The 111,277-nt window shown below is 36.8% G+C and overlaps 3 protein-coding genes across 6 annotated transcripts; 2 read left to right on the forward strand and 1 right to left on the reverse strand.

Moving 5' to 3' along the window:
* Positions 1-20,782: 20,782 nt before the first annotated feature.
* On the forward strand, positions 20,783-21,239 carry LOC136826319 (uncharacterized). The gene is made up of 2 exons (XM_067083569.1): positions 20,783-20,967; positions 21,005-21,239. Exons 1-2 carry the CDS (start codon positions 20,783-20,785, stop codon positions 21,237-21,239), a joined length of 420 nt encoding a protein of 139 aa, XP_066939670.1.
* Positions 21,240-26,805: 5,566 nt separating this feature from the next.
* Positions 26,806-58,944, reverse strand: sol (small optic lobes). Of its 4 annotated transcripts, none has more exons than XM_067083129.1 (14): positions 58,820-58,944; positions 53,732-54,065; positions 53,415-53,533; positions 49,619-51,653; positions 45,749-45,935; positions 44,265-44,377; positions 42,854-43,087; positions 42,292-42,449; positions 40,177-40,374; positions 39,703-39,867; positions 36,595-36,791; positions 33,480-33,661; positions 32,086-32,228; positions 26,806-30,996 (listed from the first exon to the last, which is right to left on the reverse strand). In XM_067083129.1, the coding sequence occupies exons 2-14, from the start codon at positions 54,050-54,052 to the stop codon at positions 30,819-30,821; spliced, it is 4,230 nt and encodes a 1,409-aa protein (XP_066939230.1). In that variant the 5' UTR covers positions 54,053-54,065; positions 58,820-58,944; the 3' UTR covers positions 26,806-30,818. The 4 variants fall into 4 exon arrangements, with proteins under 4 accessions (XP_066939230.1, XP_066939227.1, XP_066939228.1 ...); XM_067083126.1 differs by lacking the exon at positions 58,820-58,944 and adding an exon at positions 57,900-58,054; XM_067083127.1 differs by lacking the exon at positions 58,820-58,944 and adding an exon at positions 57,670-57,801.
* Positions 58,945-78,047: 19,103 nt separating this feature from the next.
* On the forward strand, positions 78,048-104,579 carry LOC136826136 (uncharacterized). The gene is made up of 3 exons (XM_067083130.1): positions 78,048-78,276; positions 99,999-100,094; positions 102,832-104,579. The coding sequence occupies exons 1-3, from the start codon at positions 78,162-78,164 to the stop codon at positions 104,577-104,579; spliced, it is 1,959 nt and encodes a 652-aa protein (XP_066939231.1). The 5' UTR covers positions 78,048-78,161.
* Positions 104,580-111,277: the final 6,698 nt, after the last annotated feature.

A 111,277-nucleotide genomic window follows, 5' to 3' on the forward strand; every position in this document is an offset into this window, starting at 1 on the left:
TAGAATGCGCTCTTTGCTGCATTTGTTTTTGTTATGAGTCACTGGCGGTACAAAACCAGTGGTCATCGACGCCGCGGAAAAACAAGGTAAGAGAAAGATAAAGTATTCTATTAATCTGGTAAAGAGTAAAACATATTCGAACTTAATCTTTGACCCAGCTATTATGATGTGGCTGGGGCAATACGTCACTGTACTGTTATTTTTTCAGTACCTATTAATATCATGTATGGAAAGTCAAGTCAACGACCTTTATGATAGTAAATTGAAACATTACAAGGGTGCAACAAGGCTATGATAATGACGAGTGGTTATAGTATAATGTAGATGATATTTATGAAGAAAAGTAAAAAATAAAAGAAAAAACACCTATCATCACTTTATTTTGTGGACATCAGATGATGGAATTTGAATTGAATGCAAGGTTGATAATCAGTTAAACAACACGCACACTGCAAAGGAACATCACAAATAACGATATTCAAGTTTATAACACCTTATAAATAAGTAATATTAAGCACTTCCGATGAATAACATCAAGTTGGTCGGATGCCGATGCCTACGTAGGATCTGAAAAACAAAATCTCAGAGGATTCTGTTAGCGGAACTAACAGGGAACCAAGTTAAAAAGACAAAATGAATTGTAATTAAACATGCTGAGGAATCAGAGTAGAAAGCTGAGGAGCATACGTTAGACAGACCATGAAAATGAATGTAGGGTTGCGTACAATACACTTTTGTTACATGTGCAGCATAGAGTAAACCATTAAAGTTATAAAAATGATATAGACGTGTAAGGAGAGAAGCTTTGTACCAACCCGCAAGGAGAGCTTGTGCAAGCAAATTTGTTTTGTGGAGCTTGCAATGAGAAACCAAACTTTCGACATCCACTTCTATAGCTGAAAAACGTTCACACAAACAGAGAAAACCCAATTTGTTAGGATTTACCGAATCTCTCACTGATGTTTTGATGCAATTGTCTGAATCTTTCTTGGGAATACATCGGGTATTTATATAGTCTATGATCAGTGCAGTACATGCATGCCCGTCGTTAATATACTGGGAGATCAAATTTGTTCGACTGACACAATGTTACATCAAAGAACTTCTCTTCATTAGTGCATTTTGCCTTCAGATTAAGTGACATATTCATATATTGTGCTAACTTCTGTGGATACCTGCCTGCATCACTTCTTGCAAACGCCCATGTTTTCCATAGAGTTCTTGAGATCAATAAACCGTTATAAAATAAATCAGGTACTGACACTTTCTTAACAATGTTGGAAATACCATGCGCACAACAGATTTCCTTATCAGTCCCTTTGGACGATTCTGCATTACATTCCCCATTTTCGAGTACCGTCTAACGGTATATGAACTTGACATAAATTCTAGTTTGTCAATAGTCTCATATGAAACAAAAAACAAAAAAATAAGTTTTTAAATCCAAATTCTTATCCTGTATTGCACAACACGAGATTAAGAGTATTCATGTTATGTAAACAGTAATCACCATTTGCATGGCCGCAGTCATAGGCAATCAATAGGCTGCAAATATTTGATCGACATATATCTCCCTATGACTTACATTTCCTTGCATCATGTTACGGACGCAAATAACTCCATCACTACTCACTGAAAGAGGCTTTTTTTTGTCGAAGGCATTAAGCATGTGCTTACGTACATTTCAGAAAATAATTTTCTCAGAAAAAAATTTTTGCTTTTCCCTGTAAGAATAACGGCCAGCGTAGTTATGATACTGAACGACAGGTCGAGGAGAATATCGTACACTGCTATCGGGAAAACTTACATTAGACAGCTCCGAAGGCGGGCGTCTTTCATTGCGTCAACGTTATCTAGTTTTCATTGCGCCTATTCCTTTCACATTAACCTGAAGTCTCTATGCAACAAGCTTTAGTTTATCGTGCCTTACGTCTCCTAAAGCATTGTAAAGATGAAAAGCAGCTAGCTTTGTTCATGGTAAAGCATATGTATAACTGTGAAGTGAGGATAACACTGAGAGGAGAGATGACATGTCATCGGAGATAAGCACATATCCGGATCGCAATAAGGCTCTCTCTCTCTCTCTCTCTCTCTCTCTCTCTCTCTCTCTCTCTCTCTCTCTCTCTCTCTCTCTCTCTCTCTCTCTCGCTTTGTGTGTGTGACGTCACCTTTCAGTTGCTTGACTCAAACATAACTTAAACGTTATTGAAGGTCTTATCATTGTAAGTGTTCAAGTAACACTAACAAAAATTTCAAAAAATAAATGGATGACACTTGAAGAAACGGGCATCCAGTGTAACGCAAACGCACATTTATATGCACAGAGGAAAGAAATGGGGTACAGGGGTGAAAATCTATTTTGGCTAATATCTCCAAAAAGACGACGAGGCCGATGTTACCTGTATTAATGCAGGTTGGGAAAGAGGGTATTAGAGATTTGGTAAGTATGCACCTTGAACTTGCTAGCCAATGAAAACAGTCTCTCATCTAATCTGTCACTCTCATTGGCTGAGGTTTCGAAGTGTGTTTATACTGAACGTGTGTGTGTGTGTGTGTGTGTGTTTGTGTGTGTCTTGGGCATAGTACCAGGTTAACCATTTCATTGGGCAGTATGTTTTACAAGGTGAAACTAGAAAGAACCCTCCTGCACCTCTACCGTGACAAAGAGGTGAGAAAGACTTCTTTTTTTTTTTAAACTTTCTTGTTTTCAAGGTATTGTTTTTGTTTGCGTTATGAAAGCCGGACTCTCATAATGAGAGTGGTTGAATAAAGGTAATAATAGTAACGTGTGTGGGAGCCGGGTGTGGTAGTGTCTGAAAGCAGGTTATACGAAGACTCATATTTGAGTAGGTTTCCAGCGAGTTTTAACGTCTCCATCACGATTCAAAACCAGAACATTTCAACTGCTGCCTTATTCGTCTGTGATATATACTTTCGTGAGGTATGTTGGATAATAATTTCCACTCAGCTCATCTTAATATAACCTTACGAGTCAAACTATTTCAAAGGCCAATGACCTTATCTCAACAGCTGGAGACCAGGGCTGATCACACGGGCTTGAACAGGCTCTGAGTCTCTTTCCCCGGGAATCCATTATGGCCTCTATGTCATCAATAGTGAATCGTGTAGCCTACCTGGTTGTTAGTCAAATTCAGTTTATCGTAAGCAAGGTAGAGAAGGGCATGAGACTATCTCATCCCAAAATTTCGTTTGGCAGCCACACTGAATACAAAGGAAGGGCTGTATAGGCCTAATTTTTTCAAGCACCCTCAGGATTCTACTGAAACCTACAGGCAAAACAATTCAAAATTTAATGTATATCATAATGTGTTCGTAATTTACCGAGCGTATAGGCCTAACTAAAAGCTATTTCATGGTAAAATTCTTTTCATATACATGAAATTTTAGCTAGTCTGCATGACCCTAAATTCTCATTGTGAGTGAATGGGATAAAAGTTAGTTTCGTTTTTATCTTAGATGACAAAACTCTCTCTCTCTCTCTCTCTCTCTCTCTCTCTCTCTCTCTCTCTCTCTCTCTCTCTCTATCTCTCTCAAAAAATTCATTGTGTTCCTGTTGACCCAGGCAATGATTGGTCAACTTGTACTTACTCAACTGTGGTGAGTCACAGTCAGGGTAGAGAAAGGCATGGGGCTAGAAACTTATCCCTAAAAATGTCTTTTTGTTCACACTGCCTTTTCTCTTCTGTCTTACTTAGTTCCAAAGCATCTAGTTTTCTCTACTTAAACAGCTACTCTGTTTTATTTGATTTTTATCTGCAATATCAATACAGTGAATGGTGCTACAATGCCCAGGCCCTGTCTGTTTGGTAACTTGTACACAACACAGAATGGCGAGCTTGCTATGACTGTCTTTTGCTGGCCTCCTACAGGAGTGAAAATTGTCGTGATTTATTGGTCTTGAGGGGATTAAGCCTATCTGCCATTCAAGGGCCATTTTCTCCCGACAGGAGATCCACAAACTTTTACTTTGGAAGATCCTATGCCTTGAGATAAATTATATCTGTGCCCTGAATCACTGGCACTTTCTAGACCTATAGCATCAAGACCCAGGCAGTGCCGCTTTGTTCTAGATAATTTCACTTCGAGGAGTGAGTCCAGGTGTATACCTTTTGGTCTCAACTAATCTTTTAGGGTGAAACTGCTAGCTTCATGTCCAACCCATAGATGCTCAAAGCAGATATTTTTTGGTTGTACCCAATCTAAGTACTGACCTGATCAAAAACATCTTTAGCTTAGCTGATCATATGTTTGTATGCATGTATGTATGTATGTATAATAATTGTTTAAACAATGTCTCGGCTCAGTTCATTGCTTCGTTTGGAAATAGGCCATACATCGTTCTGTTGATTTAGTGGATTTGGGAGTTTTTAATTTCCGCGGTTTCCTTTTGGCCATCGTCTGCTGCTTCTGTTACCCAAACATATGTTGCACAACCCTCATAGTTTAGCCATTTTACCAGTTAAAGACGAAATTATTTACAATAATACTAGTATTTAAGTACTTATATTATATATTAACAACTAAAAAATAATTATAAAAATTATTTATATGGATTTTAAAATATAAGACAATAGTACTTGTAAAGAATTTACCGTCAGGCAAGAACGAGCAGACGAATATTTTATAGGGAAACAGGCCTAAAGTAAAAATAGGAGCATTGATATGATTCTGCTGAACAATAGGTCTTTTTCTGTGTAATATTATCTTTATGGTGTATTTTAGCTTAATTTATCATAGCTTGAATAATTTAGTTGAAACTTATCCTATATTAAATGCGCTGAAGTTAATATTACTGTAATTATTGCTAGTTACCATTTTGTATTATGATTTTAAAACACTCTTGTAACTTCCACTACCAACTCTTAATAGCTGATAAGTTGTTATTTACCTCACAATCAAATTCATAAATGATATCCCATTTATTTACAATGATAATTCTGTACCGTTCCCATTATATATTATTTTACACAAGGGTTTTGTTGTGTTTATTTCTGGGATTCATATGTCATCAAAATTAATACAACAATTATTTCTAAATATTAATTTTCCGTTAATCCAAGATTGCTACATTTCCAAAGTAACGATTTCAATATTGCCGTATTTTAGTTTTAGTTCCGTTCCCCTTTTGAAAATGTCTGCTAATCTACTTTACATAACGACCCAAAAAATACGCCAAAGTTCTCCAAGTTCTTAATCAAATCTAGCTTTCTTGGAACTTTTTTATTTGATTACTTATTATAATTCAATTTATTGTCAGTCTGTTGTCTATTGATGATTTTTAAATTTTATAAAGTGGTTTACTTTCATTCCACGTAAAGTTTTGAAATTCGTCCTTTCTATTCTTTTACCAAACATATTTAGCAAAACACCTTCAAGGATTCTCATTTCAAAGTAATAAATTGATATAACTGGTCATTCTTGGTGCTAAATAATAAAATTTTTAGTAAAATTATATATTATGCTTCGCTCAATTCAAAATTGGTATTATTATATGGGTTATTTAAAAGACTAGACAATAGCTACTTCGGTCACAAACGATTTCTTAAAGTTTTCAGATAATGTTTTTTGTTGGATTTATTTCAGAATTTTTTAGCTAAAATGATTAATTTTTTAACTAATAAAAAGAAGAATGTAATATTTGAGATATATTCTATATTAATTTTAACAAAAAATAGTACATCTTAGGCAAAATCGAAGGGAACACCATCGGTGTAAGTAAAAAGGTTATCAGTTAGTATTTCCTGTAACTTTTTGTTTTATAGTTACTTAAATTGTCAATAGATGTCTATAGCGTCAGCTTCAGCATTCCGAGGAGAAAATGGGAAAAAATAGAAAATGTAAATATTATGGAGCCACTAAAATGATGGGGAACTCAGATGGTTCAAATTGTTGATATAAATCTATAGTGTATTTCTACTGAGCTGAATAATTTAGGGATACAAGTTTTCTACCATTTTTATGTATGTGACAATATCTGAATGTTACGGAGTCTTATTTTCTTCTTTTAGAAATTCATCTGCTATGGCAAAAGTCCTCAAAGTTTTCTGTACTTTTATCAAAATGTAACTTATTACTATATTGAATATGTCTGAAAACGTATTTTGATATTATTGAATTTCATTACACTGTTTAGCTGAAGGTTATTTTAACTAGGTACTGGACTTCTCCAGCCTTATGTCAAATTCGAAAATTCGTCTGCAGTATGTTGTTCCATACCAATTCAACAAACTACCTAGAGAATTATCCTTTTTAAGTAAAATATGTAGTTATCGTAATTTTTGAAATGTTAACAGTATATCTAGTAAAATTGAATTTTCATTATTGATATTTGAAGTTTCTCAGGCAATTTTGGCATAAATAGTTGCTAGTTAATGTTTTTATTTAAAGTTTAGCAAATCGTATTTTTTCAAACCAAACAAAAACCAGTTAATTTCTTTTTGTGGTTCCATCAATGATATCTTGAAAAATTCTTACGGCATAAGGTTTTTCAATGCTTCCTCAAAAATTTATCAAAATTAACGAAAAATTTTCTCTCAAATATTATTCAAATAATTTATTGGAACACAAGTATAGTGACGTCACAGTAGTTATCCATTACTCCATTAGTAACTTGTCAAAGGTGAAATCGCGTCGTTAATTCAGTGTATTTCTACATCTTGTCCGACTCCAAAGGTAGGTAGAACTCAGTATTATATCCGCGTCGGTTATTACCATGGAAATTTGACTCTTTCTATAGTATTTTGGGAGAACTTTTGGTAAAAAATGAAGTTTCCTTCACCAAGGTCAGCCCTCCCAGGGCTAAGTAACGTGGCCTACTAGGTTAGGTTAGGTTAAGTACGTTAGGGTAGTATGGTTCCTTTTATAATAGATTTCCTCTTCTATTATAAGCTTATTTTTAAATAAATTATTAAGACTTTACTTATGACAGTTCCAGATCAATTTAAGAATTTTAATTGGAAATTTAACCGAGTAGGCCACAATAGGCTATTCCTGGGTGGTCACCTGTAAAGTTAGTAGGCTAACCCAGGAATGTAGCCTATGCTGAGATAACCATAACCCTATAGCAAAATCCACAGTTCTTTGCAGCTAAGCCCCACCCACTGCATGCCAGTGATTAGCCAGCTCTCGAAAGGGGAATGATGTCACACTAAACAGTCTATGTGATTACTAGTATGGATTTGACGTTCAGTAATAGTTTGCATGAATGCTTCCAGATTTGACTGTTTTTACCTTTTCAACTGTTTTTTTCTACACTTTTAGGGTTCTGATTTGCATCTGTTTGTTTCTAATGGAATGTCCTTCGCCATGTTTAGTACTGTCCCAGGGGTTGGGTTGAGTTATTGCACTTGCCGGACCGAAATAGACGTATATACCCGCGCTCTGTCTTGTGAAGAAAGAAACCCCTTGTTGGTTGGACTTCGGGGCTAATTACAGGTTTTAGACTCGAGCGCCAAAAATGAAGGGTAAATAATTAGCAACCAAAAACTGTAGAAAAAGTCAAGTTATAGTGCACGTCGGCGACGCGGAGCTACCCTATAGTTTTACCGATTTGAGTTCCTGTAGTTGTGAACTCTGCAGTTGATATCTCCGATAAAAGATATATTAATTTATAAAATATCAGTGTGGTGAACTTGATAATTTTGTCTGTGCGTTTTTTTTTCTTTTGATCATGCACAGACTAAATATACAAGCATCTTATTTTTTTTTTTATATTGATGTGGGCTTTCATAAGTTATCCTGTATGTCAAATGTTAATATCATTGTGAGATTAGGCCTACATATCAGATTCTTATATTTTGAGGCAATGACAGGGCATAGGCCCAAGCGTCAATTTCTTATATTTTGAGGTAATGATAGGGTATAGGCCTACACATCAAATTCTTACATTTTGAGGCAATAACAGGGCATAGGCCTACACATCAATTTCTTATTGCAAATAGTTTTCAGCCGGTATCTGTTAGAAGTAGAGTAGCTTCAATAATGTATAGATACATATAAGCACATGCATATACATACATGTATACATGTAGTAAACTTTCCAGCAATCAATATGAAATACCAGTCTACACAACTATATGGTAGTCTCTGCGTATAAATTTAGAATGGCAAACATGGTTGACAATATCAGACAGTAATTATCATTATTCATTGTAATGCAGACATTCCTTGTGTCACCCCTGTGGTCAGGTGAACCTCATTTACAAAAAACAACATTGCAGCATCGCAGAACTCCTGACTTAATTCACATTTTCCTATTTTTTTTACACTTATAGGTAGATGTGTATTGTGATTTTATTTCAGGGGATAATATAACATTTCCCTTTGATAATCAGCAGAACTTCATTTAGCTTGGTAAGACAACCATTGCTAAACTACTGAGGATGAAAAGAACCAGAGATTAACCAACTTTCCAAAACCATTGCAAACCAGTCAATCAGCTTCAAGGAATGGGTGTGACGTAAGCAGTGGGCAGGGCTTAGCTGCAAAGAACTGTGGAATTTACTATAGTCATTCAAGTCTTTGGCATATTATTTATTTAAAATGTTGCAATTAACATGTATATGATATAGCTTAGTAAAAACTTATTTAGCATAAAGCCATTCTCCAAATAGGTCAAGTCTCAAGGCTATTTGTCTTATTTTTATACCTTCTTATACAGTAGTTGGGAAATTGGCCTGTAAAGATTTTAAGTCTTCTGTAAAATTTTATATTTTAAATTTGTGTTTTGTAATTTTGAAATTTAGACTAGTTTAGTCTTAAGATAGGTCTGCACAGGTGTAGCTAAAATTTCACATGCAATGTTACCAGTTTATCTCCAAAAACTGCCAAAAAAAGGTTGGTGATTTCATGAGACGAAACAGTAGTAAGAAGCCATTTGTAAAGATTACTTGCACTGAAACCTATTTTTTTTTCCTAACAGGGAGGAGACATGATGAAGACCATGCGAATTATCAGCTTTGAGTTGTGATGGAAGAATTCAGGCAAATCCAAAGGAGTAACAGATGGGTTTCTGTTTTAATGCACAGTAGTTTGAGATCAGTTTTGGTTTTTTATTCTTGGTGTTTTTGGCCGTTATATGAAATGGGCAAAATTGTTGTAAAGTATATTGAAGATGGGAATGTTAATTTTAAATTGGAATATGAATGATGGATGTGTTTCAAGTCAAACCCATTACTTTATAATAGCCCAAATCTGAGTTAGTGCAACTGGTAGACATATTCCCCAAGAAGGAGAGTTCCTGTTTCCATCTGTCTAAAGTATGCATCTAGGTTCCTCATTGCATCTACCAGTGGAACTGCCATCTCGCTTGCTAGAATTTTGCTCATATTCACCTCATATTATTTCTGCAGGATTTCTGTAATTTTATTACAGCACATGAATAATATTACTGTTCTTGTCTTTCACAGTTTTTACTGCTTAGAAACTTTATTTTTGTAATTTGCCCTGTTTCATCAACTTTTAATTATCTTGTTGACTTTATAATTGTAATATTTGAGTATATTACTTCACTTAAGTATACCTAACTTAGGTGTGTCAGTGCATCAGCCAAGCAGTGTTCTTATCTCTTTGGTAAGTATGAGCTTTATCTCATAGTACTGGGCTGGGCTTAGCAAAGTTTAAAGGTCTCTCTCTCTCTCTCTCTCTCTCTCTCTCTCTCTCTCTCTCTCTCTCTCTCTCTCTCTCTCTCTCTCTCTCTCTCTCTCTCTCTCTCTCTCTCTCTCTCTCTCTCTCAGCCTGTGCTGGCAAATCAGCTAAGAGCCTAATCTTAAGCAGTAACAGTTCAGTGAGTTTTGCACAGACAAGATTGCTCTCCTGCACACCTCACCTGTCCTAGGTGTAGTGCGGTGCCACTTTCACAGCTCTGCCAACTCAGGCTGCATGTCTTGTTCCTCTCAGACATATAGGTCATGTAGCCTGTGCTATGCTGGCCATCCTTTTCAAGATCTGTCCTAAAGCTAAAGATTTTTCTCCAGCCGATGTTTGTCCAATTGTTGTTGGAGAGGGAAGTGTGCCTACTGCCAGTATCAAGGGTGGCATCTACAGGTATGGCACCTGCCATTGCAGAGCATTTTCTTTCTTAACTATTTATGAACCTGACTGATACACCTTAGGCCTCTACCTTGTAATAAGGATTTGATCACTATTCTTAAGGGTTTATTCAGGGCTCCAAAAGGTTAGACTTGTAGCTGCCGGCCAAATTATCTCCTATCTTAAAAATGAAAGGGGATAGGAGTTGATGCTGACATCTCTTCCACTTCATCCTCTAACCCATCAGTGTTGATCTTTAAGAGTCACTTCTGTGCCTCTTCTTTTTAGTAAGCACCATTTTCCTGTGTTCCTTCTTGAACAATTAAATACTGCATACAGTTATTGTATAAAAATTACTGAGTGTTGTCTAAGGAAATATGCTGAGAGGGTGCATGAGGCAAAATAGTTCAAGTTTTTATAGTGTCTTGAACAGCCTTAGTTTCATGAAAAGATTATTTTAGTTTTATTATTGAGTCCTAAGTATAACTGAGTAACAAAAGCATATGCATTTCAAGAGAGTTGTTGCTGAATGGTTTTATTCAGAGTTGTTGGACCTTGTTGCAGATATGACATTTTTCAGCAAATAAAAGGCCTGTAGCTTTTTCTGTATTTTATTGTATATTTCAAAGAGAACATATCTGCATTATGGAAAGGTTTCTTTTAAATTTTTTTTCAGATAATGGTTGGTTGCTTGAACAGAATAAATGCATGGCTACAACATTTATGATGATGCAAGGTTATGGATCTGATTCATTTTCAGAAAATGTCTGTTCTGTAATGCAAGTGGAATGTGAAATCTGTGGCTTCAATGCCAGGATTTTGTGCGCACGAGTATTTTGAGCTTAGAGATGGTTCCTAATTTTGAAAGTTATTTAGTAAAAGTGTTTACAGTGAGTGTCAAGGTTCCATGATATTAGTGGAATGAATGGTTAGAGTTAATTATTTAAGTTAACACTGCAGAATCCTTTGGCCAATTTATTAACTTTTATAAATTCTCAATGGTTAAAGTCAATTCTTTAACTTAACACTACAGAAGTCTCTGATCAGTTTATTAATTTGTCTAAATTCCCAAAATTCTTAGTGGTTTAGTAATACATAGTTCCTATATACTGTTGAATGTTGTATAGCCCTGTAAACACCCATCAATTTTAGTTTTAAGTTTACTAGAAAAATCAAGGTTGAAATTACTGGATATTTAAAATTTACAGCTCGTTATGTTTTTAAGTCAACACGTAACTTTGGTCAACATTTCAGTCTTGTAATCTTGGGTCTTACTATGTTTACTTAGTCCCAGAGTTAAGTCTCACTCTCATCTTTGTATAGTTATCTATAGGAATCTGTTTGCATGTCAGACTATTTTGTTAGCACCATAGAAAAGGTTTTGTTAATTTGTATTTTATGCAATATGTATTTCAAGTGAATTGAGACTTCAATTTCTGTGCTGTATTTAAATTTGGAAGCAGCCAAAATAAGTAATGATTGTAAATACAGATTAAAAATGTTAGCTAGAATTTTTATTCCAGTTATAAGAAATCAGTTTTAAAGTCAAATGAAATCAAATGTTTCTGACAAGGAAGCATTTTAGTATACAGTATTTAGGACAAAACTGGTGTAAAAATATTTCATACAGAACTCAGAAGTATCTGATCAGTTAAGATATGTTTAAATAGTTGCTCTATAATCAATCTTGCCAAGTCATGTCATCTTATTTTAACTTTGCTGTATATACTGTATTCCTATATACTAATAGTTTTAGCTTTGTTGTATATACTGTATTCCTGTAGCAAATTCTCACCCAGTGTTATTGCAGGAGAAACATTTTTAAGGTAGTCATTGTTTCTAACCATGCTATAATAATATTTTCTTCTTTGTAATTCTAAGTGGTCTTCTTGATCGTATTTGGATATTGGCCTGATTCTGATTGTTTGAAACGTTTTTTTAGGGGCTAGATTCCTTGGCCAGACTAATTTTTTAATCTGTGAAGGTTTACTGTTAATTATACTGACCCTTGATACCTTTTCATGCTGCAGATGCTTTGCAGATGTGTGCCTTCTGGTCAGCATCAGAGACTTACCAGTACCTGTATTTGACCTTTAATAAGAGTTTGATTTTTAAGATGGTGCCAAGATTCTGCACTAATCTGAAGGTGGTTAAGTGAAAAATCTCTCATTCTAGAATGGTTAAAGCTCTGCAAATCTGCATCTGAATTTTCCACTTTTATTCTCAAGATTCTTTCTTGATTAAAGTTGTTTTTACTCTTAGTTAATTGATGACAGAGTTCACTGGTTTTCGTTCAGGGTTGGGTCCTTTTTTAACACAGTAATCTGAATTTTCCACTTTTACTGTCTCAGAAAACATTATACAGTCAGTTTGTTTTACACAAACACTGTCTCAGGAACATTATTGTTTATTATTAACTAGTATTCTACTACTAAATTCCATTTAAATCTCAGTGTTCATAAGGAATTTCTCTTTGTTTCTTGTGTATAGTGAGGGGTAACATTGTCATGAATGGTGTAATATAACTTGCATAACTCTTCATAAAATTACTTGAAAAAGGTTCTGTGTTTTGAGTCAATAAGCAGCAATTTGGATGGCTAGAGGAATAGGTGGTTTCGTGGTGGTCTGCAGTTGCCAGTAATTAGTTCTTTAATGTCACAATGGTGTTAATTTCGTGAGCTGATATCTAATAAAATTAAGTACTTTTGGTGGATCCCTGCATTTCTACATCCTGGTTATTAGTATCAACTGTAAGCATTTTGTGATGTAAATGATTAAGCATTTTGCCATGTTTGTACAACTTTTTTTTTACAGTTCTAAGTTTTTCAGTTTTTCATGCCACTCCTGTTTACAAAGATGTTCAGGGGACTCTGGTTTCATGAGTTTTTCACTGGACATTGATGGGCTTACATTTTTTCTGGTTGCTGCTTGGAGTAGAGAGTTTTTTGGTGTATGGAGTTTTTGAAGGCTCTCCTTGGTTTCTGGAGTTAGTCAGGGAACCTCCTTGGTTTACTGAATTGAAAACTTGAGGCTTTTTATGCTTGTCTTACATGCCAGCAGCCATCTGATTTTGGAACAGCAAGAAGCAAAATATCTATGCAAGGGTTAGAAAAATTACATAAACTGCCTATAGTAATGTGTACTATGGACTAAGAAAATAGGTTACAAGATATTGCAATGTAGATTAAGCATTCATTGGAAAATCTTTTAACTGATGAGAGTGCGATGTGTATTAGTTTGTATGGGCACCTTAATTATTAAGTTTTCATGGCATTTAAAAAACTTCTGTCATTATGGACTTCAAGGTTTCTTTCTCATGTAGCCCTCAAGTCTTTCTTCTTACTTTCACCCTAAAGACTAAATTTATATTGGAAGACAATGATTGATTTTACTCCTGAAGCATTTTACCTTGCAGTCATATACTTGGGGTATATTATGAGTTTTATAAAGATAAGAAATTTCAGCAAGCAACATTTGTATTTTGAAATCTTATAACAGACAACTATATAATTCCCTTATGGATTTTTTCAAGGATTTAGTGTAGTATACTCCCCTTCTATATTGATATTTTAATTTGAATTCATGGAGGATAATAACCACGTATGATCCTCATTTTTTATTCAAGTTTCTTTGAAGAATAGTTACTAGGAAGAGTGGCTCGCTTTTATGTATTACTCTGATTTCTCCTCAACTCCAATTCATATGCTTGCCTTCATTTCATGCTCTATGTTTATCGAAAGGAATTTTTCCTGTAGCAAATTGCATGAAAATAAAAGCTGAGGAACAAACATACTGTAGATGAGACATTTTGGAATATTGTCTAATAAAAGTAAAGGTTGTGGGTTGTAACATAATAAAAGCATAGGAGATTAAGTACTTGTGAATGAAAGGAAGCTTGATTATAGGTGAAAGAAAGAAAGTAAAGGTTATGGAATACAAGTGTTTAAAATTGAAGGTTAAGAAGTATATGTAAACATAATTAGGCTACTGTCGTGGATGTCTGAAGGGGGTGGCCCTCCTTGCTCCAAAGAATACAACCAGGTATAGTTCTGTTGTTTTTTATACATCAGTAATTTTTTTTTGACAGTTTTGGGTAGCAGTATTAAGCTTTTAAGATAAATGTGAAAGTTAGCCCCTTAAGGTTTCACGAATGTTTTGTGAACATTTGATTACAACATGTGAACTGGAGATTTATACAGAATTTTGTATGAAAACTTAATTGGTGTAATAAGGAAGTTTTGGATGCTAAAGTGAGGTACTAGTAATCAGCTAGTCATTAAAAACTTTATGCACTAAGGAAAACAGTTCAGCAAATTGGAATGAATGGAGAGTGAGAAAACAAATGTAAAACATCTATCATTTATAGGTTGAAGGGGAAGGGTTTATGAATTCTTGAGCATCATGATGTTAAACAAATTGGTTGATTGGTGTAATATGAGTTGGAATTAGTATGACATTTTTGAGATTGAAACCTGTTGTACTAACAAAGGCCACCCTGTTTTAAGGAAAGGTCCTATGCATTGAAGGTGTTTTTTATTCTCTTTCTTTCTCTCTTGGGCTACTTGAACATACTTTGAAGAAATTTTAATTTTTATTTGTATTGAGATATTTCTCAACTAATTACATTTGGATAGAAGTTCTGCAGAACACTTTGTCCCTTTAATGCTTCCTCTAGTTTCAGATCTCTCATTCCCTCTCTTTGATCCTACCTTCTCCCAAACTTGAAATGCAAAAAAAGACTTGATAATAACTCCCTGGCAATCAACATTCATTTGACTGACAAGTCTCCCCCGGGCCCTGTCTCTCTTTAGCACCAGTGCTTGCCATTTACTTCTCACCATAAACGGGCCAAAGGGTCAGTGAAATAGCCCTTGCTTTAAATTAGAGGAACCACATGTTCTTTGAGATTGTTAATGAATTTACCTTGTAAAGAGCTAGTTCATTCTTTTGTTGATATGATGAGGGCAAACTTGGATATAATGTGCTATCAAATGTTGATAGCTTGTATTGGTAAACAGTTGGATTTTAATCCACTTAATTTTCCAGTTGTCTTACCGAGTTGGTTTTATCCTGACAGCCAAACTTATGGACAATAATTTTTATGTTATGCCTTGTTTAAATTGCTTTTCAAATTCAAAGTAATGTACTAGAAGTTTCAAGAATTTACTGTGAATTGTTAAGTTTTGTTAAGATCGCTTGCTTAAAGTTCCATAGTAATCTTGAAGACTTGACATATGTACAGGTTTTGGTATGGTATTTTTTGCCTTATTTGATTATGTATCTCTACAATAATTCAATGAGAACACATTTTTACCACATTTGTTATGAGCAGTGTAATGCAAGTAGTGGACATTCTGCTTAATGTAGAAAAGGTGATTTGAATTACTCTCAATACTTCTGTATGAATTTAAGTTAATGTGAAATCAATGTAAATTAATGCTAGAGTCCTGAAAATTTTAATTTTTCCAAGTTCATGTGAAATCAGTGTAACTTAATGTTAAAGAGCCCTGAAAATTTAAAGGTTAGCCAATTTTAAATGTTGATCCAAACTGTTTTTAATGTAATTTTTTATTGAACTTTATGAGAGGTTCATTCTGAAGGCTTGCAGTTCAGTACTTTCTGTTACACTGAGATACCTGGGCACTGAACAGAGGTACAGCTGGGTTCATAAATGACCACTTTGCCTCTGATTTCTACCATTCGTGTCCTTGACATAAAGAAGGGCTCAAGCAATAATCATCTCTAGATGAAATGTGTAATATATTCTTAAATCTCTTTGTCGTTAGTAAAGAACCTGTCAGGGTTTGCCTCTCTTTTGTGTACTTAGGGATGGTACTTATCTTGCTTGGAGGAACAAGTTTATAAATCTCTTAAATATCTTATCATTGGCAAGAAAGTTGCTCAGGTATGTTGTTTTATGGGGTAAATTTTCATTGTGCCTTGTGTTTTAGGACATAAAAGATGCCCTGGTTACGGTTTGTTATTGTTTATATTTTTGGTGGATGTTATATACAGGTTGACATATCTTGAAATTTTCTTGATGCTCAGAAATACACCTGTTTTAGTGCAGTACTTAGTGATTTAAACAGCATCTCGCACAGAGAAGAATTTCTAGCATTGTTAACCACAAGTGATAGGTATTACTTACAAGTAGAGATATACCTGGAATATATATGTGAATCACTTAATCAGGCCTAGAATGAGGCACACAAAGAATGAGACTGTGGTCTGGGATCCCCACAGAGTAAAGTATTGCATATAAAGTTGAGGGGAAGTTGGGCATTCCTACGCTCCCTCCTCTGCCTCCTTTTCTCATTCCTGTTGTGAAAGATGAGATGTCCTGAAAGCTTCCTTGAAGTTTCCATCACCGCCTTCGCATTCTTCTTCGCCATATACTTATCGCAGTTTCTCCGTCTTCTTCCTTTCTTTCAAGAGATGTTGGGTGGAGAGTACACAGTGACTGTAAGGAAGACAACTTGCCATTGGAGCGACAGCCAACAGCCATGTTCAGCCAGTTGCTTTCAGTTCGAGTGTGTTTGCTTCGTTGCAGTGTGTCGTAGCTTCAAGAGCTACTTCTCCACCCGACCTGCCTTCAATGTTGGAATTGTAGAAGTCGGTCCTTTGCCTTCATCTTTTGCTGCAGGCCACGACCCTGTCTTCTCTGGGCTTTCCTCCCCGATTGTGTGTCTGTTGTCAGTGCAGCTAAACCCAGATCGTCTTCTAACCCTTCCTTCCATTGTCTTTCTGGGCATGGCCATGCGTATCTTCAGTGCCAGAATGAGACTTCCTAGCATACTTTTGTTTACTCTTCCTTGCAAGTTTCCTTTGAGAACAGTTCCTGGTTGCCATTTTCAGCAATACTGCTGCAGTTTCTGGATTTCTAAGCTGAAGATACATTCACCAAGGAAGGAAGTATACACTGCCATGCAGTGTTGCAATTCGCTTTTTTGCTTCATGACGTATGACTGAGGAGGAAAAGGGGCCTGGGTAAGCAGTAGCAGCTTTGCCTTTGCCACGTTGTTGCACAGCTGACATTTTGACTTTGCTGATGTTTGCTGAATGTCTTCAGCCGAAGATTCGCTCTCCAAGTAAGGATGAGCGTGGCTGCGCAGAGTTGCACAACTGTGTCCCTTCTACAAATGGTGCACAACCGAGATACAATTCTCTTCAGTTGTTTTCACTCATTTCATCTCCTCCTCATGGTGTCCCCTGTCAGTGGACATGGACTTGGATCCTCCTCTTTTCAGTTTGAGTGAGTGGCAAGTATGTGGATGTTTCTTCATCACTGCACATTCCTGATCGGGAACGTTGCCTTGGCATGGCACATTTGGGTCTGTTCTCCCATCCAGGCTTATGGGGAGGTCTGGAGGGGAATGGGATGGCTCTTAAGAGTTTTTCCCCACGTTCATGTGAAGGTTTCGTAGTGGATGGATCGCTCTTCAGTGAATGTTTCCCTCCACCATGTTTGTGTGGACGGTTGGCTGACACATCTGAGACGTCTGTAACAGCTCCCCCATGCATGTTGTTGTGAACAAGATCATTGACTTTTCCTTGGCACTGCTGGGCAACGCCTCTGCTCCACTTCCCTTGTAGCTATTTTCAAAGCCGTTTACATAGAACCGTTCTCCAGGATCTATACGAGTGTCATCTCCTCTTCCAACGATTGTCTGTGGCCTTCACCTACCACTGAGTCTATGGTCTTCAGATCGGCTTGAAGTATTCTAAGCCTTCCTTTCTGGTTCCCTCAACCCCTCTCGATGACTCAGTTGTAATGTCGACTGGAGTTAGAAGTTTTTGTGTAAGTGTTCAAGACTTGTCAGTACCAATCCATTTATGGGGGTACACAGGGAACCAAGAAGTTTTTGTGTAAGTGTTCAAGACTTGTCAGTACCAATCCATTTATGGGGGTACACAGGGAACCAAGAGTGTGCCAGGTAGAAACATTAAGAGCCAGGACCGATCCTCTTCTCTTTCAAGTGTCCCTCAGAACAGTACTTTCTGGGATTGGTCTTAGCCACTGGCCATCGTACAACAAAGTTTTGCAATAGATGCGAGGTCAGTGAAGTTCTTCGGTCCTTTTGAGACCACAGAAGCATTTGAGGGTTTCCTTTTCAACCCCTTCCTTTCCCTGAAGAGGAAGTAAGGATAAGAAAAAATAAGATGCCTAGATGAGTGCCTGTAGCCATAAGCATCATATTACAGTGTCTGGAACCTGGGTAGCAGATGTCCTTTGGTAGGATGTCAACCTCTCCCCAAGTTTTCACTTGGCTCTCCACCTTGGCTTTGACTAGCGCACGTTCGTTTGGGTACATCTCTTGATGTGTTGACAATCGATTGGTCTGGGCGAACTCTCACACTCACCGTCTCTAGGGCAGGAGCAAGGTTAATAGATACAGCAGCAAACTAAAGATGTGTTTGTCATGAAACAAGGAATTTTTGTGACAAAACTAATTTTTCATATGAACTGTAAAATGTGCCCCCCATCCAGTCCCCTCCTTTTGGAAGAATGAGGATGGTCGTTGTTCTTTACTGATGGGTTGAAGGCACGAAGAATGAGGATGGTCGTTGTTCTTTACTGATGGGTTGAAGGCACACAGACATAGACAGTCACTTTTTTTAGCTTTTTTCCCACTCTTCAAGATTTCAAAAGTTTGTCTGGGTTAATTTGAAACTACCAATTAGGGCTAATTATGACTGATTGGTTTGTAAGAAAAATTTTTTTATAATAAACTTTTGTTTTATGTTATGGAATCAATTTCTTAGTGAAATGAAATGAATATAGAATTTAGAGGCCAAAGGCCAAGCGCTGGGACCTATGAGGCCATTCACCGCTGAAACAGAAATTGACAGTAAAAGGTTTGAAAGGTTCTTAGTCAATGCCTCAGGGTACTGGTTTGCCACTTCTGACAGGCTTTTATCTCTTGAACAAGTCTCCAAATAGAAAACCTAATTGCATTGATCGAAGATGTTAGTGGAAGTTGAGAGTGAAATTATAGACATTTTTGAATTTTTAGATTTTCCTGAACATGGACTTTTACTACCAGAAACAATGTTACTTTGTACTGCAGGTACCTTTAGGTCACCCTTAGGCAAAGTGCACAGCCTTCAACTCCTGTCAGGGTGCAACTCTACTGCATTATGAACAGCTTTATAGCCAAGTTAAAGGACCTTCCCGAAAGAAAATGAGTGGCTGTGGATGCATTAAGCAGGCAGAAGTAGTTTCCAAATATTTGGGCAGAAATTTCAACTGACCCACTCTTTAGCAGACCTGATTCATCCTGCTGCCACAGAAAGTTGTTCCACCTGCAAGGAGAGATTGGGTAGTCCATGACAATTATACTGGTTGCCATAGATCTTACCCTGGCAAGTGTGACAGTGGCCACGAGGTATCCCCGGATGGCATCCGCCCGCTCACATCAAAGGTCGCAGCCGTCACCAGGTTCCCCGTCCCCACCTCCGTCAAGGCCGTCCAGGAGTTCCTCAGGATGGTAAATTACTACAGGAGGTTCATCCCTGGGATCGCTCACACCATGGCCCCCCCAACGGAGATCCTGAAGGGCCAACCAAAATCCTTAGTGTGGGGACCCAGCCAGCAGAAGGCCTTCTCCCTGATGAAGGTCGCCCTCCCCGAGGCAACCGCCTTGGCCCTCCAGGACCCCAGCTCTCCCCTCCAACTGACGACGGACGCCAGTAGTGTCGCCTGCGGAGCCGTCCTAGAGCAGATCGTCGACAGTGCCCCCCAGCCCATCGCTTTCTTCAGCAAAAAGTTCAACCCCGCGGAGGCCCGCTACAGCACCTTCGACAGGGAACTCTGGGCAGTGTACCAGGTGGTCCGGCACTTCAAGTTCCTCCTGGAGGGTACGCCCATCACAATCTACATGGACCACCAGCCGCTGGTCCATGCCTTCACCAAGCAGGGGGATGCATGGTCTTCCAGCAGCAGCAGTGACACCTTGTGGCCATTGCAGAGTTCACCTGCTCAATCAAATATCTCCCCGGCAGGAAGAACCTGTAGCAGATGCCCTCTCCAGAATCGAGCTCAACGCGGTGCAGCTCGGGATCAACTACGAGGACCTCGCCCGGGAACAGGCTGCTGACCCAAAGACTCCAGCCTACTGCACCGCCATCACGTCCCTGAAGTGGAGGGACGTGGCCCTCGCCTCCGGGGGACCAAAACTCCTTTGTGACATCAGCACTAGCTGGCCTCGCCCCCCGGAACATTCACCCGCCGCCGCCAGGTATGCGACGTCATCCACGGGCTGTCCCACCCCTCCGGCAGGACAATGGCCAAGCTGCTGACAGAGTTCGTCTGGCACGGAATGCGGAAGGACGCGAGGACTTGGGTGAGACAGTGTCTTCAGTGCCAAACCAGCAAAATAGGTTATCACACAGAGTCCGGGGAAACAAGTTTCCACAGCCGAGGCAGCGGTTCAGCCACATACACATTGATGTCGTTGGCCCTCTTTCCCGTCAGGCAGGGCCAGATATCTCCTGACGGTGGTCGACCGCTCAACCAGGTTGCCCAAAGCGACGCCCATGCAGGAAGCCACCGCCAATGCGTGCACTGAAGCCCTCCTCTCCAGCTGGATCAGTTCGGCGTGACCACATAACCAGCTGGTTGTGGTCTGCCCTGGCATGCCTGCTGGGGACATCTCACCACACCACCACCGCTTACAACCCTGCAGCCAATGGCTTGGTGGAGAGGTTCCACAGGTCCCTGAAAGCGTCCCTCATGGCCCACTGCACCGCTGAGGATTGGAAATACCAGCTGCCGTGGGTCCTCCTCGGGCTGAGGACCGCCCCCAGAGAGGAGAACCCATCTGCAGCGGAGAATACGGGAGCCCTCGTAGTCCCGGGAGAACTGGTAACAGAGGACCGCCACAACCCCGTCAGTCCAGAGGCTTCGCGACATAGTTGGCAAGTTGGCCCCCTGTCAGCGGTCATACACCGACAGGTCAGTCGCGTTCACGCCTCCCAGCTTGTCCTCCACCACCCACATCTTCGTCAGGGATGACGCCGTCCGCCCACCTTTGACCAGGCCCTACAAGGGGCCCTTCCGTGTGCTGGAGGGGAACAAGAAGGCTTTCCGTCTCGCCCTTCACAGAAAAGATGACTGGGTGTCGATCAACCGCATCAAGTCCGCCCTCCTGGAGGAGGAAACAGATGTCACCACCACACCCTCTGCCTGAGCAGTCGTCTCCACAGCAGGGCTGCCGCAGGAGGAGGGGCACGAGGCCGCCCCTGGAAACATCTGCCCACACCCACAGCCAACCGCTCGCATGCACAGCGCAACCCCCAGCTCACCTCGCATAGCTGCGGCACTCTTCAACGCCCCAGCAGATACAAGGATTAATCAGACGTTACCCATGTCTTGTGGGGGGAAGTATTTGTAAAGGCCCCGCTGAGCGGGTCTTCTAAGATGGCCACCCGTTTTCTATGCTGCTCCTAGGATAACGGGTCACGCAGGATCAGCCATACCCAATCATTTAAACTGTTCTATGTAAATATTTACCTATTACTAGCTTGTATGGCATATTTTTCTTTTGCTCATGTATCAGAATGTCATCAACTTCATTATTGTCCATTTTTGCAACTCAAAGTGTATTTATTCATTGTATTTATTGTTAAATGTTATTGACCTCAGGTCACCCTGGTTCTCATTGTATTTCTCGGTGTGACGTCAGTCCGCCGCTATATAAACTGCCTGTGTCCTCAATAAATCAGCAGTAACTTTCTCCTGCTTGTTTCTTTAGCACCTCTTAAAAACTCATGTCTCAGGATAAATCTCCCACAGAAATTTTATGGATCAGGCTGGAATAAAAACAAGTGTCTTTCAAGCGTCAATGCCAGTCGGCTTCTGTTCTGATGCCGACAATCACGCTGCCAATTCTACAGAGGTTTTAGGTTTCTCATCCCCAAAATGTCTATCAAAATAATTTGCACTAAGCACTTTATCAGTGGTTGATGTTTCTGGACATCTCAACCTGACTTCATCACTGCTGTTCATACCAAAATAAATTCAGCAGCCCACTCCTTAGATGTAAATACAAATCGGACTCCTCTGTGGGGGTGAGGTCATACCATTCTTTTGTAGGCAATCAAGTTAGTTATGACCACATATTTTCCATTCTGAGGGCTTGCTTGAACTTCTTGACTTCTGAAGAGCATCACTTGCTATGTAATAAAGGCAACCAATTGATTTCCTCTGTAGTCATATAGCCAGTGGTGGTTATGTTTTCACACCACTTGATTTCCTGTAATCATATAAACAGCGGTGGTGTTTCCACAACAAAAGTTTCAGCTGTTACTGCTTTATGAGCTAAGGCAAAAGTTTCTTAATAACTCTAATAACTCATCTATTGTGCAGTAAATATTACCTTAACATATTTAAACTACTGAAATCCATCACCAACCTATTATCAAAATGATCTTTCCCTCACAGCATTTAATCACCAAACATCAGAATTTTCAAAAACCTAATCACTGCTTCAAGAAAAAAAAATTCCATAACAGTGATAACTCCAATTCACTAAGATATGAAAATAGGTCAACCACTGTCATTTGCATTCAGATGTAGAATGATACAAGAGATGATGATCAATGATGTCTTTATTATTAAGATATGGCATCAATTCATGAGGACTGATGTGAGTGAGTGTGTCATTCACAGGTTTGTAACTACCAGTACATGTACTGTGTACATTATATTAGTGACTACTTACCATAATATATTGACATTCATAAATTAAAGTACACAAAACATAAGTCTGAGCCTTTCAACTCCTTTTAAACCAGTTTCTTGGTTATATATGTTGGTAAATAAGCTGGAATAAAGATGAATTATTAACACACTGTTCAAGAAAAATGCCCATGCTCTGCTTTCAAAATTTACAATTTCATTCAAGGGCTTAAGTAAGCCAGACATTCACTAGTAAAAAGAAAAGGCATAATCAGCTCATTAATCCTAAATTTAATAAACATGACATCTTAGTAATAGTCTATATACCAGTAAATCATACAAATAGAACACAAAATGCCTTGACAAATACTTCCGAGAACATCAAACTTCTACTGTACCATCCACCATGAAATTTTTCTTCTCAGCTATGTTAGTGTTTCTCAAGGTAAGAGTTTTTGCCTATCAATTTGTCCTTTTTTTTACAGATATTGATCACTTCAATCATCACAATTGTAGAGGGGATAAGGAGAGAGGGATTATTACCATATAAATACATCCTACCCAACAACATGCCTTAGCCTATATAGCTACCTGTGTGTGTTGAGATCAGACGTGGGTTTTCTTACTGTATAGTTGATAAATAATCCAATAAAAGAGTAATGAAGAGAAGCTTTACATACATCTAACATAAAGATCACTTTGATGATCTTACAAATACATTAGACCAAATACATGATCACATAGAGCCACAAAGTGTCTAATCCTGAAGCCTACTGGATCGAGAGACTCAAAATTTCAAAGGTACAGAAGTGACTACATTACAGTAACAGGTAACAAAAGGAGGTTCTTGTAAAATTACTGATTACTGTTTATATAAGCTATATGCCATATGCAAACTACTTTTTTAAAGGTACTTTCGTACCAAAGACTCATTCTTCTGATGCCCTATTTTCAGACAGTTTATATGTTTTCTTCTAACAATGAAATATTTCTAGGCTTATTCAAGGATGAAAGTGCAATCATAGTAATCATATTTCTTTCAAACACCATATCTCTAATAGCTTCTAATTTTGAGAATTATAACTGTTAATATCTACTTACAATACAGTATATATAAATGTCAGTATTCAATATCTTGTACAGTACTAACATTAAGGAAAGGCTTAACAAAATTGATTTTAAATTTATGAAATTACCACTCACACCAAATGATTGCCGTATCCAAAAAAAAAAAAAGAGGAAAAAGAAAATGTACTCTAATGGGTACCAACTCTTCATCTTCTTATTTACAATGGCAGTTGTTGTGAGAAGACTGTACCCAATTCAGAGCTGTAATCCAGGGGGCGTGTTGCAACTGAATGTCACGTGATACTCTACCCAACTGTCACTACCTGTACGTGGCTTCTCATATGGCTCAAGTTACTCTCTGGCGCAACTGTACTGATATAAATTCCACACTTGGGATTTAAATTTGAGACTGCATAAAAGTACTGGTAAATAGCTGCAAGTGCATCACATGACACTGAGCAACATTTTGGCCACTCAAATGCACCCAACTAAAACAGAATTACTGCTGCACCCTTCTTATTTCTCTATCACAGTCCTAAATGCAGAAAGACACCTCTTACCAGATTATGGGAGTGATCAGTAAATAAAATTCAACCTTAAATTGTGCCATAATATTGTACTATATTACTGCTTTCCTGTGACTGTAGACTAAGCATTGTGTACAAATGTAATCATTATTTTTAACCGACTAGTTTGTAACTGAAATGGAAACTAATTTTAGCAGCTTTTACTCTCCCTATATTGAAATTAATAACATAAACATCCAAAATAAATACTATATAGATGCCTGAAAAACCTTGTCAAAATATCCAAAGATTTCAAACAATGCCAGTGCCTTTTATTTCCTCCTCCTATATTTTTAAGGATGTTCAGTATATTGAATATTAAAAGAAGAATGAATATATTTTGAGATATTCTCTTAAAGACAGCAAGATTATTATTTTCAAAAACTGTTCTGTGAAAATTACTGTGACTCAGTAAATCTTCAGTATAGGTAAAACTCGGGAATCTGGAATTAGTCCTCTCAAGAAGGGCATTCACAATGATTCATGACACTTTTGAAGGCTGACCTAACCATCTGTACTCATGGGCAAGGTATGAATGTTGATGTTCCAGATTATATACAAGCTGTTGGGGTATTTAACACCAGAGGACTATAAAATTAACAAAATATTGTGCTGCAATTTACAATAATAAATTATTATACCTAAAACTATAACAATGGTACTAAAACTATAACAATAGTACAGATCACCTACAAAAACACAGTTAGAATGTCCTAACTTTTGTAACAGCATGGTTTGCTGCAATACCTAAAAAAAATTTAATTCAGTTTTTAGTGTTACGATTCAGTGCTACTAATCAAGACTCAAAAGCGTGTTCTAAAAATCCAACATACTCTACAATCTTGGTACATATATTAAAACCACTGAGTTTCATTTCTACTTTTACAGGAACTGCACGAAGGATATAAAGATATAAAAATTAGGGCAAAGATTAGTGAAAGAAGTTGTACAAGTAAGTAGGAATATATCAAAGGGAGTGGATGGATGAAAAGTAAAAAGCAGAAAACAACACAGCTGAGGGCTGCAGAAAAGCAGCAAGAACATTTAGTACTGTGCTTTATGTCTGCATAAGTCCCACCATAAGAAGTGGCTCTGTTTTGGCTTATGAGATTTTTCTCATAATGTAGTCCACATTCTATCATAACACGTTATGGCTCAATAAAAGACCCATTTCATTCTAAATCATTTAAAAGGGCAGGCTATCTTTCATGTATGGCTATAATTTTAAACAGAAATGCAGGTTGAGATTTGTTTTCTGTTAAAAACTGTTGAAAATATTACCTATCATCTTGCAAAAAATAGTCCCAACTATTTAGTAGACTATCCAAAGTGAAGTAACAGCTAACAGAAACTACTCACGGTGACTTTGGAGAGAATGCTCTTTCATATTTTACCTTATCGTTTGTATGACAAAACAATCAATATGTGGGTTGTCAGTCTGATGGTAATATGATATGTGTCCTACATAAATTTTCTATACATTCCAAAGATGATAATTCTAAATTTTTACAGGTAGGACATTGCATAGTAAACAAACTCTTTCAACATCTCCATTGTACTGGATGTGATTGAGGATATGATCTGGTTTGAAAGACAATGTTGGAATTGTAGGAACCAACATAACTGAAGTCCAACAACATTATGACTGGCTAAACACGCAAAATGGTAACTGTAGATTTGACTGACTGGCAACCCAATAACATGCCTGGTGAATAACTTTCTCAGTAGTTAAAACTAACCAGTCTACCTCTGGTTGACAAGTCCTGCATAGGGAGTCCAACTAAATGTTAAATTTATTAAAGACAGACCTCTAAGGAATGAAATTAGTTACATCATCGGCCACCCAAAGGTAAGGAGAACCTTGTATTATCTATTCTGATTTGAAAAACTATTGCCTACATGTAAATGCTCAGATACTCAACACTATATTTGGGGAGTTCATTTCCAGTTAAAGGGTGACCAATGTTGCCTTATGGTTGTTCTTCAGTGAGACACTAACTTGTCAATAGCATCAATTAAGAACCAACTGATACTAACATGATCTCACTTCACAGTTACTTCAGCTTGGATTTCTACCCACAACCAGGTACCAACATCTAAGTGCAATACAGGTTGGGAAGAAAGTGGAACTAATATCATAAAATCAAAACATACACTGAACAGAACTAGATTCCATCAATCAACAAAGTGGACACAAGAACACCAATCAGAATACATTACAGTAAACATAAAATTTCGCTAAATTATTAGCAAAAGTGATATTTCGTCAGCATCAAGTTTAAGAGGATCACATAACATACATATTACAAGTTAGGACTTCTGAACTGTGTTTAACAAAAGTTTGTTATTTTTTCCTTTTAGACCTACAGGATAAAATAAATAAAGACCTATGAATTAAGTAACAACAAAAATGTATCATAACAAGTTAATCAAAACAAGCAGGATTATTTAGGCAGTCTCATTTTTAAATCTTCCCACAACATGAATATATAATCCTCAACACTAATGATACTGTATGTAAAAACACTTACTCCAAGTGCAGTATCTTGATCAAAACTAATAAGTGGCACAACTTGATGCATAATTACAGGAAAACACACTGATACATCTCTCAAAAGTTCATAAAAAATATTTGTATATCTTGCAAACTGCAATATATAATGCATTCCTGACAATGAGTATGGACTGGCAAAAAATTGCAGAGGCTATTTAAAGTCTTAATCAAGTGGAAATAACACAAACAATATATATGCTGTACATATTAAACTTACCAATTTAATGTAGTCTAAATTTATTACAATTTAGTATCACATAATTAAGGAGTTACCCTAAACCCTTTCAAAATAAGTCTTTGACAAGAGTGTAATGAAAAAACTTGAGACCTTATGAACATAAATATATGTTTTTTAGTATTAGTAATTACTGCCTCAAAAGGTAAATGTGTAGGATAATTAAGAAAATCAAACAGCATTGTAAGGTACATGGTACTTTCATTACTACTGGAATGCTAAAGATATTCGAGTCTTAAAGAAAATATTAAAATGGAACACCTCAACTACATACTATGGTAAAATCTCTTGTATGTGCAAAGTCTATTCCTCAAATGCACAACTGCTTGATGTTGTGCGAAAGTTTTATTGTCTGTCCACATAAAAAATCTGTGATTATTTCATAACTAATGCTTCAAAATAAGTTAAAAATATATTGCACTGTAGTAAAATATGACTTTCAGAAAGATAAGAAAAGAGCATTTATTATCTGAGTTACAGAAGGAGGAAGAGTTAGTGTTATATTAAAAACGGTAAAAAAAAAATTACAGTAAGCAAGGAATACATTTGCCTGTTACTGCACCAATCATATATACAACAAAAAAATATACTTCCAGTGCTAATAATTGTACAAAATACATATGCTACACAGTGAACCCTAACAAAGAAAAGTAAAAACACCACATAAAAAGCAATATAAGCAAGGTTAATAGTAAACAGGTTCCCTAAATATCATTATTGTAGACTGAGTACACTAAAACTTCTAAACGTTACTATACTCATAAAAGTTTTGTTAAAGATGGGCTTTACCCATTTCCTAATTTTGGCACATAAACTACTTGATGTTCACAAATTTTTCAGTGTAATTTAGTGAGCTCTTTAAGCACAAATATGAAGGTTAACAGGAAATCAGTGAACATGTACTGGTTTCCTATGTGCATTGTGTTAAGCTAGATAAACTTCACAAGAGACAAAAGCATTCAGCATGATAACTAGAGACGATGGGAAGCAAGGATATGAAAAAGAAGGATTCTCTTATTTGACCACATGCAAAAATGTGTGTGTGTACCATTAGTATGTAAAGGAAGACACTACTGCTAAATATTGTGGAGCGCTCTTAGTCTATGGTACATTTTACATATTTTTATTTTCACATTGGTCCCTGATTTGATAATAGGATTATATAACAAGCAGACAATACAATGACAATAAAGGGCCCAGACAATACTTGTAAGTTGTTAAATGAGTGAATGGAGAGCTGTCAGCAATCTTGAGTTTAAACATATATTCTCTCATGGTCAAATACTGTAATGGGATTATTCCACAGTGCTTCTCTGAACTGGCGTTAATAAAGGAAATGAATATATTTTGAAAGCCTGTTATGTTCAAATTACTGCAATACTTTGAATTCCCTGTAATTAATTGAGGACTTGACAGTAATCCATTAATCAAAAGTGTACGTGTAATTATCTTCGTGTGATGAACTCATGAAGTTCAAGTATTTTTACAAATGAAGACTGCAGGTGGGGTGTGAGAAATCTTCTCCAGTAGAAATCAAAGGTGCCTGCAACTCTAACCATATAATGCATATATTATTATTGTTATCATTATCATTCTGAATTTTAATGAGACCGAGTTGAAATACTTGACTCTGACAGGGGTGGCCCATAAGAGTTTGTATTCAGCAACAAAATTTAAATAAAAAATTGATACTTACCACTTGGTAAACCATAGTAAGAGCATTATTAATAATATATAAAATAACTCATTAGTGGGAGATGACAATAAACAATAATTCTTCACCTCCAGTCTGCTATATCTACTAACAAAACTTCATTTGTTACTTTGAATTAAAGCTTGGTTATATTAGTGTTTAATCTAGGTGCAAACAGGTGATCAAATAATCAATCTGTTATATTCTTAAATCATCATGAAAAAAGTTGTATTTTTAGCAGCCATGGAAAATTACATTTTGTTTCAAGATGAGTATTTTTGCTAGAGGTTCTCTGCAGTACAATAAAATAATTACCAAAGGAGTATCAAAGTTTTAGTCACAGAAAAAGCACTATAACTTATCAGCATTTTGGAATTTCATATTCTCATCTTTCTAAAGGCATTAATAACCCAGCTTCACTGCTGACTCGGTTGATACTTGTAGTAATAATATCAAAAGTAAAAGTTGTAATTGTTTTTCCTAAAGTTCAAAATGTTACAAATCACTTAACTTTTCAATGAATATAAAATCAATCAAATGTCATCCTTATGCAAAGTTACAGCCCCTTTTAGAACAAGAATTTCTGGAAACCCCTGCTTCTGGCATGCATAGGATAAGTTGGTTAAGAAAAGCTAAAGAAATATTATCAGTTAGATCAGAAACAACTTTTACTTTCATGACAAGTTTCACTGTGGCAGCTTGACATAAATAAAAATCACTCAAGATAAAAAATCTGATTAAAAACAAAATGTTAAAACAGAAGTTGCTATACGGATCAAGCGGACTCAAGTTAAATATGAATGTGTAAAAAAGAAAATAGTGATTGTCTTAATTACCATATTACATGAGCATCCATGAGCTCTGAATACGGCCGCTCTTAAAATGTTACGGTTTTCTGATGAAGAAGCCCATTGCAAAAACAGCTCTTACAACCATCCATCTCCTAAATGTATTAAAATTCAATTTTGGGTAAGATACCAAGTTCCTTTAGTAATTATATGACAAAAAAATGATGTAACTGATATAAAATGTCAAAACTATAATACAAGATGTAAAATACTATAAATCAGAAGAAATGCAGGATACGAATTAAAATATTAAATGCGATACAGTACCAGCAAATCTCTCAGAATGCAGCGGTGTATAACAGCACACAACTAACATCACAGCCAAACTAAAGCAAGTGCAACAATGTAACCGGAGAGAAAATAATACTGTAATCATAATACCTGAAAAAAAAAGTGAAGAGTCACTTGAAGTCTCTTGAATCTTGTGTAAGCAGTATAAGGAGTCAAATTTGATGTATTCAGTGCCCAAACCAGCTAAAAGAACAATGGGGTTATAGACTAACTCCTTATATCTACTACCTTAAAGATTAACCAAGTTTCAATAAAGATTACATTGACCTTTACTGCAAATAAAAAAAAAACATTTCAAATCACCCTATTGATATTTCCATTCACAGTAACTTTCTTCAATAACTTAATTCTATGTCTGATAAGAAACATTCTAGTGAAAGCCATCTAAAGTAGCAATAACAATCTCAAATATCTTTTCTACACCACAATGGAAATCAGATGATTACTAAACAGTGGTTTTCATAAACAACATGTAAAATGTTCATGAGTATGACATACAGCTCAATCTTGCATTACAAAGTTTCTATTTGTCACTATGGTAAATTGGCTACACATCAATCTTTCAACGAAATGGTTAACCTTCAAGAGAGTAAGGAAGAAGTGCACTTGGCCTTAGTTATAAAATGCAAAAATCAATTTTAATATGAAACACTCCCACTCTAGTGTTGTATCACAAACAGGGGCAGTCAAGAAAAGGTAGGCACTCCCAAAATAGGGTCTGATCATACATTAAGTATTATCCATACATGTCTCTCTTTCTCTCTCTCACTCTTCTCCACATAATGAAACTCTGGGAGCACTATAAACTTCAAAATATTATAAATGACACTTCTCTCATATTGGTCTTGGTGAATGCAGTCCATGGGTAATATGGTCAATGGAAGGATCATGATTTGTACCGGGAGGTCCCCAGTCATGAAGCCCAGCAGAGTGAGAGGGGCGGTGGGTTAGACGGTGAGCTATGCTGAATCCTCCACTGCTTTCCAACTGAGTAAGTACAATGATCACTTGTCTGAAAACAAATATCAGATATCATGAAACTATAAAATTGTAAGCTTCCACTACAGTATTTCAGCCTACTAATGGTAGACAAATATAACAAAATTTTGCACAAAGTCCTTATTACCTTGCTAAAATATTTTTCTCGAAGTAATCTCATTAAAACCTAACCTTATAATAAAAAGATGTTTGTTACCAAGACAATATGACAACTTGCTGAGACAGACTACTTATAGTAGAAAAACAAAGTACCAAATACTCAAAAGCTGCAAAATAAAGAAATACAAGTGGCATATACAGCAAAAAATATGCCCATAAATAGCATGCTATAATCTGATACAGAGAAGAAATGGTTTCCAAACATCCCAGACTTTACTTTATTGTGGACAACCCTATAGTTCTTCCCACTTGGAAGAGTCTCCTGAAGCAGCCAAATGCTTGATGTTTTCACAGTCTACAAGAATCACTTCATTTTTCCCTGTGTGGATTCAGGCAATGATTGAACATTTCAAACCCTTTTTGTTACCTTGCTCAGTCAATCTTCACATCTACAATTAAACATCTGAGTTGGGACTTGTCTTTGGTTTTAGGCTACCTTGCCTGGCTTCCTTACGAACTTCTGGCAGATGGCTCCTGAATTGAATTAGAACACATTTTCTTTACTGGCCCTTGCCTCCTCAAAGCATACCAGTGAGCTTCATGCCTCAGCAGGGATGAGGCAAAGTTTCTCATTTTAGCTACTGGTCTCCCATGGGACTATCACCTGCCCAAAATTTTGTGATCAAGACGCCAGGGATACATATCTCAGCAACCATAATTAAGAAAGAACTAGTTTATTTTCTTCTCTCTTGTGGAGGGAAAGGCAGTTTAATTAACTACTATAGCTTGTCAGGGTCTCTTTATACTGCTTTTGGGTAAGGCCAGCCATTCCAGTATCATATTTCAGATGCACTGTTACCTTGCTAGGATTAAGGTGTAAAGATTATCCTTTACCAACAACATTCTGCTGTATTTCATGATAACTTATCATAAAACAACTGCAATGTTAATACCTGTACTGCATATCACATAGGACTTACAGCTTAAGGAAACATTTTCTAACCTGTGCAAAGGAGGTACAGAATCTACAGTCTTTAACTGGGCCCGTGTAGAAACAACGTTGTAGCTTTCACGGCAATCACACATCACTTGGATACACTTATCTGGATGACGATTTTCGACCATGACAACGAGTCCGGCCCATCCCTGAAGAATAAAAGCCAATTAACTACTAAAACAAAGGAACCTTCAAACTGCTAATTTTGATAATCTATAATCTGTATCATCTGTAATAAACATGAGAGAGAGAGAGAGAGAGAGAGAGAGAGAGAGAGAGAGAGAGAGAGAGAGAGAGAGAGAGAGAGAGAGAAAAGAACCAGAGAGAGTGTGTGTGTGTGTGTGTGTGTGTGTTCAGTGTTCAGGGAAATAAGAAATTATAAAGGATTTTATAAAAGCTTCTTACCTTTCTTATTTTCATATGTGAAATTACACATTTTTTCAACAAAAAACTCTTTTTAAGCAGATGCTACACTGATGTCATCATATTTTCTCTCAACTCAGACCAGCAAATCTTATGATGATTACTGTCCATCCATTGGTTTGTTTGTCTTATTAATAATTTTACCATTATTCTAAACCTTTTACTGATGAAAAACACCTTTAGATTAGGGTCAACCTATAATTCATTTTAAAAACACGAGTAATAATATAAACATTAGATAAAACAAGGAAAATAATCATTAGGCACATTTACAGTCGTGAATGGATATGTAAAACTTCACCAAAACTATATTCAAAGTTAGTGTTCCATATTTAATACCACAATTAGGTATCATAAATTAAGATACGCACGATACAAAAATTAGAGTACTTGACAATATAATTCAGAAAAAACAGCAGACTGGAGAAGTGGTCAGAGGGGACTGCATAACAGCTATGGGTAGGGAAAACTGAATACTGTATCATATAACTGACTTATCTTTTATCAGCTTATCATACAGTGACAGTCACTTGTATTATAAATTACTCTCATGTTTCCTTACTGCTTATCTGCCATATTTTTTGCGGTTAAATTAATGTTCGATTCATATGAATTATTTTGTTTTCCTTGAGTTAGTTGTAGAAATTAAAAAACTGCAATATGGATCTGCAGGCTTTGATGTCAAATCAGTTTGTGGCACAACATAAAACCAACTGTCCTCTATAACTTTCAGTTTCCAACTATTTCTCCACAACAAAAGTTTAAAATAGTGCTGAACTGGATATGTACACAGCAAACTTCTACTTTAAAATAATGAAAACAAGTGCAAACTATTGAAGGAAAGAAGTGATGCACACTCATGAATTTCGAAGACTAATTATATACATACCAACTGAAACCTACACTGAAATAGTGCATTACATAACTGTTCAAGACAAAACCAAAGAATAAGTCTAAAGACAGGAAGTCTTTCTTACCTTTGTGAGGTAGTATACAGTCATGCCTTGTCGGCCCTCATGCCTTTGTCCCTTAGCTAAGCAGAGATTGATGAGTGCATCGGCCAGAAGGGATGAGGGAGCTGTGATCTGTTCCACCGCTACCCTTTTACTACTGTGTATAGCCAGGACGTACCCCGGATACCCATCAGAAATGTCCAAACCTACCAAGCAGAAGCATAAGATGTGGCTAAGAAAGCAGCTCTATTTCTACGGTTTACTATCAAGAAAGAAAAGGAAAATCATTTTTTGATTATGTGTAGAAGCACAGCAGCACAGTAACATTAAGTACAGACATCACCCTACTTTTGAACATTCACCTTACAAACATTTAGATACAAACAAACAGGATCGCAAATTAAAATTGTGTTCACAGAGCTCCCCTTTGCCACCCTTAAGTTCAGATTTTGTTTTGAGCGCCTATTCTGTACATACAGTAATGTATGAAGTGTATTGTGTTTTAGGATGAAAAACTTACAGTACGGTATCGATTTTATATCACACTGTACTTAAGTAGGTATATATGCATGAAAATAGTGACCAACTAAAAACAATTCAACATACAAACGGCCGTCCGGAATGTAGCTCATTTGTAAGTAGGGTGTTGTCTGTATAGCACTGCAAATTTAAATCAATGAGATTATGCTAAATTTTTAAAAATTCTGATTCACTTTAATTACATTTCAGTACTGGTATAACCTTTCTCGAATACTACCTCAACAATGATATAATAGCCTGCAGAAAACCAAAAATTATTAACATCTCTAAAATAATTAAAAGTGCATTAACACCTTTGGTGATATCAACAAATACGGTCATATGACTTCAGTTAATATCAAAACAGTAATGAAGTCTACATTATTGCTAAACTCAGGTAAACACATGGAAGTCAATACAAAATATTTCCTAACTAGGTAATTCCTTATCTACTTTATTGTCTTGTCAGAAGGACCTCTAATTTGATAAATAGTTAAGTAAGAGTGTATTGTCTTGAAATAGATTTCTATACTGATACAGGATTGTGATTTATTCAGGTATTGTACCTACATTTTCACAATATAAAGCTAGGTTTATCTCCACAGCAGCTAATCATTAAAATTATACACACATACACAAAGTTGCAAAACCTTTTACACATTTCAAGCAAGAAATTAAGCATGGTCAAGCAACCTGATACTCAAATGGTACAATTAGTGTGCTGATTGATGTTATGGAATACTTTTGATTTTTTAATCTTTCACTTTAAGTCTTAACATGATAAAACACAATATCTCTAGTTAAGATATCAGGAGTTATATACTAAGACCTGGTTCAATAAAAAAAATATTTGACAAAACTATAAAGTTCAAATAGTTATGAAAACTTTGTAAAGCCAAAGAAGACTTTGAGTATAATAAAATCAGAATCTTGAACTAGCAGAGGTGAGACAGAAAACTTCCAGGATAGCAAACTGTATAAGGGGATAAGGTTAGATGGGAATGATGCAACAATGTCAGTATATAAGATGCAAATGAAGACATTAAGATGAAATGAGTAAACAATGAAGCCCCGCACACAGAATTTTGAAAATACATGAAGGAAATAAATATAAATTTGAGGGTATTGACATAAGAAGGGCCAATACAAATTTAGCCATCTGAAGCAGTCAGGAGAGCCCTTGGGATAAATGAAAAATGGAAAAGCTCCGGGTCATTCAAAACACCAAGCAATTTGCTCAAAGCAACCACAGAACCAGTCATGAATGAGCTGGTTAGAATGCAATGTGTTTATAACGTAAAAACTCTTACTAACCCAAAAAATTATGATCTATATTATTCCTTACTACTGCTCTCCAGCCCCACCGACCTGATAAACCCTGAAAGACAAAGGACCCAATGTGCATGCCCAGACAAAGCCCCGTTTTCCCACTAGGCATCTTTCTTCTGTGGTAACCTCTACCATGAATAGTATGAAGATGGGAGGAGGACAGACATAACTCACCAAAAGAGAAAATGAAACAAGACAATATGAGCAATAACAATGACCCACCAACTAGCAATAATAATGAAACATCAACCTAATGTTAAAAATGTCAAAAGGCCAAACCACAGCAAAGAGGGCTGAAAACAGAAAACTGATGACAAAAGGAAACCCATTTAAGAGAATGGCAAGACAAAGTCAGTATGTAAAAATAAAAGCTACATTCACAGAATTAAATATTAATATTACCACTGAATACAGTGCATGACTCTGGTAAAAATATATCTCAAATGGAATAAAGAACAAGTATTAACAAGACAAATAAATGAAGAAACTTAAACAAGACAAAAGAAAATCACAAAACACATGAAAATGAACAAGACATAATGCAAAATGATTCTGAATCCTGGTGAAACAGCAGTGTGGCCTGGGCATGTTTCCAGGATTTAGCAAATTGGCGACACTGGAGAGCTTTTGCAATTCATGATTAATGCATTTGTAATAAACAAATACATTATGGAATATCTTGTGCATTATAAGTCTTGACCACCTAACGAACATGGGGCATTATTTGTTTTTAAAAGCTCATATGATAGAATCTACAAAAAATTTATATCTCATCAGACATCCTATCTTCGTTCCTTTTCTGTAACACTGGATCTACTTCCAGCCTTGTTCTTTTCTTACATTTTGTAGCCGATATTCCAATATAGTTTCTTCCTTTATCACAAAAGAAAATAAGACGAGGAAATTTAATAATCTGTAACATGGAAGTTATAGATCCTGGTGTGACTCATTCTTAACACGTAAAATTATAGCAAACACGATAACCAACTCAGACAAAATTAATTAATGGTTTTATCTCAACAAAGCATTTTGCCCTTTCCTCTTCCCTCTACAGTGAAGACAGAAAACACTATTACTCAGCTGAAGTGTAAAAATCAAATAGCATTTTTTGATGGACTTTCAAAGGGTTTATACTGATAGATATATATTTATGTATTCAAATTACTGTTTGGCATGCTGTAGATGCACTCAGTATCTTGTAACTCAATACAGACAGACAGATCAGATTAGTCAAACTCTATGCAGATCATACCTCTAAACAACACCATGCAGTTTGATTTACATAACTCACCTGTATGCCAGTGGTTAAATGCTAGGCATACTGCCATGTATGCTCCAGGTTCAAGCATTGCATGGCACCCAACAAAACCCCGCACTTGTCGCTTTGAATGTTTTACTAGTGCCCCTACAGTAGGAGCAGCAGTAGCATTTGTACGAAACAGAACTACACACAAGTCCAAAGGAGATCTCTGGGAGTTTTCAGAATTTCTGAAAAAGACATCAGGTATTTATAAGATTAGTTATACACCAATATGAAAAAGTAAAGAGAGTTTTACAGACTGTTCAATAATAAATTAAAAATACTGATTTTTTTTTTTTATAAAAACAAAACTAGTTTTTCCATGTGAACCCATCATTCATATATTCCCATACTTGCTGTTTTTGAAATGTCCCCAGACACTATAACCTTTGCCTTGCATGCAAAAGATCAATGGATGCACAATGCATTGCATGCACCATCTGGAACCTCAGGTACCCATCAATCACCTACTTTAATTTTTCTGTAGTCAAGAAATGTGGCTACAAGATCAGTAGGGATGGGAGGAGAGAAATCACTATATGAGAGAAGGGTTAGAGAGAAAAATATTCTGTTCTATACGAAATGCAACTTATTTCATCAAAACCTAATCACTCATTTGTGCCCAAATTGCAAGTAAGGCAGAAAGATCAAGCTGCTGAATGTCAAAGAGTAATGACTTAGTCTTATTAGTAAGCACAAAGGCCTCGAAGAGTACAGCAAGGTGCTTGTATTAGTAGAGGTGTTAAGTGATTCAGGAAGTGAAAGAACTTAGTATGTATTCATATGAAACTTGGAAGCTAAAAACTCATGAAGTTCACATGTCTAAAATGACAACAATGAATGGATGAGAAGAGACCGAGTTAAGGGGAGGATGAAGTTGATCCCCATAACACTCTACCAATAGCAAACCTTGAGTCTTTGACTACTGGTCTAAACAAATATGCAAAACCAATTGTGAGCCAAATACTTCAGGTAAAACTTTGCAAAGGTTGTCTGACAATGCCAGGCAGACTATCTTCACCTAAAATAAAGCTAATAATAATAAAGCACAGAGGGCTCTCATCTCATAAACTAGAACTCTTGGCCGCACTGCTTTGTCATGTGCCACATTACAACAAGATCCGTGGATGACCTGCCCATTTCTTGCCTTGACCTGTAGAGTTTTCAGTTCTCCTTGAGTAATGAAACAAGGAAAAGGGTGACAATATGTTATGTGAAACAGTCCAGGATGATTGGAGTTTAGGTCTCTGCTACAAAGTCAAATGCAAATGACTAACCCATTGAAGTACAACCTTTAGCGAGTGTGACTCCCGGAAAGAACAAGAATCTTGCCTATACATCTCAAAGATGCAAACAACAGAAAAATAGTCTTCAGGGGGAGATACAGAATGCAGGCAATCTTGCAATGGCTTGCAAGAAGAGTTGGAAAGACGTCTTCAAGGCCATGGAAAGATTCCATGAAGACGTTTAGACAATCATCAAAGTGCTGGATAAATATTTTTAGCTTGACTGGAAAACTAGCTAGCTCGTAAAGGTTGAAGACTTGTGAAAGGGTTGCCTTATAACCCCTGATGATCAAAACAGACAACTTCTTACTTCACCAAAAGATAAGAAAGTTTGCAATCAACAGAACAACGGAGTTCACTGGATTAAGGGTCCCTTAACTGCAACAATTACAGAACTTGACTGGCTCTACTTAGCACGGTAGAGGGTAATGACTGAAGCAGTACAGGGTTTTATGATTCCTTTGGCTGCTTTATCAGACAATCATCTATTAAGACACTACTGGGTAATCTTCTACTGTGAAAATGCAACATCAAAACAAATTACTATTTTCTTATGGTGTTTCAAAACCTCTCACTGACAAAAAACTTAAAGGATCAATATGAAGCTAGACTGAAGCAATGTTAGTGTACAGCATATCAAAAATAAAATTCAAAGATGTTGAGAAATACTCTGGGTGCATCCACACTGCATAAAAACATATCAAACACATGTCAGCAACTTACTGGACACATATTGCAACCATGATGAATACAAGTAAAAACTTATTGGTAGTGCTAACCATTGCTTCATACAATTATCCAGCATTTGCTGAAGATTCATTCTTCACTTACAGCTGCTGACTTGTTTTTAAACCTGTTTATGATAAGTAAGCAGTAAGTTGCCAATGCATTTATGATGTTTTATTGTAGTGTGGACACACCCAAACAAGAACAAAAGGCAGAAAGAAAAACATTAAATTAGCAACCCTCTACGCACATGCAAAATCAAAAATGCAGAAATGTTACCAAACAGAATTACAGTTAAACAAATCAGACTACTTAGGGAGAGTTTTCTTATTTAGGATTAGTAAACATCCCTAACTTAATCATCCAATTATCAAGACCTTCCAAATCTGTGATGGTCACCTGTGTGCTCCTCTAAAGTAACCATTGTTGTACTTTTTGTCCAGACATCCAATCAATATACAATAATCTATCTTACCTGTAACATTTAAATTAACACTGACACTGTAGTACCAGTTAGCCAAGGTATTCTTTTATCCCTTTTTAAGACATCCATCCCATCTTAAAATGAACATCTGGTGTTTAATAAGTTGACAGCTGAGTCAAGATGCATAATAAAAGTTCAGAACTGAAACCAAGCCCAAAGTTGATAGCATTCAAAATACTGTATACTTCAAAAGAGGATAATATACATTCTGACAAATTTTTCCACAAGCCCTTGACAACCCTTACACTTATTACATATTTCTGCACAATCTTTCAATCTTAAATCAGGACCATGAATTTGCCATGATGTCTAAACACTGCAAGAACCATGGCATCTATGGTATATAAAGTTACGAGCTAAAGAACAAAACAATAATTAAGCCAGTGTGTGTGTGTGTGTGTTTAAAAGTAAACGCATGAAAGAACTTGGCAAAATACAAAAGTACGCAACTAATTTTACAGCTAGGCACGGTAACCCGTACCAATGAATGATAAACTACAATGCACTAAAATTATCAATTCTAAAGGAACCTTGGTCAAAATTACCTGTAATATTATGGCTAGCAACTAGGTACGATCATATAGTAATAAACGTTCAAATTACCTGTGGCCTTCCTGAAAGAGCGAAAACTCCACTTCTGTCGGCTCAAGAACCGTAATAAACGTTGGAGTAAGGGCCTGGCGATCAGCCATTGATGGCAGTGAACCCGTCACTCGCACTTCAGACCAGTTGCTGTGAACCTTGCATATGTCTATGCAGTCGAAGTACCTAAAAATATTCTAATCTTTAGTATTATTAGGATTTGCATAAATAATAACTGAAGAGCATTTACTTGCTATCAAAAACTGTAAAAGTTAATATACTTTCAAACAGAAAGAATCACTTATACTTTCATATACTGGTTACATCATCATATACAATTTACCAATACTAGACTAAGAATTACAATGCAAGATACTTAGTAATCTCTGTTTTGAAGATGAAAAAATAATGTATTACAAATGAGCACTCTACACCAATTAAAGGGAAATACTGATTAATTCAAATACTCTGCATAAAAATGTGTGCGAGTCATACTTTAATACATCTTGGAATGATATCCAAAAGACACCATCATCAGCTCCATGGGGAATGAGTTTCTCTCTCAGTTCAGGCGTCCATAGAGGAGATTCATCACACCAATCTCCTCTCCACGAGTAGTGGCCCCACGGGTTGCGGAGACGCAGCAGCCGGAATCCACCAATATCTTGTACATCTAATACAGAGTATGCATGTCTGGGAATAAAGTAATATGGTGTAAAAATGACATTTTATAATAAAATAAAAATTTTATTTATGCTTACCAAGTAATTACATCGCAGCAGTTTTCTACTCAATGGCAGTTTGAATTTTCGAAGTTCGGGACAATACTCTACTTCTTCCATCCAAGTCGGTAACTAGGCCCTGCCCATTTTCTGGGAAGGAGAGGAACAACCCTTGAAAAGTGTTTCCATTTGTTTTTTGCTATAATGTCCATGTGACGGGAGGCCAGGCGGCTTCACTCGTAATTATTTGTTAAGTATAAATAAAACTATTTTATAAAAATGTCATTTCTATTTAAGTAACTTACCCCGTAATTACATCGGTGAATCCCACAATTGCAAAGCCGAAGGGTTGGAGGGAGTCTTCGATGGAATAGGTCTCTTCAAAAGATCTATAATACTATTCAGCTAGTGCTGAATTGGTTCCAGAGAAGGGTCAAACTCCCTGTCTGCAAATGAAGAGACTTGATGAGAGAGAATTGGCCGAGTTGGAGCTGAGCGGACAAGTGGAACTGGGCGCCCAGCCGACGGGTGCTTGGGCACTACTGGGCACTTGTGGAACAACAGAAGTTTGGATGCCAAACGATGCTAGAGCACTATTGGGTGCTATGAAGATGAATGGAGCCTGGGCACCAGATACTGGCAGTCAGGAGATAGTTGAGCCGAAGGTAGCCACTTGGGGCTATCCCAGAAGCTGCTAGATGCTTGGGGGCTCTGGGAGGCTCTTTAAGCCTTTTGCTTGGGTTGGGAGATTGCTCCAGGGCAGAAGAATGCCTCTTTAAGGGCGAGACTTTTCAAGAAATGCCACTGGCGCCTCAAATCTGGGCTGAGAGTTCCTGGGCTCGAGGAGAGACAGTGGACATCTGAGACATCTCTCCAGTGGCCTTCTGTCGCAGCCTGGTTCGGGAGTGCAGGAGCCAGATGAGGGAGGAGCAGGAGGGCTTGGCACAAAAGACACATTAGAAACAGAAGATGTAACAATGGGGACATCCATACTCACCGGTTTGGGAGTTGAGCTACTATCTAAACTTTTACTACCGGCTCTAACGGCCGCTTTCCTCTTTCTAGCTTAGAGAGATGAGAAGCTAAGTTCCTCCACATCTCATCCCAACCTACACTCTCGTCACGTCAGATTAACTGAACAGACCTGACCTCTGCAAGAACAAAAGGTATGAGTGTCATATGAAGCTTTTGTTAACCTGGTATTGCAGCCTTTGCTGCAAAACTGAAAACTGGATGAGCAAGAGTCTGACATAATCAAAAACTAGACAAAAAGTTACAAAGGTTAATACTCACTGTGAAAATATTCCCAGAGAACATTATGGAAAAAAACAGCCTAACAGTGATTCTCATAAGGAACTACTGAGCTATTCAAACACCGATCGGCAAATCTCGCTAAGAGAAAAGCTGGTCAATACAAAAGTCACAAACAATAATAAAATAACAAAATCAGTTAGAAGTCAAAATCAGTTGTTAAACAACAAAAAACTAGTGCCAAGGGTAAACAATTCAGAATACCTCACCGAAATGGGAAGCTAACAAGACAATTCCAAAAAACCAAGCTGCATTCCTACAACTGTGTGAGTTCTAGGATAACAGAAAACAAATTGAAACACTTTTCAAGGGTTGTTCCTCTCCTTCCCAGAAAGTTGGCGGGGTCTAGTCATTGATTCGGACGGAAGAAGTAGAGTATTGCAGTGAATTTCGAAAATTCAAGCTGCCGTTGAGTAGAAAACCACATGGAAGTAATTACGGGGTAAGTTACTTAAATAAAGACAATCTTTGTTGCTGCAAGGTATTAGAAGTTGCACAAAAAACAAAAATTAACAGAGATGTGACCTGTAACTGATCAAGTTTCAAATTTCACCAATATTTCACCCAAGGAATTTACCTTGGCCGGAGACCTTGAGCTTTGTATTCCTCATCAACAACCTTCATGTTACCACCACCACAAGAAGCTCCCATTAGAAACCCTGCTGAACGGGAGCTCAGTAACTGCGCCCAAATGAGATCCTCATCAATATCATCTTCATGAGGGCTAGAGGAGGCCTGAAACAAAAGGAAATTAGGGTCAAAATCAAAATTATGAGCTAAATAAAACCACTCTCTAAAATAACCCCAACTAGATCCCAGAAAGTTAAAATATCATTTACATATCTCATCCAAATCATGTCCTTTACCAAAATGAGTTGGTGGCAGAATCAGAGAATGGACTCTGGCTTCACTTTCCAAGACTGCAAATTTACGTATAGTCTTCATAAAACTAAGGAGCTGGAGTCACATAGTGAGGTACAAACTATCAAACTGGGACCTGATAACCCTCCCCAAGATTCTTGGGAAATCACAGAAAGCTCCAAGTCCTTCCCATTCACTACAAGACCTCTGCTGCGAAATGATGATAATAAAAACTAGTAATTAATCACATATAAAAAAAGTCATAAGGTACAGCATACCTGCAGCGGTAAGCTTTCACATGGTGCACCAGTAAGTGTTGCTAATCCCTCTATAGCACGGCCTGACACTAGAGCTTCGTAACACCCATGTACTTTGGCCACAGCTTTTTCTATTAAGGGTACCCACAACTGCCGTCTCTTTGCTTGTGAATAAACCAGGTGCCCACGACGATCACAGGGTAACAAATCATCCACAAGCACCGTCACCCAACGCCCAGCTTTGCAAAGACGCACCTGCATGAATAAAGGATTGATGAGAACTAAACACATCATGAATCACATAAAATTTAACAAATCATACACAAATATCCAAAATTCAATATGCAACAGAGTGAAAAAAAAATCTAGTAAACACAATCTGCCTGTCTACTGGCTGTTTTAGCAACTTATGTTCCCGAACACAATCAATTTTCTGAGACGCCAATTCCGGGACTCCTTTTTGCTAATTCCAAATACAGCATCTCCTTTAACTGGACATTCTCTCAAGTCACCCTCAACTCCTTGAGCCTTGATACCAATCTTGTAAGATTCTTAAGTGCTCTGCTAGATCGTTTGGACCCTCACAAGAAATTTCAAACTCTAAACAACTCAACTACCCTCTGAATTTGCAATTCATACTCATAATGACTGAAAGGTTTGTGATGAAACAAACTGCTTTTATAACAAAGACTTTTCATAAATCCATCAATTATTTGTGGAATGGCCAAGTCTTATCCTCTTGGTCTCAATGTTTTTCATCCATCCAAACTATGCACTTCATAAGGAAAGCATAGTACCTACTGATGGGTCTATCATGCAATGCACAAACATTCACATTTAGCTGTTCATCTTCTGTCTGCAAGACATAGGTAAGTAGGTGTCTGGGGAAACCTGATACCAGAAATGAGGCCTTAATTAAAATGATGGATTCATATGAAAAAACTGTTTCATGTTACTTAATTTTTTGTGATGTAAATCATTATCATCAAAAGAGAAAATTTGCTCAGATATCATTTTTCCCAAAACTTATGCTCTACCTACAATTATTATAATTTGCAACTGATTTTTCTCAATTAAAATAAATATTACTCTCAACTCTTTTGCAAGAACCCCCATATAATCTCTTTACCCAGCAGGTTACAATCAACATAAAAGAGCTGTCCTGATCTGAAAACATCTGGATAAGGTTTTTTATCAGCACAGCATAAAGTTGTTACTCATCAATTCTCAGTTCCCACTGATCTGTATTAAAAAATTATGCTACTCCCTGGAAAAAATAGCAAAGTGAGGGACTCAAATGTTTGAAAAATAATGGCGGGAGAAAGAATTGTAGATTTTTTTTGTGATTACCTGTAATTGTAAACCCCACAGGTTAAATTCAGAGCAAAAGCACTATCACATTAAATCATTAGAGCTTGAAATTTCAGCTTACCTGATATACACCTTCTGGGCAAAAGTCACGAGTAACCATGATTTTCTTGACTAAATCTTCTCTTTCAGCCAACACTGCCAAGGCACTAAGCAACCAACAGTTTCCTAAAACACCTGAATAAAAAAATAAGATTGAAATTTCTTGAAAATCTGACAAAGTGAGTATTTGCAATGAATGCTTCAAACATGATGGAGTTCAATATAAATGACAACTAGCAGAATTCATGAATTTTTAATGGAGACCAACCCTTACAGATTTTACAACATATAGCACTAATAAGTCTAAAAAAAAAAAAAAAAAAAAAAGTCTTCACTGAACTAACCATTTTTCTCAAAAATTATCAATAATAAAAAACCTTTTACACAAGCTTTTTTGGTACACAAACAGTGAGTTAAAGGACAAAAATACATAAATTTAAAAACTTGATACACTACAGCTTCAAAGATCCAAATTAAGAGGCTAGGAGTGCTGCATATATCAAAGTTTTCTATTAGGCTACCGTATGCCCTACTGGCCTATGAAACAATTGTTAGACAAATACCATTTTAAGTTAGGCAAATACTATGAAATCATTAACACTAATGCATCTTCACTTACAAACAATTAAAATAAACTGTCATTAATGGGAGAGAGAGAGATTAATCTTCCCTACGGAGGGACCCACTCTCTCATGCTTTCTTTAAACAGGTAATATAATAAATGTGAATGTAAACTACAAACTACCAATTTTAACAAACTATTTATACCAATTACATAATTATTTTTTATCCCATTTTTTCCGTTTCACCCTTGATACTAAATGGAGCTGCACCTTACCTAAGGATAAGCCTTTTCTTACTGAACAAGCCAATTTTTATGTTAATGTTGTTTTAATATTTATTTTTTAGTTGGGTTCTTTAAAGCTAAAGTTTCTTTACAATATTTTTTAGCTGTACAGTTTGCAAGAACAAATGTGAGTCCAGAGGCAAAGGTAAGTTCATAAGCATGGAAGTAAAGTTGATGTAAAGTACTATAAGATATTCAGAATCATTAGGCACAGTTACCAATACAAACTCAAATGAGGTATGGATTTGTGTTCTAGTTTTACTCAAGAGCAGATTCACATAACACCTAACTAAAATCTTATGACAAGCAGCTACTTTACTTTTCAGCGTACTGATATTTTCAGATATAAATCACATTACATATGAAGACTAACAACAATATTAACTAAAAACACCATTACTGAACATCAGATGGAACGGATTTACGTTTACAAGAAATTTCCTTTAACAATATTTCTTCCAAAGAGCTACTTCACAAAGCATAAGTTCCACAGCTAAGCACTTTTTACAAAACAAAACAATGATGAACAGAGACAGAACCACAAAATACATATAATAAAAAATAAAGGAATGTGAAAATAAACTGAACCGTCACACAAGAGCACAACACACAAGGGGAGAAATATGCACTGCAATCCAACCTGAAGTGTCAGTTCTTACCTTGAGAAATATCAGAAGGTAAAGGCATTCTAAAAACAGCCCACTTAATGTTACGATTATCATTATCGGCCACAATTTCATGAGGCCTCAGCCACTGCGTTACCCGCGATTCTTTCTTTTCCGATGAACTATAAAAGAGGGATTTCGGCACTGGTGGGAAGGAATCATCCACAAATGGATGTTGATTCTGCAAAGAGTAAATAAAACAGTTAAATTGTAGCCAGGCAATGACATAAGCACTTTATCTAAATAAAATTAAGTACCTAATTAGAATACAAAACCAAATCCATATCAAAATTTCTTTAGAACTAATTTACTGATAAGCTCTCAAACCATTTGCATATTTTTCCTAAATAATGCAATACCCTCTTAACATACAATGTTGCAAGTATTTTCATAAAATACCAAAGGAAAACTCCCAAAGCTTAATAATAAATTCACTGATATTGAAAGGCTCAGCCTAATTCACGGTCTTAAGGACAGAAATGCACGTGTGCCTTATGGATCCTGATTTCATACAAAGTAATATTTGTTCATTACTTCCAATGTAGCCTGGATTGCAAATCAGGTTGGAGGTATCCCTAAATTGCAGATTGTAATAGAGGATCAATGTGAGAGCTTTAGGAATTGAGAAAGGCAACAGAACTCAGGGCCCTGAAAATCCATAAATTAAATCAAACAAAAAATTATACAAATCTACAAGTATTTTAGGCTGATTTGCTGAAGGGTTGACAGAATCATACTTACAAAAAACACACGCTGATACATTCTAGGTTCATCTGAAAGCAGCATGCTCTACATTTAATTTACAATTGATCACATTCAACATCATCTTTTCCTTTTGCGGTTTAGACCTGAAATGTGTTTCCTTCATCTTCCTGTGTCCTATCACCAGTTCCCTTCTTTCATGATTTCTTGGGACTTCCTACAGGTCTCTGCCCTCCAATTTCATGCATACTGCTTTTCTGACTAAAGACATCTGTTTGTGATCCCTTCTAACTGCACGACCAAAAACATCTCAATCTTTTGAGACGTCGGTCTATTTTGCAGATAATGGGAACACCTCATCTTTCCACCACTTCCTCATACCAAATATCATCTTCCTAATGCACTATGGCCATAAATCTACATTGTAATGTCACACATTTTTCAAATTCTACTCTATCTTTCTTTGTCAGTAACTAAGTTTCTGCAGCATTCAGTAGTACAGGACTTACGTATATGACGTAAGCCCTTGGTCTCTTTACTAATGGGAATGTCTATTCTAAAGTAATGTAGCTATTCATTTTCATTTCATCCAGTCTAATGCTACTCCCCTTCTGACTGCAATCTTAATCTCTGATTAACAGTCCAGTGTGTCCCAAAAGTAACAGAAATGCTCTACGCTTCCTAAAAACTGACCTTCCCTTCTCTATGTGTACTTCTTATACTTTTTAGGTATAAAAAAGTCTCTTACGGCAAGTACATTTCGCAAATCCAAGCATCTTTTGTGACATTAATGGTCTGGAGTTAGTGCAGCTGGGAGGTTTCTACTTCTGAGGCTAGATGGACCCCTCTGAAGAAGAAGAATCAAAATTTCCCAGTCACCATGAAACAGCCTATTCTTGTGAAATGTCAGTTTTTTGCACCTGTATACAAAATTCCTAATATGAGAGGTAAGTTCAGAAATATAAAATGCATCTCCACATGCAAATTTTTGCATAAATATTTGCAGTACTAAAGATAAATTCTATACACGAATATAAACCTGTTTAAAACACATACAGCAATATCACAAAGTTAGTGAATTCAGATTAAGAACCGGATGTCTTGGCTTGTTTTTCCTTTCAATAAACATGGTGGCAAACTTTTGACCACAGTGGAGATCATAACTTACCTTTGGATTGGTCATAATCTCTCAAGTTACAAATAATGACACAGCAAAAAACCTAAGTACAGACAAAACTGTAGAAACCATTTCCAGCAATATTATGAGAATCAAGTATTATTGGTAATTTTGATGTTTAGGTTTATAGCACATCTGAATAAAATAATTAGAATGATAATTGATAAATTAGATGGCTCTGACTTTCCTATATTTTAAAGAAGTTTCAAGGGTGGTATAATGCTTCCCAAAATTCTCTTCTTGAACAATACACATTATTTATAGAACTCAACAAATAATTCTATAACTATACAGTAATATAAAATGTTCATATTTTGGTATGATACTGTACTGTTCAGTACACAAAAACCAAATTGCATGGATATAGCAAAAAAAAAAAAAAAAAAAATATCACTGCCAAGAGGCATTTACTTAGACAAAATTCACATACTGAATACCTAACAATTAATAATTAAAACAACCTGTATCTTTTCTCTTATGCATAAATGAAAGGTGAAAATTGGAGGACAGTAAAGATAAAGAAGTTGGACAGCTTGGACGGAAGAGATCAAATGGACGCTGCAAAGAATCTTTATCACCCACTGTACCACCCATGGTAAACTGTATGTACTGTAGTACCCTCCACGAGGAGTCCTTCAAATAAAAATCATGTTAAAAACATACTTCCTCTACTTTAATTATTCTATGTTAATATTTATCATTCAGTTACACTAAATGACAGGTACAGCACACCTCATTCCACTTTGGAGCAATTGTAACCAACAAAAAATTTAGCCTGGACCATCCTTCTGTGAATCAGAACTTACAACACACGATAATCTAGAATAATTCCCATGTGGAGATTCCCTGGGCATTTCCATGAATGCCCACCAGGGTATTTCTTGAGGCCCAAATTACACTGCTTCCAGCCTTTTAGTTTTCATCTGTTTCCCTTGATTTCTTTCCACTCAGCTGGCTGTCCAACTTCTTTAACTTAACGTTACCTTGCTCCAATTTTTACCAAACATTTAAAAACAAATTAAAACTAATTTACACTAATAATAATAACACCAAAAACTTTTCATGAACAAAGGACACAACTATTATCACCCCTAACAGAGATATTTTACTGCTGCTGCTCATTCTTTGCTACTTTCCAACTTTATCTTGACTAAAAGTATAAAAAAAACCTTCTGTAACTCTTCCAAAGCACTGTTATGAAGTTCATCTCTCTTATAAAAACATGGTGATTGCTTGCCATTCAAAAGCGACTTGATATTGGAAGTACTAGTGGCATCTCTAGTTTATAAATCAAGAGGAGTTGATTGCACACTGTTAACAATAGGCACATACCTTCTAGACATTTGTTGGATTCCAGTTACAAGTATCCAAGCCTCTTACAAAATATAAATAGATGTCTTTAAGTACTAGCATTGTAAAGAATAATGATTACTTGTCCTTTGAGAAAGAGAGACTTACTCCATGTCTTCCAAGAGGAACATCATGAAGGATGCCAAGATCAAAAATGGCATTACTAATTCATGGCAAGAAAATTAAGTTATACATCCTAGCTAACGTGAGTGAAGATTGTGCTTATAGTCAAATTCACATATTCAAAATAAATTCAACATTGACATGCATGACAAGCAACAATAAAGAAAATCTAAAAGTAGTCCCAACATAAAAACCCAATTAAAAAAAACTTCAAGAACATAATCGCCTTAGCTATTCATTTAAAAACTTTGAAAACTGCTTCCTTAGCAACACCTGCCAAGAAGCAACCACCATATGAAACATGTTTACTTGTGCACAAAAATGTACTGCACTTTTAAAAATAAACACTTTACATATAGTACTTTTCAAAATACCTTATATAGTCAAAATACTACACCAAAAAACAACTACAATAATCTGACACTAATGGAGTTAAAAATAACTGCTCCTATGAAACAATCAATCCCAACCAAAAATAAGATACTTCCATAACATGTTTGGTAAATACTTACCACTCTACAGTAGTGAACAATTCTTGTCCACTTATTCAGGGCATCACGTTCCTCCATCTCCCGAAGAACATCCATGAGTTCAGACTGACCACGATAGGCCTGGCTACCTGGCCAGCTGTGAGGTACATCCCCCAAAGTTGGAGAAGACCCACACATTGTGCATGACACTGCACTGGCACTATTATTGAAAGTACAGGCACTGCAGTTCCAAGTTGATGAGGAGCTGGGCTCCCTCTGCTGAGCCACAGGGGAGCTTGGAGCTGACGATGGAGATTTAGGAACCTGAGAAGCTAGAGGTGCCTGGCAGCCTGAGACACTGTGCGACTTTGGTATCGCTCCATTCCCACGTAAAGGAGTATCACTGAACTGAGCACCATTTTGATTATCTGTCTGTGAATCCATTTTAGTGTCATCATCAGCAGAAGTGTCCACTAAGCTCATCCTCTGCGTACTAGGAGACTTCTGCCCACCACCAGCACTCCACACTGGGCTACTGATATGTTCAGACTTAGGCCGGCAGTCCTTGGATTCATTGTTAAGCTTATCTCTGGTTCCTCCTGTGCCATCAACTTTGGCTTTACAGGCTTTACAACGGCGGGCAAATATGGGATTTTTTAACGTACACACCACGCATGTCCAAAACTCCCCTCTCTTCAGAGTGGCATCATCAACATAGCAGATGCTCTTGAGCCGTGACCCACCGCAAACTTTACAAGCATTTTCTGACCCTGTATTCACCAAAGTACACTTGATACATGTCCAGCTCTGGTCAGGGGATTCTCCCTCTTCCGAAAGATCTGTAGTGAGTAACTGAAAATCTTCGTCTAAGCCCTGATTCAATACATCGCGAGTCTTCGAACTGACTTCCCTCTCCTTTGCTCCACTACACACATCACAGGATTCTGACCATGAAGGATTATATGCAAATGAACAGAAACTACATGTCCACATATCAGAATCAGAGAGAGAGTAGTCTTCTTGACTTGAAGAACGAGAAAGATCAACTACAGGAGGAGACACAGAGGATACAGCCTTCTCGGGCTGTGACTCTTTAGCAACCTTTGTCTGCACAGACATGTTGGGTTCTGTTGGAGACGAAAGACGACTGGCGACAAACTTGACTAGTGATTCAGCAATGTTTAAATTAGAAGTATCACTTACAGATTTTTTAATATGAGGCGCTTTTCCCGTTGGAGTTTTAACAACAGTTTTCTGATTAACATCAGAGGCACTATCAATAATCTTCAAATCATTGTTTGCTGTACAAATGAGAGCTTTTGTCTTCTTTGGCAGAGTGGTTGGAATGTTTGGCTTCCTGGGGGCCTCACATACCTCACAGTACTCTAAGTCTACTGGATTCTTCAATGTACACCTTTTACACACCCACGTCTCTAGTTCTTCATTATTATTACTACACACATTATAATTCTTATTATCATCAAACTCTATAACTACATCATCTAACTCCTGACCCTTACGAATGTCAGAATCTCTAGAAGACACTGGCTCATTGTCAGACTTGTCACTTGACTTGCACACTTTTGAACGTACTTGACCATGAGCAACTGATATCTGTCTCTTTGGCGAACGATTACATTCTGTTTCAGAAGACGTTAACGCTGAAGTATTGTTTCCTAAAAAATACAGACTGTTCTCCACCATAAAAGATCCTTCCACCTCTTCCACAGGAGTAATGGCATTGTCTATCTGGTTCCCATACCCTGCTGTTACACCATTATTGACAGTACCACCGTTACCTATGAGCTTGATACAAGAAGAACATGTTGAGCTATGTGCCGAGTTATAATGCCGGCACTGTTTACACTTCCAGCTGAGCTTGATCACTTTGGAGACTAGACTGTTTGAGCTCATGTTTGCTGCGCCAAAGACCCTGGATAAATCCTGCCGAGAGTTGTGGCCATTTTCATCAGCAACTGGACTGAGTATTTCTCGTGGCACTAGAGGAGGCTTACTACCATGCTCGGGTCCACTGCTGCAGATGATACACTCACCAGCATGGCACACATTCAGAAATCTGAAATTGCAATGTAATTAATGCACTGTACAATTAATCTACTGCCAACTCTTAAATCTCTGAGACTCCAGTCACATCAAAATATGGCAACCTATTCCCAACCCTCTATTTCCAATGACATCATTTATTCAACCCTTGAGGTTTCAGAATAACATTATTCCAAAAAATTTTGGCAAATTTCAATATGCTATTTTGACTTTTTATTATTTTTCATTTTTAAACACACTACAATGTAGCACAAGCATCTGGCTTCAAACTAACACCAAAACAAGCTTTGTACAATGAAAAAAATATTTACAGTGAGCAATATAAGGAAAACATTGTTGTGTCCACAACCAATCAAGTGGACTTTGCTACAGCCAAATTTTGGAACTTTCATACTCAAAAAGGGTTAAGAGGCTAAAAATGAAAATATTACTGACACTGGAGAGATATCAAAAGAAAGTCCTCTGTAATACTGAACATGATAAAAACAAGTAACCTTTAAATTCTAACATTCATAAACAAAAACTACAGCAGCAACAGAATGGTCAAAAAGTAAAACCAATACATTATTATAATGTGTAAAGCTTTAGATCACATGGAAACCAGATGTGTAAAATATTCTGCTATCCTCAGACTTTCTAAAACACTTTCAAATCTTAGAAAAGAAGCAGCCCCTACAACAGGAAATTGTAAAAAATCTGACTGAGACTGACATCAGTTGAATATCCTGTTCATATAAATTCATAACAGAATCTGAAAACAGTTCCTACTATCAGGCACCAACATAAGATGAATATCCTCATGTCTATAATGATTCATGACAGCTGCAGATAACTCTCCACACACACACACTGTGTGAGAACCTTACAGGCATTTATCCCTGTTGGTTTCAATATCTTTCTGTCCTCATAAACATTACAGTCACACACAGACAATCTTGCATTGAAAAAAAGAAACATGAAGTATACCGTAAACTATCAGAAGTCATATTCAACTGGGAGAGGAAACATCAGTTTAGATTATAATCAACTTCCATATAATAGATGTAGTTCTATAAACTTCTTTTATCTTCAGAGAAAACTAAAAGGTGCTTGAGGTAGATGAAGGAACATCTCTACATCACATTTTTAAACCATGCTTCTAGTCTTTTTTTACTCATCATTTGTATTACTAACAATCTGCTAAATAGTCACTAACATGGATTATTTACAGCCAAAAACAATGATAATTTCTTTTACAATGAGTCCTTCTGTTTTCTCACATCATCATTAGAATACTGGTATATTTTACCTACACAACTTACTTGCATGGTGTAAATTTATTATTATTTATGATAAATACCAAAGGTATTTATCATTACATGTGTCTAAAAATTCTTCAAATTTGTTTCATTAGCTTTTATGCATAGACAAGACAATCTGTGCAGTTTTGCAGTTACTCCACACTAAATACTATTGTGTATTTTCAAATGTTAAATGTCTACTTTAGATTCAAATAATTGTGATAGCACAATATAAATTGGCACTGAAGTGTCTGATGCATATGGCAAAACTGAAAATGAGGACCAAGAATAAACTATATGTGTAACCAAAGTAAAAATGATACAATCTGAGCTATGCAAAAAATTAACCTATTTACACTGAGAACTTAGTTCCACTAATTGGTTGATACTGAACATGTTTACATAGGTTAAGGCAGCAGTGTGTAAATGGCTGGATGCTATAATATCAACCTTCTCTTTGTGGAAAAATCTTAAAGATTGCACTTAATCCTTACTTGCAACGAGGGCATGTCCACTTTTCCTTCTCACTACTCTGCTTCTTTGCCGTGGTTTGAGCAAAACCGTTTGTACCAAGAAATGACCAGCGATGAATTCCGGTGACTGGGTGGGATGCCTGAAATAGACAGCACCAAAATAAAGGACCATTAAGGACTGATAAAAAGTTTATTACAATGTACTCCAGACAGTTCATTAAAGATCTTCATGATAATTAATACCATAAAATAGAAAATAACTTTTGGATGAAACTGGCTGGCATAAAAAGCACACACATTATATTACCAATAAGTCTAACGATATGACCACCTCTTACCTGGCGGGGTAATCGGGGTTTCCATTTTGTACATATAACACACTGGTCTGTGGATCCCACATTTAAAAACCTGCAAGACTTGCAAGACCATTTTGAGCCATTGTTAACTGAGCTGCTTTTTTTGACTGGCTGCCTCTTCTTCCCTGGCTCATCTCCCTGCTGAGTTTCCACAAAATGGCAGTGCTTCGAGATTTCTTTTGACACTGCTTTGTGATGATGTCTCTTGGGCGTTTGGTTTTCTTTAGCTAATTCTGGGTCCTTAACGTCGCTTGGTAACACTGAATTCTCCTCTTGTTCTTTAGTGTTTTCTCCTCTGGCCATTCCAAACCATACCCTGTGGGGTGAACCACAAAATGCCTTAAATACAGACACACTAATATGTACATTTCAGCAAAGATATAAACTTGGGTTAAGATAAAACAACAATCGAAAAACAACTGACTTAAAAATTCCATGTTTTCTACTACAAACACTGAGACAAGTGACTTTAATTGAACTATCAGCCTGGCTTTATGCAATCAAATTCAACAACAAAGGCACTTTTCACGCACACCGTGATGCACATACTTATAAATCCTGATAAGGTATTTAATGGTGCCACCTATCTGTGGATCGTGATGATAAGACATTTAACAGTGCCAAAGATAAAGCAATGACTAGCATAAAAGCTGAAGGTATTAGCAGTTATAAGTAAGCTTGTGATGTTAATGTACCAAAATAAAAGAATTAAATTGAAAACAGTGATGATGTTACTGTACCATAAAAGAACTAAAGCAAAAACAGTGATGATGTTACTGTATCATAACAAAAGAACTAAAGTAAAAACCAAGGCAGGTATATCAGTCAAATTTATGATAAATCTTGGCACCCATCAAGGCAAAACACTCAAGTCCTTCATTATTATTCACATTAACGTAGGCAGTTACAGTATTGCAGAAAAGGGTTTAGAAGCTAGATGCGAGGACTGGAGATCAACGTAAGCTAAACAAAGGTCATGGAATATGGAAAATACAGTTAAAGTACAATCCAAAATGTAACCATCTGGATGCTGTGTGAGAGATGTCGGGTCAACTAAATACTATGAATAAAATAAAATGGTCATAATAACCACTTTTACAAAATATAAGACAGGTATTGAGGGACAGTAATAAATGAGAGAGTGGCATGGATTCAGTGGAAACAGATTACTGTACTAGACTACCGCTAAAAGTACATTACTCCTCTGCAGGTGTTGCAAACTAATTAATGGCTTTGTATACTGCCTCTTTCAGAGTTTCCACTTACCATTCTTTAATCTATATTTCCAAAACTATAGAGAATCCTGATACGGTACTTCCTTTAAGTTTGCTCTTCAGTTGTTTGTATTTATTCCTATCCTTTCTTTCCCTTATTATAAATTCTGCTACAGAAGGCATGCTTCAACTGGTAATGTATATCAATCAAATCATTGTCTTGGATGTCACTGTACTTATATCAATAAAATCAGTCTTGGATGCCACTATACATAATGTAAAATCTGTTTTTCAGTCTCTCTATTCTTGTATTATATAATATCAAATCTTTGCACAACAGAGGGGCAGACACCATAATGAATTCTAAATGATGATTATACATTAAAGCCTCTTAATATTTTCAGTTCATAAATAATTTACATATTAAATACAGGTATACATTTTTACATATAACCTTGCAATTTATGTGGAAGTCATGCAGATGCATAAGCTGTCAAGTTGGATACAGCAAAGACAAGCTGATACTTCTCTTGTTAATTTTGCGGGATAAATTTTCATCACTGACAAAAAGTACAGTATATATAAAAATTAAAAATGTACTGTTTTCTATAAAGATAATTTTTATAGTTTTTAAAGCCTATCAGTAAGAAACTCTCTCCAATAGCCTCAGATCTTAAAGATTATAAAATTAAATTATCTCAACTTAGACACATTTGGACATTGTTTACAATGTCCCTCAGGACAGTAATTTCATGACAGCTTTAGTTTTCCAACACAAAACCTGGGTTCTGTACTTACTGAAGGAATGATTCAATTACTAATGATTTTCTACTCATTAACAAAAAGAAAAAAGGACCACAGTCCAAAACTTGCTCCATTTGGCTAGCCTATTCACATCATGGTAGAACCAAAATTTATTGCTGAAGTATACTCTGTCTACAAGAACAGCATGTGTTCTGATAGTTTAACATAGTGAAAGTAATATCTGTTTACAGAACTCATAGTAGAAAACATCAACCCAGAGGTATGCAAATTTTCAGTGCTTCTGCTAAAAACTACAAGCATGTTAATCCCAGTAAGTTGACAAAGCTTTGTTGCAAAACATATAGAAATATGGTAAGAATATACACTATTGTTTCCTCACTCAAGGAAAAATTGTTTTTCCTGCTTATTGGACTGTAGGCTAGATAAGGACACTAGACATTTTAATTACAATACTAGAAAGTGAAATCAGCTACATAAAGTATACACTTGTATGGTTCTTTACTCTGAATATTTTTGACTAAATCTACATAAAAAATAGGTTAGGCTAGCCTGGGATTGGTATAAATTAGCCTATCTTAAATTATTTCAGGCAACTTTATAACACTTTTCTTCCTTGCCAACACTAAATTTAACAACAGAAATGGTCAAATAATGGTAAATTTGTTATTGTTCTGTTTCAAATATACAGGGATAAACCACGCACTCATCAAAAAAAACATGAGGGCTTGCTTCCTCTTGCAAGTCCATTACCATTGTTTTGAAGAGCCTGTGCTACCCACAAGTACTTATGCAGGGTTTTTTGCTTTCTTGTCATAATAATCATTTACTATTTCAGCAAATTAAAACTTAGTAAAGTCTTGTACTATACTATATAACTGGATGTTTTCAGACTTTGGCCATTTTTCAAAACAGCTAGACTTGCCTGTGAAGAAAACATGATGAAAATCCTAAGTTAAAGAACAAGTAAATAGACCTTTGCCCATCAGGACAATAAATTTACGCAGAATTAGTCAGTTACCTGGGGTAAGGCAAAAGGAACTATGTGATTTCAAGCTGCAAAACTCTAATTTTAAGGTAAGGAATATGCTGTTGCCTGTTAGGACCCAGTGGGCAAGGTTATGATGAGATATATTCTGAATTTCACTCTTATTCATGGCACTCTTAGCCAAGTTAGGGTGGGGTGCTGTATCTTTTAAGGAAGTAAGGTGAAGTGACAATGCACCCTTTTGTTCTATTCTACGATGTATGTTACTCCACGTCAGGGCAATAGCCTTCAACCCCTAAGGGAGGTAAGGACCTAGCACTGTAAGTTAAGTTAAGGCTAGGAAAAGTAAGGTCAAGTTGCTTTCAGGAACTGTCCTTGTGACATCTTTGTCCATTATAATGTATTTTGTAATGATACAGATTAGAGACATGAACCATGTATTTTCCCAATTGATTATCTTGAAATTTATGGATTTCATTTGTTCTTGGTTTCCCACTGTGATCCCCTTAACTCTTATCTCTAAGGGATGGGGAAATATAAAAATAGCTTGCACCAAAAATAGGGTTAAAGATATTTAAAACAAGATATAAGCTGTGGGCCAAAACATACAGTTAAAGCGTATGACAAGAAATTAAAGTATTAATTATTACCTTACTGTTACTGAAAACATGATCATACGATGATATAATAATCAGGTTATGCTTGGCTATGGTAACCTAACCTTCCTCTAGCCTGACTCATGCAGATTACAACCAAACCTGTGATTGATATCTGCTAGTAGTAGCCTATCTTGCAGCAACGAGCCAGGAACGATATACACACATAAATCTAAATACTATCAGTCAAATTCCTGTCAACGACTGGCAGGCACCTCTGAGAGAAATGCCCACCAACCAGAAAACGAAGTTCTGCAACGATTAAAAAAAAAACAAAAAAACTCTCGGTGTAAAACAGACCTCAGAACAATGGAATGTGGTGATAAATGACAGATGTATTCGTTTTTGCTGCGATATCTCCAAGGGCCTGTCCTCAGCTTTATCCGGAAGGTCGGCAGATGCTAATCCTTCTCTGCAACACCCCGTTTCTACTGACATTTTAAGAAATTCTCTGCCACTGACAAGGTGCACGAGATCGGTCCTTATTTTCGACATACACGGCTCCCTCGCGGTACTTTCCGCCTTCTTACCTTCTCTGTAGCTTTTACCATCCCTCGGCCGAGGAAGTTCGAGGGAGTGAGGGGATTGCGTTGGCGAAATAGGGTCAAAATATCCCGAAATAAGTCGTTTCCTTGACCCTTTGTTCGCAATGTTTACATCGGGAGGACTACGACACTCGGGGTGCGTTCATAACCTCCGCAATACGAAAGTTTTAACGCTACTTTGCTGGGTTACTTGCGCGTTCCAAAACTGCGAACGCACCGTCGTTATCTGTTCCAGTCCGGCAGGAACAAATGTCACTGCATTAAGAATCTCACCCAAGCATCGCACAGTATCAGTATTAGGGTTGCAAGGGGGATACAATGCACGATAACCGCTATACATATTCATCATTAACATTTCAGACGTATTTTGAACGCTCCCGAAAGGTTGCCAAATCGATCTTCTGTAAACTCTGTGAATCGTACCTGGGCTGTACTTGCTCTACAGTAATTGTGCGTTTATAAAACACCACAGGTGATGCCAAGCCATTAAAATGAGAAAAATAACATAAACACTTACTTACTTCTGATAACCGTGTTAGATCCTGAGTTCACGAAACTTTGAATGAACTAACTTGAACCAAGCTGTTACAGAAAAATCAAATTCCCTCACAAATGGTTAGTAATGAAGACACTGCAAATTATCTCGATATGGACGGCACACTGATGGCAAACTTTGTGAGACTGCGTGTTTCTAAAGTGACATTTAAGAGGAATTCCACTGAAATATTTATTCACAACTTGTGTTGCCACGGGAACTGCCGGATGATTTTGGAACATGACTACTAGAGAGAGCTATATCTTTATAACTAGACTTACATGATGCAATCTTCATAAACAATTTAGAAATATGTATGGACACAGTATATACATATTTCCTTACTGACCAATGCACTTCACTAACATACCTGCGAGTGCTAACAAAGTAGAAAGCTACCTTTCTGTTCTGTCAGAAGACTGAAACTGACAAGAAACTCTTTGTAATAAGCAGTTACGTTTGCCGAAACATTGTGCCACGCAAACGTTCTTTCACACAGCTTAGCAAAAGTGGAAAGCGTATCACAGCTGTTATTGACACGGCCGGGCAGCGGCACGCAGACCTATATGTGGCAAAAAATCATGTCGGAATTCACACCAGATATTTCTGAATGAACACAACTATCGATAACGACACAATATCACTGCCATGGTCTTAGACCGTGATCACTGACTTTACCTGTTTTCAGCACTTCGACAGAATCAGTAGGTTAATGACCACCTGGATAACATTATGATTCAGGTGCGCTCTTGAAATATACTGAAGGAACATTTAATGAGGAAGGTAATGACACTTACATTGAGTATGCACACTTGTGCGTGCGCGCGCACTTAGCAATTATCGTTCCCGTTTAAGTGTAAGTTATTCCTTAGGTATAGTGTATTCGATAATTAACGATGTTAGTGGTTATTTTTTTTGTGACTACAGGATATTTTTTTGCTAACGAGGCTTGCATATGGAGTGACTAATATTGTGGAAAGTTTCTGCACAGTAGTTTCATCCATTGTGCAGTTCTGGGACGAATGTGGCAGTAACTATCGTCTTGATTTTCATATAAAGCTACCCCCTATCAGGCCATATATATATATATATATATATATATATATATATATATATATATATATATATATATATATATATATAGAGAGAGAGAGAGAGAGAGAGAGAGAGAGAGAGAGAGAGAGAGAGAGAGAGAGAGAGGGCAACCTCATTTTGGAAAACTACACGCCACGCCGTCTAAAACGAAAAAATGGCATATGATAAGAAATAAAAACACACTCGTATGTATGTGCGTATTTATGCGTTAATACATGCTCACGAACCACCACATAAAAATCACAGTTTTCTGTTTTCGTTTCCATAAGTCTAATGCAACCTTCTCTCTCTCTCTCTCTCTCTCTCTCTCTCTCTCTCTCTCTCTCTTGTTTGCTTCACCTGTCAACGAAGATCAACAGGAGTTTTGGGATGCGCAAACACCTGACAGGTACACTACATGTAGAGCTCACAAGGGCAGGTACACGCTACGCTTTTATACACTACAATGCCATCTACCATTTCTTAAATGATGCATTGCTACCTTTAGTCAGTACAAACGCAAGTACGAATTAATTCGTGCATATGTCCATGTATGTATCATATTCATAAAATCTTCGGACAAACTCCAACAGATGGTGTGACAATTTACTCCAACGCAGTAAGCTTAACACAAAATGGAAATGTCTAGACTAATGAAGACAAGAACATGAACCAAGTATGAAGAACCGATGAGGCAATGACTTTTCCCGAGGTCCCTATTGAATGAAGAAATTTAAAAATAAATACTTAACAGAGAGAGGTATAACGCATTAAAACAAGTCACCGGTAGGTCTTGCAAAACCCATGATGTAGTCTAAAAAAAAATGACCATCATTACTGTAGCTAGGACAGAGTGACTGATAACAGTTGAAGATCGATAAATGACGAACTGCTTAAAAAAAAAAAGTCCAATCAAGGAGTATATACACAAAGTGTAACTTTCTAGAAACTGGCAGCTCGGTTATAAATAAAATGGTAGTGAAATTCTTATGAGAGAGAGAGAGAGAGAGAGAGAGAGAGAGAGAGAGAGAGAGAGAGAGATGCCCTGAGAGCTAATGACGCATTTAGTAATTCATCATTGTAAAAGGCCACGCCACAACTGGGTCACTGAAAGATTTACGAAATTAAAAAGAAGAAATATTATCGTTCTTTATTTTTAGTGTTAGCTGTCAAGATTGGCATTTAACAAGATTGACAGCCTAAAAAAAAAGTCGAGACAGCAACAACGAGAACCTATGTCAACAGGTAACTCCCAGGAAATAATGCACAGGAAAGTGACGAGGGCTCAAGAAAAATAAGAGATGGATTTCACAAACGATATTTACATTTGAAAAGCGCCGTTGGGAAACTGAAGCCAAATGGTATAATCAATTTAGTCAAAGGCAGCGAGGAAATGTAGGCCTAGTGTGTGATCTAAAAATACCAGTTATTGTTAAGCCTATTGTTCACATGTATCAATTCTTATGGAAAAATAAAAACCAATATTGATAACGAGTACGGAATAATTTCGAGTTTTCAATTCAGTTCTCATGATACAGAAGAGGCTTCGAAAAAATTACGCATTTCCCTTTAAAATGCCGATTCATCAGTAACTTTTGCTAAACAGCGGAGTAAATATGTATTGTACGGTTCATTTTGTAAGGGGAGGAGTGCTGAAATATTACGTTGCTATTAAGCTCCATCTCTGATATTGTCGAAATAAAATGACACAATTCACGCAACTGGGAATCATATAATCATCAGAATTATCCATGAAACTGAATGCTAACACATCTAATAAAGTTCACCAAAAAGTCGAGCGAAGAATAGTGAGAAACATGACACTCAGTCACGCATGCCAACGATATGATCCTCACTTGTCCCCGAAGATTACCATAAACGACCGCAGATGGCAAGAGATTAGGCTTATCGATGAAAATGACAGAAGCGCCCCTCTTATTTCGATATCTGGATGTTTTTCTTGATGATGAGATTTAATGTGAATAAAAAAAATCTTTCAAGAATTCTGAGGAATAATATGCGATTTAAAAGGCATTAAAATATTTCGCGTTTTATGAATAAGCAATGGCGACTTATTTCTGCACATACAAATCTGTGCATTCTCTTAAAACTTAAAAATAAACTTCAAGAAACATGATTAATCGTGAAAATAACTGATGAACGCGTAAAAACGAAATTAACTAATGAAATCAACCTAGTTTGGTCGTCGAGGAATAAGCAAATAATAACACGAACAATAAGACTAGAAAATATGAATAGTGTGGCCTAACCCGTTACCGCTCGTTTATGTCCTGGAAGAGAGCCCATGAACGGGCGCGCTACGACACTCTCATCCTTGCATGTCTCTGACGAGAAAGAGCAACGATATTCTTTATTGGATTACATAACCAGACTGGTTGCTAGGTCTGCATTTCGTGTTTCCCAGATGGTAAACTGAAAAAAAATTTAATCGGATAAGAATTTAACGACTTTTCAAAATAAACTACATAGACAACGTTAGCAATAAAGCAACGATAACAGCAAATAACCACGAAAATATATAATTATAATGTTAAAATCATTTATTCCACGTTCAATAATACTTCGCCCCAGGTACACGGTTAGGCCATACCGCGAAGACGCCATCAGGTAACGGTATATTTATTCGTGCATTACATAATGCATAGCCTAGGCATCTGACCTACCCAGAACATCGCATGCGGTACGTTCTTTCCTCACCGCAACTATTTTAGGGCTGCATTTTAAGCTAACCGTGATTAACTATTCCTGATTATTTTCGCTGTCTTGAAGGAAATTTAAGATTAGCAAACTAGTGAAAGGCTGTGTCGTTAACGGGATCTTTAATCTTGTACATCTATAAGCCAAGCGACAGATTTGTCTTTCATTCTCTCGTTCATTAATCCAAGCTTGCATAATTTTCCCAACGTCATATTTTCTTTAGACATAATTCAAGGCTTCTATTTATTATAAAAAATGTAACGACCATGTTATTTTATTAGTCCCAAAAGACATCTTTAAGTAAAAAAAGCCCATGGTTTAGCAGGGATTACGGATCTCTTTAAATACTGGGAAGATTGAAAGCGATATTTATTCCATCTCCTCAGTATATCTTAACGTGAACACTGCAGTTCCCTTACGTAGAGGCAGAGAGCATCCGCAGGATAGGAATAATTACGCAATATGCATGGTCACGGACCCAGCTGACCTACTTTCGTTTTAGATACGAAATAACTGGTCTGCTGCAGCACCCGGGTGGACAGTTGCCAAGGACACATTTCCTTAAACTTTATCGATCCGGACCCAGCATCTATCCTGCGCCAAGATTAACGTTCCCGTCGGAAGAAGGATGTTAAACTGTAAAGAATATGACGATACATAACTCAGTCATAATATTCTTGACGTGGATATAGTCGGGGAAGGCATTACACGCCTATGAAGCAACTTTCTCGCTCTTGCGCGAACAGCTGATCGGAAATGGCGGGAAAGTTGAATTGTGGCGCGGAAATCAATTACTCGCCATCAATTCTCATTTACTTTTCTTGTATCGTTCGTGTGATTATAATAAAATGCTTAGAGTGAAAATACACTGTTCTGTTTGAAGAATTTATCTCTGCCACGGTACTGCACGAACTGCTGGATTTGGTGGGCCCGGTGGGTAAGTTTAAATTGGGTCGATCGGTATCATACACTGCTTGCGAGAGAGAGAGAGAGAGAGAGAGAGAGAGAGAGAGAGAGAGAGAGAGAGAGAGAGAGAGAGAGAGAGAGAGCACTTTTTAAATTAAACAAAAAATAATTTGTGATCAACGAAATATTTTGTGCTTTTGCTGGAACGGTGCTCGACGAAGAAATATGAAAGTCAGCTCTCTTTCTCTCTCTCTCTCTCTGCTGAGTTGGTAATGTCATGCTATAGCTTCAGTAATTCAAGTTAGAATAATCAAAGGTTTACAACCCAGCCTAAAACAAACAATTAATATTACAAGTCCGCACTTATGACAAAAATCTATTAACAAATAATGAGTATTTTTCACAAATCCCTCCAAATATATTTACTCAAGTTTTAAGAATATCCATTTGCCCTAACTGTGATTTTTGTCTTAAAGATAAATATTGAAATATTTCTTAATATGTTCACGAAAACATGTACTTGAGTAATTTAAGTTGGTACTATACTAAATACTACCTTCTTTTCCTGGTAAATACATTTCACAGACTTGGTAAGTCTTACTGTCTCAATAGCAAAAGGAAAAACTGTCACCACTATATAAAGTAAATAGATAACAAAGAAACAAACGCAAGAATAACAATTTTTGCGTTTCGTACACTGATGCATCATATGCTTAGCGATAAAAGTCGGTTCAAAAAGAGCAGAAACCGCTAACTCTAAGCAGACTTCCTCTTGAAACGATGAGAACATCTCCGAATCAGAAGGCTATGACTACACCACCATATAAAAGCGATTAGGTCTCGGATTACAAAAGTTTTGCATCGAGATGACAAAAATTCTCTGACAAAATAAAATAAAACAGATTACAAGACTCCAGAAAAGTTTATGGCGAGTTGTCGCAATACCGAGAAGCTATAAGGCGACCAGCTGTGAGCAATGAAGGGCTGTCTGAAGGTTTCAGCTCATGATATTCGAATCCTTTCGTTTCGGTGTTTTCGCATACAAAAGGGGACATTATTGCCAAGTTGTGTCAAAGAAATTAATCCCCAAAGCACGTTCCTTTTCATATGAATTACCAAATTACGGCCGTTTTTACCAGTCTCTCTGTGATGGAGACTCAAGTCGTTAATAGCATCTACTCACAAGTGCACTCCATATCTTACCTCACATTTTCCCTCTAGAGTGAATTACTCCTTAAGGTGGTAACCCTTTTGACTTTCAACTAGTTTGTATCTTGAAATGAAGTTGAAGCCCTCAAGACTTTCTTTTACAACAGTCGATTATCAACCATGTACATAAATCACTGTTTAGGCCTACAGAGACTCAGTGGGTTTTTAATGGTACAGTACTAGCCCATACTGTGACCATGAAATATTAAGATTTATTAGTGAGAGTTGTGGGTTCCCGAGAATGGAAACAGACTGAGATCTCGAAGACTGAGAGTGTGATGATAAATGATAATTCTTTAGTCTTGGTGCTAAGACTCCACTAACGCGTGGACTGCCCACTCCAGTTAGTAGCTTCCCTGAATTCAATTAAAATTGATAACAAATGCTTGCTTATTTGTATAAGGACCTCTTTATTTAAGAGGAATACCAATACCTCATCTCCCGGTTTCAACATTTTAACTTTTACTTACTTCTTATGCTAGGCTGAAACCTCAATTCTGCCAACGATAGACTTTTAAGTATCTGTTGAAAAAGTTCGACCATGATAGTACTACCTTGATCACAATGTAATACCTTAGGGAGACCAAAAGTAAAGATCTTTTAAGAGATTTCCTCTTCTGGTTTTCGAGTAATGTTCTCAATTGGCAAAGCAACTAGAAACCTGTTCATAAGGCAAGTATGGTTAGAATACACTCATTCCGTTAACTAGTTTTAGGCCGAGCACCAACAGTCAACGTTGACTTAGTGGATCGAAGGAACAGGTAACGGTAGGAGAAGGAGCGAGAAACAACAGCTGTGAAAGCTCCAAGACCGATGAGTGAAAAATGTAATAAAAATACCCTGATGTGAAAGATTATTGGAATCCGGAAAATGGAATCATGGCCGAATTCCTCGGTTTAGTATTTGACGGGAAAGAAACAAGAAGTCACCATATTGAGCAATCCATAGACTGCAAAATTCTACCGAATAAAATGTGGTAGTGTGGCAGGTGTTCAACGGTGGAACATTTAAACCATTTACCGCAAGATCGCTCTATGAAACCAGCGCTCAAAGAGCCGGTAAATAATACCAAAATGATTTAGAAAGAGAAAGACCACAAAAAGCTATTCATTGCATAAGCAGCTTTTGTGGGATTCAAGAATCCCATAATAAACTGACCAAAGATAACTTGGCTTGCTTTCTTCACGCTATATATATATATATATATATATATATATATATATATATATATATATATATATATATATATATATATATATATATATACATATACATACATATTTGTTAAATACGCTAAATTTGTCAAGTGTGTGTGCGTGTTTGCCACACAGGCGTGTAAATGGAATTACAAAAATAGGTGTCAAACTGGTAACGCAAATATGACCAACCGATTTAAGTAACGACATTAAAAAAACATAAAAATTCAGAAATATTCCTAAACCGGGACCGTTTGTGGCTTTGGGTTGGTTTGGTCAGAGATTAAGAAACAATGTTGGCATGACGGCACTTCCGTTTCTCTTCTTACGGCTATGAAAAGTAAACAATAAAACTGGATTGCGACTAGTTTTTAAAAGTTTGTGATTGCATCAACAAAATTATTATAGTGACTATAAAGATAAACAGGAAACATTTAATAAAGCAAGCAACATGTTCTGAGTTATTTAAAAACCTTAATTGTCTCATGAACATAAGTGAGCTACGTGATGTGTAAATTAATTCGTATCCGGTATTCATGCACGCACACCGTGTTGGGAAACAGTTGTGTGCGTGTGCGCGTGCGCTCACACACACATAGGCTATATATATGTGTATATAGAAAATGCTGTTTTGTTTTTCCACTAAGGCCACCCTACAGAGGAAACGGTTTAATCCTGAATATATCAATGAGAGTGACATAGAGAATCTTCACTACTCATAATACTATATACCAATTCAGTACAATATCTTAATCAACAGTTATATCATTACCGAACGCCCCTTTGAGTCCCGTAACACAGTCATCAATCTCTCTCTCTCTCTCTCTCTCTCTCTCTCTCTCTCTCTCTCTCTCTCTCTCTCTCTCTCTCTCTCTTCTTCTTCTTCTTCTTCTTCTTCTTCTTCTCCTTAGTACTACGCCATCCTCAGGAAGCAGAGTAGAAGGGATCTCATCCTCCTTTCACTTTCGTCAGCACTTAAAATACAACACACAACCGCAGGATGGTGGAATACTGCGCCTACCTGTTCTGGACTTCCTCCTCCTTTTGCTGCTTGGCTGCGTTTGATTCCATGGCACAAGACTTGGGTCATATCATCGGTGTGATAAAGGACACACAAACACACGCACTCACACACACACACACACACACACACACACACACACATATATATATATATATATATATAGATATAGATATATATATAGATATATATATATATATATATATATATATATATATATAGAGAGAGAGAGAGAGAGAGAGAGAGAGAGAGAGAGAGAGAGAGAGAGAGATAATTTAACACATTACATTTGTTAAATTAATATATGTCGTTAACTATATTCTAATGTACACATGATGATTTAATTTCAACTGGTCTTCATTTCTAAATTTATCCTAAAGGGTCTCATTTTTAAGCAAGACGGTCTTTCTCTTCCCCTTACTTGGCAATTGCAATTGCTATTATTCCCATAACCTGCGATAATGATATTATCATCACCACCACAGTAGGTAGCGTAACCAGCCCCGTTTTTTTTTTTTTAACTAATAGTGAGCCAGTGAGTTAAAGACTTGATTCGATAAGAAACCGCGGATAAGATGCTTCCAAGTTTTACACATCCACCAACAGAGCCACCATGTCACGTGACAATCAAGGAAATCAGGTCATTACGCGTGCTTAGTATCCGAAAGCTCAGGGGCATTTTAGGTAGAGCTAGGCTCACATTAGTTTCCGTCTATAGTTTGTTTTATTTCACTTGTTTTTTTATGCCTTTTATTTTTTCCAGCAGTCAGTCTCCCCAGGTGTGACTGCAGCTTTGCTGATACTGAAAATATTAATAATAAAACGGGTGCTCACAGCTCAACCCCTACCAGTCCACCCAATTGCGAAATGGGTACCACCAGCGTCTGCCAAGGTCTAGGAAAAGGACGGGGGCTAAGAGCTTCATCCAAAAAGCCTTGCTAAGAATCCTTACTCATCTGGTACCAGTCCCTCTAAAATAAGAAAAAATGCATGGTAAAAAAGATATATATATATATATATATTATATATGTGTGTATTTTATCTTTCATTTTTAATACCTACAATGAAGTCTCAACTAATAGTCTCACTCACACTCTCTGGATAAGTTTTTCACTGCGAGCCTATATCTAAGAGCAGAAAATAAACGAAGAGACTTACCCCTACCATAACAGGATTCAAACCCACGCACAGAGGATCTAATATGAACGCCCTAATGCGCCACGGCACTACGACAGGGATTAGCTATAGGTCTAGTTCAGCTCACGCATGCGCATATCTGCCGAATGCTGACTTATCTGAGGTCCGCTACGGCACCAGTCCTTGAGTCACTGTGAAGATATCATGTTGGCAGGTGGTTCTAACCATTTTTTTTACCATATGACAGACGATTGCGTGCAGGAGCACAAATTAAATAAAGACGAACATATTACAATGTTCAGACAGTGGATATTTATTTCTTAATGGACGACAATCTTCGCGCTTATCGTCTAAGTTTCCTTTACTAGAAGTGAATTAACGAAATTTTGCAAAACGATTTTTATAGACATTTTCAGTAAATAAAAAGTCATTTACACACAGTCACACACACACACAAACACAACAACATTTTATATAAGATATATATATATATTTATATATATATATATATATATATATATATACAAAATATATATATATAAACAAACTTCATAAGTACAACACGTTTGGTACATGATATGAATGTCACGCACGCTACTGGCAAATATACGTACACACTCAAATGTAATTTACCGTAAAAGTGGAAGTAGCTTTGTGAGAAATAAGTGATTAAGAAGAGCCTGGATGATTTCTCTTAATCATATAAAGTTGGCTGCTCGAAGCTTCAGGCAACATGCCTTTAGGCTGACGATGCATCGAGTTAAATGTCTAAATTATTACATTATAAAATCAAATCAAATTGGGCTGACTCAGTCACTAAAGTTTTAATCATTCTCGTCATTTAGACATTTTATTCGTCTTCTTTCGACAAAACTGTGTCACTTTTAAAAAATGTCGATATAAATTGATGCAATATTCTAAGCAGAGAGGAAAGAAGTGATATTAAAAACAAACAAGTAAAAAATGCGCCGAAGTTTCTTCGGCGCAATCGATTTTTCTGCACTTTGTATAATGCGGTATGAGCCGCGGCCCATGAAACTTTCAGCCACGGCCCGGTGGTGGTATGTCTTATAGCGCTGCCAGACGCACGATCATGGCTAAAATTAACCTAAAATAAAGTAAAAACTACTGAGGCTAGCGGGCTGCAATTTGGTATGCTTGACGACTGGAGGGTGGATGATCAATCTGCAGCCCTCTAGCCTCCAGTAGTTTTTAAGATCCGAGGACGGACAGACAAAGCCATCCCTAATAGTTTTCTTTTACAGAAAACTAACAAATATTAACGAATTAAATAAATATAAAATACAAAAATAACGATTAAGACGGGAGAACATCACTTACAGATAACGTTTCAATTTTGAAGTTCAGTGAGTCTACAGAAATGCAGCCACTGAACACCCACTTCCCGAGTATAAAAAAATATTCATTAGAAAGCAAAATCCCCAAACGTCATCTTGGAAACGGGCCTTTTCACTTTCAGTCAGAGGTTCAAAGAATAAGGGGCGGCTACCATATGTCTCCGTAAGTCATTTTTTTCATAAAAAGTCCCATAAGAAATATAACTGCCGGCGTGAGTTACGTTGTCTCTTTTTATTTCATAATCTTTTTATTTTTTGTAACTTTAGAGATCAGGTGCAATAGAGCAGATTGTTAAGTGTATAACTGTTATTGTCGTTAACTGATGTAAGTGTCAGTAATGTTATGTAATAATAATAATAATAATAATAATAATAATAATAATAATAATAATAATAATACGTGAGGACTGATGTTATATAACAATAACAGCGGCAACAAATAATAATAATAATAATAATAATAATAATAATAATAATAATAATAATAATAATAAAGAAGTGTGTTTCTTGGAATTCAAAATTCAATGCTCACAAACAGCGCTACGCTTGCTGTTCTTTCTGGGTCTCCAGAAACATACTGTAGCAAGCAAATAATAATAATAATAATAATAATAATAATAATAATAATAATAATAATAATAATAATAATAATAATAATATTAATAAACGAAAAAAAGAACACATCATAAACACCGAATCCATCCAACCAACATTCACAACAATTCACAAAAAAATGAAACGAAATAATTACTTCTATTGGGAATGGATAGGAACTTTGCAGGAGACTCCAGAAGGTGGGTTTAACGGTCTAGGAACCTGGCGGATGTTATCGACTGTTTTGTCTTAGCTGGGGAGTGTTCAGATGGCGATCCTATCCAGTTACTAGGATGCTAGCTACTAGCATCTTCATCTTTCGTTAAAGTAGCCTTTATGTCAAAAACTCAAATAGGATATCATGTGGAAAACGCAGCCACAATGTGGGCAATCACGTAGGAAATGTGAAAACCAAAGTTCTCAGTCCAGTCTGGTATCCTCTACGAGTTTCTTTTCTTAATGATGCACATATACATTATTCATTTAACCTCATCTTTGCATCAAGAAGACGTAATATTTCTCCCTGCTCTACGCATTCTTATCGCGTCGGAACTTATTCTTCTTTCTTATTATGTCACCAACTGCTTCTCCGCGCTTTTTATATTTTGCGCCTAACGGCAAATTCTGCAACGAAAACTTGAATCCTAATCGATTACATGAAGGTGAAAAACAATCGAATCGATTTGCAGTTATCTCGTTCTTTCATCCATGAAGGTCATTCTGCGAGATAATGTTGAAAACCATCTGGTACTATTTTATTTGACATTGAAAAGTTTAGCACTATAATGGATGACGGGAACATCAGTCGTGAGGTTTGGTATGTTCTAAACGAAGCCTTCATCTAAACTGATTAGAAATTTCATCAGTATACATATATAAATGATCGTGAGGTAATATTCAAAACACAACGGAGTCTACATTAATCTTTCAAGGGAATGATAATTATTAATTGACTCTGCTTCTCACGATCCAGTTAAGACAGAGTGATATACGATCTATGCTGAAACACATGGCACTGATCTGAAGTGATTCTTGGAAGGCTACTGTCAGAAAGGACGAATGAAGAATACTGGCTTATAACAGATCTAAGTAAAGTTCAAGAGGTCTTTGGACATTCACATACACCTTATTCTGCAGATATTACTTTAGGCACTGCTTTCGATAACCTCTAGAGTCTAGACCATCGGCCTTGCATACAGTCGGCTAATGCTTGGAAACTCGAGTCAACTGGTTTGTTCCAACTTCCTTACTCTAAAATTAGCGCCTTATACTTTTCAACAGTTACTGGTCACTTCTAAAAAAGAACCCATGATGGCACAAGACCCGTTTACAATGAACCAACTAATAAAATTCTAATATGTGAAACTATGCGCTTTCCTCTTTCTTGACTTGGCGGTTAAACTGCATTTTCAGAGAGAATCATTTTCATCACCACGATAGTATGCTTAATAAGGACAACTTCTTTTTGATATATCAAAAGATGACCTACGCAAGAATATACATTAACATACAAAACACCGGCTACTGAAAAAATAAATGAGTGGAATACAAAATTCAGTCACAAAGTCACTCATACTTTGAATGGAATGGAATAGACCCAGCATTCAAATTACTAAAAAAAATTTAAACAACATACAGTCGAGCCAGTCTCCAATTTGCTTTTTCATACGAAATGTTAGGATGGGTGAGAAGCTATCTTATGAAGGGTTTCACCTCCCTGAGGTCAGGTTTGGCCTAGCTGAGGGGCATCTCGTTCAGATGGTATACATTTGACGGAGTAATGAACACCCTCGTTCAACCTCGTTCGGTGCACAAAATCGAAAAAAGTCACGTGAGTTTAGCGCGCTAACCACTGCGCGACTACGAGGCCCGAGAGAGAGAGAGAGAGAGAGAGAGAGAGAGAGAGAGAGAGAGAGAGAGAGAGAGAGAGAGAGAGAGAGAGAGTTTAATAGTACGAGAAGAATATTAAGAAAATCAGCCACGGCATAACGCGGAATAATCCAGAACCATCTTTAGTCTAACAAGTTAAAGCGTTCGTTTTATTCCACCCGGCAAATCAGCCCAATAATTTAGTTGCTTTAGCCAACAAAAACAATACAATAAGAAAGGCTCCTTGAAAAAGACAGCATGTTCAATTAACTTAGGCCTATTAAAGGCTCTCTAAAGATAGCAACAGAAATTCTCACGCTCCTGAACGCAACCATCGACTTTCCAAGAACAGCGCACTAGAGCGAGCTTAGAGTTAGTGCATTCCCAGGCAACAGAGAGCGTCATCAAATATCTCTTAATCTATATCCGTCAAGGCCAACAGAAACATTTAGTCTAACATGTGTTAGACTCACAACTGTGGCAGTTCAACATAAATATTTAGTCTAAGGTGTGTTACACTCATTATTGTGATGTTTTCATTTACATCATACAGGGTTGTTTATTGCTACTGCACACACACACACATTATATATATAAATGCAAATATATGTGCGTATATATGATATATATACAGTTTATATTAAAAATATGTAAAACTTGCATAAAAGAACTTCCACATTGGATAAATCAAATCTGCATAATTACCGGACATTAGGTATCTATAACCTACCACCCACAAAATCAGTAGAGTACATAACTACAGCAATTATAAACACAAAAATCTTCCAGCAATTATGAACACGAATCTTCCAGCTAAATCCAGGCACTCTTCTTCTACCAACTTTTCTACTATAACTGTGAGCTACTGGTACGTCAACCAGTGGTGTATTTGTTACTTGCAGTACGGTAAGTTACCAGGCAACGCGTGATGCATTGTGTTTAGAAGTTTCGAAATTTCTTGTACCGTTGTTTTTTTTATTCCCAGAGCATTAGTTTTCAATTAGATCTTAATCACTTGCTCTCAGTTTCGAGTTAGGAACAGGCATGCATACATTCATATATACTCACATACATGCATACACACATGCATGATAGTCGCACACACACCGGACCATATTGATTGCAGTAAATCAACGCCAAATAACCTTGCAGCTTGTTACAATCAATGAGGAGTCTTCAGAGTTCAGCGTAGCCTTCATGCATTCATCTGACACCTAAACGATCCGAACAACTGCCTCTGTTGGTTGGAAAGAGTTGGTAAGTCCAACCTAGGCCCAGTACTCCCTTCCACACCACGTAAGGAAGCTTTATCCACGCCAGCTAACGGACAACGAAGCCATGAATGAATGTGCTAGTGAGGAACACGTGATGCTACTACGAGGCTTCTCTCATGAGGTGAAAATGAGTACGTACTGGATGAATACATCGTTGAAATATGACGGTAGGCTAATGTGCGAAGCAGAAATAAAGAATAAATACATTATAATGGAAAGTATTAAACATCTAATACAAATAACAAAGGAGATATATTTATATATATATGTATACATTTAATACACACACACACATATATACATAATTTGAATATTCACTAAGGTAGACACGGAGTAGGCCATGCAACCTCATACCATAAACTTGTCACGAACTTATAGGCAACATTGCTTAATTACAATATATCAAATACCACCCTGAAACCAATCTCACGTCCAGTCACACCCTAAACATAAATAACATTACCACAAACACTCTCAATTATTAAAAAAAATAATCTTGTAATTATCCAGCTCCCTGAAGGCTGGCAGGTTCCACCAACTAGTTAAGTATGACGTCACGAGCAAATTAAAAAAAAAAATAGAAGAAGAAGAACGTTAATGACAAAGAGGCCCTTCATTCTACTTCTTCTTCTTCTTCTTCCAGAATGACCATATGTCTTTAGCCACCCAGAGGACACTTGGCGTTATAAACCGCTTATGACGAAAGAACCCAATCATAAAATGCCGTAAAATTTCTTAATTTCTCTTTCTCCTCCTTCAGAATGCCAAGCCGTGGATGACTGCGTCTCCGCGGCCGTAAATTTGTACTAAATGTCACACTGTGTTTATGAAATGGGTAAAATGGCGCCATTAAGTATGTTGCGTGATTGCGAGACGCTAAAGAAGTCCTCGGATTAACAGTTTCGTTCAGGTTGGATACTTCGCTTGTAATGACGTCTAAAATGTGTAAAGCATTACTTACATTGACAGAGAGAGGGGGGATACATATCGGAGCATTAAACAGTGAAGGGACACAGTGGATATAACACTTGGAGAGAGAGAGATCGGTTAATATTCTAGCATTAAACAGTGAAGCAATTGCGACACAGTGGTCATATCACTATAACACTTGGAGAGAGAGAGAGAGAGAGAGAGAGAGAGAGAGAGAGAGAGAGAGAGGGGGGAGTTATTCTAGCATTAAAAGGTACGAATACATAGTTAATATTCCAGCGTTAAACAGTAAAGCGATATACATAGTTAATATTCCAGTTAAACAGTTAGATCTCTTGGAGAGAGAGAGAGAGAGAGAGAGAGAGAGAGAGATATCAATTAATATTCTATCATTAAACAGTAAAGCAACTGCCACACAGTGGTCATATGATGGTAATACTGAGAGAGAGAGAGAGAGAGAGAGAGAGAGAGAGAGAGAGAGAGAGAGAGAGAGAGAGAGATCAGTTAATATTCTAGCATTAGACCACTTGCAGCCGTGAAACTAAAACCATATTACATTACAAAAGCTCTAGAACTCGTTTAATTCCTGTATCAGAAGTTGCGGGTAGAGGGAGTTTTTCCGATCTCAATTTCTCTCTATTTCCAAAGCATTTTTGGTGCAGAGAAAATGCAATTGAGAACGTTATGTTCTTTGGCGTTACTGTGCATTATAGTGCTCTGTATTTCAATCCTGATATTTCTCACTAAGACTGCATCTAATCTTTTGGCAGCGAGAGAGAGAGAGAGAGAGAGAGAGAGAGAGAGAGAGAGAGAGAGAGAGAGAGAGAATTTTGGTCAAAGGCCAAGCGCTGGGACCTACGAGGTTATTCAGCGCTGAAGTGGAAATTAGAAGTAAAAAGGTTTGAAAGGTGCACCATGAATCAATTGTTAGGAGATGGTGGAAAGTAACATGAACGGAGGTACAGCAAAAGGAATGAAAGGGGTTGCATATAGGGGCCGAAGGAACGCTGCAAAGAACCTTAAGTAATGCCTACAGTGCACTGTATGATGTGCACTGGCGGCACTATACCGTCATCGCTACGGGGCATCTAATCTTCTGTTACAGTCTCTATTTAAATAACGCTAACCATCATTATTATATTCATGTTATTACTTAAATTATAATTTTATTTTCTTGTTTATACAGTTTAAACTTGGATCTTTCCTCCTGTGTTAACCTAGCATAGTGGTTTTCAACCTTTTTGTGCCCATGGCCCATTTTTGGCATCCCTAAATACCCATGGCCCAATGCCCTTTAGAATTGTGTAATGATGATAACAGAATAATTATAAAGCATTTTCAGAACACTTTATTAGTTTTACATTTACATTTATGGAATTATTTTCAGAACACTTTATTAGTTATACATTTTCATTTATGAAAGAAAGCACTGGCCTTCATTGACTGTAAATAATTTTTCATTTTCTAAATACTATTTTGAAGATGTCCTTGTCAGAACTGCCCACGGCCCACCAGTGGGCCGCGGCCCACAGGTTGAAAACCACTGCACGATCTAGCATAAAATACCTAAGTCAACACACGGGTTGATCTCAAAACGGTACAGTTCATTAATTTTGTATCAAAATATTCACAAAATATTCCTAAAATAAAATAAGGAAAATGATGCCCAGAGAAATGCTGATCTGTGCAGAAACTCGCACAAATCATGTCTATTAGTTGGGGAAGTGAGTTTAATTCCAAACTTAAGAAAAAAATAACATATTACTGTATAATTATATATATATTTCACGCAACAAGTTATTATGGAAATTTACCACTCTTAGCTCTTCCAGTATTTCATCACAATTTATACGAAATACGACATTAAAAGAATTTACAAAGACATCTGTCGTAAAAGCTTTTCCGTGACGTATATCGAGGACGGTTCATGATTCCTAAGAAAGAGGCCAATAAATAGAAAAGGTACCCCGAACTATTCATTAGTATGGACCAAAGGAACTCAACCAATTTTCCAGTCAAAAATAAAATTTTTAGACAAGAGAATCACAGGCAAGCTACTCCAAGCCTTGGAGAGAGAGAGAGAGAGAGAGAGAGAGAGAGAGAGAGAGAGAGAGAGAGAGAAGTTGAGTATACCTTAGTTTAACCAGACCACTGAGCTGATTAACAGCTCTCCTAGGGCTGGCCCGAGGGATTAGATTTATTTTACGTGGCTAAGAACCAATTGGTTTACCTGGCAACGGGACCTACAGCTTATTGTGGAATCCGAACCACATTATACCGGGAAATGAATTTCTATCACCAGAAATAAATTCCCCTAATTCTTCATTGGACGGCCGGAGACGCGAACTCGGTCCTAGCAGAGTGCCAGCCGACAACTCTACCGACTCGTCCAACGAGGAACTGAGAAAGAGAGAGAACTTTGTCTTTCTCGCTGGCTGGATAGAGTCTATTTTCGTAGAGCAAGGTTCGCAAAAGTCCAAAGGTCAGACCACATAGTCCACACCATAAGGATGAGCAAACAGCGGTGAAATCCCACAGGGTTGATGAAAGAATATAAAGAATATGAGAGAAAAAAAAAATTCTAGCACTAAAGTGCTGTTCAGTTCAGAGCCAAAAGGTCCCTCTTGAAAAAGCAAACCCTCTCTCTCCTCTCTCTCTCTCTCTCTCTCTCTCTCAAAAATCTTTTCATAACATTCTCTCTCTCTCTCTCTCTCTCTCTCTCTCTCTCTCTCTCTCTCTCTCTCTCTCTCTCTCTAGAATCTTTTTATAACAAGTTAAGGAAGAAACCGTAAGACAAAAACCCCAAAATATTCAAGCATGTCTGCTCGTTGTCAAACAAAGGATCAAATTAGAAATTAATAAAACTAAGGTACAAATATTAAATATTAAAATGATAAATATTAAAACGATAAAGGTCAAGATTTACAAACCAACAGTTTCCTTACTTATAAGAAATACAAAAGAAAATTGCCATACGTGATACTAAAGGGGAATTGCAGCAAAATTCTTAAAAGTTACCACTAGACGATTACCTGTCTTTGCACTGATTAACTGAAAGGGGAAATTTATTTGAAAGAAAGATATTATTCTATGAATAACTTAAGAATGGCTTCCTTGTGTGAGGGGCTGATTACCTCGTCGAGGTCCTCCAGTTTGATGACGTTCATTTTGTCGAAGTAATGAACACTCGCTGCTGGTTTCTCTCTCTTTCTCTCTCTCTCTCCTTCTTCTCTCACTCTCTCTCCACCGCCGCTGCAACCCACAACAGTTGACTAAAAACTAGGTACGTAACTCCATACTCAGGTCAACAGAGGCACACTCTCTTGCCTAAAAATCTAACATACGTTTCACTCCTGTCATAATAACGCTGAATCTCTCACCAAAATTCATGGCTTCTCTCTCTTGATTCAGTCGTAAGATTTCCTATGTTCATGTATATTGCATACAATTAAATCCCTCTAGTTTCAAACTTCTCACATAACTGTTTCACAACGAACACTTGATCCCCACATCCTGTGCTTCGCTTAAACTCACACTGTTCTCCCGTTATCAATACATCTGACATTTGATTTAATTGTTCAATCAACCTCCAATCATTCACCTCGCATCATAAGCTAAGACAGCCCATATAACCCTTATTGTTCTCAGTATCAACTTTATTTATCATTCATCCTTTTGGAACCCCTCCTTTATCCAGTCATACCTTACAAACACTGGTCAGCAACTCAATTACACTATCCTACCCCATTTAAACACACATTTTAGTAAGCCGATGTTTGTTCTTATTTTGAAATGGAGCTTTGTTTTATGTGCACCTATGTATATTGTATATTATATATATATATATATATATATATATATATATATATATATATGTGTGTGTGCGTTTTATATATATATAAAAATATATATATATATATATATATATATATATATATATATATATATATATATATATAATTATGTATGTATGTATAGGCTATATACATATATACAAATGTGTGTGTTTCATGCACCAAATTACAAAAACACACCCACTTTAAAAATCTAATTACTCCATGACAAAAAGGCGTTGTCAATTCGACAACTTTCCTTTGCAGATAACTAAAGAATGACCTATTACCGCATGTCATACCACCTAATGATATAATACCTTAAATGTAAGAACAAAACCTTAGCAATTAAAAAATAACATCACGAAGAAAAACCTCAACTATCCAAAACCGCAACAAGAAATAAAAAAAAAAAAACCTTGCCAATCATTGTCATCTTCCCCAAAATACCAAAGTGAATTTTACGCGTTCGGTCGACACTTCGCTTTAACCTCCTTATTACAACCCGCGTCTTCATCTCCTTCATTAACTCAGGGTCACTTTACGGACCAAAATATAAACAACGACCACGCCACGACGAGCTTCAGTACACCATGGGGCTTTGTGGGGAAAGGACCTGCCGTAGCAGATGCTCCTGCTGCTGTCATAAACTGTCGATTTTCCTGTTCACGATTCTGCTTCTTCTTCTTCCTCCCGTTCATGTCGTCGGTGAGTTCGTTATGTAAATCAAATGTTTTGGGTTTTTGGTTTTATACAGGAAACTAAAATGGATGCACACTGATACTGTGGCTTAATATTTGTATATAAGTACAGTATATATATACATATGCGTATATAAATATTATATATATATATACGTATATACAAAATATATTAAGTCACAAATATCGTTTAACACCCAATTCACCATACGCCGGGAATAACTTACACCCAAGGGGAATTATAACAAGTGCTTCGTCACCGGCAGGACTCGAACCGTTGCACGGTTTAGATACAACGATAGACAGTGACTCTGACCACAGACCTGAGGTATACTAAAAGAAAAAGGACAGAAAACCGAACGAAGAGACAGGATCGCTGCTTTGGAGGAAAGGCAATGAATAGCAACAGTTGTGACATGAATTCCAAAAGGGTCAACTGAATATAAAGGTCAATAACTATAACAATCCTGTAGTTTTATGAGCAACACTAAAGAACAGGATAAATTAGTACTTAAACTAGGAAGGTCTTGTAGTCGTCTCTCAAGAATCGAAAATGTAGTCACCAGGCAAAACTTGTCTTGGATTATGTCAAGATTAGCGAACCCAACGATACCCATCCAAAGAATGGCCAACCCTTTCCGGTCCGAACTCCAATTCCACGAGGGATAGTACTAAACACTCCGTGTTTAGTACTAGCCCATGGTGGGGGGTTAAATGTATTTTGCCTTGTTTAGTACTAGCCCCTGGGGGATCAAATGTATTTCGCCTTGTTTACTACTAGTTCCTGGGGGTCAAATGTATTTCGCCTTGTTTAGTACTAGCCCCTGGCGGATCAAATGTATTTCGCCTTGTTTAGTACTAGTTCCTGGGTGGGGGGTCAAATGTATTTCACCTTGTTTAGTACTAGCCCCTGGCGGATCAAATGTATTTTGCCTTGTTTAGTACTAATTGCTGGGAGGTCAAATGTATTTTGTCTTGTTTAGTACTAGCCCCTGGCGGATCAAATGTATTTTGCCTTGTTTAGTACTAATTGCTGGGAGGTCAAATGTATTTTGTCTTGTTTAGTACTAGCCCCTGGTGGATCAAATGTATTTCGCCTTGTTTAGTATACTAGTTCCTGGGGGGTTAAATGTATTTTGCCTTGTTTAGTACTAGCCCCTGGCGGATCAAATGTATTTCACCTTGTTCAGTACTAGCCCCTGGGGGTCAAATGTATTTCGCCTTGTTTAGTACTAGTTCCTGGGGGGGGGTCAAATGTATTTCGCCTTGTTTAGCACTAGCCCCTGGGGGGATCAAATGCCTGGTACTGAAGTGTTCATGTCTAGAACAGCGAACCCGATTATTCCCATGTCAAGAATAACGAACCCAATAATCTTCCTAAAAAAGTATAGCGAACCCTACTGCGAGTGGGTTCACTAATCTTGACATGATCCCTTTTCTTAAACTTTGCATTAAAATCGTAAAAATGATTAGAATCTGATGGATATACGTAGCATGCGTGGATGGAACAAGGGAATAATAAAAACAGTTCTTTCTGTGTCTTATGACTTTTAATGGGATACTTTCGTACTTCTATTAATCTGTAATCAATCTAGAATGTCTCCTTACTAATAATAATAATAATAATAATAATAATAATAATAATATAATAATAATAATATGGAATATGCCAGTGGAAATTGTACCCATAATCACAGGAACACTAGGCACGATCCCAAGGTCCCTGAAAAGGAACCTGGAAAAACTAGATGCCGAAGTAGCTCCAGGACTCATGCAGAAGAGTGTGCTACTAGAAACAGCGCATATAGTGAGAAAAGTGATGGACTCCTAAGGAGGCAGGACGCAACCCGGAACCCCACGCTATAAAAACCACCCAGTCGAATAGGATGATTGTGATAAAAAAAAATAATAATAATGCGAAAATCAACCTTACAAAATGTGACTAAAGATTTGTGTGTGTATTAACATCATAAAAATGAGTTATGGAAAAGTATGTAAAAGGTTGATGAAGTAAAAGTGAAAAGAAAGTGATTCAGCAAAACTCTCTCTCTCTCTCTCTCTCTCTCTCTCTCTTGTAAACCATCAACTTCACAGTTCTTTCCTTCTCACCGGACAAATGATACATTTCAACCTATCAATCAAAGCTCTCTTTTTGTTCTCTCTTTATGTATGTATTTAAGGCGAGAGCGAAGAAAAAAAAAGGAAAAACAGAAATCGAAACACTAAATGAGCATTGAACCGAGAATAGTTGAGAGAGAATTTGAAAAAAAAATTAATTTTTTTGGGCTGAAATTTAAAAGCTCCGATGTTTGTAATTTTCACAGGCGAGTTGATGCTAAATTTAAAATGCCGATGGAATGAACAATCCAGTGTGTGATTTATCATATAATCTTTCAGGAACTTAAAATTCTACTTTGCGTTCTTAACAAAAATTAAAAAAAAATTAATTACTAGCATACCTACTCCCCGCGACATCATAATAAAGATATAGAGTTCAATATCCAGGACTGCTATTGCCTACCTTTTACACACACACACACACACACACACACACACACACACACACACACACATATATATATATATATATATATATATATATATATATATATATATATATATATATCAGGAAAAATAATTCCTTTTATATAATTACTATATCACCACAACATCCAGACTTTCTCAAAACCCATCACAACATCTGAAGCAAAAACTAATTAAACCTAATGAGAAATTATAAGGTGAACCGCCGTATAGAACCAAAAATTTTATTTCCTTTTTTTTTTTTTTTTTTGGTGCAAGTTTCCCGCGCTCGCGGAATTGGCGAAAGTGTAGCGAGTACTCTGGTCCTGCGGTCGCGTTCAGTATGGTAATTGCAGGAACATCGAAGACGGGGGTGCTTAATGAACAGACTCTCTCTTCTTTTAACTCCTTCGCTCCATCTGACCGTTGTTCTTCTCAGTTTCTTTCTTGCCTGTCAGTCTACCTGTCTGGTAATCTAACAGCCTGACAGTCTCTGTTTAATCAGTGATATTCATAATTCGTATGACTTAATTTCACAGAGGCAAAAATACTCTTATTTTTCTAACTTTTAGGAATAGCATCGATTAGTGAGGTACTACTTTTAAAAGACAATGGACTGATGTGGAGAGAGAGAGAGAGAGAGAGAGAGAGAGAGAGAGAGAGAGAGAGAGACAGAGTGAGTCAATTATTTTATTTTTAGATTCAGGTATCTTTCAACCATTATTGTACAGTTTTTACGCAAAGGGAAATAATCTATGTCAAGTCTTGAGAGAGAGAGAGAGAGAGAGAGAGAGAGAGAGAGTCAACTATATAAATGCAACAAAGGAGGACGTCTAATAATATACATCCCCTACAGACCATCTAGTATAAAGATTAAATTAATTTCGCAATACTGACATAAGGCTGTGTTAATATGAGCAGCGGCATACGAAGGCGCTGACAACTTTAAATAGTATTCTTCTACAATACGCATCCACATCCAGTTTCCCTAATAGCGCTTGGAGTTATGTACCTGGAAATAATGACAGGCGCTTCAAACCACAGTTCCAGTTTTAACAATCCTACCGTGGAATTTTCCATTAGCTTCTCCAATAACGCAGAGTTAAACTGGCGTATTTTTTGTGAAGTAATCACGACAACAGTGAATTTTGAGACAAAGATAACATGTGAAATCTGGCCATTCACAAATTTAATTCTTGTAAGGAAGTTACAGTCTGTAGTCTACATTATGGGGCTTGTGAAGCGATGGACGACTGACAATTGGCAACTGGCTTAATAGTGAAAAGCACACACTTACAGTATAGAGTGAGGAAAAAAAAAGACAGCTATTTTGGCGATATTCGTGCTGCTTGCAAGATCGCCATATTGCAAGCAAATTGCAATATATATCAATTCCGCTGAATGGCGAGAAATGTAGAGATTTGAGAAGGAGACGAAAATGTTGGCACGGGTTGAAGGACGGCTCAGTGTTTTAAGAAACTCTGGCTACGTGCAGAGAATGGGAGATATACTTTCATGAAAAGGTAGACGTGTTTCTGAAGTCATTTTACGAGGCAGCGGAGGGAAAATGAGAACGTGCAGACTAGGTGTGGTGGAAAAAGTGCTGGACAGATTGATTGATTTATGAAATTTAGGTTAAAACGTCAAGTATTGGGGCACTTAACGCCATTCAACGCTCAAAACAGTGAGAAGAGGATGTTGGAGTGGTTGAACGCTAGATTAAAGACGTCCAGAAAATATAGAAGAAGAAAAATAAGGACATGCACACTTCACTTCCTTACAGGTTCGACATGCACACTTCACTTCCTTACAGGTTCGACACGCACACTTCACTTCCTTACAGGTTCGACACGCACACTTCACTTCCTCACAGGTTCGACACGGTTCAGGTTCGACACGCACACTTCACTTCCTCACAGGTTCGACATGCACACTTCATTACAGGTTCGACATCCACACTTCACTTCCTTACAGGTTCGACACGCATACTTCACTTCCTTACAGGTTCGACACGCACACTTCACTTCCTTACAGGTTCGACACGCACACTTCACTCCCTTACAGGTTCGACATCCATACTTCACTTCCTTACAGGTTCGACATCCACACTTCACTTCCTTACAGGTTCAACATGCACACTTCACTTCCCTATAGGAGAATAGTTCGACAGTACTTTCATCCATTGCAACACCGGCTTAAGGAGACGAGCTTTTTCCCCAACTTCTTGCACACTTCCTAATACCTTCCTTGCTTGGCCTAGTCAGTGACACTTCTTCTCTCATCCTGCCATAATCCGATATATTTACTTCCAAACTGTATACAGGTCTTACACATTCCACCGTGATATTCATCATTCATTCTTCTAGGTTTTCATTTTCCCTCATAACTTTATTCATGTTTATGTCGACTTTATTCATGTTTATGTTGACTCTCAGTTTGCTCTTCTTGATTACTTATTTCCCTGCGCTATTCTAGATCAAAACTGTCATCTATAAACATGAACCATTCAATACTCCAATTTATGACCCATTCTCTTATCCCAGAGGGCTGGTAAAAGGTTAGCATTGGCGAAAGGCTGAATCAAGAGTGTCCTGAATTGGTTCTGGTCATGTGGAAGAGAATGGTGGAAGCCAGGTTGTTGGAAAGGGTATTCTTCCGAAAAATTAGGGAAGAAGAGACCCTCTGAATGCACCCCGACAGATGGCGTTAGAAAGGTGCTGAAGAGCAGGGCGTAAGTGAATGATGCAGTGTGTTTGTGAGGGGTTTGACATAATGCTGATGGAGCCATTTGTGTTGATTCATTAAATGGCTGTGTTTTATGTTGTGGAAGTTTTCTGTATTAAGATTTCATCCATGATTCCGCATACAAGTGACAGTGAACGTTGTCTTGCCTTTTCTCATGTGTCAACCCATGTAAGAAAAAAAAAGAATAAATGCTGAATATATCATATATATATGTATGTATATATATATATATATATATATATATATATATATATATATATATATGTATATATATATATATATATATATATATATATATATATATATATATATTTCTATATTTATATATATAATTTCTATATATATGTGTGTATATATTTCTATATTTATATATATAATTTCATTTCTCGCTATAATGTGGTCCGGATTCCACAATAAGTTGTAGGTCCCGTTGCTAATTAACCAAGCGGTTCTTAGCCACGTTAAATAAGTCTAATCCTTCGGGCCAGCCCTAGGAGAGCTGTTAATCAGCTCAGTGGTCTCTGTAAAACTAAGGTATACTTAACTTTCATATATATATATATATATATATATATATATATATATATATATATATAGAGAGAGAGAGAGAGAGAGAGAGAGAGAGAGAGAGAGAGAGAGAGAGAGAGAGAGAAACAAAACGTATGACAGGGAAGCAGCATGTGAATAACACTTCAAATGATCAAACCTAAAAGAACTACCCGTTATTTACGATTATTGTTATTTTTTATAATAAAAGACAAAAAAAAAAACTGGAATGTCATTAGCCTACATAAAAACCAAAAGAAAAAAAAAAAAAAAAAAAAAGAAGCAGCGCCGTCCAAAACATTACCACCAACGGACACGCGAACAGCGCTCCGATGGAACGCAAGTACTGGCAAGTACCGACCGTAGACCGAGAAACGAAAGTCGAGATGCGCAAAAGTTGGCGGAAATAAACCTCATGGGGAGAATAGCGCTGATTAACAGTCCGTGATAATGTTCACTTGAGGCTAATCCACGATTAAATGCAAAAATTTATGGGAAATTTGTCCGTTATAGCGAGACGAATAAAAGTAAACATCATTTTAAATGTTTCCTGCAGGCGTTTGAGAATGGAACCCATTCATCTTGAACGTAAAATATGGCAGATGAAGGAATAATATATTCCCATAAATTGCCTGATATGTCTGCAATGTTCTGACATCTATCGATAATTCAAAATCAATATGTATCAATACAATGAATGGATGAGAGTGCGTTTTACCATATGGCGCACCCGTCAAAAATTTGGGCTGTGTCCAACGCGGCCCCGAGATGTGGGGAGAGAGAGAGAGAGAGCCTTTTTAAGGTAACAGATTACAAGCTATCGTACTTATGACACAATCGCCATAAGGATATGATTGCCCCAGAGCTAAAAGGGTTTAAGTGTGTCTTAGACCAATTCAAACTGTTTTTAAATTGAGCGAATTAACAGTCCTGTTACTAGGTAGTTATTTACTAGTTTCAAAACATCCTCATCCCGTTACAAAAGCTTTTGATTACAGGTAATTATAACATTTTCTTAAACGCGAGATGCAGCACTGTTTCTGATTCAGGTGAATCACTCACAAATACGAAACTAAAAACCGTACTTTCATTTTCACTGAGAAGACATACACCCATGACTGTCCAAAATAAAACTCCGTCTTTACAAAAAGAAAAATTAGCGTAGTCTTAATTTAGCGGACATAGCCTACTGATTCAAGTGAACGGTTACATCTTGTTACTACCGGCCAGTTTCCTGGTTGCCGAGTGTTTTAAAGCGCGTGATTTGTCCACAATTGCGAAACGGAACGGAGTACTGCATTTGTAACTGGCGGGGAACACGCTACCGCCACTTTCTTTAGTAACGAATCATTGACTTTACCTTTCGAGAATAGATGGCGCCTGCTTCTTCGCGAGAGAAACAGAATTGATAGTCTTCACAAAGTTCTACCCACTAAGATTTATTACAAAGAAGATGAGTACATAGTATTCAGCGTAATTCCAAGCGTAATGCTGAGTAACGTACGTATACAATCCTGAGGAGAGAGAGAGAGAGAGAGAGAGAGAGAGAGAGAGAGAGAGAGAGAGAGAGAGAGAGAGAGGAAACAAACACTAGGCAACAAGACATCGCGAGATGTTGCCAAACGAAAATAGTCTCCTGACGAACAGCGTTGCATAACATCGTTGGTTTACCTCGATGTTTGCTCTTTAGGTTGTCTGCAAGACAGCGTGCTTGCACTGGCATTATTCATGCTTGAGTTTTCACAAACACACACACACACACAATACACACACACAGACACATATATATGTATATATATATATATATATATATATATATATATATATATATATATATATATATATATATATATATATATTGTGTCTCTGTGTGTTGTGTGTGTGTGTGAGAGAGAGAGAGAGAGAGAGAGAGAGAGAGAGAGAGAGAGAGAGAGAGAGGTCGTCTTTGAAGCGGAAGAAAATAACGCAATGGGAAACATCCTGATGCAAGAAGCAATAACGGTTAATATACGAAGCTCAAATGAAAAGGAAGGAAATAAATGAGGAATACTTTAATTTGGAAACAATAACAATTCTCAGCAATAATATTAATAATAATAATAATAATAATAATAATAATAATAATAATAATAATAATAATAATAACTATTATACTTGTGGTACCAGTACCTAATTTCAATAACCATTTCAAAATATCAAAGGACACAGTCAGCCCCTTGCGATACGCCGTGACAATTACAATATCCACTGGATTGACTCATCGATAGAATGTTACGGAAACTGAACCATGTTGACCGGAACGCCGAAAGTACCACAAAGATCCCCCATAGGCCGGCCACATTGCAACACCTAAATAAGGCAACGGTTTTACCTGGTAATGATAGCCATAGCATTTCTTCATTACTGTTGACATATCCATACATTCTCTCTCTCTCTCTCTCTCTCTCTCTCTCTCTCTCTCTCTCTCTCTCTTGATTTTACCTAGCAATAATAGCCATAGCATTTCTTCATTACTGTTGACATATCCATACATTCTCTCTCTCTCTCTCTCTCTCTCTCTCTCTCTCTCTCTCTCTCTCTCTCTCTCTCTCTCTCTCTCTCTCTTAGCTTCTTGTGTTGAACAGGCCTAAGGAACCACTTTCTTCATTTTGTTATGTAAACCAACACCGAAGAATAGGAGACGGTTGAAATTATGATAAACACAACAATTACTTAAAATAAGCTCACGAGAAATTAAAGGCGTCCACTTAAACACGATCCTATAAAGAAGATAGAAATATACATCTAGTATTTTTATGAGATTAAGACAAATGTAATAATCAACGCAGTAGTAATTATATATATATAAATGTATATATATATTAATATAAATATGTTATATTATATATATACTGTATGTACATTTATTTCTATTTAGTAGTTAGTTTTAAGCAAAGAAGAAAAAAATTGCAGAACTACCCCAAATAACCCATAGCCTTCTCAGCAGCATAAAAGTAGCAATAAGCATCACAATCTTCGCAGATGTAGATTTGATTTAAATGAAAATATTGGCATCTTGGAGTATTTCGTAATATTTACGAGAGTGAATATCCATCCCAAGAAGTCTTTATCTGATAATAAACAATTTTACTTTGATACAGTTTTTAAAAAATCCCAAGAATTCTATATCTGATAATAAATAATTTTTAATTTGATACAGATTTTTAAAAATCCCAAGAATTCTATATCTGATCATAAATAATTTTTACTTTGATACAGCTGAAAAAATATCCCAAGAAATCTATATCTGATAATAAATAATTTTTACTTTGATACAGTTAAAAAAATCAGTTTCTAAACACAGCATAAATCCACAATAGCAAACCAGTATAATATAAATATATGCAAATGAAATTATACGATTACATGCATACGGGGGCACTGACCCCATATTTTATAATTAAAATATTTTCTACTTTCATACAACGTTCATAGAAGCAGCAGTATTCCTAAACACAGCATAGAGCCACAATAACAAACACAGTATATAATGCAAGTATATACAAACGAAATTACACTGTTATATGATCACAGGGCACTGACCTTTTTTTCACGCAATTACTAAAGCTGATGTGCACTACTGGCCTTTATTGCCCTGCACCGCGGCTTTAAGTTAATGACCCAAGGAAAATCACATGACTTAAAGATGGTAGGTGGATTCCTTCACAAAAAAATTCTTTACAAACACATATATATATATATATTTATATTTATATATATGTACATATATACGAGTATAAATATATTATATATAGATATAGATAAATATATATATATATATATATATATATATATATATATATATATATAGAGAGAGAGAGAGAGAGAGAGAGAGAGAGAGAGAGAGAGAGAGAGAGAGAGAGAGAGAGAGAACTGCCATGTTCAAGGTGCATAAAAGGATATTATTGTATGCAGATTCCAATAATAATAATAATAATAATAATAATAATAATAATAATAATAATAATAAATAATACGAATGCACCGCGTAAATTCTAACAATCAAATCACGAAAGGACTTAATTGTATTCACATGTCATCACCCCAAAAAGTCTTGTCTTGTTTTTTTTTTTTACTGACGTCGGTAACTTATCGCATACGCATCACAAACAGGTTGCAAACAAGCCAACGACATTAAGTGGAGAACGGTATTTGGAAAATGCTGTATAATCATATGAAGAACTGGTTAGAATGCGCCAATAAGTCGTTGACTTGTAACCAACCTGTAAGTGATGTGTGCGATGAGTTTGACGTGTTTATGACATGTTTTGCATTAATGCTGACGCATACTTGTTTCTCCACGACGTCAAACCGACTCTCTTATTAGTTACTTCAAATAAGAACCTTTTTTCCAAAATTCTAAACTTCCTCTTTTGGACGCCCCGTCTAGTTTTTGAACACATGCAACAAAGGAAATTGATTCAATTCTTTTATTTGATAGAGAAAATTTTTATTTTCTTCTACTCTGCTCAATTCATTTTCATTAATCTTTCATTTATTCATCTTAATTCTGGATTTCTGTATCATATTCTGCCAATTCATCTTTGAATGGTATGTTTTCTCGACTTTGTCCTGCCTCGCCAATTAGAATTTACACACACACACATATACGCATGTATGTATACACACATATATTATATATGTGTATTTATATGTATGTATGTTTGTACATATAGATATATATTTATATATACTTTTATATATTTATATATATGTATATGTATATATAGATATATATATATTTATAAACATAAACACACACACATATATATATATATATATATATATATATATATATATATATATATATATATATATATATTTATATATACATATATATACACCTATATACACTCACACACATAAACAACCACCGATAAGTTCACCCAACGGAACCCCTAGAGAAACCTTTTCTCTCTCAGCCAACCTCCGTCTTACCTGGGGCTACCATGTTTCCGTCAAAACGCGAGTTGCGAAGCGCTGTGTAAGTCACGTATTGGGAAAACGAAAGTATAACTTAGTCACAAACAACAGCCCAAGGGAATCGTCATCTTATCTATACGATTTCGTGTGGCTGAAATTATTGATATATTTTCCGTCATCTGCGAAGTAATTTGTCGACACTGCCACCTCTTGTGGTGATCCAGGATTAATAGTGACCTTGTATTGATAGTGATCTTGTACAAATAAATCGTCCACAGTCTCTTCATCTTATAAAAAGGAAGTGGATTTATATCTGAAGATAAATTATACTCTGCGAAGTCTGATTATTCATTTTTGCTTTTATGCCAAAATCTTCGCGACTAGTACTGAATGCATTTATTCTAAGGCCGAAATATTAAAGAAAAATGAGTGGAAAGGGAGATACTATTTCAACAACATTGAACTGTGGTGTCTTGGAGCACCCGAACTCTTAATATCATTTAAACAAATGTCGGAAAGTTTGAAATAATCATTCCACCATCTGTTAGAGTTCCATGTTCTAAAGCTAACGGCCACTGGAAGTCCAAATTGTCTAAACCTCCCTTCCCTAGAGCGGTCTTGTGCGCTTAAATGTCATGTTTATACTATCAGCCCCCAGCCACCATTACCCACACTAATTTCATATTTAGCAATTTACTGACGAATATGAAAATATTACCAAATTAGAGAGACATACACAATGCGTAGAATTGCAACAAGGGTAATCTAGCTTGTAAGCACAGAACCTTGATTATGAAGAATATCACTAACAATAAACTTGATTATAGAGAATATTATCGGCTAGTAACCTTGATTATAGAGAATGTTATCAGCTATAACCTTGATTATAAAGAATATCACCAACTATGAACCTGATTTTAAAGAATATCACCAACTTTAACCCTGTTTATAAAGAATATCACAACTATAAACTTGATTATAAAGAATATCAACAGCTATGAACTTGATTGTAAAGGATATCACCAACTTTAAACCTAATTATCGAGAATATCACCAACTATAAACCTGATTTATAAAGAATATCACCAACTATGAACCTGTTTTTCAAGAATATTATAGACCTGATTGATAAAGAATACCACCAACTATGAACCTGTTTTTAAAGAATACCACCAACTTCTGTATAAACCTGCTTATAAAGAATACTGCATCGCCTACTATAAACCTGATTATCAAGAATATCAAGAATACTACAACTACTGTATAAACCTGCTCATAAAGAATACTGCATCGCCTACTATAAACCTGATTATCAAGAATATCAAAAATACCACAACTACTGTATAAACCTGCTTATAAAGAATATTGCATCGTCTACTATAAACCTGATTATCAAGAATACCACCAACTACCAAAACCAAACGAATGAAAAATTACCACTGAAATGCAAAACAATTACCAGCAAAAACCTCGTGCGAAGGAATATGCAGAACTAGAATAACAAAAGGTACACAGAACTTGACTTGAGGCAAAATATAGCTCTTGGTTTCTCAGCCAAGGGTGCTCACAGTTTGCTAATATTAGCGGTTGAAGCACGCGACCACACCACACGGATCATAATCTTGTTTTAGTAATGGCCGAGTCATTTTGTGGGTTTCCGCTTTATATCTATTCAATAAAAAACTGTATTTTGCAATGGCGGTAATCTTTAAAATCTGTAGTTTTAGGGAACATTATCATACTTAGGTTTCAAGAGGAAAGGATTTGTGTATGAGTTTTTTTTTTTAGAAGGAAATTGTAGACTAACTTTGACGAAAGTAAGAATCTTTCCAGGAAGACTCATAAACAATATTTATTGCGTAGTGGTTTATGTAATAGCAGTAATGGAGTGTTTTTTTTTTCCAGTTAATTTCAGGAAGTTTCACTTTACACATTAAGTTGAGTCCTGTTGCTTAATTACTGGTGCCTGAACCTTATCTAGATATGCCGCTCCCAAAGGACTCAAATCAGCGGGATTCCTCTGCCAAATAGGAGAGAATATTTCTCCAATGGGTTCACAACCCTTAATGCACACAATTTAACTCAGGACAGGGTCGACTAATCCTGCAATTATATGAAACTCAGAAAATTCCACCTATTTATCTTGATATACATCATCATAGCCGTGATTCGCCCACTAAAAACTGTGTCTGTCTTAAAATGATCCGCTAACTGATGAGAGAGAGAGAGAGAGAGAGAGAGAGAGAGAGAGAAATCTTCCCATACTTTATTCAGTCTCTGCCCTGGTTACAAATTTCACAATACAAAACCAGACGTATTTAGCCATTATGATTCGATCATCATTTAGTCATTATAAGCATCGACTGTTTTTAGAACAATATTCTGGATGCATTATAAAAAATCATTGATCAAAAGCCTTCGACAAAGATAGAGGACAATGTACCACATATATCATATTCATTCTCTTTCACATTTGGCAAACAACTATTTTTCTGAGCAACGGTATAGAGATACTCTCCTTCTTTCCGACAACAAATGTACACAAGGTTAGGAAACAGTCGATAATTCTCTATCCTACATTAAATAATAAAAAGGAATAAATACTCTAAACATAACAGTCGTACAATTAAATGAGGGTATTTTAAGTAACTTTCATCAAAAGGTCAGACCACAGAATACCCATGAAGCCATCACTTCCTCATTTATTTCACGAAGATCGGTGATTACAGTATTGGAGCACTCAGTTTAGTGACGGTTTCCTTCCCTCCACCACCAACCCAGGGAATCCTATAAATTCTTCCTTCTCAGGATGTGGGTCTATGGCTTCCTCAGAGTTGAGACTAGGCACATAACGTTAATACGCACACACACACATATATATATATATATATATATATATATATATATATATATATATATATATATATATATATATATATAATGCTCACGTAACCACCTTCCATGTAATTACATACTGCATCAACTCCCAACTAGCGGTATTGGCAAAATTATGCAATTTAATATTCGGATGCTTTATTGCAACAGAAACCTTTAATTGGGAATTACGCAAAGGATTACGTCGAAAATGGCATTGCACACATGATCTCCGCAAAGATTGACATACCTCAGCATATAATTAGCGATTAACTAAAAACAGTGTCACTTGGGTGCTTTTTTATATAAAAATTCGATCGCCAAAGAAAACGGGAACTTGAGGCTTGGGCAGAACTTTGAAAGTAACTGCAGTAAATTTTTTTATTTCTTTTTTTATTACTTTCACTTCGAACTTACTACAAACATCACTTTCAGTTATAAATAACAAAACGAATAGACAAATGACCTCCATGTCTTTAACTTACCAATGTAAATCCATGTCATGTTTTACTTTCAAAGGTTTAATTATGATTACTCGTTCTAATGATTCCACAAACGATCAGTTGCATAATTATAAAAACATTAACATAAACGTATTAAACGAAGGACCCTAATTAAGTGGACAGCTCACAAAACCACGATAATTAAAATGAGAACCATAAAAAAAATCACCGGAGGACGTTATCAGCTCACGAAAATAGGCCTACATAAGTCAAAGGTGGAAGTTTAGAATACAACGCACGTCAAATTAGATTTTTCAAGAATTACCCACACTTAAACATTTGAACAAAACCTAAAACCTAGGCGTGACGATCTACAATTACACAAATAGCCTCAGAACAAAACACAACCTCGCTTGCCGTGTGGTCTATGAGTCTAATGGCGACAGCACGAAACCACAACCAGTGTGAACCGAAGTATTACGGAGCATGTCAGGGCGAACCAAGCTAATGAGAGTTCCGGTGACATCCAAGGTGATGGAAGCTAATTCTCTCTCTCTCTCTCTCTCTCTCTCTCTCTCTCTCGTTGTGGTTCCAGGTGTCATTCTATCGTGTTTAGGCTAAGTTTTGGGGGGAAAGTGGCTGACGAAAACCTCACGCATGCCCCCCTGGCTTCTCAGAGGTTCGTGTCTGGTCACTCATTCGTATCCTCGCTAGACCCAGCGTTACTTAATATGGCTAAACAGAAGGCCATCGGTATCGCAAACGTCACTGCTGTTGGCTTGAGCACATACACAAGAAAACATAGCTTAATAAATTCTTGAAACATTTCTCAAGCCTTAAATAAAGAAGCAAAGAGAAAGATATTTAGTGAAAAGTGAGACAACATCAACTCTTAGTCATGAAAACAAGCCTAGTGAGGCAACTAATGACCAAATACTAGAATATTATTTTCCATAAATACAGTTCAAAAGAATGTATCAACTTCTGACCCCTAAATACGTATAAATTATAAACTGCTGACCACAAACTCAAAAGACATGAATAAAATAGACTAAACACGCCACTAACCACCAGGAAAGAATAGTGGATTAATGAGGGAGTTTTCTCTCGTCAAACTGAGTCTGTGCCCTTGTACTCAAAAAGGAGTGTTGGAAGCATGGCACTTTGTGGTTAGGGTGCCAATAAATGGACTTCAGGTATGTAAAAATAATATTTTTGTCTTTGTTGCATTGCGACGTCACAGAAAAGATTTGAAAGTTCCAGTACCTAGTACGTTCAAAAGGTTTTCGGAAACGATGCCTTAACACTGTCACAAACTTGTCCTTATATTAAAATGAGTTATTCACCAGCAGCTTCAAATCCTGAAGTGAGAACTATAATCACCATGTATTAAAAATACCACTTGGAATCAGAGCTGATTATGTCGCCATAACTTGAAAACTTCCTAACTTCGGAGAAGTTTGTTAATCTGTAGGCTCGTGTTTGTTGTTTGTTTAATCTAGAAGCAAATTTTAGTGTGGCAAATCAGGCAATTTCATTGAAGCCATCAAAACAGACCTGAATCTGTGCAAAAAAAAAAAAAAAAAAAAAAAAAAAAAAATTATCTTGGTATTTGTCTTGGCCCTGAGGAAACACTACCTAGTGAATTTGGAAAAGATTCTGATGGTACAGTCCTCTACATGCACTGTAAAAATCATTTCATTTTCGCAGATTAGCTTGAAATTCACCTTGATTTTCATTTTCTCTACAGTTCATGTTTTAATGCGCTGGAATATTACAGTAACATTTCACTGCACTTATGAAAATGTCACTGAAATTATGACATTTTCAGCTCTTCCATTATCTAAAGCTGTATGTACTACAATGTAAGGTTTCTTTCTGAGGACATTAAAACAACTGCTTTAGTTTTATCAACAGTATAAGCATTAACCCAAATATATCTGTTCAGCAGCGTATTTTGGTCTATCTCTTCTTGCATCTTTTGTGTATGTGTGTGTGTGTGTTCTGAATCAACGTACATACTTCCCTAAATTCTAAAAATGACTGACGCAATAACTCCAGTGAACGAGCAACGAACGGCAAACAAGAGTTGGTTGCCCAATTGTCTTATCAGTCCACCATCAGCTGGTTTTCGTTGACACACATATGTTCGTCATGGAGAGGGATTCGGGATGCTTTCTGTTCCGCTCCGGAGAGCGTCATTAGATGGCATCGATTAATGAGTCTATGTGATTTTGATTTTCTCGATCATGATGTTTGGCGTTCATTCTCGTGATGTTTAAGCGTTTGCTTATTCACAATCTCACGTATACACACTCGCACGTGTATATATATATATATATATATATATATATATATATATATATATATATATATATATATATATATATATATATATAAATGTGCTATGTAACAACGAACGACCTAAGGAACTCCTTGACGAAATACAATATGAATTTTATACTGAAATATAGAATGTAACTGAGGAAATACCTGGAAGAGATAAGAGAATTGTTTTTTAAATGTACGAGTGCAAAAAAATCGGTAAGAACAACAAGGAAAGGTACAATCTATCGGTTACCGTTCCACAAAAAAACTGTAATTAGAAGTCCAATTTCCAAGCAAAAGAACACCCTTAAATACACTCAGACATCTCCAGATGGCAGTTGAAGAAAGCAAACAGATAACACAGCTATTTATCAAAAAGAAAGAACAACACTGAGGAATCAGAGTGTTCTGAGCTACAGAGGAGCAGATGTCTGCAGTGATCGTCAGCTTGACAATGCAACAGTAAACTTGTTGTGATACAGTGAAGCTTTCTTGATGTTGAACATCAATAAGACTTTGGCAGTCGGATGTCGAAAGAGATTCGCAGTTCTAAAAGCCATGTCTGAGAAGGATAAATTACTGAGGACTGCTTTAACATCAGGCATCAGAAATGTATGTAAGTCTACGGGAGAAGAAGTAATGGGGTAGCACGACTGACATCTTGGTTAACGGATTAGACCTAAGATACCATGAAGGGCAGGCAGAAACAAAAGGTACATGTAGTAGAAAAATATCAGTTAGGAGATGCAGAATGCCAAGCAGAGCATACTAACTGCTCGAATCTAAATAGTGGCCAATACTGAAATTAATATCCTACATAGTTACAAATAAAAACAAATCATTAACACTTCTCATCACAGAAGACCTCAACTCCATGTCATGGCTTATGAAGATTAAAGTTAATTAACGGGAAGATAAAAACCACAAAACACATTTAAATCTTTAAAAAAAGGGAGATATACCAACAAGATATCACGACAATGTTTGTTCTACGCCTTTACTTTCACAGTCACCCACCTGGCGTCTTCCTATAAACTCAACGGATGACTGGGTGAATGGACGTTGATGGGGGACGGGGGTGAGAAGATGGGGGAAAAAGAAGATAAGGAGGAAGGGTAATGCAGGGAACTGAGGTGAAAGGGGTACGATCAAGTTTGTTAGTCTTTCTAAAAAAAGGATGCAATCATCTTTCCTCTGGCACGGACGGCATGCATCGTACCTCAATGCATCAATTGGGGTGATTTTTTCCGTGTCATCTCGTTCAGTTAATGCTAATCCTTGCGACTTCTTGTGCTAGATAGAGATGAGTAGTAGCTAATGCCCACATTCCAAAGATAATTCCAGTCATAAGTAAAAACCTGAGAGGATAAATACTCAAGACTAGTTTTCTACGTGACTACAAACTGAATCTGTTTCAGGAGGTCATTTGCAATAATGTTTAGTACCAGTCTCTCTTTCCTGAAGTAAGCAGGCTAAAAATGGCTCCATTTTACAAATATGGTTACACCAATACCTGCTCCTTTACAGCAATCTGATAACCAGTGCTTCCATTATATTAATCAGACTACTAGTACTGCACGTACTACTAGTGTGACAGCAGCTGCTGCAAAAAACATAAGCCTACATTTCCCATTAAAACTTTCATCTTCGCAATTACGTAGACCTATCATATCCCATTAACGTTCTATTCGTCTACAATCAGAAGCATAAAAGCTTTCTAACAATCAGACGGCGCATGTAATACGTTATCTAAGAAACCACAATCGTTTTTCCCAGCCAAATGCAGACTGCTTGTATACTGGGAACAGGTGGAAACACCATTAGGAGTTTGCAACATGTTATAATGCTTGCTTGTAAGTTCTTACGCCTTAAACTTTATATTCCTGTTACAAATGAATAATTATTTGAAATGTAGAGTTGCATAACAAAGTTGTTAAAAGAGAGAGCACTCAAAAGTTTCCCCTCGTAAAACAAGCAAAAATTAATCCATACAGATATCTAAAATATATGAATCCTTCCACTGCCCTAATATATATATATATGGAATTATGAAATATCATAACTAAAACCCCAACTTAACGTAAAGAAGAAAGATACCTTCTTCAAAAAGTTTCAAAATAATGCTACCCAAAAAGGTCAGGAGTTCAGGAAAGAGGGTAGTTACCACCCTCAACGTGGCAACCAGGAAAGAAAACCTCCCTAGCTAACCCAACCAGCAACTGCCTCACTTCTTTGGGCCTAAGTCATTGTAATTGTGCCATCTGAGGATAGCCAGTTCATAACAGGATTAAAAAATAAACCCACAATTACTTTAGCAAATATCATACATCTGTGGGGGAGTTAAACTCCTCATTTTTTGCAATTGAAAGAAAAATAGAAAACGAATGGGACTTAACCATGAAGGAACCAACAAAACAGCGTCAAGTCCTTCGGGAGATAAAGAAACTGTGAATGCCGTTATCTAATGCGTGCATATAAACTAGTATTACGAAAAAATAGACTAGCCTGTCATTCCTATTATATAAAAAATCATAAGTTTGAATATCCAGTAAATTTTCAACTTTTACATGGTAAAGGTCTACGCAAAAAAATATAATATAAAAATACTCTATATTTCACATGTAACCACTATAATCTATCTTCCTTTCAGGTTCATTACACTAAAATAAAAAATGAAAATAAGGACAAACAATAACTATTAATTAGACTGTGACCCTCAAATCAGGTTACGGTAAAACATACTGGGGAACCTAAACATTAATTCTGCCGATACCTGCCTATCAGGTTGGTGGTGCATCTAAACCAGCTCTAGAAAAATGCATTTGGATTCGACAGATACCCGTATATTATATGAGCAAGAATAGACTTATAGCCTTCGTAGCGTGTCCATTTTGTAGTATGCATTTTCGGATGAGATTGCTAGACCAGTGTCCTTATTCGAGATTACTAGACCAATATCCTTATTCGAGATTGCTCGACCAATGTCCTTATTCAAACTGGCTCAAACACTGTCCCAGTTAACTAACAAATCGCTTAAAAATCCTACGAAAAAGTACAAAAATGATGTATACCAATCTTAAGATGCACGGGGGACCTAATTAAGATTCCTAATTTAATTCACGAGGTTCAGTACGGCTTGTTCTCCCAACTGTGAGGATAAGCCTAGAAAGTGTATCCCACCACTTGCTCTTCGCCTCTTCACCACAGTGGCGTCCAACATGTGTTTCAAATGACTCTACACGCCGTAATTCACCAAGGTTTAAAACTAGTGTTTGTTGCCGGTTAGTGTTTTACACTCCGCTCATAAAAATGAAATGTAACCTGAGACTTTTTTTTTTTGTTACCGCAATTTTTTATTTCTTTATTCTGAAACATAACCAACTTTTTTTATCATTTCACTTTCCGCAGCATTTTTTTCATTTTTTCTAACTTAAAAACTTTCCACTAGAAATATGCTTTTTTTTATCTGACGTTCTCTTCCACACATTACTTAATTCTAATGTTGATTAATTTTTCTTGACAGGAAAGGATGGCTCTTAGAATAAATAAGACTGCGGTCTCTGTTACATTCAATAAAGAATTAAGTGCGAAATATTTTGGAGCGTTTCCCTAATGGGATGTAGAACCAAACTGATAAATATTTAAAATACTAGCTGACCAACCTGGTGCTGCCTGAGATAACTCTGAATGACAACTGATAAACTTTGTCTCTCTCTCTGTCTCCAATTCTCCCTCACTTTTCCCCTCTTTCTCCTCCCTAACACCCCCTCTACTCTCCCTCTCTCTCTCACTTCCTCTCCCTTCACTCCTCTTTCTCTCTCTCTCTCTCTCTCCAACACTCCCTGTCTCTTTCCCTCTTTCTTCTCCCTAACACCCCATCTACTCACTCACTCTCTCTCTCTCTCTCTCTGGCACCCCTTCCCAACTCCCACCCCCTCTGGTGCCATTGATGTCTTACCCCCACAGTATTCTATCCCAGATAGTAAGTCATATGTATACCGAAATTAGGTACAGTATGATAAATTCATAAAATTACTAAGTCTACAGGCATAATCAGCCCCGTTTCAGGAAAGCCCTTCCCACCCTAACCCCCTTTGGTGCTAGTGATGTCTTACCCCCACAATGCTGATTTCTAGATAGTAAGTCATATGTATACCAAGTTTGATTGAAACTGCTCAATGTGTTTCAGAGTTATTGTGGCACATACACATACATCCATTTTTATATATATAGAAAATTATCTTGTGACAAGTGAAGTCTATTCGCATTTCTCTATTTATTATATTCTTTTTTTAATCTATTTTTACGGATGTTCAAACAATTACAGCCTTGCAATCGTACCTGCAAAAGTGAAGGTCATTAAACCTCTCCTCAGTGGCAGCTGATGTCAACATCTGTGCTTCAATTGGTGACAGTCATATGGTACCAGATCAGGCTGCCATAAAATGAATGTCCTAGAACTGTGGACTGTATCATTGTCACTATACCTTTCATTTTCCTAAGTTTAAGTTCCACTGAAGACGTAATCAGGAACATTTTCCCGCCCTTTGGTGCTCTGTCGTCGGCTGTCAAATGGCGTTTCTATATTGACACCATTCTTATTTGTAGGGATTTTAACCAATCCTCATGTTTCTTTCATGTGAAACATTCTACTAAATTAGTGCCCATTTGACTTTCCAGTATGGATAAGTGCATAAAACATTTGGATCTTTCCTAGATAGTGACCCCCAAGAGTTTCAACCCGGTATGTATCCACCTTAGCGGCGTGTTTAGTACAAGCCCGTTGGGAATTACCGTAAAAACATAGACACAAAAGACTGTAAATATCATAAAGATATTGATCCCCAAGAGCTATTAGTCCTAGATAACGACCCCGAAAACCCTTGGGGGTCACACTCTGGGAAAGATCCAAATAATGATTATGAAAGCATTATTAATAATAATAGAATGTTTTAAATTTTCCAAATTACGCCTTACTCTATCGATATTATCCTTCGCTTCAAAAGAGACGAATAAAAATCTCTAAGGAGAAAGCTTCCAAGGGATCAGACATTACTCAAGATCAAAGTCCAAAGAATAAAGAAAATATATGAACGGTAACAGTGCAGAGTTATTAACTGATAATAGATGGCATTTTAGACCAACAAGATTCTGTTTGATCTTAGCAACTGTCTTTTAAAGATAATTAGTCTTCAGGAATATTCGCCATATTTTATGCTGTAAAATATTCTGATCAAAATTTACCTACTTAGAGATAACACTCTCCTAACCTATACAAATCATAATTACAACGGTATTGTTATTACAGGACAACAAACAAAAACATCCCAGCCGGACACACTGCCACAACTCGATGACGTCACAGCGGAGAACATTTCCCTGACTACCTCCGCAATCGACACCGGTTGGTGGAAATTTCTCCCCTGTCAGACGGACGGAAGACACGCCACCAACGGACTCACGGACAGCAATTATGACGAAGACGGGGCATTTGCTAGACAGCCTGGGGAAAGCAGTGCAGAAGACACTGCAAAAAACGTGACGTTACCAATGGGAGGTGAAATTCTTCTTAGCGCCAAAATGCCACCAAACAGAACTAGGTCTAACGAATTCAAATCGCATCTGCCGTTTGCCAAACACGATGTTACCTCCCGCCATTTTGAAGATAAACATGAAAAAATGTCTAATTTATTTCTAAACAACGAAAAACGTCTTAAGAGAAGTTTGTACTACGGGTTGAAAGTCGGCGCGTTGCCAAGTAACTTCAGGTATAAATCACGAGACCGTCAAAGTGCAGAAAGCCACAGACCAAGAGAGAAGAGACAGATGAACAGACAGACAGTACGGACAGACAGACGGTTTCAAGACGGACGAACAGACAAAGTGACTCACTGGACAAACGACAAGGAAGGAACATATCAAAGTAGGCTAAGGATTAAATTCGTTGTACTGACGACGTCAATACTTTTGTATATAAGTATCTTGAGAATTAATTTTTAAATGAATTATACATCATTATTATTACTTTTGAAGGGTAAAATCGTCCCTCTAAAGACCTAAACCACTTACATATGATTAAGCAGTCAAACACTATGCCAATCGTATATAATAATAAATCTTAACACTTAAAAAAATTGACCGTAGTAGCATTAGTAATAAATGGGATTCCCCTATGAAACGGCCCCCCTAACTTCTTCTATTTCTCCTTTGCTTATTCCGTTTAAGGTTATTATCTCTATAATACCATATATTTTTTTTTATAAATTCCTTCTATTTTCAATTTACCATAACATGATTACTCACTCTCCATTTCAACAGGGGAAAAGAAAGAGAGAACGCATATACGTTCGGTTCCGCACACGAGAAACCGTTAGGCCGAGTGTATGCATAACATTCCATTAACCCTGCGGCAGAATATGAGACAGCAGATGGTCCACAGGCACACAAGGCCCTTCGTAATGATCTTGGAACCCCACCATAAACGCGGACAAAGCGCTCTTCCCTAACCGAAAGCGTCAGAGCACTTCCACGTTGAGAAACTTCGTAGTCAATACCAACAATTTGGCGCTTTTTTTATCGCCATGAAAGGGCTGACGTAGGCTGACGAGTGGAAAGTAAAGTTTGGATTTTGTGTCACTTAACGGATTACGTTGGGGGCGGGTTGCGGATTAACAAAGTTATTTTATAAAAAAACAAATTGGAAGAACGATGTGGGGGGAGGGGGTGATTCTTTGGAAAACATGACACACGATTATCGGAAAATCGAAACTCATTAAATGACATGTCATTACTATACAAAATTTTAGCATTATTAAATTATATCTTACTCCTTTCTCGTCCGCAGAAAACGTCTTCATTTCACTTAGTGGTACTATTCCAGTACACAAAAATACGTACACGCAAAACCGCTGAAGCCAAAGAAGTGTTCAAAAGGAAACGACAGCGAAAAGTACTTTCTTTGGGGTACAAAATACACAAAAGTACCTGGCACCATGTCGTTTCCTTTTAAACATTACCCGTGGCTTCAGCTTGTGATATAATTACTGTGTGTAATATATATATATATATATATATATATATATATATATATATATATATATATATATATATATATATATATATATATATATATATATATATATATAAATATATAAAGTATATATATACACATATATATATATTATATATATACACCAATATTAAATTAAAAGTATAATAAAATTGAATTATAAAAATTTATATTAGTATAAAAATAAGGAGCAAATATTCACAGAATTCACAATTAAGACAAAAATTTCATTCTTAATATGCAAGTTCATTTTACTACTGATTTCCTCTGTGGCCACTTCATTAGGGCCAAGAATATTCAGGTACTCTTGCCACACTAAAACTACACAGTAGTCTCATTACTGGAGAACAATCCACACTCCAACATCTGACAACTTGAGGCAACTTTCCATTCACTTCCATGAAAATGCAAAGAAATCTGAAGTACCAAGCAACATACCTTGTGGGATACCATGCAAATCCTGCTAGTCATTCCAGTTCCTCTTCTACTTACAATCTTTCCAAACAGCACTTGTTAGCATACCATAAGTAACTGGAATGTAAGACATATGCATGTGTAAATCCAACCAAAATGATATTTTACAAATTCTATTACGGTTCGTGGCTGAACTGACTTGATAAATTAAAAATATCCAATGCTACAGAGAAAAAACAAACAAGACCTTGAGAATAATGTGAATTTACTAACTAAACTCATCAATTACAGTGAACAGCATTGAAAAAACTTGAACTTGCTTGTATAGATTTTTAAACTTCATGCAGAACCAATATTAAGTTGAGCAAAATTAGGTTTACTTAGCAAAAGCATTCAATGGTTTAATGACGAAACTACTACTTATCTATGATTTAATAGATAAGTTTCCAAAACGTTAATAAGATGGTTAAATCTGACATCATTGGGTAATCAAATAAACCAATCCTTTCTTCATCGGTTTCATGTATGGCCATATTTTACTTTAATACAGTTGCATACCACAAGTAACTTACAATTATTTTTCTAAATCCATCAGAAAAATATTTAGATTACATCACATTCCAATTAAAATTATCCTTTTTTTTTTTTCTTCCCTCAGGTACAAAAGGTGCTGACGAAAAGGCAACAGGTGAACCTCACACCCCTGAACTCACTGCCGAAGAATCTGCGTCAGCACCAATTTTCGTAACAATTGTTCAGCGGCACAAAGAAGCTGATTATTTCATTGATAACCATCATCCCTACCATCCTCCTCCTCCTCCTCCTCCCCCACCCCCTGTATACCACCCAGAGCCACACTACCATAATCCTCATCCTCCTCTGAAGTACCATCCAACACCTGAATACTATCCTCCTCCTCCTCCCCCTCCCCCTGTAGACTATTACCACTATGAGAAAGAATCCAAATACTACCATGCCTCAGACTACCATGAACCCAGCTACCACAAGCCAAAGTTTGTCCATGATATCAAATACGTGGAAGAGCATGAGCATTATCCTCCACCACCTCCACCTCTACCACTCCCCAAACACGAAAAGGGCTACCACTACGCCCCTCCTGTATACCACGCAAAGAGTTACCATGAAACTAAGGTTCAACATGACTACGTTCCCCCACCTCCTCCACCACCTAAAGTTTACCATGAACCAGTGATTGTACACAAGGGGCACCATCATAAAAAAGATTATTACATCCCTGAGCCTGAATATCATCATCCTGCTCCAACCACATACGAATACAGCGTAAAAATATACGACAGAAAAGATGACTTTGAACCAGAATACTATGATCTTCCCAAAGCCTACCATCCAGGGTATGAAGAGCCAATAAAAGAAGTGAAGCACGAGTACAAGAAGGGCTCACGATCATTTGAGCACAGTGTCAGCAAACTTCCTCCAGTACACATTGTCGCTGATGATCTGTATGATCCACCACCACCTCATGGATTCATCAAGGCCAAATACGAGAAACCTGCATCATATTCACCGCCACATCACCACAGGTACAATAAAGATCATCCCTTACCCAAAACGTCTTATCACACCTCACACTACAAAGATTCAGTCCCTGTTCCTCCTCCCCTTCCTCCTCCCCCAGAGTTAACTGAAGACAGTTATGAAGTACCATTGCCAGCTCCCCTTCCATCCCTTGAAGATGTAGATCCTCTTATCTTTGATCCAATCCTCCCATATAATGCGTACTTCGAAGATGCCTCCAGAATTGCGGTAGGTGATGAGTTTCCTTCTTCAGATCTTCCCAACACTCCCTTACCCAGAGAGTACCCTTTCCTGTTTGATTTAGACCCAAATAAGCACTACAGCTCACAGATACCAAATGTCCACACATCCATAACTAATACACCCAAACTAACTTTTACTTATTATCCACCAACTTTTCCAGCTGAAGAGGAAGCAGAAGAAGAAGAAGAGGATTCATTACAACAAGGTCTGACCACTGCTTCTATGTATTCTAATCCAGAACTCCACACCTCAGTCAGCACTGGTATCCCCGTAACTCTTTCCAGTAATGCCCAATCTTCACCAACCCTTACTACAGCATCTGAGTCTGTTCCACCTAAACCAAGAGTAACAGAACCATCAACAAGTACTCAGCAACCATTAACAACAGTTGTAAGTGTTCTGAATTTCCCAGAAAAAGAAACGAGCACTCCATCTTCTGCTATGACCATAACGACATCAATAATAACTACCAACAGTATACTTACAGAAAAAACAACTGACTCAGTGACAGAACTGTCATCTAACGCCAAAGACGAGACAGACTTACAGAAACCAGTCACAGAATTAACAACACTAGAAAGCTTGCCAAAGAGTTTACAACACTAGACATGACTGAATTTCAATCAGCAATTAATGCTGATATTTCAACAACAACGGACTTTCAAGACTTAGATATAACAGTTTCTAATGAGGGGTTATTAGCAGACTCATTAGACGGAGAAACTTCAGAGACAACTACTATACCAAACATACCAACAACAAATGATGTATTAGATGACACTGCAATTGACAGAAATGAGCAGGTAACAAGACCAACTTCCTTAGAAGACCTTCAGAAAATTAGAGTTACTGAGCAAACAGTCATAAATGGCAAACGACTTCAGAAGACACCTGACCTACTCCAATTATTTTTCTCTACAAGTCCCCCAGCATTAAAGTTTTCACTACCATTACCTTCAGAAATCAGTTCAAAAGACAGGAACACACTGAGAAGTTTCTTCTTTCCTGGAAGCCCTCAGTCAACAACAAAAAAGTCAATTCTTGCAGAAGAAATAAATGATGGTAGTGTTGGAAGAGGAATCCTTGGAAAGACAATGACAAACACTGAAAACCAAGGACAATTGGCTAATCTGAGACTTAAGTTTAACCCCAGTCCTAGAAAGGAGTTGTTTTCTAACTCTTCAACACAAGATTTTCAACCTATTCCAGCACCATTACAACTTGTGACAAATAAAACCTCCATATCATTCCCTGAGACTAACGGTACAGAATTTGCAATAGACGACGGGCTTTTAGAACCATCAGACACAAATCCAACACAAGATATGTATAGCTCTAACCAAACTCCCCCTATCCTAAACATGTATGACACAAGACCAATGTCAGGTTCTAAACTTGTGCAAGGAAACATGTACTACTCAGCACCCACACAGGTAACAAATATGTATGGTTCTTATACACAGGGAGAAATGTATGGTTTAAATATGTATGCATACAAACAAAAACCACCTAAACAAAAAAGAAATAAAATCAAGTTTCCTTGGCGGGATATATTCTGGAAACGGTCTAACACAGATTCATATAATATAGATGGAGGAGGGAATCTCCCAGTGCACTTCCAGCTATAAATACTGTATGTACCTTTATTTAATGATCCTTTGCATCAAATAAGCCAGTTTTGAAATCATAACAAACTTTGAATTTATTGCAGTTCATGTGAAACATTCACAAATTGCATTCAATTCTATGGGCTTACTGTGCATTAAAACATATTGCTCAGTTTGTCACACAACCTAGAGTACAATAATTTTGCTCATTCTAAATGTAGTAAGGGGCTGGAATGAGTGGAGATGGATTCAGTTCTTGTTTCCCTAATTTTCTTCTTCAAATGTTTCTGTTTCAAGATTATTCCTTGTAGGGTTAAGATCACGACTACAAATCTAGTCTGAAAGTAACTTAAAGTTCTCAAGATATCTACACTTATATAAAGAAATATGAGTTCACATCAAACCAACCACAGCCTTAGTCTGTCCCTTCAGTTCAAAGTGTATCCATTTGCCCACACTTACCAATGATGATAATGATTTTGCTACTAGGTGTAGTTGTATCAGTTCCTCGTCTCTGTTCTACCCTCATTATTTGAAAGCTTTACTTATACTATATATCTTTTTCACTTCTTAATACTAATTTGATGCTATTACATAGAACCAATTTGTATCATATAAAGTTTTCCTTTTCCTTTTTATGAGCTTTCGCAAGCAAATTTTTGTCTTGCCCAATTTGCCACTAGTACCGTATTTTTTACATTAGGCTATCCATTGCCACAGTACATTGTATGACAGTAAATATTCACCATTTTCTTTTCCTTTCAAGTTTCAACATATGGAGACACTGGTACATTTCTGGGACCTTTCACTTTACTGCTTCAGCCGAGATCAACACAAGTCTCTGAATGGCGTGTCTATCGCATAACCTACATTATTTTTCTTTTTTTTTTTTTGCCTTTGGCACTCTGTCTACATGGACCTTGTTTGCACGATGCTCAAAACTTTTAATTTATCTAACCCAATTCACCAACCTGATAGGTGGGAAGGGGGATGTAACAATGAACCCTTAGGATAACCTAAAAGTTTACCTTTTTTTTTCCATTTATTCTCAAGACCAAAATCAGAGATGATAACCCAATATTCTGGAAACTCTTGCAGCATCAAGTGTCTTCAGCATAAGTGGCATGTGGACCTCATTTGTCTACTGAAAAACATCCCCTGACAGTTCCATCTACCACAAGTTTGTGCCAGTTACATGTCAACCTATTGCATCCAACCTAGATAGTGTCCATCTTCATGCTTGGATTCTTCCCAGTCTGCCTTCCAAGAGAAAGGCTTTCCTGACAAGGTTGCCAGCAACCTTTCTATCTATAGCATACCCTCCACCCTCAAGTTGAACCAAGCCAAGTGGGTGATTTCACTACTGATGTATTAGAAGGAAAGTCTCTATCTTTCCTCTTCTTCCCAAATTAGTGAACATAGGCTGCGCACACCATCAAGTAATGCACTAAGGACTGGACTTTTCAGAGTTCACAACTGAGATGTTTTCTCAGTAACTGATAAAGAAAATAATGCCCTCAAAGTCCTAACATAGGACCTTGCTCTCATCCTCTGCAGCCTCATCAATCTATTTATGGGCCCACTGTATGTTTTCCTTTTATAATTTAGTTACTGATAAAATCTTGCCCTCTGGTGTTTGAATGGGGATCTCAGATAAGTGAGCAGGGAAAATGATCAGCCTGATACTACATAAGCAGTCAGTATCTCTCTCACCACCTTTCTTCTTCACACAGACTCCTGGTTATATAGCTGATTTTATAAAAACCTCCATCTCCATCCCACTAAATACAGCAGGCTTATACAGAAATAAATCATTATTGGGCTCTGAGATAGCACTGAGAATGTACATTCTTGCCCTCAGCCCAGCTAGACCCCACTGCCAAAGTTTTGTTTCACTCCTTTAGACACCAATATTCAAGTCTCCAAAACACAGTAGCCTTCTGGTTAGGGGAAGCTTTTGGGAGGATATACTTCTGCTGTATTCACTGACAATTTCAATCTCATCTGGGTTCAAGCTAAAGAGGTTCTCACTCTAGCTACTTCCACCGTCTTCTGGTATAATTTGTTAAATAAAAGAGTAAAATGCATGGTAACCTGAAAATCCCTGCCTACTCTCTCCTTCTTCCTAAAGAATGCCTCATTTAAAGCATTTAATGCTTTCCTTCCAAGCCTTACGTTGTCTGCTGGTACGTTAATTACTGACTACTCTGCTAGTCTTATTTTTGCTCACTGTATTGTTTTTATCCATGCTCATTATTGTTCCAAGTACATACCTGATCCTCAGATCAAATTTTGGACATCATCCATTGACTTTTTGGCCAGTTTGTCGCAAAAATATTCTTTTTACACAAATTTCATGTCTTATAGATAAAAACCACTGAATACTCATAGCTTTCTGATGACTCTTCTCTGACTGGATGTAAAGGTCTTCCAGGAGTAAAGCTTGGCACCAATGGGGATAGGCAAGACATAGGGCTGTCACCCATACTGACAAGGTTTGCTCTCACACCTAGAGTTGTGGAATCATTGTCTGCTTTAGTAAGTGGGGATCACCCGTTGAGAATCTGAACTGAAGCATAATGCTATCTAAGGCAATGGTAGGTACTGAATGTATGAAAAATTGATTGTTAAAAAATTATTTTTTAAAATTGTATATATACTTGTATATGTGCATGGTGCATTTAGAAACAATCAAATACCTAGTCTGAAATTATTAAAATATGAAGTGCTAAACACAAAACTACTACTTGAAATTATTATATCAAGTTTCCAGACATCCAAATATTTGACATCCTCTTACAATGTCCTTTTATTTAGTGTCACAATGCTTAACAACTGGATGAAAGAACAGATTTAAAGAATACAAAACTAGTGTTCAAAAAATATTAACTTTCGTTCAAGAAACATTATATTCTCCATTCTCATCTGCTCAATTCTCCAAAAATGCTTTGGTGCATCATTAGTCATAGTCTGAGTTGTTATAAGAAGACATACTGTGCCTTCCTATAAATAGTCTTGCCTACTTGACATGCATAGTTGTGACTTATGACCAGTAAGTTAATGATAATTTCCTTCCAGGTTTAAACATACAAGAACATTACAGTAATTAGATTCCTTATCAGACATATACTAATTGTTGATGGTACTTGAAATGTTTCAACCATAACTTTTATAATTCCCTGGGCAATTATGTATTCCTCTAAAATAATGCAAGGTAAAATAAGTCCTAATGCTTTCATTTTAAAACTTCATATGCTGAAATGATGAATTCACCACTATTTATAATTTATCCAAAGAAATGTCCTGACTTTCATTACAATCACCTAACAATTCCATGCACTGAATCTCTGAACTGTATGTATTTGGAAAGCTTACGTTAAAACCTAACACAGGAGGGTTGGTAGGTCTTCACTATCATGTCAATCACTCAAATTTCACTTGCTGTATCAATGAATTCTTTATATTAAATCTTAAATTATTAAAAGCCTAATAGTACAGTATCCATATTTTCAAATCTGAGTCCTGCAATTTTATAATGTTAGCTAGATATTTTTTAATAAAATTATTTAATACTGTATGTTTCTTTAATCATCCTGAAGAACATGCTGATGTATACTGTATGTGCATCAGAAGTGAGATTTCCTGAGATTTATGCATCTAAAATGTACAATACATTATACAGTTTCAGATTATATTTTTGTATAAAATTACGTCACATGTCCACAATACTTATTTTCCTAGAAGTACAAAGATTTTTGCTTAAAATCAGGTCACATCTTTTACAAAAATAGTTATTTTCTTAGAGGTAAAAAGATTTTTGCACAATAGTTTTTTTCCTAAAAGTTCAAAGATTTTTACACAAAATTAGGTCACATCTGCCATGAAAGTACTTTCCTTCCAAAAGTACAAAGTTAAACTTATCTCTTAATACAAACTAATAACTGAAAAGTGGCACTTGGTTTGCCATAAAAAGTATCCCATACAAATCCCTTACAAGGGAAGAAGAGCACAAATGTTTGATTGGTGAATTGCATACAAGTATAATGATGACCCTTAGGTCACAGCTGACAACCCAGTTCATTCATTGCATCATAAGACTTTGACAACCAGAAAGTGAGGGTGGCTTTTAATTTAATTTAATAATTTTCTCTAAGAAAATTTTATCTGGTCTAGTGACTGCCTTTGCTCCCATCTCAGAGAACCCTTTCTTCTACCTTCTTCCAGGCATGACAACCATGCATGCCTAGATTATGGAGAAACATTGGAAATGCAGTTGTCTCAGAAGGGTTCTGCAGTTGAGAGCCTTCTAGATCAGTCTACACAATAGGATGAGAAAATGCAAACCATATCTCAATCAATCAGATTCTGGACGTCATCACTGTCCAAGACTTTTATTATTTCTATAAACTGGTGAATGCATTAGATACACAATATTCCCCTAAATGCAATTACTGTATGCATCTCCCTTAGGTGCATAAATACATCTTCCTTTGAGGTTATATCTGATAGGAATGAAAAATACACAGAAAACTTCTTGTTGATGAAAAGCAATCTGCATTAAGGGTCCCCCACAGTTCCACAGTATCTGGCATATCCAGTTTAGGTTAACCATTCCAATGGCAGAACTTCACCTTTTCCCATCAAGCCTAGTGAATCTTAGGTATAAGCCTTGGGGCATTTTCATTTAATTTTTCACTGTCCATGAGAAAATACTTGTGGCCTAGATGACATGGACCTTCTAATTTTGCTGCCTTCAACAAACAGCTAATGCTATCTTGTCAAATGTTACTCCTACCATCCTGCCCAACATATTCTTCTCAAAAGCTTTCAGGGTCAGAAAAAATGCTTCACCAAATGGACAGAGATGCATGAAACCTGAAAATCCAATAAAAGGGGTCTGCAGCTTTAGTGGAAGAATCTGAAAACAGGCAAACTTCTGGGACAGAGGCAATTGCCTGTATCTTCCTTTTAAAGCTGTTGCAGCCTTTCACAATCATAGGTTCATAACCACATCATCTATAACAAAAACCATGACTCTTCAACTGCAACTATTCCTATTATGACTTTAAAAAAATGAATAGTCATCCTTACATGTCAATGTAAACCTAAAATGTGGACTAATAATACAAAGTACATATGATGGAGAAATAAAAAATATGACATTAATTTCAAATTTTAACCCATTGTACCCATCCATCACTATAGGATATACATTTGGAGCCAGAAATTTCTTCTCAGGGCAGCAACTGTAACAAAATAACATATCTTTTGTTCAAGACAACAACATATGACATCGATCTAAGTCTCCTCTTTGTAGGAACTGCCACAAAACCTTTTAAACAATTTTGATGTGCTGTAGTGGTGTCTACAAAGTTGATAATCTGTTTGTTAGCTTATGTTATTGTCTTGAATTACGTACTGTATTTCCTTATCTACTGCAGCCGTTACGAGGCAATTTTGGGTCAAAATGCACATCCTTTGTTTCGTGTAATACCTACCATAGAGACCCCTCATTAGATAACTGGCAACTCTTATTTCTACAGCCAAGAAAGAAAAAGCCTTTGAAATGCCTGGCAATAATTTTCTGCACTGCAATAATCTATGCTCTTAATGCCAAGAAAAATTTTTGAAGGAGTGGAAAACCTGGCTTTCAAAGATATTCGACTTACACGGAGACACCAGCCTCCTGAGCCTTTT

The sequence above is a fragment of the Macrobrachium rosenbergii genome, chromosome 40 (genome assembly GCF_040412425.1).
Source record: "Macrobrachium rosenbergii isolate ZJJX-2024 chromosome 40, ASM4041242v1, whole genome shotgun sequence".
Taxonomy (NCBI): domain Eukaryota; kingdom Metazoa; phylum Arthropoda; class Malacostraca; order Decapoda; family Palaemonidae; genus Macrobrachium; species Macrobrachium rosenbergii.

Bases quoted from the DNA above. Each gene is read 5' to 3' on its own strand.
- LOC136826319 (XM_067083569.1), top strand. From the start codon at position 20,783: ATGGCCCACTGCACCGCTGAGGATTGGAAATACCAGCTGCCGTGGGTC. The intron at 20,968-21,004 runs GCAAGTTGGCCC...ATACACCGACAG, and splicing joins GAGGCTTCGCGACATAGTTG to GTCAGTCGCGTTCACGCCTC.
- LOC136826136 (XM_067083130.1), top strand. From the start codon at position 78,162: ATGGGGCTTTGTGGGGAAAGGACCTGCCGTAGCAGATGCTCCTGCTGC. The intron at 78,277-99,998 runs GTGAGTTCGTTA...TTGTTATTACAG, and splicing joins TCCTCCCGTTCATGTCGTCG to GACAACAAACAAAAACATCC. The intron at 100,095-102,831 runs GTTGGTGGAAAT...TTCTTCCCTCAG, and splicing joins TACCTCCGCAATCGACACCG to GTACAAAAGGTGCTGACGAA.
- sol (XM_067083129.1), bottom strand. From the start codon at position 54,052: ATGGCCAGAGGAGAAAACACTAAAGAACAAGAGGAGAATTCAGTGTTA. The intron at 43,088-44,264 runs GTAAGCTGAAAT...TTATTCATGCAG, and splicing joins GCCCAGAAGGTGTATATCAG to GTGCGTCTTTGCAAAGCTGG. The intron at 32,229-33,479 runs GTAAGAAAGACT...TTTATTCTTCAG, and splicing joins CTGTATACTACCTCACAAAG to GGATGGGCCGGACTCGTTGT.